General features: G+C 49.1%; 8 protein-coding genes and 2 non-coding genes across 21 annotated transcripts; 3 read left to right on the forward strand and 7 right to left on the reverse strand.

Annotated features, from left to right (window-relative positions):
• The first annotated feature begins 1,251 nt into the window (after positions 1-1,251).
• Positions 1,252-9,557, forward strand: ZNF629 (zinc finger protein 629). The gene is made up of 3 exons (XM_044936374.2): positions 1,252-1,778; positions 3,469-3,576; positions 3,735-9,557. The coding sequence occupies exons 1-3, from the start codon at positions 1,706-1,708 to the stop codon at positions 6,266-6,268; spliced, it is 2,715 nt and encodes a 904-aa protein (XP_044792309.1). The 5' UTR covers positions 1,252-1,705; the 3' UTR covers positions 6,269-9,557.
• Positions 9,558-13,036: 3,479 nt separating this feature from the next.
• On the reverse strand, positions 13,037-25,587 carry RNF40 (ring finger protein 40). 2 transcript variants are annotated; one of them, XM_025275549.2, is made up of 20 exons: positions 25,266-25,567; positions 24,954-25,157; positions 24,375-24,542; positions 24,099-24,240; positions 23,249-23,455; positions 22,584-22,705; positions 22,316-22,462; positions 22,144-22,218; positions 20,932-21,051; positions 20,656-20,835; positions 20,326-20,461; positions 19,388-19,509; positions 18,874-19,301; positions 18,670-18,787; positions 18,395-18,544; positions 18,005-18,217; positions 17,799-17,924; positions 16,569-16,709; positions 16,375-16,476; positions 13,037-14,272 (listed from the first exon to the last, which is right to left on the reverse strand). In XM_025275549.2, the coding sequence occupies exons 2-20, from the start codon at positions 25,083-25,085 to the stop codon at positions 14,096-14,098; spliced, it is 3,006 nt and encodes a 1,001-aa protein (XP_025131334.1). In that variant the 5' UTR covers positions 25,086-25,157; positions 25,266-25,567; the 3' UTR covers positions 13,037-14,095. The 2 variants fall into 2 exon arrangements, with proteins under 2 accessions (XP_025131334.1, XP_025131336.1); XM_025275551.2 differs by lacking the exon at positions 13,037-14,272 and adding an exon at positions 14,276-14,329 and having other exon boundaries at positions 25,266-25,587.
• A 51-nt stretch (positions 25,588-25,638) lies between these two features.
• CFAP119 (cilia and flagella associated protein 119) lies at positions 25,639-29,864 on the forward strand. Of its 6 annotated transcripts, none has more exons than XM_006070421.4 (10): positions 25,641-26,046; positions 26,663-26,694; positions 27,267-27,332; positions 27,503-27,672; positions 28,215-28,285; positions 28,476-28,592; positions 28,673-28,742; positions 28,820-28,909; positions 29,481-29,538; positions 29,636-29,864. In XM_006070421.4, the coding sequence occupies exons 1-9, from the start codon at positions 25,843-25,845 to the stop codon at positions 29,501-29,503; spliced, it is 843 nt and encodes a 280-aa protein (XP_006070483.1). In that variant the 5' UTR covers positions 25,641-25,842; the 3' UTR covers positions 29,504-29,538; positions 29,636-29,864. The 6 variants fall into 6 exon arrangements, 3 of the variants coding, with proteins under 3 accessions (XP_044792310.2, XP_006070483.1, XP_006070481.2); XR_328633.4 differs by having other exon boundaries at positions 29,481-29,554; XR_003106544.3 differs by having other exon boundaries at positions 29,382-29,538; positions 29,636-29,727.
• Positions 29,865-29,941: 77 nt separating this feature from the next.
• PHKG2 (phosphorylase kinase catalytic subunit gamma 2) lies at positions 29,942-45,900 on the reverse strand. Its single transcript, XM_006070422.3, has 11 exons — positions 45,763-45,900; positions 38,864-39,212; positions 38,420-38,532; positions 35,055-35,230; positions 34,744-34,798; positions 33,545-33,610; positions 33,299-33,462; positions 31,044-31,134; positions 30,790-30,943; positions 30,592-30,717; positions 29,942-30,494 (listed from the first exon to the last, which is right to left on the reverse strand). Exons 3-11 carry the CDS (start codon positions 38,512-38,514, stop codon positions 30,201-30,203), a joined length of 1,221 nt encoding a protein of 406 aa, XP_006070484.1. The 5' UTR covers positions 38,515-38,532; positions 38,864-39,212; positions 45,763-45,900; the 3' UTR covers positions 29,942-30,200.
• Positions 40,884-40,988, forward strand: LOC112581907. Its single transcript, XR_003106582.1, has one exon. It is a non-coding gene; the product is annotated as a U6 spliceosomal RNA (small nuclear RNA).
• TMEM265 (transmembrane protein 265) lies at positions 43,998-47,270 on the reverse strand. Its single transcript, XM_025275556.2, has 3 exons — positions 46,962-47,270; positions 45,763-45,933; positions 43,998-44,484 (listed from the first exon to the last, which is right to left on the reverse strand). The coding sequence occupies exons 2-3, from the start codon at positions 45,928-45,930 to the stop codon at positions 44,323-44,325; spliced, it is 330 nt and encodes a 109-aa protein (XP_025131341.1). The 5' UTR covers positions 45,931-45,933; positions 46,962-47,270; the 3' UTR covers positions 43,998-44,322.
• A 151-nt stretch (positions 47,271-47,421) lies between these two features.
• Positions 47,422-78,255, reverse strand: LOC102402970 (Snf2 related CREBBP activator protein). Of its 4 annotated transcripts, none has more exons than XM_025275548.2 (34): positions 78,175-78,255; positions 76,442-76,515; positions 75,624-75,886; positions 74,092-74,343; positions 72,317-72,502; positions 71,948-72,088; positions 70,950-71,172; positions 70,557-70,834; positions 69,841-69,931; positions 69,611-69,700; positions 68,935-69,123; positions 68,516-68,844; positions 68,235-68,412; positions 67,203-67,339; positions 66,814-66,983; positions 66,358-66,550; positions 64,704-64,840; positions 64,430-64,616; positions 63,238-63,407; positions 62,602-62,867; positions 62,099-62,386; positions 61,384-61,548; positions 60,922-61,107; positions 60,437-60,703; positions 58,596-60,103; positions 55,419-55,684; positions 55,080-55,282; positions 53,161-53,330; positions 52,803-52,999; positions 52,592-52,706; positions 52,264-52,383; positions 50,993-51,187; positions 50,760-50,843; positions 47,422-50,651 (listed from the first exon to the last, which is right to left on the reverse strand). In XM_025275548.2, the coding sequence occupies exons 3-34, from the start codon at positions 75,675-75,677 to the stop codon at positions 47,943-47,945; spliced, it is 9,744 nt and encodes a 3,247-aa protein (XP_025131333.2). In that variant the 5' UTR covers positions 75,678-75,886; positions 76,442-76,515; positions 78,175-78,255; the 3' UTR covers positions 47,422-47,942. The 4 variants fall into 4 exon arrangements, with proteins under 4 accessions (XP_025131333.2, XP_044792305.1, XP_044792306.1 ...); XM_044936370.1 differs by lacking the exon at positions 78,175-78,255 and adding an exon at positions 77,950-78,088; XM_044936371.1 differs by lacking the exon at positions 78,175-78,255 and adding an exon at positions 77,655-77,793.
• Positions 70,018-70,148, reverse strand: LOC112581927. Its single transcript, XR_003106599.1, has one exon. It is a non-coding gene; the product is annotated as a small nucleolar RNA SNORA30/SNORA37 family (small nucleolar RNA).
• Positions 78,256-113,586: 35,331 nt separating the features above from the next.
• Positions 113,587-125,305, reverse strand: FBRS (fibrosin). The gene is made up of 18 exons (XM_025275532.2): positions 123,753-125,305; positions 123,276-123,455; positions 122,507-122,542; positions 122,359-122,388; positions 121,234-121,282; positions 120,842-121,142; positions 119,180-119,481; positions 118,769-118,974; positions 118,609-118,653; positions 118,298-118,393; positions 117,993-118,061; positions 117,194-117,223; positions 116,740-116,811; positions 116,312-116,432; positions 116,135-116,215; positions 115,209-115,292; positions 114,860-115,067; positions 113,587-114,764 (listed from the first exon to the last, which is right to left on the reverse strand). The coding sequence occupies exons 1-18, from the start codon at positions 124,206-124,208 to the stop codon at positions 114,185-114,187; spliced, it is 2,946 nt and encodes a 981-aa protein (XP_025131317.1). The 5' UTR covers positions 124,209-125,305; the 3' UTR covers positions 113,587-114,184.
• Positions 125,306-126,733: 1,428 nt separating this feature from the next.
• Positions 126,734-132,679, reverse strand: PRR14 (proline rich 14). Of its 3 annotated transcripts, none has more exons than XM_006070425.3 (12): positions 131,537-131,757; positions 130,705-130,776; positions 130,412-130,580; positions 129,712-129,833; positions 129,448-129,637; positions 129,123-129,166; positions 128,812-128,921; positions 127,923-128,511; positions 127,716-127,785; positions 127,541-127,632; positions 127,210-127,281; positions 126,734-127,119 (listed from the first exon to the last, which is right to left on the reverse strand). In XM_006070425.3, the coding sequence occupies exons 1-12, from the start codon at positions 131,755-131,757 to the stop codon at positions 126,837-126,839; spliced, it is 2,034 nt and encodes a 677-aa protein (XP_006070487.2). In that variant the 3' UTR covers positions 126,734-126,836. The 3 variants fall into 3 exon arrangements, with proteins under 3 accessions (XP_006070487.2, XP_006070489.2, XP_006070488.2); XM_006070427.3 differs by lacking the exon at positions 131,537-131,757 and adding an exon at positions 131,179-131,372; XM_006070426.3 differs by lacking the exon at positions 130,705-130,776 and having other exon boundaries at positions 131,537-132,679.
• Positions 132,680-137,793: the final 5,114 nt, after the last annotated feature.

The following is a 137,793-nucleotide window of genomic DNA, read 5'->3' on the forward strand; positions in this document are numbered from 1 at the left end:
AACACACACACACACTCAAACCTTCTGAGTTCTTGAGGGTAGAGAGCCCAGCTTTTGTTCAACTCTGAGGTCTCCCCACCTTTCTGTTCCCCACAGTGCCCAGAGGTAATAGGCTTCCATATACAAATGTGTTCAACTGAAATAATGGCATGGCCTCACATCCCACACCTTAGTTTCCTGTCCTGTAAAATGGGGATGATCGTGGATTGGAGTGAGGAGGAAAAGAGATCAAGGCTATAAGCATTGGGAGCCCACATAAACTGGCCTTGGGAGGCCACCTGGGTTTTTCTCTTGCTCTGAGCTGGGTGCCCCAGGAGCTACTGGGAAAGGCTCTGGCCCTCCTCTCTCCTGCCACAACCAGGCCTCAGTTTCCTCCTCTAAGGAGAGCTAATTGGGGCCCCGGGGGCGGGCACACACTTGCCAGGGAGGCTGGGGCCAGGGACACAGGTTGCCACAAATCCCTCCTGGCTGTGCTGGTCCCCTCAGCCCAAATGCTTGCTGCTGCGACTTATTTCAACTAAGCCGTTTTTTTCATCTGTAGATGTTCCATCTCCAAGTGTGGCCGGCCAGCCCCTAATCCCAACCCACAACCCAGGCATCCAAGACCCCTTCGTGGGTCTGAATCCCAACAAAGGCAGGCCCCAGGGGACCAGCAGCCACCAAATCAGAGCTCGGGCTTTCTGGGAGCGGCAGGCGGAGCCCCTGCGACATGCAGGGTGGCCAGAAATCCGGAGCCCCTCACTGGCATCTCGGTTCCCCCGAGAATCAGCTCCCACTGGAGACGGAGAGAGGGGCGCCGTCTCCGCCACCTCCCGGCTTCCTCGTCCTTCTTTTTTTCCCAGGCTGTGGGAGGCAAAGGGTTAAATCCCATAGAGCTGATGCTCTGACTCCAGGCTAGAGGGGCCCGGGAAGCTGGGGTCACTTCCTGCTCCGTCCCAGTCACCCTGAACTGGTCCCCGGGTCCTCAGCTTGGGATCACCCCTTGAGAAGGACCCTAGAGTCCTCGGCATCTAGCCCGCCCCCCGAGGCAGGGCATTCAAGGGGTTAAGTCCCCTGGGGCTGGATCCTGCCTTCCGGCCTTTCCCAGACCCCAGAGCCGTGAGTGGGGGACGCCTGGGTTCCCGGGGGGGTGGCCCGGAGGGCCCGGGACGGCCGCCGGGGAACAATGGGGCGCGGGAGGCCGGGGGCCCGGGCCCGGGCGTGAGCCCCCTCCCCCGCCCCCCGGCCGCCCGGGGTAGGGGTGGGGGCCGGGCAGGGGCCGCGAGGGCCGAGGATTCTGGGAAGAGCGCGAGGGTCTGGCTGTGGGGGAGGGGAGGGCGTGAGCATTCTGGGAAGAGGGAATTCGGCCGGGCCGGGGGCTGGGGCGCCGCGGGGGAGCCGGGAATCCTGGGTGCCCCCGGGGGGCGGGGGAGGGGAGGATGCCGGGCTCGGGGTTGGAGAAAGGAAGGAGGGTCGCGGGGACCGGCTGGAGCCGAAGTCCAGGGTCTGGGCCGGTGCGGGCGTGGGGGGACCGGGGCCAGGGTGGCTGCATTCCCGCAGCTGCCTCCATGTCAGGGTCACCCTGGGCCGCTCTCCACACCTCTCTGGGAGGCAGCCTCCTGCTCTTCTGCCCTCCCTCTCCCTTCGCAGTGGGGCTGGCTTGAGGTCGAGGCCTGTGCAGGCCCGAGCACCTCTCACCTCCCTCGGTCTCCCACTTTCCTGCTGCATGTGGGCCTTGTCATTAACCCTTTCCCTTCTACCCCGGACCGCTGAGTTTGAATTTCTCCAGAGACATCAAGGTAGATGAGTGCTCACCTGTCCTCAGCAAACACAGCAGGCCTCTTCAAAATAGGCAGGCAGCCCCCAGCTTGGCAGAAATCCCGGCTGCCACCTCCCCACAGACACTTACGGATGGGGGTGGGGGATTCTCAGAGCCTAAGAAGCTGCAGAGATGAAGAAATTCATTTACTTCCTAAAATCTAACTCCTGTCTCTCCTGGGTTCAGCTAGCTCCTGCTTCAGTTTGGTTACCACCCCACAGCCTCCTCTGGAGTCTTTGCACATGGCCACCCAAAGCCCAGGCCCCCACAGGGTCTCTCTTAAGGGTCTAAACGTTGTAGGGAGTTCTTGCACTTAGCTCCTGAGGTCCTGTTCCCTCATCCCGGAATCTTATCACTGTTTTGGGAGTGACAGCTGCCTGTGTTTCACTCTGAGCTCCTGTTCCTCTGCTGCCATCCTCTCCAAAGCACTGGACCAAAGAGGTTCTCTAGGAGCAAGGGGCATCTCATTCATTCATCCAGAATTTACTGGACACCTAGTACGTGTTAGGGATGGAGTACAGCAGCAACAAAAGAGAAAATGGATTAGAAGAAGGGATGCCAGGATGGAACCATAGTGGAAGGCTTCAGCAGGGAGTGTTCTGTTTCTTGTTCAGAGCTCTGGGTTGTCAGGATCCAACCCCTTCTTTCATAGCCAGGGAAACCTGGTCCCAGGAATTTCTCCAGCCCTTTCCCATGGCCAGCAGGCTCTGACTGAGCTGTCTTTCCCCATCTGCCCGCGTTTGTGAGTTTCACATGACTTTCAAGGTCATCTCCCTCTCTTAGAGGCCAGGACATGCCAGACACAGAATCTTGCATTTCTGGTCTTAGCCCTGCCACTTCCCAGCCTGTGACCTTGAAGAAATCTCACTGGGCATTGGTTTCCTAATCAGGAAAATGGACAACCTGATTGGGGGTGAGATGATGAGGACCATACGGCAGGCACTGTGTCTGCTGTCACATGCCAGGTGGTCTGCATGCATTCATCCTGTCTCTCTTTTCCTTTCCATTTCGCTCTCAAAGTAGTTTCTGCAGAAGCCCCTGATGGCTTTAAACTGCCCCCTCTCCCTACCTCTAGCCCTAGCTTCCTCTTTCTTTCTGTGCTTAGATAACGGGAAAGTGCTCCAGTCTTTTGGAATGCCGTGTCTGTCCCCTCAGGGAAATCAGGGTGGTTATTACTTTTTTTTTTTTTTAACTCTTTAAGTGTTCCAGCTAGTCTTGGTTCTCTGTGGGGCTCATAAGCAAAGTTTATTGGTCCCAATTAGCAGCCCCATTAAGGAGGAAAATTAGAGTCTTAATGAGCTTCCTCTGATTAACAAAATAACAGGTTTCCCAGCCTCTGGGCATCTGAGGGGTGGGGTGAGAGCCTCCTTTTCCGTGGGCATCAGATGCTTCTCCAACCCCCAGTCTGGGTTCAAAGGGTTATGACTGAGGAGCTTTTAATTACACTCAAATTCACCTACTTGCTTAGTGGTGATCTTAAGCTCTGGAGCAGAAGGCAGGCCTGCAGGGGAGGGGGTCGCGGTGAGAACCAAGGCACAGAAAAATGGGGAGGTAGGAGATTATAGTTCACATCAGGAGGAATAAGGGCTGGGGATGGGGCAGATGGGGGAGTGGGGCTGGGGGAGTCAAAGCAGGCTGGGGCTCAGCTCCCTGCCCCACCCCACCCCCAGGGTCCCTGGAGCACTGGACAGCCCTGAGTTCCGGGATGGAACCTGAGACGGCGCTCTGGGGCCCAGATCTGCAGGATCCTGGACAGAGCCCGGACGATGGTCACCCAGGTGAGGGACACAAGAAGGGATGGCGGTCCTGAGGAGAGAGTGGCCCCATTCAGGGAGGGAGGGGCGCAGGCTCTGGGAGAAACCCGGGAGGAGGGAAGTGAGGCCTGCCCCCGATTCTGAAAGGAGATGGGGGCTGGAGACTCCCTTTCTCTCTGTAGGTGCAGAGAGTGGGAACGAAGAGGAGAGCGCTCAGCAGGAAAGTTCTGGGGAGGAGGTCATCTTGGGAGATCCAGATCAGAGCCCAGAATTCAAGGACCCATCAGAGATGCCCCTGGAGACACCCTCCCAGGATGCCTCTGGCCCCCAGGATGCCCCGGCCCCGCTGGGTCACGCCAACCCCTCGGACCACCAGACCCCTCTGGACACCCCCTCCCCCGAGGTAGTCCCGACCCCGTCAGACTGGACCAAGGCCTGTGAGGCCAGTTGGCAGTGGGGGACTCTGACCACCTGGAACAGCCCCCCGGTGGTCCCGGCCAATGAGCCCAGCCTGCGGGAGCTGGTGCAAGGCCGCCCGGCCGGCGCCGAGAAGCCCTACATTTGCAATGAGTGCGGCAAGAGCTTCAGCCAGTGGTCCAAGCTGCTGCGGCACCAGCGCATCCACACGGGTGAGCGGCCCAACACCTGCTCCGAGTGCGGGAAGAGCTTCACGCAGAGCTCGCACCTGGTGCAGCACCAGCGCACGCACACGGGCGAGAAGCCCTACAAGTGCCCCGACTGCGGCAAGTGCTTCAGCTGGAGCTCCAACCTGGTGCAACACCAGCGCACGCACACGGGCGAGAAGCCCTACAAGTGCACCGAGTGCGAGAAGGCCTTCACCCAGAGCACCAACCTCATCAAGCACCAGCGCTCGCACACGGGCGAGAAGCCCTACAAGTGCGGCGAGTGCCGGCGGGCCTTCTACCGCAGCTCGGACCTCATCCAGCACCAGGCCACCCACACGGGCGAGAAGCCCTACAAGTGCCCCGAGTGCGGCAAGCGTTTCGGCCAGAACCACAACCTCCTCAAGCACCAGAAGATCCACGCCGGCGAGAAGCCCTACCGCTGCACCGAGTGCGGCAAGAGCTTCATCCAGAGCTCGGAGCTCACCCAGCACCAGCGCACGCACACGGGCGAGAAGCCCTACGAATGCCTGGAGTGCGGCAAGAGCTTCGGCCACAGCTCCACGCTCATCAAGCACCAGCGGACTCACCTGCGCGAGGACCCCTTCAAGTGTCCGGTGTGCGGCAAGACCTTCACGCTGAGCGCCACGCTGCTGCGGCACCAGCGCACGCACACGGGCGAGCGGCCCTACAAGTGCCCTGAGTGTGGCAAGAGCTTCAGTGTCAGCTCCAACCTCATCAACCACCAGCGCATCCACCGCGGCGAGCGGCCCTACATCTGTGCCGACTGCGGCAAGAGCTTCATCATGAGCTCCACCCTCATCCGCCACCAGCGCATCCACACGGGCGAGAAGCCCTACAAGTGCTCCGATTGCGGCAAGAGCTTCATCCGCAGCTCGCACCTGATCCAGCACCGGCGCACGCACACAGGCGAGAAGCCCTACAAGTGCCCCGAGTGCGGCAAGAGCTTCAGCCAGAGCTCCAACCTCATCACGCATGTGCGCACGCACATGGATGAGAACCTCTTCGTATGCTCCGACTGCGGGAAGGCCTTCTTGGAGGCGCACGAGCTGGAGCAGCATCGGGTGATCCACGAGAGGGGCAAGACCCCGGCCCGAAGAGCTCAGGGCGACGGCCTCCTGGGGCTCGGGGACCCTGCCCTGCTGACCCCACCCCCTGGAGCCAAACCCCACAAGTGTCTGGTCTGCGGGAAGGGGTTCAACGACGAGGGCATATTCATGCAGCATCAGAGGATCCATATTGGCGAAAACCCCTACAAAAATTCGGACGGCCTCCCTGCCCACCCCGTCCCCAAGCCACCTCAGTTCCGGTCCCCCAGGCTCCCTTTTGGAGGGAATTCCTTTCCCGGTGCTGCGGAGGGCAGAGCCGACCCGCCTGGACAGCCCTTTAAAATGCCCGACGGGCAGGAGAGTTTCAGCCACAGGCTGGGGCTGCCCTCCTCCAAGTCCTACATCTGTTCGCACTGTGGCGAGAGCTTTCTGGATCGCTCGGTGCTCCTCCAGCATCAGGTCACCCACGGCAACGAAAAGCCCTATCTCTTTCCCGATTATCGGATTGGCCTCGGGGAAGGGGCGGGGCCCAGTCCCTTCCTCAGTGGAAAGCCCTTTAAATGCCCCGAATGCAAAAAAAGCTTTGCCCTCAGCTCAGAGCTGCTGCTGCACCAGAAAGTCCATGCCGGCGGGAAAGCCCAGAAGAGTCCAGAGCTGGGGAAGAGCTCCTCCGTCCTTCTGGAGCATCTCAGGAGCCCCCTGGGGGCCAGACCCTACAGCTGCTCAGATTGTGGGGCCTCCTTCCTCGATCGCCTGGCTCTCATCCGGCACCAGGAGACCCATACTCGAGAAAAGTCCCCCATACCCGAGGACCCCCTCCCAGAGCCAGCCACCCTGTCCACAAGCCAGGAAGGTGAGGGAGAGGCCCCCGCACCCACAGAGAGCAGCAGCCATGAGGAAGGGGGGAGCCCCAAAACCAGCTTGGAAGAAAAGCCCTATTTGTGCCCCGAGTGTGGAGATGGCTTCACAGAAGTCTCAGCCCTCCTCCTCCATAGGAGCTGCCACCCCGGGGTCACCCTGTGAAGAGGGTCTGGAGACCAGAGGCCTCTCTCTCCTGAGAGGAACACTGGGTCTCCTCAAAAGTTATGTGGGGAAAGGAGGAAAACCCTATCAGATTGTAGAGAAGAAGAGGATAAAGAATTGTGGGTAAAAGTAGTGCTTTTACATCAGTGATGAATAACCCTTTAAAATTGTTGGTGGGAACCACTTATAAGGCAGTAGAGAAAAACTGTTGGGTTAGAAACCCTATAAATATGTAGGAAAAAAAAAAGCCCTTTAAGTCTGTAGCAGAAAAACCCTATAAACCATAGTGGATAAAAGCCCTATTAATTGTAGGAAGAGGTCCCAATATGTCTCTAGACAACCCTATAAAACTGTATTGAAAACCTAGTGAAACTATAGGGTCGGAGCAGCACAGGGAATCCGACAGCATCGACTTGGGAGGAGTGACCCTTAGAAGGTGTAGAAGGACCTCCCATGAACTCACTCCACAGCGTTCTCTCCCCCAAGAGTATGGGAGGGAGCCCGTCTGCCAGAGCCGTGGACGATGACACCAAGGAAAATGCTGGGCTGGGGGAGGAGCGTGGGAATGAGGAGGAACCTTCTGATTCCCCAGAGGAGAAATAACCCAGGAACTGGGAAGAGAAGGTCCAGTTCAAGGCACTGGGGGTTCCGTGGGGGATGAGGGAAGTCTTAGATGATTGTGTGTGAGAGAGGGAGAGGCCCATGGAACTCCTGATCAGAAAGAACCCCCAAAATGGGAAGAAAAAAACATGTCCAGCCTGTTTAAAGGCCAAAGTTTGGGGAGCATAAAAGTTTTAAGTATAAGGAGACTAGGAAACCACCACAAAAATTAGGAGGGAAGAGTAGGGTGATTTGTTAGAGTGCTTTGAGGAAAGCGAACCAAGGTGGAGAAGCCGTTGAGATGGAACCCAGCAAACCCCAGGCTGCCCAGTCCTCCCTGTTTCAGAAGCTTGTCAAACTGCAAGTACAAGCAAATCCTAGCTCAGGCCACCAGAGTTCCCCACATCCCCAAGCCAGGCAGGACTCCCCTCTCCCCAGCTCAGCTGGGGAACATCTTCGCTGCGAGGCCTCCAGGGATGGAGGGCCCCTCCTGCCACATTCTCAGGTCTCACTGTCGGGAGGCTTCTCCTGCAATCTAACTGCCACCAGTCCTGAGGCTGTGGCAGCCCGTTTCCTTACATTCTGTCCTCAGAGAGGGAGAAGCCTTGTTAGTCGACCTCCAAAGAATAAATCCCTTCAGAGACATGAGGTCTGTGTGTGGTCAAATTCTGGCCAGACTTCTCTTAAGAGCACCACCTTTGATTCTCTGCCAACAAGGGACAGCAGAATGGACAGAATCGAGAGCCTGGATTAGCCAGCAACCTGATTTTTAACCTCATTCTCTCATCTGAGCTGTTAGCAAGGCTGCAAGAGGACGAGCCAGCAAGAGGACACGTAGTGATGGGTGTCCAGATGCCCCACAGACTGGACCGTGGGTCCCTGAAGAGTACACGGAGACCTGACCACCTTCCTCACCTGGGTACCTGGAGCCTTCTGAGGTTGCAGCAGCCCAGCCCAATTGTGGTCTTGGAAAGAAGACAGAGTCCACCCACTTGGCTCCTCTCCTCCTTATCCAGAAACCTTCAGAGGGAGACAGAATGATGAGAAACACACTCCCTGGCCAGGCCCGGCTCCTGTCCTCACACACCACGTACAGTGACATACTTTAATTAACCCTGCCAAACCTGCTCCCATGGCGGGGAATGAGACTGTTGTCCTCTGAAATGGTCGAAGAGCCAAAACTCTTGAAACATCCATAACAAGAACCCCACCCCTTAACTCCAGAGACCCTTAAAGGAGGACAGGACTCCCTGTCCAGAGCTGGGTCCAGAGGAAGTACCCACTGACACCACGTTGGCCCCAGTAATGCGCTGTGGTTCAAGTAGAACTGAGATGCCAGGTGGGGAGTCACGTCCCTGGAGAGGGTGACCCAGCTTCCTACAAACCTGTGGAAGAGACCTCTGATTCCATTACCTAAAAGTTCAAAAGGTGAAAGTCCTTCACCCTTCGTCTGTCCTGTTCCCAAAGGGATCACCCTCAAATTCAAAGACTGAAATCTAGAACACTGTAGGAGGAGAAGCCTAGGCCTGCTGGGAGAAGGGAAAGGCAGGTCTTGGGGGACTGAGGAGACCCTGATTATATCTGCATAAAGCCCCACCCACCCAAGTGCCAGGTCAGAAAGCGCCACCAGGAGGGGAGAAGGAGCCTGCCTGCCTCTACTGACAGCGTGGACCGAGGCGGCGTCCCTCTGAGACTGAGAAAGAGGAGACCATTCTCCAAGCAGGTTTTTTCTTTCCTCTAAGATGGCAGCAGAAAGAAAAATCATTTGTAGAAACAAACCCCTTGTAAAACTAGAAGCAGATCCTCTTGGAAATAGGCCTGAGGAATCAGTCTCCAGAAGTGTCCGGGAGAGCAGTTTTTGGGGCTCAGGGCCAGTCCAGGGGAAGGTGGATGGTCAAGGCTGACCGAGGGCCTTTCGAGGCCTCGGGTGTAGCATACGTAGTAGGGTGCTCGCATGTCATAGGGTGAGGGCCAGGGGCCTTGGCTGTGGTACTGAATGGATGATGTGGACACAATTAGGTGGGGTCTGGGGTTTCATAGCAAGAAAGGGGGCAGAGTCAGAGACCTTTGGGGTGTGACCTGTTCTCTGTTGCCCACCTCCCCAAACTCCTTTAGCCAGCTGCTTTCCTCCCAGAGCGAGCTACATCTTGGGAGGAACTAAGCAGGGAGCAGGCTGGGGGAGGCGGCAGTGTCAAGTCCTTCTGACCAGGTCATGCCAAGGCCCAAGGGATCGTGGCACTTTCCCACCGGAAGCGAGTCAGGAAGGCAGAGTGTAGCCAACCCCTCCTGTCCAACTCCACGCAAGCCTGACTCTTTAGACAGGCCCTCATGGAGGAGCGCAACACAGGGTCACAGCGTCATTGGTGAAAGCAGAAGGGAGAGTAGAAACTGATCTGAGCATAGGGTGAAACTTGAAACTGCTATGGATAGGGAGGTCAGAAGGGAGCCCGGGAGAACTTGCCGTGAATCCTGAATGGTGGGGAAGCTTGAAACCATCACAACCGAGAGGTGGGGTTCCATCACACCTGCCCCTCAGGTGAGCAGCCCCGCCTCTTTTGCCCCCACTCATCTGACTTGTCCCCGTGGAGTGAAGAAAGGCCCCACTTTTGAGTATTGTGTGTCAATAGCAGTGTTGTGTCAGCGGTGGTCATGTTGATTAGTTGAAGAGAATAAAGGGAATACGATTTCCCAGGTGTTTTCTGTCTTCTCTTTCAAGTTCAGAGCAAGCTGAGAGAGCCCATTCTCTGCCAGGGCAGGGCCCACATGTAACTCAAAAGCTCAGCCTAGCCCTGTTCCCAGAGGCCGGAAATCTCCATCCAGTGCTTGCTGGTGGGAGCCTGAGGGTTTACAGCTTTAAAATCTATCCTCTTGGGAGATGGGGAGAAATGTGCTGAGAAGGTGGCAGAGCCAAGCAGCACAACATGCCGACTTCTGGGTGGCAGCCTGGTGACTCGCACTGGGCTGGCTCAGGGCCAGCTGTGCTGCCCCAGGGAGCCCTCTCTGGCCATGACGCCCACACCCTCTGCAGACTGCCACGAGGCAAAGCGCCCAAGATCTAGTTCCAGAAGCTGGCAGCCGCCTCCCCTGGTTCTCCTGGGTCCTGGACTGTGTCCAGCCCTTCCTCCAGACCAGAGCCTCCTAGACCCTGAAGAGAAGTGGGTGGAGACCTAGCTCGTCATCTAACTCAGGATGTAGCCCGTGAGCCCCCAACGTGTGGAGAGGCTGAGGCTAACAGAAGGCTGCCATTTACCTAAGATCTATTGCAAGGTGGTAAAGGAAACCAGAATGACCAGGAGCAAGCTCTGCGTACAACCAAGCCTCTCCTCCCCCACCCTGGGCCTGCCCGGGCCTGGCCTGGGCTCCACATCGTCTGGGTCAGGCAGGGATGCACCGCCAAATCCTCCTTGCAGGCTTGCCTCAGCACTGTCTCCTGGGCCTAGACCTTGCCCTGGCCCAAATGACTGCTTGAGGCAGCTCTCACCCAGTGCCTGCCTCTGCCCCAGTCTGCTGGGGGCCTCCTGCCCTAGCCAGGAAGCTGTCTCCACACCTTCCCTTTGTCTAACCCCAACTCCCAAGGCGGGCTCAATTGTCTCTCCTTTCCCTTCTCCATCTGGAAAGCAAGGGGTGGGGAAGGGGGAAAGAGAAGAGGGAATTGATTTCATGAAGAAGCGAATAAGGAAGGCTATTCTGTATTTCCTGGAGACACTGAGGTCCATCAGCACAGGAGTCCTCTGTAAAATGAGGGGACTCCAGAGGAAGAACAGACACTGGAGCCCCACTGATTCTTTTTTTTTTTTTTTTTTTAATTTATTGGGCTGCACTGGGTCTTAGGTGCAGCAGGTAAACTCTTAGTTGTGGCATGTGGGATCTAGTTCCCTGACCAGGGATCGAACCTGAGCCCCCTGCCTTGGGAGGGCAGAGTCTCAGCCACTGGACCACCAGGTAGGTTCCCCATTGGTTCTTACTTAGCAGAAGGGGTTGGATCCAGGCATAGTACCTGCCACAGCAGCGGGGCAGGAAACTGGCTAGAGGCAGTGACCTGAAGGATGAGGGCTGCAGGAACAGGAAATAGTGAGTGTCGGGGTCAGGGGTGGGGTGGGAGATAGAGGATGCATAACAGGTGTCAGCTTAAGAGCATAGTGGGGTGGGAACTGAGAAAAGGCGAGAGAGCAGAGGCTGGACTGTGGAGTACCTTGTTGGCGTAACTTGGGGATAAGGACACCATTGGGGGAAAGGGGAATTAAGGTGAGTGACATGATCTTAGCCCCATCCTCCAACCCTGGCCATAAATGGTAGCAATTTGGTAAATAATATAGCAGAGTGTAGCACCAGAGAGCCCAAGGGAAGTGTTACTTATTTTTTAATCAAGTTTCAGAGCTTTGCTCTTTTTTTGACGTAAACATTTAGTGTGTGTGTCACTCAGTTGCATCTAACTCTTTGCAACTCCATGGACTGTAGCTCACCAGGCTGCTCTGTCCATGGAATTCTCCAGGCAGTACTGGAGTGGATAGCCATTCCCTTCTCCAGCAAGGGAATTTTCAAGAAGAGTGATTGAAGTCAAATGCTCCCCTGGAACCTGTGGCCAATCTCACTGGAACCTGGCTAAAACAGGTACCTTTGCCACTAAGGCCAACATCTGCTCACCCACACAGGCCAGCCAAGATCAGGATTGGGCCAGGAGGAGTTTTGACCTCCCTGTCCCAAAAGCCCAGAGTATTGCAGACACTGAGTTTACTGGCGCTTGGAAGGGATTAAGCACACTGAGGGGTAAGGGCCTGCCCAACTGGTACAGCAGATCTCCCCGGTATTGGGCAGGCTCATCCTAAAACCAACATTTGTGAAGAACTTACTCTTCCTCCTGCAGCATCAGTGCTTGCTGTTGCCACAATTCTGGGATTTTTATCCCACTCCCTTGGGCGCAAGCTTGAGAAAGTGGTTTGGTGTCTATTAAGCATGAGGACTGAGAGTTTTTAAGACTCCCCCCTCCCCCCGGATATGGAGACTGCTTAGGAGAGATATTTGGGGAAGTGACGTCGTCTCTTGGATTTGGTAAGGAGCCCACGTGGAGGTGACTCCTGGGAAAGAGGATAGAGCTCACAAAGGATTGGCTGGCCCCGACCTGCAGCGCTTCTTTCTGAGCCAGACGGCATCTCTATGACGCAATATGCTGTGTTTTTTCCCCACCCTGGCCACCACTGCCGGGGGCCGCGGACACTTCCTCGGCGGCCCGATGCCATCCCCCGCCGTGGCTCGTGCCTCGGCGAGCGCGCCCACAGCCGGCAGCCCTGCGCCGGAAGTCAATGTAGCCCGCGTCTCCGTCTCGGGTCCGACTTGGACCAGCAAATGCGGCCCTGCCGAAACCTCGGGCGCCAGGTGGAGCCCGAAGGCTGACAAGGTCGCTGGCCCCAGCGAAGGTGCGACTGCTGATAAGGCTGTGGGGTCGCGCAAGGGGGTGATTGCTGACACACCGGCGGCCGCTCCCGTGGCTATGGCTCCAGTTCCAGCTCCAGCGTCAACACCCAGCCTGGTCATCACCGTCCCGAGCGCGAGGCCCAGCACAGCCTCGGTGAAGGGTCCGAGTGCGGACCCGACAGCACACTGAAGCCACAAGCGCCGCTAGACACGGTTCCCGAGAACATGGCCAGAGGACGGTGCAAGTCCCAATGAAGGAAGTCACCCGCTGAGGTGTCCTGTCTGTCCATCCGAAGGGGAGGGGTGGGCGAAGCCGCTGGGGAGACATGGCCCAGACTGGGTGTACAGGCCTGGTCTCCTCCGAGGACCTGCCACCAGGTGAAAACATGGGACTACATTTCCCAGGATGCAGCTTGGAGCTCCCGGCTTCCCTGCGGCCAATGATCGCGGGCGCGGGGAGGGGGGTGGCAAGCCGGAGCTGCGGAGATCCAGGGAGTCGGCTCTTCCTGGTGGGAACGGGAGAGCAAGCTGGCGGCTGAGTGCTGACCACGACGCTTCTCCTTGCAGACATGCCCCTCCCACGGGCCCAGTCTGGGACCACGGACAACAGTATAATAAGCAGGTGGCGGGAGTGGGGTCTGATCTGTGCAGGCCCTCTAGGTTCACTCGCCAGCCTGGGAGGCACTGGGAGTAAGTTTTAACAGCCAAAATCCGGGACTGTGTTTAGGGCAGGAAGCCTGGCTCCGGACTATAGGCTGAGAGTTGGACGTTTATTCAAAACAACAGCCTATACAAGACATCTCTAGAGCAGGGGCTGTGGGTCGGAGTGGACCCTTGCACCTGTCAGCAGCTCCACCTCCGGGGCCCCCTTGGACTGCCCTTATAGCCCATAGAGTTTGCTTGGGCAGACAGCACAGGAAGCATCATATAGGTACAGGCTCAGTCACGGGGCATTAGATGAAGCTCTTCTACCTGGAATGATTGGAAGTTGGCACAGTGGGCTAGTCTGTCCCTTTCCCCATGGGAAGTTCTGCCTCCACTAAAGGCCACCCGGATGAAAGCAGGGTCAGGGTGAGGGACCCAGCAGAGACCTGGGAAGTCGGGCCTGGGAAGGGAGGAGAGATTGGGAGGGGTCTGATTAGGATAGAAACTGATGATCTTGGTTCACTCCCCAGATGAGTGCAAGGTGACTGCAGCAAACTTGGAGCCTCCCAGAAGAGGACAGTGCTCCCACCAAGGGGATGCTCTTAGCATAAGACCAGACCAAAGAGCCCAAGCAACTCCACAGAAGGGAAGGTCTGCTCAGATCTGGGGAGCAGAGAGTGAAGCAAAGTATCCCTGGGCCCCAGGGCCCAGTCTCAGAGCAAGGAGCTGGGGATCTGACCAACCCTGCTCCTAACTTGTGAGTGTGTTAAGTAGGTAGTGAGCCTCCACTTGTGTGGGAGCTCACAGCCTGAGGAATTTCCACTTTTTGGCTGGGATGGGGCTGTGGAAAAAGCTGGAGAAGGGTTAGGGCCAGCTGCCAGCAAGTTTCGTTGAGTGCTCTGGGCCCCTCAGGGCTCTCACAGCAGACCTTTCCTGCAGGGCAAGTGCCCCCTAGGCTGGAGTTCTGACCTAGGGGGAAAAGGTGGAACTGAGCTTGGCTAATCCCACACCCACTAGCATGCACTAGGGCCCCTGAACCAACCACGTGGGGAGGGGCTGGGCCCACAGGGTCCAGAATGGAAGGTGGGGGACGCTGGATGTGGGGTGGGGTGAGACTGGAGGCACAGCCCCCAGGGTCCATGGTGTTCCAAAGTCCCCTGAGTTACGTGTTCAGCTGATGTAGACGCGGTGGAAGTCATGGGCACCAAAGGCGGCGTTGCACTTGGGGCACTTCCTCTGGCGGGCCTCATAGCGGCCCCGAACACACTCGAAGCAGAAAACGTGGAAGCACTTGGTAAGGACTGCATCTTTCTTGCGGGTGTTACAGCAGGGGCAGGTCAACCGCGCCTGGGCCAGGCAAAGGCGTCAACTCAGGAACAGTCCTGACAGTGCCCAGATCCCAAGCTGACAGCAAGAGATGGTTCATACTCAGACCACCCTACAGCAGGCTGCATCTAACTCTCACGATAGCCCTGGGAGGTAGGGATAAGCACTTTCCACATGAGGAAACAGGCCGGGGAGCCCAGCCTGATACTATCTAGTTACTATCAAAACTAGAGAGTTAACAGTCTAGACTCTAACTTGGGTGGTGATGCCCAGTGGTCACAAGTTCCTGCTAAAGGTCAATGACCCACAGGTTCCAGCCTGAGCTCCTCTGCCCTGGGGCTTCATCCCTTGCCCCACTAAGCCTTCTTTGGCAAAACCCCAATCCTGGCTTAAGCTGACTGTTTACTTTCTACTTGCTAAGTCACAACTGGGCATGGCAGTGCCACTAGAAATCTGCTGCTCTCAACCCTCAACTGGGCCCATCCCTGGTGCTGCCCAGAGATCCAGCTGTGGGCCACTTGATTCATTTCTCTCTATGGAGGTTTTATAAATCTCTCTTACCTTGAAATTTCCCACCTGCCGAAAGGCCTCACCTCCTACTCCAGATAGGAAATTCCCTCCACGCAGCATTCCCAATAATCTTTCTCTATCCTGCCTGAAATCCCAGCCCAGTCCACTACCTCAGCCACTCCCCACAAGTATCACCTCTTCTCTAGCTCTCAGAATCCTACCCACCAGCATTTGACAGGCTCCACAGTCTGTAACTTCTCCCAAAGTCCTTCCCTTCTCCCCTTTCAGCTGTTTCCACCCCTATAAGGCCGAACTGCTCCAAAAGGTTGTCTTTTTACTGACTCACCCTCAGTCTTTTCCACTCCCGGTGAGTCTAGGTGATCTGACCCTCACCTCTACCCAATAACCATTCCCACCAAGAATGTCAAACGCAAAAAGTATCTTTCATCACTTGCTTCACGTGCTTTCTTGGCGCTGACTCACTCACCCCTGCCTCCTTGAAACTTCCCCAGTCATCTCACTCTACGCGGCTCTCCTTCCTTCTTTTTTAAAAAATTATTTATTTGTTTAGCTGTGCTGGGTCTTAGTTGTGGTATGTGGGATCTAGTTCCCTGACCAGGGATTGAACCAGGACCCCGGAATTGGGAGTGTGGAGTCCTAGCCACTGGACTACCAGGGAAATCTCTCCTCTGTCCATTATTTAAGCTTTGAGGTTGCTCAGGGAAAACGACCCCTGTTTCGTCTCAGGCCACAGGCCCTCCCTGAGTGACCAGTTCCACGTGGCTTTTGCCTTCACCTCTGCTGACAATCCCCCAAAGCCTCTGTCTTCCACACCAGCCCTTCTGCTTTGTCCTCCCAGACAGCCTCCCAAGAAGTCCCACGAGTAAGTACCTCATCCTCAATATCCTTGAGATGTCACTCTCCAGTCTAAAACCCTTGGATGTCTCCACACTGACTACTGAATAAGCCAAGAATCTCAACCTGGCTCACTAACCTTCAGGATGTGACACTGCCCAACACCCCCTCCCCGCCCCCCAGGCTTGTGACTTATCAAAAGCCCAGGTTCTGTCCTCTTAGCTACCACTGTCCAGCTGTGCTTCCAGCATGCCTCTCTCAACTAGGGGCCTCCACCTCTGCCTCTCCCTTTGCTGGACCCTTTCATCTCCATTCCTCATGGCCAACACTGACTCCCTCTGCAGTTTTCCTCTGGAGGCTATTCCTTCAGGAAGTCGGCTGACCGTGCCCCCTTCCCCACCACGCCCAGAGCTATTAAGGGCCTCCCCTGACTGCCCCCAACCCCTCTGGCCTTTGCCATCACACTGCTCATCACTCAGAAGAAAGAATTATTTGGCTGCCTCCTCCACCAGACTGTCAGTTTCAAGAGACCCAAGGCCAGGTATAGGTCCCAGTCCTCCCACACTCAGCACTCTATCTGGCATGGAATATATGTGCACCACACTTGAGAGCTCTCTTGATTCTCCACAATGGATTCTGCCCAGATTTTGCTATCCTACCTTATTTCTGGGTTCCCTGGACTACCCCCTGGAGCTTCACCAACCCCCAATCTGAGATTTCCCAGGTTCGTGGAGCACAACCTAGCTCCACAGCCTTACCTTGTATTCCTTGATCTCCTCCTGGAGGATTTCATCAGCGTCTGCGTAAACTTCCACTTTCCTCTGCTTCTCCAGCTTGCGCCGCAGCCGGGAGATGTCCTCCTGGGGCAGGAGAAGGGGCAGGCTGAGTGCAAGGGTCCTCAATCCAAACCTGCTGGCCCCGCCCCCACCTCCACCCCCTGCCGACCACACACCTGAGCCCTCTTGAGGTTGAAGCTCTCCTTCTCCCGTGCAGCCCGGCTCTCAGCCAGGCAAGGTTGGATCTCTCGCAGCCGTGTCTGCACGTGCTCCAGCTGCACCTTCAGGTCCTCGGCCAGCTGGGCTGCTTCCACGGCCTGAGGTGGGTGGAATGGGGAGGAGGGGCACAGCTGGCCTGAGCTTGGGGAGCCAAGCGTGTGGAGCCATGGCCCAAAGATGCTTATGTCAACTGTCCAGTGGTTCCTGCTCTTGGGATAAGTCCAATATCTTCACTGAAACTGATTCTGTCTCCTGACCCCACCAGCCTCACCTCGTCTTCCTCATTCCCAACACTTCTGGCTCCTGACCTGCATAACCCTCTCTCCTGTCTCTGAGCCTCCACAGGGTACTCTGCTCCCCTCAACTCCCCCAACACACAGACTTTCTCTCTGCGGCTCCCTGAAGCCTCAGCTCAAATGTCACCTCCTGAGAGAGGTTCTCCTGTTTTTCTTTCATACAGTTCTATTTCCTTCATAAGACATGCTGTGAGTTTCCGGGCGGCCACGTGGTTAGAATTCCAGGCATCACTGCCCTGGTCTAACAAGCCATGCAGTGCCGCCAAAGAAAGAAAGACATGCTGTGATCTGAAACAGTGTTGCTTAATCTTATCGGCTTGCTCTCTGCCCCTCATAACTGGAAGCTCCCACTTCCAGCAGAGGTGATTTGTTCTTGTGATCTCCCCAGCACTCAGTGCAGTCCTGGTACCCAGCAAAAGCATGACTAACACTGCTTAAACGAATGAACCAAACAGAAGTCCAGAGGACAAAAAAGATGAAAGTCAATGTTAAGCCTTTACCATGAACTGAAGAAGTGATGTCACTCCTGATTCTGTTCCCCTCAGAACAACAACTACCACAAGCTAGAGGCATTTCTTAGGGTTAATACAACTATGTAACAAAGACAGCTAGTGCAGTGGTCAGGACATGGGCTGTGGAGTCAAGGAGACCTGGGCCCAAATTCCACTTCCACTCTTTCTTGAACAAGTCAACTACGTCCCTAAACCTCAGCCTTCTCCCTTACACAACAGGAGATAACGATGAAAACTGTTGTAGGATTACTTTAAGGCGAAACATGACCCAACAGGGAAAGTCCTCAGCACAGGGTCTGGCACACATTAAGTGTCTGAGACACGAACAGGGCTGTGTAGGGCAGCAGAGCCAGGCTCTGGCCCAGGTCATCTGCCTCACCTTCCTCTTGTTGAGCTCCAGGGCCTGGCTGCGCAGTGTCAGCTCCTTCTCCACACCCCCAAGGCTGCCCTGCAAGGCTCGCTCTTTTTCCTCCAGCTTCTGCACGGTCAGGAGCTGGGCATCCACCTAAGGACAGGAGTGGGGACTCAGTGCTGGGGAGCCTCTGCCTCTCCAGTCCCACCCTAACAAGCCTGGGGCAGCCCTACCTGGGACTTGAGGCCAAGAACCTGCTCGCCCAGCTCATCCTTCTCCTCCCGCAGCAGCTTATGAATCTGGTTGGCTTTGATCCGCTCTGACATCAGCTTGAAGTTGGCGTCATCCTTTTCTCGCAGCTGCTGGAGCAGCCGCCCATTTTGTTCCTGCATGTCCTCAAAGGCCTGGCCGGTCACATCCATCTCTGACAGCAGGGCCTCCTCCTCCTGCAGCAAGTGGGCAGGGGCAAGACGGAACGTGGGAGACGGACAAGATCAACTGTGGGGAAACCGCAGGAAAACACGGCTGTACAAAGACCCACAGAGTGGACCCCGGCCATGTGTTAGACCAGGAGGTTTAAGGAATGCCAACATTCAAAGCTGGGGGTGGGGTGGGGGTCACACCTGCTTGGTGGCACCCAACTTGCGCTGCAGGTGTTCAATTTGCTCCTCCGCCTGACGAATACGCCGCAGGGCATCCTCGTCCGCGATCTTCTTGCTTTCCCTCCGATCCCTCTCCTCCAGTTCCCGGATGCGGCCTCGGAGTTCATCGACCTATAACCACCATGAGGGGGCTCTCTCATCACTGCTTCCTGCTGACCCAGGGCTCAACTCTGGTCACCGCCCCCCAACCCTGGGGCAGCCTTTCTGCATATCCCACAGACCCTACCTGCCCTCACCTCAGCCTTGGCCTTGCGTTCCGCTGCCATGAGCTGCACCTTATCCCGCTGTTCCTTGGGCGCAGACTTATACATGTCTAAGAGCAATTTCATCTCCTTCTGGCTTTCCTGGGCCTTCCTGGGGAAGGCACAGGAGGAAGGCTGGGTGAGTAGGGCTGTAGGTCATTGGGCAGGGGTGGGAGGGAGAAAAGAACAGGGCCTCACTTGAGCTCTACTCGGAGACCTTTGAGGAGTTCTGATTCCTTTCTCTTGGCCTCTTCCACTTTGGCCTTCTCCCGATCAGCCCTTGAGAGAGCCGAGGCTACAGATGGGGGTCCCAGAACAGGCCCTTCTCGCTCCCGAAGCTCCCGCTTGGGTCTGGCCTCAGGTTCTCGGCCCCGGGAAGAGGGTCCTTGGGCCCCGGGGGTCAGGGCCTGGGTCTCTTCCTCGGAGGGCACCAGGTCTTCCTTCTTCGCTGACGAGGTAGTAAGGGCAGCGCCAGGCATGGAAGCCATCTCTTTTCTGGTGTCAGGGGCACCAACAGGGCCTGGCCCACCCTCTTCTTTCCCTGGGACTGGGGCACTGAGGCTGGAGTCCTCTGGGTGGCCCAGGCTGGGGATGGAGTGAGTAGAGCCACTGGCCTGGGCCCGGAGCTGCAAAGCAGAGAGAGAACAGGGCCGAGGTGAAACATGCTCACTGGGGCCCAGCCATGGGCTTCCCCGGGCAGCCCGCTCCTCACCTTGGCAATTTCGGCCTGCACTTCGCGCAGTTTCCGCTTGTATCGCTGGGCGTCCCCCTTTAGCTGGTGGTTGTGGTTCTGTAGGCTGCTGATAAGGTGGCGCATCTCACGGTTGATGGGCCCTGGAGGAGTACAGGAAACCTATGTCAGACTGGTGCCTGGGTTAGGGGCCCAACCCCTCAGTGAGGGGAGAGGCAGGGCCAGAGCTGTCACTCTCACTACAAAGGAGAGGACAACTGAAGCCTTATGCAGAGGGAGTGAGCTCAGAAGAGAACTGAAAAAAATTCACCCAAACATAATCTGATGCTGTGTGTTATTTTTGCTAATGAAGATTTCAAAAATATTTCCAGATTTCCTTCAAAGGAACACATAACTGTAAATTCACAAAAGTAAGTTAGTCCACTTCCTTTAGCCTTTTAAACAAATGTCATCTTCTTAGTTTCATGTCCCTGGCATTTTTCCTAATACCTCCTTACCTCCCCTCCTTGCTTTACTTTTCTTGGTATACTTGTTACTACTACTACACACGTTCAATTTTCCCTTTGTCGTCTGTCCTCTCTCCCTGTAACACAGCTCCACAACAGCAGGGATTCTTTGTATTTTGTTCACTGGTATAATCCCAAAGCTTAGAACTGAGCCTGGCTCAAAAGAGGTGTTCAATAAACCTTTGTAAAATGAACTAGTGGAGAGGCACCCTAAAGGCCAGAGAATCATGGACGGGGCTGACAGCTCCTGTTCTGGCCGAGTCGGCACCATCAGCCACCTCAGGTGGCTGTAAGCCTCACTGCACCTTTGAGCCTTGTGGTGGGGTCCCCATTTTCCACAGGGAGATGAGGCTCTGTGAAAGGAAAGGATCTAACCTCTGGACAAGCATCTGGCCACACCAGGGCCCAGCAATCCCACAAAAGGCCCCACCTCAACCCTGTCCTCACACATACCCGCCTGCTCATTGGCTGCCAGGTTCTGTTCAAACTCAATGCGCAGCATCTCGTACTCCTTGCGAACCTGGGCCAGCGTGTCCTCCAGCTGTATAACCTCGGTGCGTAGCTTCTTCTGCAGCCCCAGCTCATCACTCTGTGAGGTGAGGCAATAAGGACCCACACAAGCCCCGGGCTCATGGCAAGCCCACCCTCAACCTCGGACCTCAGTGGCTTAGGAAGAATTTATTCCCAAGGGATCTCTGGCAGGCACCCCGGACTCTGACACCCTTGACCCAGGAACAACCTGACCCAGAGGGCCTGACCCTTACCCCTGTTCCACGGGCATACCTCCATGTGCTCAATGTGCCTCAGGTGGGAATTCTTGGTGGCCAGCAGCAGCCCGCGGGCCTCGTCCAGCTGAGTCTTCACTTGCAGAGACTCATTGTAGAGCAGTGAGAACTGTGCCTGCAGCATCCGGTACTCCCCCGTCTCCCGGACCACCTCCTCGGGAAGGCTCCGCAATGCTACCTAGGGGCAGGATGTCTGAGCTCACTCAGCAAGAGGAAGGAGAGCTCAGTGCCTACCCTGCAGGCTAATGCCTTCCCAGCCCCAAACACAACTCACCTTGAGGCGCTCATTGGTCCGCACGGCCCCCTGAAGTTCGGCCTGCAGCTTCTCCAGCTCTGCCATGCGGCTATTGGCCAATTCCTGATTTTCCTCCAACTCCGCATTCAGCATTTCAAACTGTGGAGTGGGGAGGCCAGTGGAAGGCAGGGCCAGGGCATGAGGCATGCATCCCTCACAGCCCCACCAAATGCTCTGCCCAAGCTCCCCTATGTGGAGCAGTGATGGACTCTGAAGGCCCAGGGACAAACCAGGCCCAGGCACTTTCCTAAGTGTTCCTAGTCAAGTAGGAGAAAATGTAATACTGCATGGTCAGTGCTGGGAACCAAGGCTTGTACCTGACAGGGGGTCAAGGAAGCCTTCCTGGAAGACCTGAAGAGGAAGCTGAGGAAAGGAGAACAGGGAACAATGACTTTGCAGCACCAAAAAAAGAAAAAAAATGTGCAGTGACAAAGAAGTGAGAGAGCAAAAGCAGGACAGGGAATGGACAGTGGCAGCAGGCCCCTTCTCAGCTACACAACGAGAATGCCAAACGCCTCCAACACAACCAACACCTCTTTCATCAGTGGTACTTTTAATCCCTTGGACAGCAAGGAGATCCAGCCAGTCCATCCTAAAGGAAATCAGTGCTGAATATTCTTTGGAAGGACTGATGCTGAAGCTCCAATACTTTGGCCATCTGATGTGAAGAACTGACTCATTTGAAAAGACCCTGATGCTGGGAAAAATTGAAGGCGAGAGGAGAAGGGGACAACAGAGGATGAGATGGTTGGATGGCATCACTGACTCAACAGACATGAGTTTGAGTAAACTCCGGGGGTTACTGATGGACAGGGGGGCCTGGTGTGCTGCAGTCTATGGGGTTGCAAAGAGTTAGACATGACTGAGTGACTGGACTGAACTGACTGACTGACTTTTAATCAACTGATATAAGATTTACCTACTTATTAACTCCCCCAACTAGAACTTAAGCTCCATGACAAGTTTCTGTTTTTTTCTCCAAAATAACTGCTTTCTACACAGTAGCTAACATTCAGTATTCAGCAACTATTCACTGAGTACAGATATTAAACAATAAAACAAAACACTGTGAGTGACAGGCAAAGACCTCCAAGACCACAGCTTATGTTTGTCCCTAATTCTAAGGGGGAAGTTCAAGGGTAGAGTAGAGAAAAAGTTGCGGGAGGGACCAGGAAGAATGCTGCTGCTCACCTTCTGCATGCTGAGTGTGATCTGGCCCCCGTGGAAGCCTGAAGAGCTCCCAGACACATAGTAGCCAGAGTTGAGCTGTGGAGAGAAGAGATGGACAGATGGGTGTCGAGAAAAGAAGTTAGGGCCCCAAGTACTCTGTTCAGGCTCCATCTGACCCAGCCCCGAGCCTCACCTGCTCTAAGGCTTCTGCCAGATGCTTATTAAGTTTTTGCTCCCGCTTCCGCAACTTCTCAATGTCCCACTGCAGGTCCTCTACTGTCGTCTCCATCTCCAGCACTTTGGTCTCTGCAGATGTCACTTTATCCTGGAGCTCAGAGTACTGGGGACAATGAGGGGGACAGAAGCTTAGATGACAGACTTGGCTCCCCAAGATCCTTGGGTGTCCAACTAATCCAAACCCTGTCCTGGTTCCAATCCCACCCCAAAATCCCAACTCCCACCTCCAATGAGATGCGGTGGTGCTTCTCCTGTAGTTGGGTGGCCAAGTCCTGTAGCCGCCGATTCTCACGGCCCAGTTCCCGGGTGCGTGCCCGAGCCACCTCACCGGGGGGCTCACTGTCCCCTGGGAAGGCAGAGCTCAGGTAAGAGCCAAGTCCAGGGCAGTGGGTCAAAGTACTAACTCATTCCGGACTCTGCTACGTGCCCAGTGTGATCCACCAGCTGTCTTGCCACTCTCTCATGACAAAGCCAGGAGTCTTTATCCCCACTGTACAAAGGAGGAAACCAGCTCAGAGAGGAGAGCCATCTGCCCAGGACACCCAGGCGGGGCTGACAGAACTAAGGCTGGGCCCTTGATGCTATGCCTTAGATGGATCAGTAACTGCCACTAAGATTTGTGAAAGTGCTCCCAAGAGGTCTCCAGCCCCAAGGGAGGAGGACCCCTCCCCCAGTATCAACAACTCCTTCTACCCATCTCTCTAGACCTCAACTCCAGAAATCAAAACCAGATCCCCCACTGACAGTTTGACCCTTCTCCTGAGAACGTGGCTGATATATCCCTTGGGGAACTGTGGTTGCCTCTGGGCTAGGAGCACTGAGGAGGGGATACCATGAAGAGAGAAATGAAAGTTGGGGCACCTCAAGGGTGGGGGCATAAAGAACTAACCTCGGCTGTATACTCGCTGACAGAGTTCTTCCACCCGGCGCTGCAGGCGGTCAGAGGCCTCCACAACACGGGACACAGCTGCCTTGGAGAACTCCATGCGGCCCTGCAGCTGCAGCTCCACCTCCTCACTACTGCTTGCACCAAGGGCCACCACAAAAGCCAAGGCTGGCTCACTGAGAGGGGGCCGCAGCTGCACTGGCAGGGGCTCTGGGAGGGAAGGACAGATCCTCGTGAGGACAACAGCAACAGTCACCACTACTCTGTACCAAGTTCCGGACTGAGCCCTTCAGCGCTCTATAGCTTACTAAATCAACACAACCAACACCTGCAGGATTGTGTTATCCCCATCTTAAAAGTGGAATAACAGCAGTTCAGGGAGGCAATGTCCCTAAGGCCAGAGAGCTACCAAATCACTTCCTCAGGGACGCCTTCTCTGCCTTCCCCAATCTAAACTAAAGTGCACACACACTAACTCCCTTTCAGGCCCCCCCGCCTCCCGCAACTTCTTTCTTGTGGTTTTAATCACTTCCTTTCCTAATGGTTGGGGCAGTAAGTTATCTCTTTTTGGTTATTTGTCTTCTCCAAATCTACAACAATGCCAAGTACACAGTCAACATTTAATACTTTTTTGAACTACAGGTGTCAAGATGTGAATTGCACTCTTAACCATATCACTCAGATTTCAAAGCCTGTGTTCTTACCCACTACCCTTTGTGGCCTAGAAAGGAAATCAATTGTGTGTGTTAGCAAGCAGGGAATTCGGCAGCCTAATAATATCAAAGTTCCCTCCTCTCCAGGACCTTTCCCAGAACTTAATTAAGCTTCGCAGATCCTAGGGCTCTGGCCCTACCCCTCAGCTCCGAAGTCCCTGGCTCTGTGAGAGGGGTCTCATCACGTGTCGGCCCCTCCTGGGTCCCAGGTGCCTCTGTCCCTGAAGACAGCTCCCCCTGGCTCTCGTGGTGTCGGAGAAGGGCTTCCACAGTTTCATCCAGCTGAAGGGAGAAAGCACCAAAAATGTTATGAATCCCTCAGGTGCTTCCCAGCTTGATACTCCTTTCCTAGTAGAGGGGTCTGAGGATTGGCAGCTGGATCAAGGCCAGGTCTTCGAAAGAAGAGCGACATCCACCTGGGCCCAGTAGCGATTGACAATGAGGAGGGTGGCGTCATCTGTGGCCTGCCGCTTCTCCAGCTTCTCAATTCGTTCTCGGAGTTCGTCTTCACATGCCTGTCTCTGTTCCAGCCGCTCTGCCAGTTTCTTGTTCTTGAACTGCAGAACCTTGAGGTCCATCTCCTCCTACCAAGGAAATAAAGGGGCCAAGAAGAGGGTCAAGCAGGGCCCAAGAACCCAATCACAGAGAAAGACAAGAAAAGCAAATGCAACGGATGGGAGTGGGGAGCCTCCCCAAATGAACTGCCACTAGGATTTAACGAAGCTCAGACACCCACAGAGAAAGCGTCTGGGTTGTGAGGCGGATCATGTTCTGCTTCTGCCTCTTCTACTGAAGTCTTTGACAAGCCACACGCCCTGTGGGAACCCGTTTTCCTATCTGTAAAGGGAAGGCTGACGTCGTGTCCTCGGTTTCCTTCAGCAATGTTCTGTAAAGTGGATCTTGCTAAGCTTGGGGAATTGGGAGTTAAGTTCAGGACGATGTGGAGGAAAAACAGATGGGAGTTCTAGCAAGTTTTGAGGCAGGAACCCACGAACCGTGGAAGAGATGCCTCCCAGGCGAATGGGCTCTATGAGCGTGGTGGTGGTCTTCTCCTCGCGGCTCAACTTCTTTTCTGGGGGCCCCGAACCCCCATCCCCAGCGGCGCGTTTGTTGCCGGGCCCAGACATGGCCGCGGCAGCGAAGAGAGGAGCAGGGTCTCCCGAGGGACGTCAGGCAGGCGGAGACTGCACTCCTATCACCTGCAGAAGACAGAGCGAAAAGATGTGGAGGCGGCCGGAGCTCCGCAATCACGCAACTCCCCCTCACCTACCACAGGGTCCCTGCCCCGCTGGCCCTGGGCCCCTCACCGGCAGCAGGATCAGCCCAAGGGCGCCATCTTGGACTCCACCGGACGTCACTGGCCTCCCCAGCACAGAGCGCAGGCGCCAGGGGCAGTCCCGGATGTGGCGAAATTGTCTTCATTTCCTGTTTCTATTGGTCTCGCTTTGTCCCGCCTCTCGGGTCTGTATGGGTTTCTTTCCGAACTCTCTTCTCTCCGTGATTGGCCAGTAAAGAGTTCCCATGGTAACCGGTAACACAGGTCTACTTTCCAGTCCTAAAGACACCGCCTGCCCCAGATTAGCAACTTTGAAAGGAGGCCATGAGGGCGGGACTTGCATCTTATTACGCACGCGCACTCTCGCCTCACTGATTGGCGAGAGCCGTACACTTTGTCCCCGGCTCCAGGAATTTCCTTAGCAACGGTCACCGTTGAGACGAGGGAGACGCCGCCAGCGGATTGGCTCCCCCGGGCATCTCTGCAACGCAAATTGGCTGGAGCGTCGATAGAGGGCCAGGCCTTGGCAGTGGCTGCCTGAGAACCGGCTGTCCCGGAACCGAGGCAAGACAGATCCTGTGGTGACCCCCAGCCAAGAGAGCGACAAGATGATCCGCCGGAAGTTCAGCCAATTCCAGGGACTAAAAATGCAGTCGGAGCTTGTACAGCACTACGAACTGCGGCGAGAACCCGAAAAAGACCTCAGCTCATTGGATGAATCGGCCACGCGTATGGGAACAGGTGTGCGGACCGAATCCGGGACCGTGGCTTCGGTGGATGTCGATAACGATCCTTCAGCCAACTTGTTCCCGGTGAGGACGGGACAGTGATTCGATCATGGATGTTTAAAAAGGGTACCCCATCAGGGCGCCACCCGACGTTGTGTTTACTAAAGTTTAAGAAGCTTCCCCGGGCTGCTTTGGTGAGGAGGCAGAGGTGTGTGACCCCGCTTGTTACTATGCTCATGAATAGTACTTAGGGATCGCTGAAGCCCAGCCCGGCAGCATTGCTCCTATCTAGTCCTCAAGATTGGAGAAGGCAATGGCACCCCACTCCAGTACTCTTGCCTGGAAAATCCCATGGACGGAGGAGCCTGATAGGCTGCAGTCCATGGGGTCGCTAGGAGACGGACACGACTGAGCGACTTCACTTTGACTTTTCACTTTCATGCATTGGAGGAGGAAATGGCAACCCACTCCAGTGTTCTTGCCTGGAGAATCCCATGGACAGAGGAGCCTGGTGGGCTGCCGTCTATGGGGTCGCATAGAGTCGGACACGACTGAAGCGACTTAGCAGCAGCAGCAGCAGTCCTCAAGATGAGAAGGCAACTTAGCACGTTCTTAGGCCGATAGAGATTCGCAAAGTGCCAAGAACTACGGGCCAGAAACAACACAGCCCTGCCTTTCCCAATTCGCTTTCTCTCCGCAGCCGCCACTGCCCCAGCCCCGGATCTGTATATGGTGAGTATGAAGTCTGGGGGGAAAGTTACCCTTCACACTTGTATTATTCCTTTAAGGCTTCCCAACAATCCTGTCAAATAGCACTGGTATCTCCATTTTACAGATGAGGAAACTGAGGCCCAGAGATGCAATTATTTAAGATGACTATAAGCCAGGTCTCCTGCTGTCCCAGTCCAAAGAAAAGTGTGAGAAGAAGGTAGCCAAAGACTGAGAATGTAAATGTATCATTGCCTCTATGGAGCATTGTACAAATGGGGACACCGAGGCTCACAGAGGGAAATTTGCCCAGTTAAACAGCACAGGAGAGGCAGAAACCAGAACTCAAGTTTCCTAACTCTAGGTTTTATAAATGAAGAGGATTCTTAGAGTTCATTTAAGCCATTTACAGATGGAGAAAGTGAGGCCCAGAGAGGGAAGTGACCTACTTAAAGTGACATAGCAAGTTAGTGGAAGGGCCAGACCTCTAACTCAGCTCTCTTGGTTCCCAGTCCAATGCACTCACCACCACAGTCATATCATCAAACTAATGCATGATGGACACCAACACGTTTTCCTCTCTTTTCCTATGACAGGAAGTACCTGGACATCCATTCCATGCACATGCTGGAGAAGACAACCAGCACTGAGGAGATGAGGGAGTATGGGGGGGAGGAGTAGGGAGGGGAAGAGCTAGTTTTGGGGACAGCTGAGGGGGAGGTGGGCTGGGAAGGCATGAGGAATGCCTGGCTCCAAAGCCTGTTGTGCACTAGTGTGGAGCAGGGGAGGGAGACTCTAGTTGTCACTGATTCCTTCCTCTCTCCCTCCCAAGGGTGCTGGCCAAGCTGTTGGGACTAGGTTCTCCTGAGAAGAGCCTGCAGGATGCCATCACTCTGGACCTCTTCTCCCATGCACTCATCTTCTGCCGCCAGCAGGGCTTCTCCCTGGAGCAGACCTCAACAGCTTGTGCCCTGCTCCAAGATCTTCACAAGGCCTGTATTGGTAAGAGGAGGGGGCTCCCCGAGGGCCTGAGTCCAGGGCAGAGGAGGAGGAGGCTGGCACAAGTGATCAGGGGAAGTAACAGCAGGATTACCACCTGGAATCTTTGTTCTGTCATCACTAACAGAAGTTATCACACACAAGTTACTTCACCTTTGAAATCCTCTATCTCCTTATCTATAATCAGGCTATGACACTAAGTTATTAAACTGTTCTGAGAAATGTTATGTGTAATGTGTGTAATTATATACACAGTGCTTAATAAAACAGCTCTTTATTCCTGAAACCCATTTTCTACAGAATGCTTAATGAGAGCTAAATTATGTATTTCTCGCTTTCCTGTCACTTCCACTGGAATATACACTTCCTAAGGGCAGGACCTTGTCTGTCTTGTTTAGTGCCTAGAACAGTGCAGAGTGGGTACTCAATATTTGTTGCCTAGATCTGTCTACTTCTAAAGCTCATGATCAGTAAGTAGCTGTTGAGTGAGTAAAATGTGATTATCAGGGAGGGGACACAATGTCACATCTTGCTTTCCCTCCCAGAAACCCCCTTGGGCAACGTGGAGGAATGTTACCGCTACTTCACCAGTGTTCTTTTTTGCCATGGAGTCAGGGTCAGTTTCACTCTCCCCATCCACCCCCTTAAGGTCCAGCCCAGCCTCCCACCCTCTCTCACACTCATTACCCTTATCTTCCTCTGAAGGCCCCAATGGGCTCTTCCTGTTCCTGGACTGCCAGGCACTTGGAGAAAAGGTGATGGTTTCGGGAGGTGGTCAGTCTTCTAAATCCCAATCATATCCACAGCGCCCCCCTTTCAGTATCGACCTCTTTAAGGAGGAACAGCTGCTGGCCCTGGCGGATTATGTGGTGAATACCTATTTCCGCCACTTCAAGCTCTACAAATATGTCTTCACACCCCAGGTACTGGGCCAAGGGCTACAAGAGGCTGCCCCTCGTCTCTCTTCTTTCCCCAGTGCAGTTGATTTCCTCCCTCTTCCCAGGTGCGGCTGGATCTCTCTTTGACTTACATGGGGCTAAAGCCACCCAGCCTCTGGTCAGAGGATGAGACAGGTAAGGGAGAATGCCGGGGCGAGAGCTGGACTGCACTGGGGCTGGGGCTGATGCCTCCTTCTGCTTCTGGCTTACAGAGAAAGAAAAGGGAGGAGAGGTGGAACAGCAGGCAGTCATCGCACAGGAGGTGGAACCGGAAACAGTGGTCCAGCCAAAGCCAGAGCCAAGTGAGGACCTGGAGGGGTTGGGGCTCCCTGTGACTTTGGGCAGGTGTGAAATGAAGGGTTCAGGACTTCAGATTTTTCATTTTAGTCATGGTGTCCTTTCTCCAAATGATTCCTTATGGAGAATGCATGTTCCAAGATGTTCCAAGATGGAACAAAATAAAAGCACAGCTTCTGGGGGGTGAGGCAGGAGCTCCAGAAAAGGATTATAAAACCAACGACAGTAACAGCCAGCACACATCTGGCAATACTATGTGCTAGGCAGGCCTTGTTTTAAGCATTTTATATACATATATTGCCTGTGCCAAGTGGCCTGTGGAATCTGAATTCCCCAACCAGGAATTGAACCTGTGGCCCAAGTGGAAGCATGGAATCCTAGTCACTGGACCACCAAGGAATTCCTGCATTTTACACATATTAACCCATTTACTCCTCTCTCAATCCTAGTTAAGTGTTATCACTGGATTTTACACAGGAGGAAATGTTCAATCACCTGCCTGAGGTCACACAGCTGCTAAAGGAGCAACTGGGAAATGCAGCGTACATAAACCTTCTGCCCATCTTTCTCTTCTAGAAGGGCTGGCTGACATTTCCTGAATTGAAGAAACACTGCCACCTGGGTCACTCCTGGGGTAGTTCCCCTTGAAGGTCGTGCGTGCCTGGCTAGGGGGTGGTCCCTCAGCCCCATGGCTTCTCCCCTGACCCACCCCTTCTTCCCCGCCCTTGCAGGCCAGGTCTCCATCCTCCGAGCCTACATCAAGAACCAGATGAACAAGGAGCTGCGGCAGCTCCAACAACTGGTGGAGGAGCGGCTCAAAGCCAGTGAGGAAAGGCTCAGCAGCAAGCTGACCATCCTCGAGCGGCCCCTCCAGCTACCTCCAGGCAAAGGCAAGAACAAGACCAAGTGACTCCCTGCGTTTTCCCCAATAAAGGCCTGGGCCAAAGTGGCCCCACCATGCCCCGCCCCACCCTCTCCTGAGCACCTTCTGAGCTTCCCTGCTGAAGCCAGACACCAGACACAGGGGACTGGCTCTGTCTGGCGTGTAGCAGGTTTTATTGCATACGTGGTGCAGGCAGCACAGATAAGGCCAGGCGTGGCACCCTGGGTGGCTCTCTTCCACCCCAGCTCTGATCTCAAAGCCCTGGCCGGCGGGGATAGGCGTACCACACTGGCCTCTATGATAGTATGATTGGTGGCGGGCCTGGCCAATGGTGGCCTGTGGCCAGAGCCCAGAGGGGCTGGAATGATAAAGAACCTTCTCCTGGAGAGTTCTGCATCCTCCGGGATGACGTGCTAGCCCAGCACTAGCATGGCCTCATCCTCAGCGATAGCAGCCGAGTCCCCTTCCTCTTCAGGGCCCATCATGGGAAAAGGCCCAGGGGGCCGGTGCTGGAAGAGGGCTGCCCGGTTCTGCTGCTCACCCTTCTTCACCCAGTGTCCGTAGAGCCGGAAGGCACAGTTGTCGATCAGGCGCCGCACTGGCCGCAGCGCGTAAGGGTCCCTCAACAGCGCACTCTTGGTCAGTGGCCGGATACGGTGGGCGCTTAAGGCTACCCGTCCAGCGGCCAGCACGGTCCACACTGCCACCTAGGAAGGGGGGTGGTGTGAGCTCCACTGGCACAGTCACCATAAGAAAAATCCTGGGAAGAGGAGCAGGCCTAGACCCTGACACGCTCAGGCTTACCCGAAACCGCTGGCGGGGGGTGAGGTTCCAGGCTTGGCTGCCTTCACAGCGCTCAAAGAATGGGTGCTGTAGGGCCTGCTCAGCTGTCAGGCGCTCCACAGGATCCACCTGTAGCAGCCTGGAGATCTAGGGGAAACCCCAGAGCATGAGGAGCAGCTCTTGGGCCTCTCTCCCTGCCCACTCACAGCCCCAGCTCACCAGGTCTTTCACAGTGTCTGAACGGTCGTCCCACTCGGGTGAACTAAACTGGTACTGGCCCTCCATGATCATACGTAACATCAGGATCTGGCGTCGGTGCCAGAATGGTGGGGAGCCCGCCAGGAGTGTGAACAAGATCACCCCGCAGGCCCAGCTGGGAAAGAGGAGTGGGGAGGGGGGGACCAGGTGATAAGCAAAGGTGTTGAAGAACAGTACACAAAGGAGGGGGGAAGGGTGGGGAATGGGAAACTCACAGATCGACCTCCTTGCCGTAGCCTGGGTGAGTTTCATCCATGGAGCACTTAAGGATCTCTGGTGCTAGATACCCTGGAGTCCCACACAACTCTGGGGAGAGAGGCCTGAAATGGATGGGGTGTCACCAGCCCCTTCAAGAACCCTTCACACCAGACCTCTGCTGGAGCCTCACCACCACCAGGGCCACAAGTGTTTCCATCCTGCACCTGCCAGCCTTCTGCCAAGTCTCAGTGTTAGAGCCTCACTCTAATGAACAAGTACCTACCAAGGCTCCTGGTGGCCTTCCTGGGAAAACCTGGTGTTTAGGTTGACTTCAAAGCACTATCCAACTGCATCATTTGCCTCTTCCACCAGCCCTCACCTCACACAACTTACTACCATGTTTTATATACATACACACATAGAAAACAGAAATTAAATCTTTTCTGCATTCCTTTCTGCCCAAATCTAATCCTCCTCCTAGAATCTCTACTGCGGTTAGTGGAACCACCACTCAACCCAGGGGAGTGTGTAGGAATATGGGATTTCTTAAGACACATTCTGGGTATGTCCTTTGTTGAAAACCCTTCTCTGGCTTTCCATCATGGCCTCAGGGTCAAGTCTAGATTCCTAAAGCACAAAGCCTTCCATGACTTGATCAAAGCCTGTATTTTTACTTTCTTCTACCATTTCTGGCACCAGTTCTTCCACTCTAGCAGTTGCACTCTGTGATCCATGGCACACTTCCAAGAAGTCTTAAGAGGCCTGAACTGAGAAAGTGACTTTCTCTTGGCAAATGCCTTCCTAGATAAACTATTTACTGAACACCTGCTGTGTGCCAAGCACCATACTAGACACAATGGCAAATTCAACGTGCCCTTAGTAAGCTCACCATCTACCAGGAAGCACACAAACAGCGTAAGACATGTATCATGAAGTGGGGGAGATCTAGGAGCAAAAAGCAGTGGCTCCACCCTGACCTGGAGCTTTCAAGTAAAAAAACTGAATTATCCAAGCCGAGGGAGATGGTGGAGTGGGAAGGGGCAAAAATGATTCAGAATGGAGAAGCATGTGTGGGAGCCCAAAGGGAGAAAAATACCTGCATGTGGAAGACGTGTAAGTCCACAGAGTAAGAGCATGAGCTCTGGCGTCACACCGCTCAAGTTCAAATCACACATGACCTTGGGCATGTCACTTCACCTCATTAAGCCCATTTATAAAATAGAGACACAGATACTATTTCAGAGTTGTTAAGAGGATCTAGAGAAACAAGCCGTATAAAGACTCCATGTGCTGCCTGATTCAGAGCAAGTGCCCAGGGAAGGTGGTGGTGGTTCAGTTGCTCAGTCGAGTCCGACTCTGTGATCCCATGGACTGAAGCACACTAGGCTTCCCTGTCCTTCACAATCTCCCAGAGCTTGCTCAAACTCATGAAGGTTAACCAGTGAAGGTTAGCTGTTAAGCCCAGGGCAGAGGCACTGAAAGACAGAAAGTGGCCTATTAAAGGCTCTGGGGAGTCCCGCAGTTGAATTTTGTCTAGTTTGCCACTTGTGTTAGAAATGGTTGTCACAACAAATGTGTTAACGTGAGGGGACCCTGAGTCCCAAGGCATCAAGTGAGCAGCGCTGTCAGCCCACATCAGGCTCCTCATGGCACCTGAGCAGCACACCGTGGCCCTGCCTCTGCCAGACCTCAAAGGCGCAGCTGAGCCCTTCTGTCACTGCATGCGTGCTAAGTCACTTCAGTCATGTTCCACTCTTTGCAACCCTATGGACTGCAGCCCACCAGGCTCCTCTGTCCATGGATTCTCCAGGCAAGAATAGTGGAGTAGGTTGCCATGCCTTTCTACAGGGGATCTTCCCAACCCAGGGATCAAACCCATGCCTCCTGCATTGGCAGGTGGGTTCTTCACCACTGGAGTCACCTGGGAAGCCCCACTGCCCCTCGCTCCCTCTCTTTTTCTTCCTAGGACAAGCCCAGCCTCCCCAGGCCCAGATCCAGGCCCCTTCCTCTGTGGGTCCCTACATCTGAATCGGTGCTCCTTCCTCCTGGCTCTCCAGCATGGCCCCCTGCCTGCTGTGTGCCATGATCTGTTCACTCCATCCTCCCCAGAGCAGGGAACCCACTTCCATTTGCACACTAGGCTTTGCACCCAGCAGGTAGCTGGCAAGCGCTCACTGACTTTCTGTGGGACCCAGTTCTCAGACCCAGCCAACCAGTCCCAAGCCTGAGCCTCCATCCCTCCCAAGCCCCTCAGAGCACCAGGTCCCCTCACCTCGAAGCTTCTCGCCTGGTTCCAGGTGGCAGGAGAACCCAAAATCTGAAAGTCGGATCTGCATATCGTCATCTAGGAGAATATTCTCGGGCTTCAGGTCTCGGTGTACAATGTTGTTGTTGTGGAGAAAACTGACTGCTTCCAGCAGAGACCTCATGATGGACCTGGGGGAGGCGCAGGCTGCTCTGCTTCTCCCCGCCCCGCCCCACCCCCTGCTCATCCCAGGGCTGCAGGCTCAGCCATTACCTGGTTTCTTTTTCTGAGAGCGCCACCTTCTCTGTGAGATAGTCAAACAGCTCTCCCTTCCGCATCCTAAGGGACAGGAGGGGTTGGGAGATGGGTGCACCTCACAGTGGAGGCTGAGAAAATAAGCCAGTGCTCACAACAAATAACACGGAAGAGGTCAGGCAAGGAAGATCCCTCTGTAAGCAAATGAAAGGGCCTCGAGACAAAGCACTCCAAGAGTGAACCAGATGTCAGGGCCAGTTTGGTTCAATGTGCCAGCAGTCATAATCTCTGCACTGTGGGATGTCCCTGGCAGTTGAGCAGTTCAGAAACTGTGCTTCCAGTGCAGTGGCTGCAGGTCTGTTCCCTGGTCAGGGAACCAAAACCTCACAAGCCGCATAGCGTGGCCACATTTTTTTTTAAAAAGCAAGAATAAATGATCATTTACAGGAAGTCCCTGTTATCTGACAATATATTAAAAAAAAAAAAAAAAAAAAAGCCTTTTGAAGTGAACCTGTTTAGACCATGGGCCAAAATTTCACAGTTAATAGTAGCAAGAAAGTTGAATAGGACTTTACTTTGAATTTTGCTTACTTTATGTTCTCTTTAAAAACTGAGGTTATAATTGCAACTCTGTATCAATCCTTGAAATAAAGAACACATCAGGTTCTCAACACTGTTGCATGGTGGTGAAGCAGACACTTCCTACTTGCCCTCCACTTTTGCAGAAGTCATTTCTGTCTGAAGACTTAGTAAATTTCTCCCAAGTGCTTCTCTTAAACATCTGGTATCCAAACCATTCTCTTTTGAACTTCCTTTGTAACTGGTTTGCATTATAGCACCCTATAATATCTGACATTCAGATTCAGACCAATCAGAAAAAGAATCAATGGACAGAGAGATTCCAGTGGAGAGTGTTAAACATTGAAAGATGGGTGAGGGGAAAGTCTGTTTATATGTGGTCCGCTCACGAATGAACACCTTCCTCTTAAAACAGGGCCTCATGAAGACCCTTGATATTTAGCTGGTCACTAAGACTCTTGAAGAACTTGTCTCAATCAGGGCACCTAGGAAAAAGGGCCCACGCCCTGGGCTGGCAGGTCTGAGCCGGAGCAGAGGAAGGTGTGGGCAGGGTGGTCTTCAGCCCACTGAGCTTTAAGGCTGGGGAAGTGCAAGGAGGAGAGGAAGAGGCTTTTCGGTCAGGGAAGGGGGATACTCACAGGTCAAACACCAGGAACATGAAGCTAGAAGACTCGTAGGAATCGATGAGAGTGACTGGGGAAAGAGGCAGAGAGGCAGAGAGCCAGAGATGGAAAGGAGCAGCTGCATACCAGAGGGCCTCTTCCACCCTGAGGCAGCAGGGGGGCTGTTCCTGGGAAGGAAGGAGAACTGGAGGAGGAAGGAGGGGCCCAAAGGCTGGCCACACTTTGATGAGGTGCAGCGGAGCCAGGAGCAAGGGAGCAGTGTGGAGGCAGTGCTGGGGCAGGTGGGCGGTGGGCTGGGCTAACAGGAGTGGGGAAAGCAGCCTCACTGATGTGGGGGTGGCCGGCGACCTGGCGAAGGATGTGTGTCTCCCGCCGCGTGGCCTCTCGCACCTCCTCCAGCTGCTCAGGACTCAACCGCTCGGCTGTCACCTCCATGATCTTCACTGCAAACTCCTGGCCAGTAGCCCGATGAACACAGCGGCGGACCACAGAGCTCACTCCTCTGCCAGAGTCGGACAACACATGAGTCAGGGCCTCCTGCCCTCTCGTTTCCACACAGAGTGGAGCCTCGGCAGCCTCACATCCTCTGCGCCAGACTCCGGAGACCCAGCTAGACAAGGTGACTTCCTGAGGAGCTCACCTTGGCCTACTGGAGCTTCACAGCAGCCTCGGTCAGAGACCTGGGCACCCAGCAAAGAGCAACATAGAGCTCACAGGGCAGGGGGACAGGGGTCCTGGGTTCCAGGCTCTGCCACTCCCTCTGGAGGTGAGCCCAGACACTGAGCCCCCAAACCTGCCCCATGCCCCTGAAACCCACAAGGAGAAGGCAGGAAGAAGTGACCTAAGGTCCCCTCCAGATTTTACCCACTTCCATGGTTACCCCATCTAAATTCCAAAGTTCCCCTACAATACCTCAGGTGAAATAAACATTGGGCCACTGACTGGAAGAATCCACCTGCTACAGCTGGGGACACAGGTTCGATCCCTGCTCTGAGAGGATCCCTCATGCCATGGGGCAACTAAGCCCAGATGTCACAACCACTGAGCCCATGCTCCAGAGGCTGTGCTCTGCCACAGGAGAAAGTCTGGGTGCAGCAATGGAGACCCAGTGCAGTAAAAAAAAAATAGACAAAGTCCTAGGGAATTCAATGGTGGTCCAGTGGTTAGGACTCCACACGTCCACTGCAGGGGACTCAGGTTCCATCCCTGGTCAGGGTACTAAGATCCTGGAAACCGGATAGCACAACCAAAAGAAAAGAAAAGAGACGAAGTCCTAGACAGGGATTTCCCAGCTTGGGCTCTGTCACCAACTCTGTATGACCCTACAAGTACTTCAGGCTAAGGTGCAAATCTCTCCAGAATCTGTCTTCATACCACATTTCACATTCTGGTTCCCTGGCTGCCCTTCACATAACCTCATTTCTGTGTTCCCAGGGCCTCCTTGCATTTATGGAACTCTTTTGCTTGAAATGCCTCTCACCTACCTCTCTGCTTCAATCAATGGACACAAACTATTGGTCCTCCAGCCTAACACAGATACATTACACTGTGGCAAGGGCACTGTTCTCTACAAATCTGAATTCACATCTCTTAGGCGGCTGAGAACCCTCCAGCTGCCACAAGGCTCAACCACTTTCTACTCTTTTACTCTTGGCCACTTCACAGTTTTAATTTCCTGCCCAAACAGTAAGGGCATTGGAGTTTCAGGTCCTTGGTCTAGTTATTTTCATCTTTCAATAAACCTCTGAGAATTTGTGAAAAGCTGCAGAGCTCTTGCACACATACCCAACGTTTTTATAATTTCAGGGGGTGGGTCAAAGATCCTTTGAAGCCATTCATCGAAGAATCTCTGCTTTAAGACTCAAAATAAATGCAATGTCAACCAAGTCTTCATTTATTCTCCAGGAAGAAGGGACCACTCCCTTCTCTGGTATCCTACAGTATTTTACCTGTAGGGGCATTCCCTTTTAATTAAGCTTTCCTATTATATGTCATGACCACCAACTTGGAAAACTTGAGTCTTTGGACTCAAACTCCAAACTTTTCCTACTGATACAGCCTAGTACCTTGTTCTCTGAAAGTGAAAGTGTTAGTCACTCAGTTATGTTCAACTCCTTGCAACCCCACGGACTGCAGCCCTCCAGGCTCCTGTCCATGGAATTCTCCAGGCAAGAATCCTGGTGTGGGTAGCCACTTCCTTCTCCAGAGGGTCTTCCTGACTCAGGGATTGAAGTTGGGTCTCCTGCATTACAGGCAGATTCCTTACCATCTGAACCTCCAGGGAAGCCCTGTCCACCTCTTAAATGTAAAGACTTCCCATCCCATCCTTGGCCCTCCTGTTCTCAGGCTATATACACTCTCAGTAATCTTATCCACTTCCATGATTTCAACATTCATGCCCAGATGCTACCCTCCCCTCCTTTTCTTTGGCTACATCACACAGCTTGTGGGATCTCAGTTCCTCAACCAGGGATTGAGCCTGGGCCATGGCAGTGAAAGTCCAGAATCATAACCACTAGACCACCAAGGAACCTCCCCCCACCCCTGCCCCATGTCTCCCTAAATCAGGCCAACATGTCTTACTGAATGAATTGCTTCCCGAGGTCCTAGAGACATCCCTCTGTCCTCATGACCTTGTGAGTATAGTCTTAACCACTGAACCGCCAGGCAGGTAGTCCCTCTTCCAACTTTTCCCACTCTTAACACACTCTGGCCGCTATAATCTTCTATCTATTGCTTTAATTGGCTCTTTGCTGTGCTGAGCCTTTGCACTACCCTTCCCTCTGCCTGGAATATATCCTGCCTCAGTGTATTATCTGTTCATTCTCATCCTTCAAGTCTCAGCTCCATTAATTACTCTTGTTCTATCACCTTATTTATTTTATCTCTAGCACTTACACTGAAATTTAACTTGTTTTCATGTTTATTGTCTCTCTCCACTACTCGAATATAAACTCCAGGAGAACAGAAATCTTATCAGATGTAGGATGTGGGTCTCACATCTCCAGTGCACCCAGCACATTGTACAAGCTTTGGAAACCCTGATGAATGAATGTATTAGTCACTGCCTCTACAGGTGAAGCTTTCCTTCTATGTGATGCCTGCTGAACTCCTAGTCATCCTTCAAGACCCAAATATCACTCCTTCTGGGAAGCTGTGGTTTTCTGAGACCCAACAGCACTTTTTACACAGCTTAGTGCTACCTGAATGTTCCTGTCTCTTTCCATCACTTTACTTGGAGTACCTCCAGGGCATATATAGCCCATGGGGTCGCAAAAAGTCGGACAGGACTAAGCGACTTTCAGTTTCACTTTCCAGGGCATAAACATCTCTTCTAACCTCCCCATGTTTACCTTTGTGTCTGGCAAACAGTAGGCGCTTTAATTATGTTTGTTGAATACATACATGAATGAACTGGTGAAAAAATAGGGGCTGACTCAGAAAAAGAGTCTAGTCACCAAATGTTTCTCCACTCACACAGGGAAATGTGTTGGAGAAGGAGATGGCAACCCACTCCAGTATTCTTGCCTGGAGAATCCCATGGACAGAGGAGCCTGGAAGGCTATAGTCCATGGGGTCGCAAGAGTCGGACACGACTTAGTGACTAAAGCAAGCAAGCAAGAATGGGAAATGTGTATCCTGGCTAGGACCTGACCTTTCTGGACCTCTGCTTCCCTAGACGTGGCCTTACCTGCCAATGACGTCTTTAGGGTCGTACTTCTGATAAAATTCTTTGGCTGCAGCCCAGTCGGGCAGCTCATCCTCTGGCCCCACGTCCAATGTCATTCTGAAAGAGGTGGGGGCCTGTGAGGAGGAAACGGAGGGCAGTGAGGGCAAGGAGGCCCACAGGCTCTGAGAGGACGCACATCGCGGCTCGCGGAGGCGCAGCCCTTGTGGCTGGGGAGCCAGGATCCTGGGGGATGGGGACGGGGTGGGGGAAGGATCGGGACAGGGGAGACCCCAAGAAAGGGCCCTAGGGATTGGGATGGGATGGCAAGGCAGGGAGGGGGACGGGGGAGGGGAAGGGAAAAGGTACGGAGGAAAAGGGGAAGGGGCCCCCGGCCGGGCGGCTGTTGCTGCGCAGGCGCATTTGGGCGGGTGCTGGGAAGGGGCGCAGGGTCTCGCGCGGGCTCACCAGCGGAGGCGGAGAGAGAAGCCAGAGTCGATCAGAGGCCGCCCTGTCGCGGGGTTCGTCCCTAGCCTCTTTCCTTACCCACAGGCTGTGCCGGCGAAGACCTCAGGCCCCGCCCCCATTCTGTCCGCCAATGGCCAGAGTCACCCAAAGACTGAGGTTCAAAAATCCTTCGGATTGGAAACTGGTAGTCCAATAGGAAGCCGAGAGTCCCGAGGCTGGCCCGGGAGTTCGAGCTCTGAGTTACCTAAGGCTGCGACGCTAGGGCGGGGCTTCAGATACGGCCAATCAGGGCACGGTATCTGCTGGGACCAGCAGAGGGCGGAGCTTGTTCAGCAACAGGGCTAGAGGCCTGAAAACAGACCCGGAAGTTAGGTTTACCGGTAAGTGTCACCTCCCGGTACTTGGTACGTTGCCCTCCTTGGCCTTACGATTCCCACCCGGACTTGGGCATGGTCTCTTCAGTCGCTCAAAATCACTGTCTGAACTTGGGTGTTAAAAATATTAGCAGCCTGGTCCAAAGCGCCTGCTTTGAGGGGCTGACTCAAGCCCTTAAAATGTTAGGCGCACGCAGCCTGGTGCTGAACTTGGCTACTTTTATGAGCCACGGCCTTTCAGCCAGAAAAGGCTTTCTCATTCTGTGGATGCTCTGACTCGGATACCTCCAAATCCCTTGTTGTTCAGGGTCTCAGTCGTGTCCGACTCTTTGCGATCCCATGGACTGCAGCACACTAGGCTTCCCTGTCCTTCACCATCTCTCCGAGTTTGCTCAAACTCATCTCTTCAGTTGGTGTTTCCAAAACCCTAGTGCTCACTATCTGGAAGACCATTTTTTTCCGGTTTCCCACCACCCCCGCCCCCTAAGTCTTGAGGAATATCACCCTTAAAAAATATATTTTTTTTATTTATTTGATTGCGCTAGATCCTAGTTGTGGCACGTCGGATCCTTGGTCTTTGCAGCATGCGAGATCTTTGTTCTGGGGCATGTGGGATCTAGTTACCTGACCAGGGATTGAAGTTGAGCCCCCTGCATTGGGAGTATGAAGCCTTAGCCACTGGATCACCAAGGAAGTCCCTCGCTCTCTGTTCTAAGCTTACCAGGTTATCACTCTGCCAGGAGCGACTTGCTCCACAAGTTTTCTTAGTGCAGCTCAACCCTAGCATTCACTTACTTATTCAACAAATATTTGTTGAGCATCTAAGCGATAGACTAACAGCAACAGAAAAAAATTAGGTCCCTACTCTTGTGGAGGTTATATTCCAGAGAGAGGCAGAGAATTAACTCATTTAATTTTTTAACAGCTATCTTATTAAGAGAAATATAACTTTCAGATTGCAACCAAATGAAGAGAAAAACGAATCCAAGTAACTTTTTAATGGAGTACTTTGACCTTATACCATTTAAAGACAGAATAACTCAAGAAATCTTTTATTTTACTTGGTAGATTTGCTTGGCAGTATAATGGGACAATTATTTTGAATAAAGTGAATAAACACATTGATGTAGTTGGCAGTCTAGGTTCTTACTGTGGAAATATTTGGAATGGGGAGAGAACCTTGTGACTGAAATTGGAGGTATGATTTTAAGAATGAATAGATAACATTAGCTATTTTCTAGCTCTAATCTGTGAAAAGGCCAAGGACCAATAGAGCCTGTCCAGTAGTGAGCACAGCTAGTGTCTAAATACTGATTTCAAAGCAACAGTCCTCAATAAAAGGAACCAGGGCTCCTTGGGAGAAATGGCCAATTCCCATGCTAAAGCAGAGAAAGTACAAGATGAGCCTGGAATAATTTGTGCCAGAAAGTTAAGTGAAGAAAGATGGGAACTTAAACACGAGCCTGGAATAATTTGTGCCAGAAAGTTAAGTGAAGAAAGATGGGAACTTAAACACAAGAACCAGGTTGAAATCAGGGACAAAAAGGGTAATGACACTGAGAGAACTATGAGGGAGCCTTCTCACGTGCTAGAAATGTTCTATTCACCTGATTACACAGGCGTGTTCATGTAAAAACATTCACCTAGTGCTCGCTTCGGCAGCACATATACTAAAATTGGAACGATAGAGAAGATTAGCATGGCCCCTGTGTAAGGATGACACGCAAATTCATGAAGCATTCCATATTTTTAACAACAAAATTCTGTAACGCAATTATCCTTCAATAAAAAAATTAATTAAAAAGAAAAAAAACATTCACCCATTGGCACAATAAGATCTGTGTACTGTAAGTAAATCATGCCATTATACCTCAACAAAACTATTTAAAAAGGTTAATGGTAGTAATGGGTATAGTAAATTGAATTTAAAAACAAATCTGAGGCCATACTGACACTAAAAATTGTAAATAAATAAATGGAGAAAAAGACCTTTATAATAGAATGCCAACTAATAAGTGTAGAAAGAATGATAAAGTTAAACATCAACATTTTGTAAGCCTTGTAATAACTGACTTGGGCAAAACAGGCATTAAAGTTATTGGGAAAAATTTGGTGAGGTATTTAAACAGATAACTGTTTAATTACAAAGAAAAAAATTATCTTTACCTTGCAGAAATCTGACACTACCTTAGAACCAAGTTGTCAGTGTTACATCTGCCATAAAAGGGCAAACTGACACATGCCTCTTGATGTGATGTATTCAGTACATACAACTTATGTAATATTTCAGCCAAAAATGCATAAGCCTGAATTCAATCACAAAAACCCAAATTAAGAGCCATTCTACACACTGGCCTCACCTCAAAAATGTCATGAAAAATGAAAGAAAAGGATGAGAACCTACTAAAAATTGAATGCTGAAGAGCTGACAAACTAAATGCAGTCTATGTTCCCACACTGGACTCTAAAGTAGAAATTGCTATAAAGTATGTTACTGGGACATCTGGCAAGTTTGAATATAGACTATTAGAAGATAATGTTGTACTGATGTTAAACTTCTCTGAATTAAATATAATTGTACTATAGTTATGTGAGAAAATATGTTCTTAGGAGATACAGATCACAAGGTATTTCCCTCAAATAGTTCAGCAATAACAATTATGAGTATTTAGAAAAAGGCTTCCCAGGTGGCTCACGGGTAAAGAATCTGCCTGCAGTGCAGGAGATGCACATTCAATCTCTGGGTCGGGAAGATCCCTTGGAGGAGGAAATGGCAACCCACTCCAGTATTCTTGCCTGGGGAATCCCCATGGACAGAGGAGCCTGTGTCCATGGGGTCACAAGAGTTGGACACGACTTAGTGACTGAACAAGATAGATAAGATACAAAGCAAATGTGGTTGAGCTGTTAAAAATTATAAATCTAGGTTAAGGCTACACAAGAGTTCATTGTACTCCTCTTTTATTGTTCTATAGACTTGAAATTTTTTCAAAATAAAGAGTTAAAAATTAGCAAGATCTCATGTAATCAGTTTGGAGGAATGGGATATTCTAGTAAACTGAAGCTGCTGATTAATCAAATACTAGATTTAAATTTTGTGTGTGTGAAAAATCTCCTTAAAATGAGTTCTCCTGATACCCAGGCAGTGCCTCACATGAATTAAATCAGAATATCAGGACTGGGGTGGGGGGTGGGGTGGGGGACATGGGGGAAGGGAGCAGGTGGTAAAAGCTCAGGAGTAAGTTACTTTTTAAGGCTGCCCAGATTACATTTTGAAGGCAAGGTTCAGAACCGCTGCTGTCTATATAGCTTCTACCCATTGTTACAGTCCTAATCTCTGGACAATGGAGTTCCTTCACTTTTCTTTCCTGAAACACTTTGGAACACTGAAAAGCACAATCACGTGCCCCTCTTTCCCCTTGAATCTTCAGTGTACAACATCGATAATTCCTTTAGGTGTTCTGCTGGTCTCTACTGGTGAAATAAATTCCATTCCCAGGGTATATGTACTTCAAAAGACATGTATAAGACTGTCTATAGAAGCATGATTCATAATATCCTAAAACGGGAAATGTTCTGAAAGTTCACTAACAGAAAATGTGTTAATTGTAATACAGTCATATAATGGAATGTGTGTGTTAGTTGCTCAGTCGTGTCCAACTCTATGCAACCCCACAGACTGTTGCCCACCAGGCTCCTCTCTGTCCATGGAATTCTCCACAACACTGGAGTGGGTTGCCATTCCCTTTTCCAGGGGATCTTCCTGACCCAGGGATTGAACCTGGGTCTACTGCATTGCAGATGAACTCTTTACCACTGAGCTACCAGGGAGTCATATAATGGAATACTATAGACTAATAAAAACTACAGTTACACCAAATATGGATGAATCTCACAAGCAGTGTTAAGTAAAAGAAGCAAGACATAAAAAGAATACATTTGATTTCATTTATATCCTATTCAAATGCAGGCAAAAGCAAATGACATTGTTAGAAGTCAGAATACCTGTGGATAACAAATACAAAGTTACCTGTGGAAAGAAAGGAAGGCAGAGTGATGGGGACGGGTAGAAAGGAGATTTTGGAGTGCTGACAAAGTTTAATTTCTTGACTGAATAGTGGTTTTTTCAGATGTTTTGTATTAACTTACGAAGTTATGTATTTGTTTTGGATCTTTTTCTTTATGTACCTCACAATTTAAAAAATGTTTAAAATATTATGAGACCCAAGATAAAGGATATGAAAATTCATTATAATCATACAGGTCTCCACATACTGGGTGGTGGTTGCTGTTATCCAATCCTTTCACTCCACTCTCAGCTCTGGAACTAAACTGTCTAGGTTGAATTCCAATTATGCCACTTACTAGCTGTGTGACCTTGGAAAATCCAAGCCTGTTTCCTCCACTATAAAATAAGAACAACAGTACCTACCATTGAGTGATTTTGAGTTGTGAAGAAGAAATATAAAATGCTTAGAACACTGCCTGGAATATAGTTAGCACTTGATAAACAGCAGCTGCTGCTACAACTCTTGCTTTCTGGCCTCACAGTCTGTTGATAGGTAAGAGAGAAGTGTGGGGCTTTCCAAGAAGGGAGACTTCTAGAAGAAGCAAAAAGTGGGGGGAGGAAGGAGGATCCTTTCCTCCTCTTGAAATTCCTAGGTAAGGGGAGATGCAGGCTTCCGCCATGATTCCATGTTCAGTCTGGCTCTCACCAAGGGCCCAGGGAAAAGCAGGGGAACAACAATTAGACAGGAACATTTCACCACTAAAAAGATTTTTATTACAAAACAAATACTAATAAAATCAGGCCTGGTCTTCAACCTCCCCTCCTAGAGGCCCCTAGGATGGAGTAATTAGGGGGAATAGGGGATGGTGGGCACTGAAAGAATAGAGCAGCCTGACCTCCCCTCATCAGTCTCGGCTGCTGCCTTTTAGAAAAGGCTAAAGAGCTCTTCCAAAGCCCTTTGAGAGAGGCACCATCCTTCCAGCCAGGAGGTAACCACTGTTGGCACCAGACCCTCACAATACTGCATTGGAGGATCCAGGATGTCTCGGCTGACTCTCAGCAAAGGCCACCCAGGGTCACTCAGCCTGTGCGATGGCGTAGGAGACCAGCCATAGAAGCAGGGGGCCCAGAACGAGGACAGTGAGCCAGACGGCAAAGCTGGCCAGGATGAACCTCCGGGCCCGGGCCCCCCAGTGCACTGCCTCCTCCAACCGGCCTGCCTTATGCCGCTCTTCCGCCTGTGGGGGCAGGTTTTTGGTTAGGTTCTCCCCCTGCTTCTCCCCGCAGAATGCCCACTGTCCCACTCCAATCCTACATCCTCATTATGGCTCCGAATCTCACACCCATGCACTCCACCTCCCTTTCCAGTTTCTCTCCCTCATGTCTCAGCTGCAAAGTAAGGCACCCAACTTTGCTCTGCCTCCTTTTCAGGATGGCTGTTGTTAGCTCAGATCACATATGGGAAAGTACTTTTTAATCATTTTATTCCTCTACCTTTTCTACTCATCTCAGTTTCATTCAGAATTTGGAATTCTTGGCAAGAAACAGTGAGCAATCTTACAAGTATTTCACTCATGTCCAATCAAACACTCCATTCTCACTAGCCCAAAGGCTAATCTCATCTTTTTCATTAAGGATTCTTTTTATGATTTTGCCCTAATGAAACCCACAAATTATTTTGAAAAGAAAATAATTTCTGATAAAAATACAAGTAGGATAGAGGAAATGCCTGTATGATGTTTAAGTTAGCCTATGTGGCCTTTCAAAAAGTACATGTGCCGTTTCTGTCAGATGTTTTGGAATGGCGAGGCTCATTCTAAAACTTCACAGCTTCTTCTGAATACCTACAGATTGTTCCAATTACTGCTCAGCGGCCCTGAGTCTTGCCCCTTCCAATTCATCCTCTTTATAGGCCTTGAGAGTGGATCTTACTGCAACACAAATCTGATCATATCATTTTCTTTTGCAAAAATCCTTGAGAGGCTCCCTAGTACTTAACAGATAAAACTAAAACTGCCAAACACAGCACTGGAGGCTCCTGGGAATTCGGGTCCTCTGGCTTCGTCTCTTACTATTCCTTGCTGGTTCAGTCATACTGAACTAACAGTCCAGATTGCCTTTGTATAGGATGCCCTTTTATCCTTATTCACTCATCCTTTAACATCACTTTCTTTTCACACCTGTAGGATGCCTGTCACCTATTCTCTCTTATACACGTACACGCAATCACATACATATATCCTCCTAGTGCCCAGAATACCATGCGCTTCCTCTATCATAATACAAATGAGCTAGCTGCATGCTATTAATAATTACCCATTTTCACAACCATCTCTTTCCCTAGACTGTGGGCCCTTTGATGGCAGGAACCATGTCTTATTCTTACTTCTGGCACCAGGCCCACAGCCAAGCTCTGGCAGGTACTTATTAACTCATCAGTGTAGACAGATCAGGTATACAGAACCACTGCCTTTCTACATCCACACCCCTGCTCCCACAAGAATTGCATTCCTCACCTTGATGGCAAACACAAGGGCCACTATTCCCAGGCAAGAGCAGCCACATATAATGCTAGTAGCTGCTAAGCAGCGGAGGCGGAGCCAGCAGCAGCGAATGGGGGATGGAGAACAAGCAGCTTCCGTGTTGCACACCAGGCTCTCTGCTGCATTCTCCTCGTCCTCCATCACCTGTGGGCGATACAGTCAAGATACTTGTAAGCCCAACAACTGAACTCTCGGCCTGCCTTGCTCAGACTCTCCCCCTCTCCCTGATCATGTTGTAGCCTAGCCAAACTCTCAGGAATGCTGCCTTACTGGGGAATTCCCCTAGTGACCAAGAGAGGAAATGTGTGTCTGGAATCTTTTCCTCAGCCTAAGGTTCCCAGCCTTCAAAGGCAAAGTGGTGTCAACACAGCATTATCTGTATTACTTACTGTTTTGAGAAGCGGGGAAAAGCAAAATGAGGTACACACTGAGAGGCAGCAAAGAAACACAGTATCTCAAAAGACTGCTAGGTATCTAGGTCTACCCCAGTCAGTGATTTTAAACTGTATTTCAAAGGGCCCTGAAGTTCCCTTAGAGGCTGCCCTCAAATATTGAGGGATCAGAGAATGGCACCCTAAACCTTGTACTCCATCTCAAGGAAATCAATCATTTCACATGAAAATACTAACCTGAATTTGGGGGAAAGGAGAGGAAAAGCATCATTTAAGCTCTCTTTATAGCTAAGGAAACTCAACACCAGAAAGACCTCACCTCCCCATATCAGAGCCTCCCTTGCTATGCAGACTCCCTTCCACCTCCTCTCCCCATTTTAACCCAGATTACACAACACAATCAGTTAAACAGAGTCCAAATGACCTCATAACCCACACAGAAACCTGCATAATGATGCCCTATTTAATCATTTCTCATGTCCCTATTTGCCAAGCTCTCAGAGCTCTGGCATCAAACCACCTTTTTACCTTCACCCCCAACCATTCCCCACACCCTAGACAGAATGAAACCATTTGCAGTTCTCTGAACACAAGTAACAAAGGATAGGAAGGATGAATGAGAGAGGGAAGACAAGCAAAGAGCCAAGAATGCCATGTACACAAAGCTGCAGAATGGATGTGAGGGAAGAACTCAGACTCAGTACACACAGTCATCAAAAAACACAGAGGGTCCAGTAAATTGAGATCAGAGAAAATGTAACAACGAACTGGGACTCTTACCTGGCGATAGGCCTTGAGGAACTGTTTGAGTTTCGGCCTCTGCTTCAGGTTTGGTTTGGCTTGGGTGGAGATGGAGCTGACTCAGGGCTCCAAGCCAAGCCCAGGGGTGGGGTTGGGTGGCCAGCCACCATCTGAAGATCCCCAGAAGCTGGAAGGGGGTGTGGCTGATTCAAACCAGTCTGGCTAGATGGAGGAAAAGCAAGGGAAGGCAAGGATGGAGTAACTGGAGGTAGGGTGCCTGCCTTCTGAAGAGGGAGTGAAAGCACCTGAGCAAGGGGATTGAAGCGGGCAAAATCTGAGGCGTCAGAGAGCCCCAAGGGGAGTCCAGGAACAAGGGAACAGAAGGGAGAGACGTACGAGTCTGGATGACTTAAAATGGAAACCGTAGGGAAAGGTACCCTACCACATCAGATTTGCCATTCTTCCCTCTTCTTGGGTGGCGACTTCTGCCTCAAAGACACACAATTCTGGGTTAGAGATCAAGTACTAGGGTCTTAGCAAGAGGAGAAAAATGATACCCAAGTTCCCACCCAACCGTCCACCAGACCAGAAAATCAGAAGCCTCCTTACGCGGATGCTCATACAGAAACTAAGTTTATTATTTTTTTCTTCTTAAAAAAAAAAAAAAAAAAGAAAAAACTCATTGTAGAGAAGCCCCTCCCCCTTCCCCTAAGGGTGGGGGGGGGGGCATGAAAGATAGCTGGGGACATCAAGTACAAAGGGGTGGGGACAGAGACTATCTTGCCACCCTTAACACTGCCCAGCCATGTGGGGTGGAAGGGAAGGGGATGTGTGAAGAGCCCCGTTTCCATGACAACCAGATGCCTACCCCCTACTTTGGTGGAAAGAAGGGAGAAGGCCCCTATGTCTCCCTGGAGGATTTCCCCCTCAAAAGACTTCAAGTAGTGGTTAACAGAGTCAGGCCTGGTCATGGAGAGAGAGGGGCTGTGGCAGAAAGCCTAGGTGAAGAGGGCAGCCCACTCACGTCTTGGCCTTGCGGCCTCTGTGACTAATGGTAGGGCCAGCCAAGTGGGGAGGGGCACTGCTGCGCAAGATACGCTGGTCCCCTTGGGTGGTGGCCCCACCAAGCCGGCGGGGGCCAGGCCGGCGCCGTGGGGTCCCATCCCCTTCCTCCTCCTCACCTGAGGCTTCGGCCTCAGACTCCTCTACTGAGCCCTCAGGCCCCAGGGGACTTGGGGGCTGTAGGCGGGTCCGCTTTGCCAGCCCAGGACCACTGCTGACTGGGGCCCCTGCCCGTTTGCGAGGCACCTTCTCAGTCTCTAGAGGGGGAACTAGAGACCCTGGACGCAGCCGAGTCGAGCGCAGTTTTGGAGCTAATGAGACCACGGGAGATGTCAATTCTAACCCGCCTGGCCCACTATCCGCTAAATCCAGGTCATCCTGAATTACAGCCACCACCATGGACCCTTCACTCTTTCGTCCCCGCATTCCCTCTGCTTCCAGACGTAAGCGGGCCAGGCGGGTGAGGGGGCGGCTTCCATCCTCATCAGATGAACTACCCTCACTCTCCCCCTGGCCCTGGGGTTGCCGCTGCTTCCCCAATCCACAGCTCTCGAGGACAGAAGAGCTGTCACGGTCCAAGACAGGGAGCTGGCTGGGCCGAGGTGATGGTGGATTCTTGGGAGGTCGGCCCCGCTTCCGCTTGGGTGGGGACGTTGAAATGGTGAGAGTGGTGATAGTGCTGGCGGCAGCAGCGGTGGGACAGGACAGGAGGGACGGGAGTGGCGGCAGGGGTGGCGGCAGCGGGAGTGGCTGTGTCCGGCTCTCTAAGTTGCCATCCCCTGGAGAGGAAGTGGTCCCAGGAAGGGGCAGATCTCGGGCCTTAGGGGGCCGCCCACGCCTTCTTTTCTCCACAGGTGATAGGATGATGGGCTCGGGTCTGTGAACTGGCTGGGGTCCGAGAGGCTGGGGCCCGAGAGGCTGGGGCCCAGGAATAAGCTGGGGTGCAAGGACAGGCTCCGCAACAATAAGGGTCTCAGCCCCAGGGACTGGATCGGCCCCATTGGTTTTTCCCTTAGAGGTGGATAAAGGTGCCTCATCCACCCCTCGTCCAGCATCCGCTGGAGACCTGTTCTTCTTGGGGGGCCTCCCCCTCCGACGTTTCACAGCAGGAGGGGTGATGGCAAGCAGTGCCCCTTCTCCATTTTCTGAGCTGCCCCCACCAGTTAACCCCAGCTCAATGCGACGGCGAGCTATGAAGGGCTGATGGGTTGGAGTGGGCAGTGTGGATGGGGGAGCAACTTCACAGGGACCGCTGGTGGGAGGTGAGGATTCTGGCCCCGACATGCTGCGGGCTGATGGGCTTCCCGGGCTGGTACCAGTCTCAGAGACCCCAGGCACAAGGGTGCTGGCAGTACCCCGCTGCTGTCGCCGACGCCTCACCAGTTCCTTTTCCTCTACCACAGTCACTAGCCGTCCTGGCAGCTTGCGAAGCACTTTGGGACCTGGAGGCTGCCCTGGCCGACCAGCCCCTTGACCCCTAATTTCTACATCTGCACTGGTACGACGCCGAGGGGGCCGGGCTGGCGAAGAACCCTCAGGTGTAGAGGTGGCCGAGGATGAAGTTGATGGGGCTGTGGCCTCAGCTGAAACAAGTTCCTGTGGCTTCTCTGGAGTAGAGGTTGGGATCTGGGCCTCCACCAGCTCTTCCGAGTTCTTATCAGTCTCCAGTGGCTCTGGAAGTGGCTCATCAGATGCTGCTGAGGGTGGGAGCTCCAGCCTATTGCTCTCACTCAGACACATGGGCATTTCCTCACCATCAGGCAGCACTGAGAGGATGGTCGCCTCGGCAGGCTCGGGTACCTCCTGCTCTTGACCGTTGGGGACGCTGCCAGCCGCCAGGGTTGGGCTAGGTGCAGAAGAGGTGAGAGAAAGGTTCTTCTCTGACACAGGCAGGATCTCAACAGCAACTGGCAACAGATCCTTAGGGGGCACAAGAGTAATTGGGGAAGTCTCGGAACTGGCTGTATCAGCCAGCTCCAGGGACTCAGTAGATGCCATTGCTTGTGCACACAGCTCTGCCTCAGGCCCCAGGCCCAAGGGGAGGTTCGTGACTGGTGGCGACATGGGCACAGAAGGTAGGCCAAGCAGAAGAGGAGAGGAAGGAGTTAAGAGAGAAGTTTGGGCTGGAGGTGGGGTTTGAGCTGGTGGAGGAGTACAGGCAGGAGGAGGGGTACAGGCAGAAGAACAAGAGGGAGGAGGAATCTGTGCAGAAGGGAGAGGGGGAGAAGGCAAGATATGGACAGGAAGCATGGTTACTGGGTTTGGGGCTGAAATAGGGATTGGGGCAGAGATTGGGACAGGGATTGGGGCAGGAATTGCAGCAGGAGCTGAAGCTGGAGGGGGTCGAGGCCTAGGTGCTGGCCGAGGAACTCGTTCCCTAGCAGGGCTGCAGCGAGGGGGTGTGGAGGTGCTGCGGGTATGATGGGTGGATGTGACAGGAGTGTGGTTTGGCCCTTGAGTTTCAGCCCGGGCTCCACGAAGACGCTCACTGACGCGAGTCCCTGGCCTTTCAGGGGCCTTGGCCTTCTTACTGCGCCGGTGGCTGCCTCCACCAGTCCCACAGGAAACCTCATCCCCAGCCCCTGGCCCCTCCTCCTCCTCTTGGGGTAGGCGGAACACCTCCTCCTTGGCTTGGTCCAGGTCCTTGCGGGCAGCTTCCACTTGCTCCTATCAAAAACAGAGCCCAAGGACTGGTCAGAGGGAGGCAAGCAGCACGTAGAGTAGGTGGAAAGCAGTCACCTTCCACTTCTATCCCCACCCTGAAGAAATACTCACTTCTGCCTGCTTGAGCTCCTCTCGGCTCACCTCCTCCAGGGAGGCTTCCAGGAATTTCATGGCATAGCGCTCAATGGGGGTCAGCTGTGGGAAAGAGCAATGGTGATGAAAGTAGCAACCTGGTGCCCAGGGCCCATCACTCGTGATTATTTTCACCAAAGACAGACAGTCATAGAGTCCACAGGAAGGGGCTATGGAGGGTAAGGCTGAGAACTAGTGGATCCAACACCAACCTGTTCTACAAGGGCAGCAATTTCCTGCTCAGCCCGTGACATTTCCTCATCTTCAGCCCCAGGCCGACCAGCCTCCTCTCCCTCACCAGCAGTAAACCCATCATTCTCATTGAATTCTGCAAGCTCAGCCACCTGCTCAGCCTTGGCCTGGGTGGCCGCACGAATATCCTCTTCATCCTCTGCTCGACACAATGCCTACAAGGGTGTGGGAAAGAAACACCATGAGAAGTTCTTTCTTTACATCCTGTGATTTGATTCTGGCAAATGAGGCCAGATTTACATCAAAGCAGATTTACACCATAACTCAACTCTCTTCTGGGCCACCCAAATTACCAAAACAACACAGTGGTCCACATAGGAGAGAACAGATTCAACCAGGAGTCCCACCAGGGACAAAATAACTGTTTTTGAGACCTCTAGTTCTACTTACTTTCAAGTCAGCCTCATATCTTTTTAAAGCAGTAATTTTTTGAATACAAAATAATCCACAATTCTTTTTTGCACTGAGATCCCTCAGGACAACAGACTAATGTCTGATCATTCCCCTGAGATGAATATCCAGAGAGATCACACCAAAGTCACTGAGGGAAGTAGCCTAGAGCATGAGAGGAATGCACTTGGTAGGAAAAATTTTCTCCATGATAATCCACACCTGTAGTTTCTAAACATCTGTCTACTTCCAAAAAACTACAAATGCCCAGACCTCACCCTGAAAAACCATGATTTAAGTAGAAAGACTGTGAAACAGGGCCCAGGAATCAATCTTTTTCAAAATCTTCCAAATGATTCTAGTATGCTTTAATGTTTGGAAAAAAGAGTTTTACACTATATACAAAGCACTTCTAAGTCCACTATGCCATTTAACCCTCAGTTACTTCCTTCTAATTTAGCATTTCAGAGAAGTGGGAATTACGGCTCAAAGGATTAAATGGATGTAACTTAACAGACACTATCAAGAAGCACTGCTGGAATTCAAACCTAGAACCGTGATTCTATCTATGAAATCAGGTGAACCAATAAGCAATCTACTCACAAGTATCAAAGGTGAACTGTAATCTGGGAAGCAGCAGAAATAGTTCTTTCCCCTTGGACAAACTCAAGAGACTGAAAAATGACACACACTATAACCGTTAGCTCTACTCTAGGGACTGTCAACTCTTTTTGCAGGGCAGGATCTCAGTTCCCTGACCAGGAATGGGACTTCTGCAGTGGAAGCACAGAGTCTTAATCACTGGATTGCCAGGGAAGTCCCTGCCCACTCTTTTCTTCACCTGCTCCAGGATATGGGTCTGCTTGCTGGCCACAGTCTCCTCCTCATCGTCAGGGGCAGAGGGTACAGATGAGCCAGATGGCTCCTCCAGAGGCATATCAAACAACTCTCGGATGGTCTGCTTTGGAAAGAACATAAACAGAGTGTCAGAGCCAAAGGAATGTTGGTCTCAGGTCTATAGCTATGAAGCTGGTAGCTATCAGTGGTATCAGAAGCATCACTGGTTGAAAAGGCAGGTATGTGGGGGTCAAAGCATCCTTTCTAATAAGCAGCAGTAATTCCCATACTCATAGCAGTTCCCTCCTACACAGACTGGAAGATCTTAGTACCTGTTTAAAATAGGCTGTGGTGAAGTTGCCTCCCTCAATAGCCATATCTCCCAACATTCTCTTCTGATTTGCCTTTTTTAGGATGTTCTCTTCCACTGTCCGTTCACTGATAAGCCTAGGCAGGTGATGAAGGACATGTATAAACAGTCAAATACATCAATAAAACCCTATTAGCAAAGGAAAAGTAAGGTAAGGGGAGACAAGGCAACACCTATATATGTGGACATCTCGGGTCTGGCCAATTCGGTGACAGCGATCCTGGGCCTGAGCATCCATGGTAGGATTCCAGTCGCTGTCATAAAAAACAACAGTGTCTGCCCCCGTCAGGTTCACGCCCACACCCCCACTCCGAGTTGAAAGGATGAAGCAGAATATGCGTTTGTCTGCATTGAATCGTTCCATCAAAGCCTAGAGGAAAAAGGGAAAAAAAAAAAAAAAAGAACAGTATTGGGAGACATATCTCCAAAAACAGACCAAGGCTTAGTGGGACCCCCTCATGAGACTCTTGAGCCCTAGAAAAGGAGACTGAGCTGAGGCGAGCCTCTAAGGGTTGCAGGTGCCTGGGTTACCTGTCTCTGTTCAACTCTAGTCGACCCATCCAGACGCAAGTAGAGGTGCCCATGGTAGGTGAGAAACTGCTCCAATACATCCAGCATTCGGGTCATCTGGGTGAAAATGAGCACCCGGTGGCCCTCTGCCTTGAGCTGTCGCAACAGCACTGCCAACGTTTGCAACTTTCCTAAAGAGACATGAAGGGGTACAGGGAACGAGCTATAAGCTGGAGTGAGGAGAACACGTAGCACGGGAAGCCTATGTACTTGAGAGATAAACGTTTTACGCCAGGGTTTTGGTTAACCCAGAGGATCAAAAATATTTAACATATGTTTTCTTCCCTTAAGGGTTCTTCCTCTTAAGTCAGCTCTTGTCTTGGACCTGACTTCTTTCAGTCTAGGGGAAGGGTAATACAGACCCTCGGGGGTAAAAAAAGAAATCCTTAGTGGTGTATGAGCAAGAGACCTTCCAGCACTACACTGAGTTATACCAGCTGAAACACAAAAAAAGCAATTCACAAGATAACAAATCCATTGATGTCATGAGCTCACAGGGATGGAAGGTCACTAAGATCAGACCACAGAGGCAGGATCTTATGAGGTTATCTAGTTCAGCCCACCATCAAATACAAAATTTCTGTAACATTTCTGATTCAATCAGTTTAAACACTTTCAACAAAGACTTTCATTTTACCTATTCTGAATGGTTTCAAATGTTATAAAATAATTTTACTAAAATAGCTGTTGAATACATATTACTAAAAATTCTGCTGCCTTTCTTCTGTTCTAAGACATTTACGAAATCTCCAAATTTTATGTTACTATAGAAGTATCTGTGCAGAGCTGTAGCAGAAACTAGTCACTATTATCATTCATGAGTAACAGAACCCAACTAATCCTGTGAACACCTGGCAGGGTGATTCCCAGGGAAGGCATGCCTCAAACCAACCCCAGAAGATGAATCATTATAAATAAGCCACAGTTCCTCTTTGACTTTCCTGTGTCAGTGATTACTCTAGGGATCGGCATATATTTCTATCTGAGTCAATTCTGAATCAAAGTCAACTGGGTGGGCTTTTTTTCCCAGAAGAAAAAAAAATCAAAGTCTTGCTAGGAATATTTTGTCTCAACCCCTTGCTCTCTGCTTGGAGTACTGGTATACTCCCTGGAACATCATCTTAATACCACAAGGAAATAACCATGAGAATAAAAAGATACAAGCTAAGGATGGCAGGCAAAGTCTTGGGTCCATAAAGACACCAGTAAACTGCTAAACCAGTTATATACCCTTTCTCAGCATTTCTGACTTGGTAAACAATAAATGATTTTGAAGCCACCTTTGGTTGGTTTTATTACCTGCAGCCAAATTCCTTCTAAACAATAAGATTCTAACCAAAAGAAAAGGATCCTCATCCAAATAGTTTCCCAAAATAAAATATACTATTTACATTTTTTTTTGGCCATGTGGCTTACAAAATCTTAGTTCCCTGACCAATTGAACATGCCCTTGAAAAGCCAAAAAAAGAAGTAAAAAGAGTCCTAATCACTGGACCATCAGGGAATTCCCCCAAATCTACTATTTACTATGCAGTCCTGTACTAGCACACACCTTTCCCCATAAATCTAAAAACTCCATGCTGTACTATCTCATTTGCCATTGTATCCTAAATGATATACAATGTAACAGAAGGTCACAAAATAATCACTGAATAAATGAGTTAGCAAACACTTTCAACTTTCATCAAAGTCAAATTTACAAATGCCAAGAATCCATCATAAGGCCTACATTTCATCTCACCCATAAGCATAACCTAAAAGACTATCTAATGTTTAATGAAACCCACAGAAACCTTATGTAGAGCATCCCTCTGATATAACCACCTTGAGACTAAGACAAGAAAAGAGATCAAGGCACCCTCACTGGCCAGTGAACTCACCACAATCATACTGGATGAGCCTCAAGTCAGGAAACTGGGTACGCATGTTACATACAATACGGTGCAGAGGACGAGCCCGAGGCCAGAGCTCATGAGCCAATTGCTCCTGGAAGGCTGCCTGACGTGGGGCCAGCCAAGGAGGTGGGTGGCAGGCGTGCAAGGAAGGGGGAGGTGCCTCCACAGGAGGCATGACAAAGATGAACCTGTAAAAAGAAGCCAAGCTGTAGAAAATATGGAACTCTGAATGGCCCCAAAAGTCAGCACCTTTAACAGCCCTAACCACTATATCCACTCAGAGGCCCCAAGACCCACTTCCCATTAGCACTTAGCCCTGCCAACCTCTCAATGATTTCTGACAGCTGGTCTAGTCGTTGCTGGGGAAACAGTACAGCCTGGCGGGCAGCCTCGGTATAAGTCCAAAAGGTGGGGTGGCTGGGGCCAGGAGAACGAGGGCCGATGGGGCTGGCAACAGGTTGGGGCAGGGTACAGAAATCCAAGACTTCAGTCCCATACACAGGTGCCAGGGCCCCATGAGCCTCACTAAGTTGGAAAATCCGTTCCAGGCGTTCAGACCGCTGCCGCTTCCTCTTTTCCTCCAGAGAGTCCTAAAAACACAGAAAAAGTCATCAGCATCCTTACAGAAGACCTGGCAGTAACTCCCAGAATTAAAACATAATTTATGGAAACCCAAAGATTCAAGAACACACTATTTTAGCTTTCCCAAGTTGTCAATATGGGAATTATTCTTTTCACCACATTGAATGAAATGACTTCTCTGAAAGAGAAAACTGATCTTCCCTGTATGCTACCAAAGCAGATGTCTCAATACTCAAAATTAAGATCCACATATTCGATCAACTTATAGAATGGATGATATGTGTGGATTTTCCCATAAAACACTTAACTCCAGGATACCCTAATTTATCTTCTTGTGGTAGATCCAAAACAATGACTAAAATCCCTCCTCAAAGCACTGAGCAGGATGCAGGCACGCTAACCAAATCCATGCCAGGTCTCTGTCAAAGGTTAGACTGGAATGGGGTGGGATGGGAACAGCCAACCAGACATCTAGGTACCATCACCCTGAGAGAGAAAAGGGGAGGGGAGATTTTTCCCGGTGGCAGAAAATTTGTATGATTCTGACCCAATCCTTTTCCATCTTTTGTGCTTCCAGTTTCATAGGCTATCAAGTCACCTAACTCTTGTAGCACTTATCACTCTTGGAGTTTTACATGGCTATGATTCTTTAACATCTTCTATCCACTAAACTGTAAGCCCTATATAACATGAAAAATATCTGATCTTGCTCGTCGTATTCATCTAATATTCAGCTTGTTATCTGGCACAAAGTAGGCTCTCAATAAATATCTGTTACTGGAATGCACAAATAATGAAGACTAGAATCTACAAGATGGTCCTGAAAAAAAGCAGTGTCCCAAATTTCCCTTCCTGACTGCTATCTTAAGCTTGACCTCTTGGCTTCTGGTGGTCTAAGTGAGGAAGGAAAGCATCTTAGAGGGAAAAATCATTAAGGCCAGCTCTCAACAGTAGTAGCAAAGGAAACAATATTTGCAAATCATCTATCTGAAAAAGGATTTGTATCCAGAATACATAAAGAAATCTTACATATCAGTAACAGAAAGAAACAAAATAACCCCATTAAAAAAGGGAAAGGATCTGAATAGACATTTCTTCAAAGAAGAATATACAAATGGCTAACAACCTCTGAAAAGATGCTCAACATCATTAATGATCAGGAAAATGCAAATCAAAACCACAAGGCACCACTTCAAACCCACTAGGATGGATATAATCAAACAGACAACAAGTTTTTGGCAAAGATGTAGAGAATCTCAAACCCCCACAAGTGCTAGGGAATTTAAAATGGTACAGCCACTTTGGAAAACAAATTTGTCAATTCTTCAGTCAAACACAGTTACCATACCCCAGCAATTCCACTTCTAAAGTTACATCCAATATAAATGAAAACACATGAAAAGATACAAAATCTTATACATGAATGTTCATAGCAGCATTATTCATAACAGCCAAAAAGAAGAAACAAACCAAATGTCCCCCAATCAACTGATCAACAGATATATAAAATATGGTATACCCATACAATGGAATATTATTCAACAATTTTTTTTTTAAATGAAGTACTGTTGTATATACACATATAACTCAGTTATAGCATAACATGGATGAACCTCAAAAACATTAAAATAAGTGAAAGAAGCCAGTCACAAAAGACTATATATGACTCAATAAGTAGGACATTAAGTAGGCTAGTGGTTATTTAGAGTTAGGAGAAAAGCAAAGTATTAAGGACGATGGCTAAGTGTGGGGTTTTCTTTACAGAACATGCAAACGGTTCTCAAGTTGACCATGGTCACAGTTGCATAACTCTGTGAATATACTAGAAGTCAATAAATTGTATGGTTTAAATAGGAGAACTGTATGGTATGTGATTTATATCTCAAACTTCTTTAAAAAAGTGTCAAGAAGCTGCTACCTATTAATACTTGCAGAGCAATGAAAGTAAAACACAGATTATGGGGTTGTACCCTTGGGCTAAGATCTAGGCTTTCCTCTCGGATTCCAAAAAGCCAGACCAACCTGGCAGCATTAGAGGAAGACCAAAGGTGGAGTCAGTGGCACTGATGGAGGGTGGGGGACTGGGGCTGAGGCAAATAATAATAGATAATAGAGCATAATAATACAGCAGCAGCTCTATTATCAGCGGGAGAAAAATACAAGAGGACCTGGAAAGACTCCCTAGATCTTTCTACTTATTAGGTCATGGGTTACTTACTCTGTGTTGCAACTTTAACTCAACCAAACATACATAGAACTATATACATGACAGAAAAAAAATGGCTACCAGAAAGCTCATGAAGGGACAGAAAAAAGTTGTTTTTATTGCCCACTTAATCACCATGAAGGTAAAACACTACAGCAAGGCTCATGATCTTTAGGGAACTGTATTCCATGGTGTCCTTTATCCCTTGTAAGTTCAAATATCGATGGTGATCAACTCAGAAAAATCTTCCTGTCTCTGAGACTGCCTCTTGTGCAGAAGAGAAAGCAGTAGAGTCAGCACATTTGTATTCTCACAAGTTGTGTAAATTTTAAAACATCATTTAATGAGCTAGTTTCATCTGTAAAATGGGGCAATTATATATCAACACTAACTCAAGAGTAAACAAGAACCAGAGACCAAATTTAACAAAAAAGCCTTGAACACATCAGTGATTAATAGTTTTAAAAGCACATTATGTCCTCAACTATTCCTCTGTGAAAAGTAGGACCTGAATTATTATTCCCATTTTACAGATAAGAGTAAAGGCCCAGGAGAGGGCTCTGTCCAGTGGCATTCAAGTATTAGGTCCAAAAAAAACAGGCTTTGTAATTTACCAAGATAAAAGTGACATTATTCTGTTCCATCCACTCTATAGCAATACTCCAAAAGAATTCAGTTTCCTGTCCCCTCTCCTTTGAGACAGTAAAACTTACCAGATAGAAAGGGGAACGAGGTGGTGGTGGGGGCTGTCGTCGAGGTCGGGGACCACTGAACGAGGTAGCAGTGGAGGGAGGGCTGGGGGGACCAGAGCGTAATGTCAGTGTTTCAGGCTCATCCTTGGAAACAGGTAGCCGGGATACCATGGTGACAGGCAAGGGAGCGGCGCCAGATGACGAAACCACAAGGGAAGATGCCTGGGAAGCTGGGCTCTGTGTTGAGGCTGGGGCCAATGCCAGAGTCTGAGCTGCTGCTGGGCCCAAGGTGGGCACCGGAACTTGGGCAGGGCTCAAAGTCAGTGTCTGCACTGAAGCTGGGGCCAGGAGTGAAGCAGATGATGATACTGGAGCCAAAGTCAGCGTGTGAGCTGGGGCTGGGCCCATAGGAGAAACTGGAGCCAGAGTGGGTGCTGGAGCCAAAGACAGCGTCTGAGATGGACCCAATGGTGGTCCTGGTGCTAAAGACAGTGTTTGGGCTGGAGCTGGTACTAAGGATGATGCTGGAGTCAATGACAACGTCTGAGCTGAAAAGGGACTTTGAGGATTCCCAGTTCCCAAAGACAGTGTCTGAGATGGAGACGAGCCGCCAAGAGTGGATGCTAAAGCGGGGGGTAAAGCCAATGTCTGCGTAGAAGCCGGACTCGGAAGAGGTGATGGAACTGGGGCTGGTACCATAGTTTGAGCTGATGATGGAGCCAACGCAGCAGCTGGGGCTGGCCCCAATGAGGAGGCTGAGGCTAAAGGCGTTCCTGGAGTAGACGATGAAGCCAGAACTGGAACCGAAGTCTGCGATGAAGCCAGGACAGAAGTAGGACCTGGTGATGGAGCCAGGACTGGAAGAGGAGCCAGAGGAGGAGCTGGAGAAGGAGCCAGGATTGCTGTCTGTGGAGCCACCATGGGAGCCAGAGAGGTGGCCAGAGCCTGAGATGCAGTAGGTGCTGGAGCCAAAAGGGAAGCCTGAGCTGGAGCTGGATTTGGTGTTGCCGGAAAAGGATTGGCCAGAGCAGAAGCCGGCACCAGGACAGGTGAACATGCTGGGGCCACGGCTGAGTTCAACCCTGGAACATGTGAAGAGGCCGGAGCCAACAATAGAGGGTGACCAGGTGCCTGAGATGGGGACAGGGATGGAGTTGAGGCCAAACCTAGAGTCAAGGCTGACGCTGATGGAGAAGCCCCAACTGGTGCCAAAGAAGGAGGTCCAGGGGCTGCTGAGACAACCGGTGTCAGTGTTGGAGTCACATTAGTCAAAAGAGTGGGGCCCGAAGCCGAAACAGGCAAGGGGGCTGAGATGGGAATGGTGAGTGGAGCTGAGGCTGGGGAAGGAAGAGTTGCGGAGACAGAGATGGGAAGTGAAGATGACACCGGAATTGAGACTGTAGAAGACACAGGACTAGCAAGGGGAGAGGAGTTGGGGACTGGCACTGGAGAAGAGGCTGGTCCAGGGAGTGAAGATGGCACAGGGAGAGGAGAAGAGATGGTCAAGGGAGCAGCTCCGGGTGCTGAAGCTGTGGAGACAGAGGATAAGTTAGCCCCCCCATTCTTTTCTTGCTCCTTCTATTACCCTGTCCCACCCATTCCCCTACCCTCAAGGTTCACCTTTTCCCAGAAGACCTTCACTCCCACACCATGATCTCAAAGATTCAAGGAATCGAACAATCGAACATTTCTTTTCCTTCCAGATTCTAACCAATGTATCTTAGAATCAGACAAGGGCTCAGCGGGGGCCGCTGCAAACCAGTATACTGATAATGAAAGCATCTACTGTGACTTAGATACCCTCTGGGCCACCCTATCTCCATTCCCAGCAAAAATTTCTGGCATCAGCCACCTTGACTCACCACTGACTTCAGGCGAAGGACTGTGGACCAGCTTGAGAAGTGGCCTCACGAGAGTGGATGTGGGTATGGAAGCCCGGGCAGTACCCAGACTAGGTGTGGGTAGACGGCCAGGGGGTAATGTGGGGCGTGGAGTCAACACAGCTGGAAGCCCAGAGCTTGGAGGTCGGGGTGCTGGGGCCAACGGAGGAACAGGAGTCAGTCCATCCCGAGGGGCCTGTCTCACTACAATCTTCACCACGCCTGTATTATTCACCATGGTTGGTGGCACTGCAAGAGGAAGCTACATTGAGGGGAAGGTAGAAAAGAAACAAGAAACCCAAAGGATGGAAGAAGTCCAAGGGCAGGAGAGGGTAGCAGACAGATATCAGAGTTACTGGCAAGGGAAAACAACACTGGGGGAAGGCTAGACAGACAGTAGCCCAGGGCATGCCTGGAAGGACCAAGGCCAGCAAGGGCTAAGTAAGTAGGAAGGCCAGAAGCCTCACCCTGGTTAGCAGCAAGCGGAAGGCTGAGGCCAGTGGGGGCAGGGGTGGTGCTGGGGGTCGAAGAAGGCAGCACAGAGACAGGGGTGGGGCCAGGGGTCGGGGCCACGGCCTGGATGAGGGCCACATGGGCAGGCTGGCTGATGAGGTGGTGCTGCCCCCCTGCTGACACCAGGTGCACCACATTCCCTGGGTTAAGGGAAGAGAGAGAGAGAGAAAGAAGCAGCTATCAGCCGGAGGAGGGCAGAGGCAGGGGCAAGAGAAGAAAGAACAGAAAGGGAGTAACTTCTCCAGAATAACCTCATACCTATCTTGATCTAAAGAACCCTTCAACCATTCCCCTTGGCCACACCCACCAAAAGCTAGGGGGAAAAAACATAAAGGCTGACATCTGGAAAGAGCCACAAAAACAAAGGGACAAAGAAGAGGAAGAAAAAGGCAGGACAGGGGGTGGGTTTTACCTACTTTGCAGCGGGCGGGGCTGCCCCACAGCAAGCTGGCGCACCTGGGCACCAGTCAAAGTCAGCTTGTTGCCCTGGATTTGGAAGGTGAGAGGTTTGCTTCCCCCTGTACTAGCCACTGGACGTTGTGTTAGTGAGGCCAACTGCCCGATGCTGACCACTTCACCTGCTACAAATAAAGAAGAGGCTTAATGTACATGGGGCTCACTCTGCTCAATGTCATTTCACACACCTCCATGAGGTGCAAGTCTCCAGTTTCTCCAACCCATCCCCCACTCAATTCACCATGTTCTAAGAATAAGAACCTCAGCCTCCACCTACAGCCTCTGAGCTTTTGACATGCTACTCCTTCCAATCCTGCTTGTTTAATCTGCAATCTCCTTTACATCCTCTAACAGCCTTCCACCATCCTGAGCTCATCACTCACACACACACACCTGCCCACTGTGCTGCCCTTTTACCCCAAATAATTATCTACTATTAGGCTGACCACTATTTACTCATCTATGGGTCACCTCCCCAACTAGAGACTGTGAACTACTTCAGGGCTCTTACTTGATTAAGAATTATCAATGCCTGGCAAGATAACTAATATATGTTAGCTACCTATAATCTGACACATGCCTGGCCCCCAGCTTTTCTTCTCTTGCTCCATGGCACACAGACAGGCCTTCCTGCCAGCTCAAGTCCTTTACCCTCACAGAGCCCTGGGAACTTACAGGGCAGGCGAGCTTGCATGTCGGGAGACAGGATGAGGCGCTGTGGCGCAGGAGCAGGAGCTGGCGCTGCCGTAGTGGGAGCAGTGACCGTGCTGGTGGAGGTGGTGGTGGCAGCAGCATTCGGGAACGCATAGGCTGGGGGCACTGTAAGCGGCTTCAACAGGTTGGAGGAGCCTGGTGGTGGGGCAGGGCTCAGGCGAACAGGGGCAGGTGGGGCCGGCTTCAAGGACAGGGTTGGTGTGGGAGGCCGTGAGGTCCCACTTAAGACCCCCAGAGGGGATGGTAACACTGTAAACACAAAGCAAACGCCTGTCAGATATAACTTGACCAATTAAGCTTTAGCCTGCTCCTAGAAGCCTCCATACATAATCTCTCGTAGCCCATCAAACACTACACCCCTCTCTCCAACCCAGCTCCTCAAACACTAAATTTCATTACTTCTCCCCCAATCCAAACAATCTGCCTGAAGTACCCCCCAGCATCCTGGCTTCCTTGCAACTCACCCTGGGGGAGAGGCCCACTGTTTGGCTGCAGTGGGGGCAAAAGAACAGGGCCAGGAGGCCGGGATGCTGGAATAAGTGGGGGCCCGGAAGGCGAGGCTGACACCAGCAGTGGTGCTGGCAGCACTGGGGGGGTTGGGCCAGGGCTGGGCTGGGCTGAGAGTTCAGGGCCTGGAGGGGGTCGGACTGGGACAGGGCCCAGGGGGGTCCGTGGACTGTTCACAACCACCACTGTCCGGCCTTCTTGCTTGGGCACTGGCTGCAGCATCCTATGAGGAAAACACAAGGGGATGGGTAGGGGAGGAGGGAGAGTAAGGAATAGGAAAAAAAATAAATAAGGAAGATGAGGCAGAGAAATCGGCAGATTATAAAAGAAAAAAAGGGAAAGGTAAGACCCAAAGGAGAAAAAGAGAAAGAAATCCGATAACCAAAAGGCACCAAGCAGAGGGAGGGGGGGAAACGATCAATGACAAACACAAGGGCCTCTCCCAGGACCATCTTCTAGTTATTCTCTCCCCCATTTTTCATCCACCCATATAAACAGTCGAGCCTAGCCTCCAACTTTCCACCCCAACCCACCCAGCCAGCTGTAGCCACTTTTTTTTTAGGAACCCATCCCTTATTCCTCAGCCTTAGTACCTGTTGACTTTCATCTTGACTGGCTTGGGCCGGGGTGGGGGGTCAGGAGCAGTAGCCACTTCTAGAAGAACCCGACGGGAAAGGCGGTATTGGGGTAGAAATGTGTCAGCCTCATATCTAGAGACACGACCCTCCAGGCCAATGAGGTCAAACCGACCCATGTCTATCCGCTGACATAAGAAGGAATACAAAAACACAGTGTCAAAGGATCAATGATTTGGCAACAATTTGGAAACGTGGCAACTATTTCTTGGATATCATACCAGACAGCAAAAGCAAAGACCTGATAAACTGGACTGCACCAAAGGACACTATTAACAGAGTGAAATGGCAAGCTATAGAATGGGACCAAAATTACAGTATTTGCAAATCATATGTCTGATAAGAGCCTAACATCCAGAACACACAAAGTCCTACAACACAACAAAATAACAACGTGCATAAATGTGAACATACACAGACATATACACAAAAACAAGTACAAAAGAATATTAGCCAACTTTAAAAAGGAAGGAAATTCTAACACATGCTTGAAAACATTCTACTAAGTGAAATATGCCAGCAACAAAAGGACAAATACTTTATGATTCCACGAAACATGAAATACTAGAATAGTAAATTTATAGAGACAGAAAGTAGAATGGTGACTGCCAGGTGCTGGGACTAGAGGAAGAATGAGGAGTTATAATTTAATGAATATGGAGTTTCAGTTTAGGAAGATGAAGAAAGTTCTGAAGATGGATGATAGCGATGGCTATACAACTATGTGAATGTATTAATGAAATTGTACCATATGCTTAGAAAAGGTTAAAATGGTAAAACTTTTTATGTGTGTTCTACTGTAATAAAAACAAAAATTTAGGGGGGAAGTGGCCAAAAAGAGGGAAGGAGCAGGAAAACAAAGTAATATTTAAGTATTAATTATTATGTAAAGTACTTCTAAAAAATACTAACACAATTCTCTCACACATACTGCAGAACAGGCCTTACAACCCCTATTCTGAAGGGCAAGCAAACTCAGGGTTAAAAGTTAATAGTTACCTTGCCCAAAGTGACACCGTTATTAGAAAACAATGAAGCTGGAACAGTGCTGAGGTGACAGGGGAAGTAAGGATGCTAAAGGTCAGACTCCAGCCTAAAGAAAAGAGGTGCAGGGTTGGGTAGGGCAATAATCTTGGGGACAACTGCTCACCTGGAGAGGGTGCACATCAGTGGCCCTTAGCACCAAAGAGGCGGTGCTGAAACAGATGCCTGGAGTGATGAAGGGGGAGGTAACAGGTCGAGGATCAAATAGGTTTGGATGATTGCAGACTTTTCGCAGCTGCATCAGAATGTTGATGACGCTCATGAAGTGGCCTGTGGCTAGCGTCTCCTTAGTTCTGAGAGAAAGGAGAAATAAACAGGGCACCTTAGCAGTCACTCCTGCTCGGTCTGGGGTCCCAGGCCCACCCTCAGTCCTGCCTTACGTGGTCTGGGCCATGAAGTCATCATAAAGACAGCGCTGGCGCTTGGAGAGCCGGCAGCGGATAACATGCTCATACTTTTTAGGCATCTGCTTCTCAACATCCACCTTAACTCGGCGCAGCAAAAAAGGCCGCAAAACCTAAAAGCAAATAAGCAGGAGGCTGACAGGAGAAGAGCGGGCAATGTGTCCCAGCTGAACCCTCTCCCTGGGTCTTGGCCTGATGACCAGCAGAGCCCTGGCTTAGCCCGTTAGTAAACATCCATGCAGCCATGCAGCAAGCGGGAACCAACCACACAAAGATGAGTCAGATGTAAGCCCTCCTCTCAAGGAATTTACTATAATGAAAAAAACAGACATAAAGATGATAATCACAACACACGTGACAAAGGAAGCACCGAGGACAGAGCAACTAACTACACAGAAGGGATGAGTCAAACTGCATTCCAAAGGAGTAACTGTAAATTCATAAGATTATGAAAGTAAATTCAGCCGAGAAGCTGAGAATAAATGTGACGCTGATAGAAGCACAGAAAACAAAAGGCAAATCTGAGATCTCAGGAGGTAAAATCTGACTAGGATTTAGTCATCAAGTTGACCTGGAAGAAGTTCAGAGAGAGATGAAAAAAAGTGAAGAGTGATAGTGTCACTAACCCTAGTGTGGCAACCATTTCATGATGTATATATGTCAAATCATTACGTTGTACAGCTTAAGCTTATACAGTGCTGTATATCAATTATAACTCAATAAAACAGGAATAATTTTTGAAATATTGCAAGATTTAAAAAAGGAGGAGGTATAGTTTAGGAAAAACTTAATGGTTTTTTGTTTGATTTACCAAAATAATGATATGACTGACCAAAGTGGAATAGAAATAACAGGCTATAAAGCTTAAGATATTTGGCTTATAATAGAGTGAATTCAAAAGGAACTTTCAGGCAGGGTGGCAAGAGCTACCCAGGCGAGGGGCAGGGTGGTGAGCCCTGGGGCCCAAAGAGAAAGGGAAACCCCTCTTGCACTCCAAAAATATCAGACTAATGGCACCAAACTGAGATGGAAACATTTATTGTTTTCTGTACAAAAATGGCCATGAGACAGGGATCATCAAAGGGGTTGGGGGCAGATAACAAAAATACAAATTTTAAAAAAGAGGAACTTTCAATTAAAAATGTCATTAGAAATTTAAATATAGGTTGAGTGGTCTAGACAGTCAAGGAATTATTGAGTATGCAAAGGAGATAAGTAAATTGAGAGACAAAAAAAAAAAAGTCTGAAGATCAGAACGCTGAGAAATGTTATTTAAAAGCTGGACATTGGACAAAGGGAGAAGAGCCAGAAAAGACCAAAAAGGAAAAAGGGAACACAACAAAAATATGAAGTTGTGATAAGTCATGTAAAGAGAAATCCAAGCCAGAAACTGTTCAGCATTACTCTACTCAAGGAATAAAAAGAGAAATGCTACCATTAAAAAAAAAAAGGCAGAATGATGACTAAGATGAAGTCACTCAATCTGGCCATGGGTTAGACACTGGAACACTGCAGCCTGACAACTGAGTATATTCAGCCCAGTACTGCCTTCCCTCTCCCTAAGGGTTTTCCGGCTGTGAACTTTAGTTCGTTATTCCCCATGCCCTCAACAAACTGGTATAGACCCTACCTTGTGAAGACGCTTGACTAGACCTTCATTGTATTCTTGGCTGCCCTCAATCATGCCAGTTAGGGGGTTAGAGAACCATTCTTTGAACTCGCGATGAGACTGGAAGACATGGGGCATCAAAAAGTGCATCAAGGACCACAGTTCCATGAGGCTGTTTTGCAAGGGTGTTCCTGTCAGGAGCAGGCGTCTCTGGCTGCAAAGAGGAAAATGGAATGAGAAGGAGGATGGTCAGCAAAACATCCTCCAAGCATCCACCTTCCAAGCATCCCACCCTTCAGGACTGCTGCTGAAGTCTGCTGCTGCTGCTAAGTTGCTTCAGTCGTGTCTGACTCTGTGCGACCCCATAAATGGCAGCCCACCAGGCTCCCCCGTCCCTGGGATTCTCCAGGCAAGAACACTGGAGTGGGTTCAGGACAAGTTTACTCTCCCACAAATCCTGGACATCTCCATCTTCACCTGTTGAAGTTGAGCAGTGACTGCCAGCGCTGTGACTTGAAGTTCTTGATGTTCTGAGCCTCATCCAATATAAGATAGCGCCAGTTCTTGCGGCGGAAGGCCTGGTGGTCCTGCAGCACCAGCTTGTAAGATGTGATACACACATGGAAGGCATTGGGCTTGGTCCAGCCCTGCAGTACCAAGAGAAAGTAGCAGAAAGTAGTGTGAAAAGAACGAACAAAAAGAAGACATCCTAAGGTCTTCAAGGGACAGCAATCAGGTTGGGAGAAGAGTCCCAGGAGCAGAATAGGGCAACAGAAAAGGAAGGAAAAGAAATTCATTTGAGGAAAGGACCTAAAAGTATAGGAGGCATCAACAGTGGAGGGGAGTGATCACATGGGGGAGCAAACCTGCCGCTTGAGCTTCCTCTCTTTCTGGGCTCCATAGTAAGTAAGGATTTTAAAGCTGGGGCACCAACGTTTCAGCTCCATCTCCCAGTTCAACATCACGCTGGTGGGGACAATGATCAAATGGGGACCCCAGTTACCTGTTTAGCAAAAGAATTAAAAGATGTACAGCACAGTGACTGCAGTTAATAATACTGTACTGCCAAGAGACTAGATCTTAAAAGTGCTCATCACAAGAAAAACCAAAATGTTTTATAACTATGTATGATGATGGATGTTTTATAACTATGTACGATGATGTATGTTAACTACTCTTACTATGATTGTCATTTTACACTGTATACACATATCGAATCATTATGTTGCACACCTGAAACTAATATAATGTTATGTTAATTACACCTCATTAAAAAATAAAAATTTGAAGAAATTTGGGGCAAAGGAATTTTTTAAATGATGAAAGATGGTTAAAAAATACAAACTTTGGAGTTCTGGTTCTCACATATAAACTGTGAACATTCTGTCCCAATGTCCCTTCCTAAGAATCACAGCACCATAATATAAATAAACCCAACTCACAAAACAGAAACAGACTCAGACACAAAAAACAAAATTATGGTTACCAAAAGGGAAAGAGGAGGAGGGATAAATTAAGAGTATGGGATTAACAGATATGCACTACTACAAGTAAAACATATTAAAAGGATTTACTGTATAGCATAGGGAATTACATTCAATGTCTTACAATAACCTAAAAGGAAAAGCATCTGAAAAAGAATTATGTATATATGTATAACCAAATCACTGTGCTGTACACCTGAAACTAACGCAAAATTGTAAATCAACTAAATCAAAATTGAAGGAGAAAATAAAAAAGAATCCCAGTGCCCACACTGACCTCTCTCTACAATTACTGATTAGATTCAATAAAGCTACTTAGCAGCAAGAGGGTTTCATGGTGCTGCAGCTGAAGTCATTAAACGAGCTTCTCAGGAAATTGGCCAGGGAGACCCAAGAAGGGCCCTGCCTAATTACCTTTCTCACAGGCCAAGTGGGCAAGCAGGGAAATGGTCTGGATGGTCTTGCCTAACCCCATCTCATCAGCAAGAATGCCATTAAGCTTCTTCTCATACATAGTAACCAGCCAGTCCAGCCCAATGTGTTGGTACTCTCGGAGCTGGCCCCGCAGGAGCAAGGGGATGGGTGTCTTCACCTGGTAGGGAGGAAGAGAGGTATCACAACGGAACTGAAGCATCTGTCACTGAGAAACAGGAAAGTGAAGATTTGAGAAAGCAGAAGCTTGGGCCTGGATATACCTGGGTAGTGGCCAAGGTATAACCCTTGGGCTGGAGACTTTCAGCTGCTGCAGCGATGTCAGTAATTTCTTTCTTAGGGCCTAGAGTGGTGGTGGGCCCTGGGGTGGGAGGTCCACTGCCCCCATCTGCCTCACTCTGCTCTTCATCCCGGGCAAGCAAGTACTCCACCCCAAAGTCATCATCTTCCTCCTCTTCCTCATCTGCTTGGCTCTGTGATCGGGACTCCTCAGATTCCTCAGACTCGGATTCCTCTGATTCCGAGCTCTCACTTGTTTCTTCCTCTTCCGAATGTTCCTCATCCTCATCCTCACTCTGTTCCTCAGCAGAGTCTAACGCACAAGACCAAGGCTTAGTGTTCATCATAGCTGCTCCTCCAGTACCTGCCCTTCCCAGCTCATCCCTCATGACCACACATTCACCTGATTGACTGCTACTATCCTCCTGAGGAGCCTCTTCAGCTTCTGTGGCCCCCTCTGGTTCACCGTCAGAGCTGTTAGCCTCAACTTCATCCTCATCTTCCTCTTCACTACTCCCAGAACCTGGGGCAGAGGCATCAGACGCATAGGCTCCTGCATACCGCTGCAGTAACTCCTCCATAGACAGCTCACCTGGAAGAGAAGTGAATGGTAAGCCTTTAGGTGCTTCATGGGGAAAAACAGGAGGTCTGAGTGGCGCTAGTTCATTTTACCTCAGGCTCTGCAGACACTGCTAGGCCCAGGTCAGAGGGGAGGCAAAAGAGTTTCCTTTCAGCACCAGCTACTTTCAGCTAAGCCTCTTAACATGGGCCAGAACCATGGATGGCACTGCCTTCATTGGGAAGGATGGTATCAATCTAATGAACCTCCCCTTTAAGGTTCAGGTTAAACAAGGCCACTATCATATTCCCACAGTTCTTCCCTTCACTTGCTCTCACATCACTATGTTCAAATTTCCACCATAACCAGTCATAATTTTCTATTTATAGCTATTCACTTATAAATCTGTCATTAGATCTGGAGTTCCTCCAGGAGGGATAAAGTGTCTTATTCATCTCTTTATCTCTGGCATTCTGCACAGAAAGACCAAGTGGATACTCAGTAAAACATCTGGTGTCACCTTCTCGAGCCAACTCGCTCAGCTCCATGGCATGATCCACCTCCCCTTCCAACTGCTCTTCAGCTGCTATGGTATCCTCTTCATCCTCCGCTAGGCAAGAGAATGAAACAAGACCAAGTGGGACAGAAGTTCAGGTCATACAGTCCAAGTAGAAGAGGTGAAAAAGCCTGAAACATCAGGTTCAGATGATTCAAGGGGTAAGAAGCAACAGGACTGAGAACAGGTCTGACCTTCATCCTCATTGGCAGTAAACTCTTCATCATCCTCATCTGGATGCCAAGGCTGTTTGTTGCGCTGTGTGACAGAGGGTGGGGGCTTTACCTGAATGGCAGAGGATAAGAAAGGAGAAAGCCTGTGGTTAGAGCAGCAAGAGAAAGACCCAACACTGAGTAAGATGTCAGAGTACTCTCTGTCCCATCGATTGACAGTTGCCACTGATACAGTCCCAGGGCAAAGATATCATCAAGGGTTTTCAATTTTAGCACCAGCTACCAAATCCTGGCCCCACGATCTGGGGGAGGACCTGTGAAAGTGCTAGAAAAGAAATACAGCCCCCAACAACCCCGTGCACTCAGACACATGGAAAAACAGAGCTTAGGTCCAGAAGAGACTTCAAGGTTCCCATCCCAGGTCCAAACCAGCAAATGAGTATTAGGGATATTTCATAGAAGTGACAAGGGCCAAGGTATGTTATTTTTTCAAGGTCACACAGCAATCCAAAAAGTGCAGTATGTTCTTCCACACATCAGAAATATGCCTATCTCAGGCTGTAACTTGCCCAAACCCAGATTCTTTCCCATCCATCCTCAAATGAGAGCGCAACTGCTCAGACCAGGGAGAACTCCTGAAAACCACAATGAACCTTACAGACCAGAAGAACTCAGTCCTTTTGAGGCTCTCCCTCTGCGCCTACTCTGAATCCACCTTCTATCCCCTTCTGCCATACCTTCAACACCTGAGAGGGTTCTTCTTCACCCCCTTCTTCAGGACCATCTCGGGTGTCACTCTCATGAGACGAGGGAGTTCCTGAGGGGCTGGAAGGCCCTCCTAGCAGCTGAGGGGGGAGGGAACGGAGCAGCTCTTCCAGTGGCAGTTCACCCTCACGACGAAGTAGCTCAATCTCACGCCTCTGGGTCTCTGCATCATTGCCTTCCTGCTGTTCTTCAACCTCAATCGTCTCCTCATCATCCTCTTCCTCCTCCTCTTGGGGTTGGAAGTCCCCATCTATAGCAGGAGAACAAGGTCACAAAGTCCACGGGGCCCTGCAAGCCACAGGGTGGGTTTTCAGCTCTGGAAAGGGTACATGAGGAAGAGTAACAGAGCTAAAGAGGACACACACCTTCATCATCCATCCGGGAACCTGGGGGTGGAGGACTAGAGGCAGCCGAGGAAGAGCCAAGGCAAGGGGAAGAACCAGCCTTGCTGGAGGCTAGCGGCTGGTTGAGGCTCTGCGACAGAAGGTCTGAGTACTTCTCAGTTTGCCCCACGATGAAGTCCAGGTGCAGGTCCAGGGCTTTTTTCCTCTTTTCCTCAAGCCGGGACTGTTGCTTGAATTGTACCACCTGTCACAAACAGGAAATGGAGGGATCACCAAAATAATCTTTTACTCTGTACTATTACTCAACATTTAGAGAAGCCTCCTGTATGCTAGGCCTGGGCTTTTCAGGAGGGAAGAGCTAAACAACCTTAAGGATGCTTCCAAGGAAAGCAGAAAGGAAGTACAGGAGAGAGAAGAGCTACCTTAGTCTCAGGCAATGGGGAAAGACTTACAAATGTATCTGGAGCTGAATCATAAACATTAAGTAGGTGTTCCCTGAGTGAAAATGAGGAGAAAGGCATTCCTAGCAGCAGAAAAAGCATGTATAAATGGCCATAGATATACAAAACAATGTTTGAAACGGAAAGGAAAAGAACTGGAAAGATACAAGAATGAAAATATAGACAGAAACCAGATAATACTTAAGAAACAATTACAACTTAATGTTGATATATGGGAGCAATTCAATTAATGAGAACTTAAATGTTATTTAAGCAGCTAAATGGCACAGGCAGGTTTTAGAAAAAACATGCTGAATGCCCTGCAAAGGACAGATGGCCTAGAGAAGTCAAAAAGTCCTATTAACAATCACCAAAGGCAGGGCCCGTATTTTTCCACTGTAATTCTCTTTCTCATAGCACTCAATGCTTGAAAGGTCCAACACACAACAGAAATGTCATTAGCATTGCAGAAAATCATATTTATTTACTCTCTCAAGGAGAATTTCTGATCATTCCTGTTACCATGCTACCCACCCATTACACCCAAAGCATTTCCCTTTCCCAGTCTCTGCTGCCTACCTTCTCCACATTGCTCCAAAACTGCCTAACATCCTTGGCCATGGCAGAGGCGATTCGGCGCAGTTTGGCCTGCTCCTCCCTCCGGGCCCGTTCCTCTTTCTGCCGCTGCTCCTCGTGGTGCCGGATCACCATTCGCACCACCTGTGGAAATGAAGTGAAAACACTCCAAGGCCAGACCCTTGGCCTTTCCCCAAGTCAAGAGCAAAGAGAAAAATCAAAGCCAAGAATCCAGTGGAGTCAGAGCTTGCCTCTTGAGACTAGAGGCATTTGTAAGCACCCTACACTATTATGTTTGGTTCCCTTCCAACCATCAAGGAAAAGCAACCCTAAAACAAAAATGGAAGGGAGTAGGCCCAGTTGAAGACATACCTTACGGGCAACACCCCGTTTCCAACGGCGCTCCTGAGCAAAGTCAGCAGAGAGCCACTGCATCTCCTCACACAAATAGTCCCAGTGGCCCTTGGGGCGGGGAGGTTCAGGCACTTTAGGGAGCCTCTTCAGTGACCAGAAACCCTCCTTCCGCAGCTCAGCAATTCGAGTCTCAATCTCAGCCTCCTAACAAGGGAGAGTTAGATCAATTAAGTTACTGGACATATACTTCATCTCATGACCGTGGCTGAATCCTTGGGCTATGACTACATATAGGCACTGACTGGACTGAGTATTACATGCTTGTCTTGAGTCAACATTATCAATACCAGCTCCAAGAGTTGATGTTATATGCTCTTCAGGTAACTAAAAAAACTTTCAGAAAGATGAAGTGATTTACTTCAGACTACACAGGAAGTGATAAGGACTGAGAATTAAAAATAGGTCCAATGACTCCAAACACCAGATTTCATGCTCTTTCCGTTAATTCACACTTTATGAATATAGGCAAGACTTGGGAAAACAAAACCCAAGGGGAGCTTCCCAGAGAACAGGGGACAGCAAGCTTCCTTACTAACTCTAACTACAAGGGATTTCCATGGCTGGCAAATTCTTACACAAGAATAACCATACTTATAAACAGATACTAAAATTCCAATTGATGTAATTCTGTTTTTTAAAAACATTTTATTTTGTAGAGATTACTGCAAAATTATACACAAAAAGATTAACAGTGATTAGTATAACAAAATTATGATACTTTCTACACTGATTATATCTCCTAAGAAAAATGAAAGCACTTGAAATTTTTATTTAATAGAAGTGACTTAGGACAACTTAGGACAACTGCCTCCATTATTTCTGTCCTCTCCTGACAAAAGTTAAAGCAAAGGGACTAACGGCCATTGATGAGACAGGGAATTAAATGGCCTGATGGTCACCAAGGAAACACGAAGAAAGACATGGATATTAGACCAACAACTCTCAAAGCTGAGCATGCATCAGAATCATCTGTACTGCTTTTAAGAGTATTGGACCCCATGCCTAGAGTTTTAAATGGGTAGGAAAAAAAGAGGTGTGAAGAATTTGCATTTCTAGTAAGTTCCCAGGTAATAAGGCTGATATTGCTGGCCCAGAGATCACATTTACCTCTGCTAAGTATAACAGAGACTACAGGAGACAAACATAAAGTGGAAACTAGTAAATTTTAGAAACCAGCTAAATTTTTTTTTAGCTTACAAAGCACTTTCATGTCTATTTTCTCCTTTAACTTAACTCCTTTTTTTAAAATTAAAAAAAAAAAAAATTATTTTATTACTTTTATTTACTTGGCTGTACTGGGTCTCAGTTAACACATGCAGGATCTTTAGTTATGGTATGTGGGACCTAGTTCCCTGAGCAGGGATCAAACTTGGGCCCCCCACACTGGGAGTGTGGAGTCTTTTTTTTTTTTCATTTGGCTATGCAGCATATGGGAACTAAGTTCCCTGACCAAGGATCACCCCCTGCACTGGAAGCTTGGAGTCTTAACCACTGGACCACCAGGGAAGTGCCAACTTAAACTTTTAAGTAGCCCATTGGCTATTACACCATCCTTATTTTACAGAAAAGAAAAGGAGGCTCAGAGTTCAAGCAACTTGCTCAAAATCATGTAAGTCAAAGCAGAGCATATATTCTAAATCAAAGACAAGGAAAGAAGTGTTAGGTACTCATGGGACACAGGAATTCCGGGAAGAAGACTCCCAAGAAGCTTCACAGGCCTTTCCAATACGTACATGCTTGGCCTGCTCTGCAATTTCAGCATGGCTCTTCTCCCACTTTGGGCCCCTGTTAGCCAGGTCAGTAGGCTGGGGTAAGCTGAGCCCCTCCAAGGGCACTGTGGCACCATCTGGGGGCCCTGGAGGTCCATCCAAAGAGGAATCTTGAGCTATATGCTGGGGGGAGATGCCGCCTGCCCCACTAGAGGCTGGGGAACTGGATGAGGCAGGGGACACGGGATTGCTGCCTGTCATGCCGTCCGACACCATCTAGAAAAGACAGAAGTGAGAGATAAAATGAATGCCTTAAGGGGTTTTTAGTACATTACTTCATTCTATCTTCCGATGAAAAAACTCTGGAGTAGGGTATCAACCTCATTTTTATAAACACAGCATTTGGGATAGTTTTAATAAGGTTTTCAAGATGGTAAGGCCAAGTTTCCAGTAAACACTTATCATGCAAGAGGAATTATAGCCTGACATTTACATAATTCCCCAATTCAAAAATACTAAGATAGCACATGACTTCAAATCTTAATGATTTTTTCAGAACCTCCATGCTGCTGCTGCTGCTAAGTCACTTCAGTCGTGTCCGGCTCTGTGCAACCCCATAGACAGCAGCCCACCAGGCTCCCCCATCCCTGGGATTCTCCAGGCAAGAACACTGGAGTGGGTTGCCGCTCAAATAAACAACTCCCTATTTTTCCCTCCATTTCACAGCAAGTATGGCAGATTCATCAATGTAAATAAATCTGAGCTACCACCAAATTTAAAAGGTGACAAAAAAGCCCCAAATCACCCAAACCTCTGCATGTTCATCACTAGTCTTGTTAAGGTTTCCTTTACTGGAGAGGTGGGAGAGGAAAAGGAGGGTTGGTCATTGTTCTCAAACATCTACCTATTACAAGGTACTGCACAAACAATAGTAAGTAGAGAACAAAGTCCAACTTAATTGCGGATAGTGAGAGAACGCATGAAATTCTGGCACACAAGCTTCACAGTATGCCACTCAAATTCCTACCTCGACTGAATTATGAAAGACATTATGTCACAGAATTTCCCAGGCAAATTACAAATATCAAACCCATAACCATCAAAAGTCTACTGTATAGAAATCTAGGTCTGTCCAGTTTTAAAAGTCATGATTTTTTTCCCCAATCTCCAACATTCCCTCAATATAAGAAAAAAATCAATATACCCCATCTATAAAGCTTACCTCCCTTCAGTTCCAAAAGAAATTGAGCTATTCTCAAAGCACACAGTCTTGAAAGCATTTTGTCACAAAACTCATTTCCAACCTGGCCTAATTCAAACTTTTGAAGATAATAAGGCGTTTCCATGCTCTTAAGAGATCAACGTAACACTAATGTAAAGTAGAATATGTGTATCCAACAGGCTTGACAGCCCACCTGAGTATCAAAAACTCTCCAAACTCAGCTACCTAGCTAGCTAGGATCGCGGAAACATGGCTAAAACCTGCCACATTCCTTCTGCCTCAAAGCCAGCAGCCCAAAGCAGCAGCAGAGAAGGAATCTACCCCACTTTCGAACCTGTGTTTGCAAGATTGGGAGCTGAGGGTGAGCAGGGGAGGGGCAGCTCTGCATGGTCCCACTCCCAGGCTCCTCTTTGGATGCCTGAAGAACGACTGGGTCGTTGTCACCACTGCTGCTGGCCGAGGGGCTGGCGTCCGGCTGCAGGGCATGCTGGGAGCTGGCCTCATTCTGGGCCACCGGCCACCGGGACCCGCCTTCCAGGGCCCGGGGCCCACTAGGGCGTCCCAGCCTCCGCTCAGGTCCACCGGCCTCTGGAGCACCTAAAGTAGGGTAAAAACAGTAGAAAGTGATTTAGAAAGATTAAAGAACCTTTTTAGAACCCAAGAATAACACTAACAAATAAAGATAACTGAACAGTGATTACAGCTTAAGTTTCTTGAGCATCTATTATGTGTCCAATTCTTAGTACTTACTTGATGTGTTCTATAATTCTCACATCTTCCTTATAAACCAGATACTTTTCAAGCCATGATAAATGTTTATTTAGTTCCTTCTACATGCTGAAAAAAAGAACTATGCAGAAAAGATGGCTGACCTACATGGAGTTTACATTCTAGTATTTCTTTTGGAAGTTAGGAAATCAGAATGCAAATAGACCAAATGACTTGCACAAAGTCACACAGTAAAGAAGTAGGAGGAGGAGAACAGACTAAGACAGTCTGATGTTAAAACCAAAGAATGTGCTCCTCTCCCTGGTGGAGGCAGGCTGTGATTCAGATCTCTATCCATAGACCCAGTACTGTGTTGCACCACAATCATTATCTTAAACATCTCTCCATTAGCATCAGTATATGAAGCAATATTTGAGTCCTCACCTGTGTGAGCTGAGACCACACCCCCTGTGAAAGTCTGCACTTCCACGGTGCCGCCGTACTGAGGGGAATCACGCCTGAAACAGGGAGGAAAACAGCAGTGAGGAACTAATTCACATCTACCAACACCCATCAAAGCCTTCTTTACACCAACTTTTGAAGTTTTTTTTAATAAACCCAAGTCAGTTCAAAGGCTGAAGAGAATTACAGTAGTAGAAAAAGATCACATTTCCAAAAATTAAAAACAAACCATGTGTTGTGAAAACAGAATTTCCTAGGGATATGAGACTCTGGCTGGGGAGGAGAAGCTGGCCAGTGAAGCCTCGACAACAAGTTTAAAAAGCTGAAGGGTAAAAGGCTCCAACCGCTGAAATTAACAAAGCCAAAAAAGCTGTCACATCCAGAAGCTCAAAAGGTGCTGGCTGCCTGGCAGCCTGCTCTCCTTTCCAGTGAGGGCTGAACACAGGAGAATCCACCCTTTCTCAGGGGAGCCCTTCTACTCCTACACCTGCCCCATAAGACACTTCCTCAAACACCAGAACTAGAGCTACCTTAGAGTAGCACTCAGAGGTGAGGAAGGCTTAAAAGCAAAGAACCATACTCCGGAAATAGGTAGGGTAAACCCACAAAAGGCCCGGAAGTGTTTCCCCAGTGTTTAAGGAAATTCCTTAACCACGGCGCAGCCTTTGATTCACTCCCTGTTCCACAAGTCACTGGAATCGCGCTAACAACCAGAATCAAGAAGTATGAACTCTCGACCCCCGGCTTCATTACCGTCTCCCAATGCGTCCCAACAGCCTGACCCAGCGTGACCCCTGACCTCTGCCCCAACTTGCCACTAGCCCTAAGATGGCCCCGCCCCCTCCTAGACTCCCACCCCACCCAACGTGAGCGACTGGGGGAGGGGCCCGCGCGTGCGCGCCTGGAGGCGGAGAGAGCCGGCTGCGCGCACCGCCCGGGGGCTCCCGCCAGAACCCAAACCCACGCACACAAGGGTCGCAAGGCTAGGCAGTCTTTCATCCCTGCCGGTCAGGGAGCACCCCCCCACCACCACCAGACCGCGAAAGGCTGAGATAAGGGAGAGCTAGTGCCGCCAGGTCCTAGCTCCTGACTGGATATGGTGGGCGCGCGCCCCGACTACTCGCCCCACGCCCCCCTTCCTCTTCCCGCGCGCCCCTGAGAGGGGGCTGGGGTTGGTGGGCGGGCAGGAGCGCACCTGGGTCCGTCCTCTCAGGGCTCGCTCGCTCGCTCAGGTACGCGTGCGCAGACCGGCGGGAGGGGAGAGGAGACGCGCCCGGGCCCAGCGCCGGCCAGCCTGGCCCCCCTGAGCCTGTCTCTATGGGCGCGCGCCGACAGCCTCGCGCACCGGCCCCGGGGCCCCGGCCGAAGGTGCGCGCGCAGCATCCCGGGAAGGTGGGAGGGGAGGCGGTGGCGGAAAGATGCGCGCGCAATCACCCGTCAGGGGAGGGGGAAACTGTGAGGCGTCCGCCATCTTGTCTCCCTCTCCTTACCTGCGTCCTCGGGGGCGTGCGCACCACCCCCCTCCCGCCGAGGAGGGGGGAGGGCCCCCTCTTGGCCGCCGCCTTCGCGGCCTTTAAATTCCCCTGGGGCCCGCGGCTACTACCACCGCCTTGCTTCCACTGCTTCCTCTCGCGGCACAGTGATGCAGGCGGGCGGTGGGAAAAGTGGAAGACGCTACTCGCAGCGAACCGCCGCCGCCGCTTCCGAGGCCTCACCAAAATGGCCGCCGCCGTCTCGGCCGCCACCACCAACACCACCGCCACCACCACAGCTCACTATCGCTACCGCCGGCGCGGCCGTCTTCTCGCGAGAAACAGTAACTGGAGGTTGGGGGAGCGAGGAAGCTCGCGTGCTAGCGTAGGGCGCTGCCCGAAGCGCAAGGCCGGCTGGGAGATGTAGTCCGCGCAGAGACAGCGCTTGCCCGCTACGAAGCGTTTTTATCCACTACGGAACCTGCCGTTGAAGCTGCATTGCGGCTGCCAACTCGGATGAGTCCGCCCCGCTTTAATAGATCACCCGGAGTGCTAAAGCAATTTCTCAGGTACTTTTAGCTAGTTAGCCGTGGAGCATGGGTCTCTGGATTCATATGGCAGTCCAGTTATGTAGACCTGCTTCATCTTACACAAGGGTTGTTGTTCAGTCTCTTAAGTTGTGACCGACTCAATACCACCCCATGGACTGCAGGTCGCCCGGTTTCCTCGCCCTTCGCTATTTCCCAGAGTTTGATCAGACTCATGTTCATTGAGTCAGTGATGCTATTCAACCATCTCATCCTCTGTCTTCCCCCTTATCCCCCTTCCCTCAATCTTTCCAAGCATCAGGGTCTTTTCTAATGAGTTGGCTCTTGGCATCAGGTGGCCAAAGTATTGGAGCTTCAGCATCAGTCCTTCTAATGAACATTCAGTATTGATTTCCTTTAGGATTGACTGGTTTTATATCCTTGCAGTCCTAGGGACTCTCAAGAGTCTTCTCCGGCACCACAATTCAAAAGTATCAATTCTTCGGCGCTCAGCCTTCTTTATGATAGTATTCCCAATAACTCCTAAGCATTTATGCTGTTTGCCAACTTTCTAGGTTAAGTACCCTCTTTGAGAATCTGATATCCTCACCAGATTCATAGCCAACCAGCCTAAGTCACAAGGATACACTCACAAAATTTACCACCTAAAGCCTACCCTAGGAGCCAGGTTAGAAATCCAGGGTAAAGCTCTCATTCAACTTCTCTTCATTCACTCAGTTTAGCTCTTCCCCATTCTACTCGAAGAGTTGATGATTCTCTCTGTGTAAATGATTTAAAGTACTGTTTTTTCTTACAGTAAAGACCATGAGTTGAAAACAAAAACCTAGAAGGGCCAAGAAGGTAATGTAAAAGCAAAGAGCAAATGAGGAGTGCCAGGAACAGGAGACCATATGCTCTGTCCAAAAGTGATAACCACTGTTCAAACCACTGTCCCTGTGGTCGCCCTACAGGAATGTAGGCCAAAATACATCAGATTCAGGCTGTCAGTTTGCTGCCTCTGTTCTTTGCTGGAGCCTTAGGGCACACAGAAGCATACAGGATGGATCGATTGAAAATGTAGATAGATGCCCGTCTATTTAGACCCAGTTCAAAGTGTTTTTTTCTAAGCCAAGATTACATATTCTCTGAGACACCATCATAGAACTGCACTGAGCTTCCAAGAGTCTCCGATTTCTTAGCCTTACCATATAATTTTTTTTAATCCGTTTTCAAGACTTTTCCTTCAGAATTTAGCTCAAAGGCCACAACCCCCAGGTGATCTCTCTTGACCACCCTCAGGCTGGTTTTATACCCCTTCTGGTTCCCACAGCCTCCTGGGCTTCTTAAAACACTGATTAAATTGTATCTGGAGTCACAGTCTGTGCACCCCACCCCCAAAACTGTTGTTAACCCCTTGAAGGTAGGGCCACAGTGTATACATGACAATTCTCAATGCCAGTCTCAGAAAGAGTATTCAGGAAATTTGTTAGTAATCACACCTTATTTTAAAATAAAAACAAACTAATAGTGGTTATGTGAGCTCCAGTCTGAAATTGTCTTCCATTTCCATGACTGTAACTGTGGCCCAGCCGCCATCGTCTCTTGGCTTGGATTATTCCTGACTGGGCCTCCCAGTTCCACTCCTGTTTTCCTTTACTCTGTTCTCCGCACAGCAACCAGAGTGACCTTTTCATATATATCAGATCATGATGCTCTCACACTTAAAATCCCCAAATGGCATCTTAGTCCTCTTACATGAAAATTATGTATCATGGCTTAACATTCCCATAGGACAGACATTATGTGGAGTTGAAGAATAAATATATGTGATTCAGATTATATAAAGTTTTAAGAGCAGCAAAAATTAACAAAAATCAACAATAACCAGTGGGGGAGAAGGGTTTTAACTGGAAAGATGCACAAAGGGGACACTAGAAATGTGTCAGAGTTTGGTAAACTATGGCCCAAAGAACAGGTCCTGCACACCACCTGTTTTTTGTACAGCTGACAAGCTAAGTGTTTTCTTAAATATTTTTATTTTTGTCTGCACTGGGTCTCCATTGCTGTGAAGGCTTTCTCTAGTTGTGGCGAGCAGGAGCTACTTTTTATTGCACTTTGTGGGCTTCTTATTGTGGAGGCTTCTCTGGTTGCAGAGCACGGGCTCTAGGTTCTTGGGCTTCAGTAGTTGGCTCAGTAGTTGTGGCTCCCAGGCCCTAGAGCACAGGCCCAGTAGTTGTGGTGCATAGGCTTAGTTGCTCCACAGCGTATGGGATCTTTCTGGACCAGGGATTGAACCCATGTTCCCTGCATTGGCAGATAGATTTTTAACCACCAGACCACGAGGGAAGTCCTAGGAAAGGCTTTTATATTTTCAAATGGTTGAAGAAAAAAGAAGGAAAGTATTTTGTGATATGTTAAAATTACATGTAATTCAAATTTCAGTGTCTGTAACTAAGATTTGTGGGAATCAGACCATGCCTGTTCATTACATAGCAAACTAGGGCTGCCTTCCTGTAATAGTGGAGCTAAGCAGTTGCACCAGAGACCATAGGCCTCCAAAGCCTAAACTATTTTCTGTCTGGCACCTTACCAAAAATGTTTGCTGACTCCTGTTTTATATCTCGATCTAGATAAGTTCACATCCATGGGTGAATACAGATGTAAACCTTCACTGAAATGTCCATGTAAAAATTGTATACTTGCAACTAAATCCGTGCACCACAACTATTGAGCCAGTGCGCTAGACCCCATGAACCACAGCTACTGAGACAGTTCTCTAGAGCCCATGAACCACAGCTACTGAAGCCCAAAGTAAAAAGAGAAACCACACAATGAGAAGCCTGAGCACCACCGCTAGGGAGTAGCCCCCTTCCTGGAGAGAGCTCTCACGCAGCAGCGAAGACCCAGCACAGCCAAAAATAAATAAATCTTAAAAGATATATCTAAAAAAAAAATTGTAGGACTTCCCTGGTGGTTCAGTGGTAAAAGAATCCACCTGCCAGCGCAGGAGACATGGGTTAAATCGCTGATCCAGGAAGATCCCACATACCGTGGAGCAACAAAGCCCAAGGGCCACAAGTATTGAGCCTGTGCTCTAGATCCTGGGCGCCACAATGCTGAATGCACGTGCCTGAGAGCCACTGCACTGAGAACCCCCACTCACCACAACTAGAGAAAAGCCTGCATAGCAAGGAAGACCCAGCACAGCCAAAAATACATAAAATTATTTAAAAAATTGTACATTGTATATATCTCACAACATGTATTTTTTACTTTCTTTTTCAATAAAGTAACCCTACAGGATATGATCCCTTCTATTTTTTTTTAACCTCATATACCTCTCCTTCACTGTACTATAGCCACCATGCTCTTCTCCAAAACATCCATCACTTCTGTTTTCAGAGCCTTCACCTCCGTTGTTCCCTCTGTCTAAAACCTTTTCTCGGAATTCCATGACGATCCACCGGTTAAAACGCAGTGCTTTCACTGCCATGGGTGCAAGTTCAATCCCTAGTCGGGGAACCAAGATCCCACAAACCATGTGGCTCAACCAAAAAGTAATGATGATAATAATAATAAAGGTAAATAAAAATTTAAAAATCTTTCTCATGGCCAGCTCTCCCTTTTCATGAAGGCCTTAGTCCAAATGTTGCCTCCTTTGAGAAATTCCCTGAAATTAAGTAGGTCTTTCACTGCCAGTCACTCTTTATCACATGCCTTTTTCACAACCCTTACCTGAAATTATTAATGTATTTGTATGCTTGTTTATTGTCTGCCCTGTTCCCACTTAAAGATGAACTCCTTGAGAGCAGGGATGTTGTCACAGGGTTCATAGTCTCTAGATAATTAATCTGAAAAATATTTCAAACAACCCTGTGATGAAGAGATTTTTGTTCTATTAGACAAATGAGATTTTGGTTGAATGAAAAGTAAATGTTTCAAGACTTAATATTGTCAAGATGTCAGTTCTGCCCAACTTGAACTGTAGATTCAATGCAGTCCCAATCAAAATCTCAGCAAGTTGTGTGCATATCAGCAAGCTGAATCTAAAGTTTGTATGGAGAGTCAAAAGATCAGAATAGGCAAAACAGTATTAAGAACAATGTTGGAAGATTGACACTACCAGACTTCAAACCTCATTATAAAGCCACAGCAATCAAGACAATGTAGTACTGGCAAGAGAATGGACAGGCCAGTGGAAGAGAATGGACAGGCCAGTGGAACAGAATAGAGAGCCGAGAAATAGACCCACATAAATACAGTCTACTGATCTTTGACAACAGAGCAAAAGCAATTCTATAGAACAAAGATAGTCTTTTCAACAAATGGTGCTGAAACAACTGGACATCCACATGCAAAAAAGAATTTAGACACAGTTCCTATGCAGTTCACAAAAATTAACTCAAAATGGATCACACACTTAAATATAAAGCACAAAATCATAAAACTCCTAGAAGATAACATAGGAGAAAAGCCAGATGACTTTGTATGTGGCAATGTTGACTTTTTAGATGCAACAGCAAAAGTAGGATCCATGAAGGAAATAAATGATAAACTTGGTATCATTGAAATGAAAAAACTGCTCTGGGAAGACAATGTCAAGCGAATGAGAACATAAACCACAGAGAGAGGGGGAGATATTTGCAAAAGACCCATCTAATAAAGGACTGTTATTCAAAATATACAAAAAACTCTTAAAACTCGAAAATAAGAAAACAACTCAATTAAAAAAAATGAGTCAATGATCTTTCTGGGTCAAAGAAAAACACCTCTCCAAAAAAGATATACAGATTACAAATAAGGGTATGAAGTGATGCTCCACATCATATGTCATCAGGGAAATGCAAATTAAAACAACAGTGAGATTCCACTTGATATCTATTAGAATGCACCAGATCTAGAACATTGACAACACAAAATACTGATGAGAATATGGAGCAATGGGAACTCTTATGCATTGCTGGGATGTGAAATGGTACAGCCACTGTAGAAGACAATTTGATGGTTTCTTTGGGCTTCCCTGGTGGGGCTCAGAGGGTAAAGCGTCTGCCTGCAATACAGGAGACCTGGGTTCAATCCCTCGGTCAGGACGATCCCCTGGAGAAGGAAATGGCAACCCACTCCAGGACTCTTGCCTGGAAAATCCCATGGACAGAGAAGCCTGGTAGACTATAGTCCATGGGAGCGACTTCACTTTCTTTCTTTTCTACAAATGTAAACATACTCTTACCATATGAACCAGTAACTGCCCAAAGGATCACTTTAAACACCCAAAGGAGCTGAAAACCTATGTCAACACAAAAACTGCACATGGATGTTTATAGCAGTTTTATTTATAATTGCCAGAACTTGGAAGCAACCAAAATGTCCTTCAATAGATGAGTGGATAAATAAGCTGTGGTACATTCAGACAATGGATACTAAAAGGAAGTGAGCTATCAAGCTATGAAAAGACACGGAGGGAATCTTAAACATATAGTACTAAGTGAAAAAAGTCAATCTGAAAAGACTACATACTGTGTGGTTCCAAGTATATAACGTTCTTGAAAAGGCAACACTATGGAGACAGTCAAAAGATCAGTGGTTGTTAGAGACTGAGGGTGAGGAGATGGAATGAATTGGAGGAGCACAGAGGATTTTTGTATGATACTGAAATGGTGGTGGTGGTTGTTAACTCGCAAAGTCATGTCCAACTCTTTCACCACCCTATGGACTATAACCCACCAGGCTCCTCTATCCATGAGAATTTCCAGGCAAGAATACTGGAGTGGGTTGCCATTTCTTTCTTCAGGGATCTTCCCAACTCAGGGATTGAGCCCATGTCTCCTGCATCAGCAAGTGGGTTCTTTACCACTGAGCCACCAGGGAAGTCCATAATGGTGGATACATGTCATTATACATTAGTCCAAAACTATAAAATGGACAACACCAAGAGTGAGCCATAATGTAATCTATGGACTTGGGGTGATAGTAATGCATCAGTGTAGGTCCATCAAGGATAACAAATGTACCACTCCCATGAGAGATGTTAAAGATGAGGGGTGGGCTATATAGGAAATCGCTGTAAATTCCCCTCAATGCTGTCAACTTAAAATTGTTCTAAAAAATAAAGTCTTGGGGAATTTCCTGGCAGTCCAGTGGTTAGAACTTGGTGAGTTCACAGCCATGGGCTTGGATTCCATCCCTGGTCGGGGAACTAAGAGCCCACAAGCAGCGTGGCAAGAAAGAAAGGAAGGAAGAGGGAGGGAAGGAAGGAAAAACTTAATTTTTTAAAAGGAGAATGATTGGGCTTCCCTGATGGCTCAGTCCTTTGTTGGAGAAGATCTCACATGCCTTGGGGCAACTAAGTCGGGAGGCCACACTGCTGAGCCCACGCACCACCACAAGAGAAGCCACCACAACGAGAAGCCTGTGCACTGCAACGAAGAGCAGCCCTCATTCTCCACAACTGGAGAAAAGCCTGTGCAGCAGTGAAGACCCAGCACAGCCAAAAATATAAATACATAAAGCACAAAACTGTCAAAGTATTGTTCTTCATGTTATTAAAAAAAAATGGTGAGTGATACCCATCTTTTTAGACCCCCCCCCCCCATCATTCTCAGGCCAGGCCAGAGTCTGAATGGGTTGAATCTATATGATTCAACTCAGCTCAACTTTCTGAGCCTCACTCTCTTCATCCATACAGTGGGGATAGACTTGCTGATGCGAAACTGGTTTGAAACCTCCAAAGAACCAGCTAAATGCAAGGATGTGTTTAAAACCTCTGTTTCAGAGTCTCTGAAACAGGTTTAGTCTCCAAATGTGCCTTACATAATATTTTAATATTTTGAGTATTATCATTAATACTTTAGGCAGGAGAATGAAGGCTCTTAACTTGCCATAAGCCCTGCCATCTCTTTTTATATATAATTATTTATTTAGTTTTGGCTGTGCTGTGAACCTAAAATTGCTCTAAAAAATAAAGTTTTGGGGAAATTCCTGGCTGTCCAATTGGTGAGTTCACTGCCACGGGCTTGGATTCTTGTGGGCTTTCTCTAGTTGTGGCAACTGCGGACTACTCTCTCGTTGCAGTGCGAAGGCTTCTCAACGTAGTGGCTTCTCTTGTTGTGGAGGACAGGCTGTAGGGCACGTGGGCTTCAGTAGTTGCTGCACATGGGCTTGGTAGTTGCAGCTCCCGGGCTCTATAGAGCACAGGCTCAGTAGTTGTGGCGCACAGGATCAGTTGTCCCACAGCATGTGGGATCTTCCTGGACCAGGGATCAAACCCGTGTCTCCTGCATCGGCAGGTGGATTCTTACTACTGAGCTGCCAGGGAAGCCCTGCCGCCCATTTTTAATTGTCTTTTCCTGGGCAACTTCACACATTTGTCATATCTGCCTGGGTGCTGAAGGCAGCTGAATCTGTGACCGCTTGTTCTTACACGCGAGTGGGAGAAACAGGAATGAAGATGACACAGTCCTTGCTCTCAAGAACTTAGTCTCATTGGGGAATGAGTTGTGAGCTTGCTAAAGTCAGAGCAAAGTGTTTTGATGCCACAGTGGTCAAGAGCCTTGTCAGATCCCATGGGGAAGACTTCCTAGAGAAGTTGCCATTTGAGTCTGACATTGAAAAATTTAGTCACGAAGAGTAGGTACTTCAGGAAAATGACATGGCCTCAGTGAGGTTGAGGGTTACAGGAGAATTGATCAGCTTATCTTCTTTATGAGAGAGCAGATTGCGATAGATAGGTCAACTGGGGCCAGGCTGTCAAAGGCCCAGCATACCAGGCTAGGTAGTAGGGGATTCGTTCAGAGGTTACAGGGAGTTACTGAAAGTCGTTGAGCAGGAATTGACATGGTTCATCCTCCACTTTTGAAAGGACAATCTAACAGAATGAATTTTCTTCCTCCTCTGTCCATGGGATTTCCCAGGCAAGAATAGTGGAGGGGGTTGTCATTTCATTCTCCAGGGGATCTTCCTGACTGAGGGATCGAACCCGAGTCTCCTGCACTTCAGGTGGATTCTTTGCCGCTGAGCCACCAGAGAAGCCGACAGAATGAATGGGGTGGCTGTAAAGATATTAATAGCTCTAAGACCGGAGATAGAGGCAGGAGAAGCGACCCGGTTGTAATGGGGGCTACTAGCCAGCAGGTGGCAGTAGAGATGGAGGGAGAGACTGCAGAGAAAATTCGCAGAACTTGGCCAGACAGTTGATCTCTAGTGATAAGGACACTCTAAACAGCCGTTCCTCTAGCCTTCTGTGAAGCTAGCCTTTCCCAGTCTCCTCCTACCTCCCTGGATGCTCCTTCTCAGTCTTTCTTACTGGCCACTTCTCCTGGACACCTCCATCAACTGTAGGGGGTCCTCAATATTCTTTCCTCAGTAGCCTTCTCTCATCCAACACATTCTCAAGGGCAGAAGTGGATATCCCAAAGGTAATGACCCTTGAAGCTTCAGGACTCCTCCCTTATAGGGAACCCTTCATTGCTCGAAGTAACTAGGGGTTATATAGAGCAATCTAGGTGGGAAAGCCAGGTGGCAACCAGAAAGCATTGACATGTAAGCACCCCTGCTAATTTGCCTAGAGAGAGCTCAGAAGAAAAAGACAGTAATCCCTAAGGCTCCTGTCATTTGTTGTGATTTCATTGTGCAGTCCAATGACCACCTCGGCTTTTACACCAAGGACTTGGGAGGATTATCCTTGGGTCTGAACTCCTGGATTCTTTGTGCAGGCATCCCAGGCACCTTGGATGCATACATTTAAAACTGAACTCGTGATCTGATGGGAAGACTTGGTGGCTCAATGGTAAAGAATATTCTCTGCCAATGCAGGAGATGCAGATTTGATCCCCCTGGGCTGGGAAGATGCCCAGGAGGAGGGCATGGAACCCACTCCAGTGGGGAAATTCCACGGACAGAGAGCCTGGTGTGCTACAGCCCATGAGGTCCCAAAGAGTTGGACACAACTCAGTGACTGCACGCATGATCTGAACCACAAAATCTGCTCTGAGGTACACCATTATCCACCCAGTTGCTCAAACCAAAGCAATCACTTTCTCTTTCCCTCACACCTCACATCCAGCCACCAATTCTTTTTGCATTACATCTGAGATATTTCTCTCTAATGGATAGTTGGATCCATTTCCCTCCAGCCCCACACCTGACTCTTAGCCCTTGATGACCTAATCAGTGATGGTACCAAGAACTGGCTTGTTGAGACCTCTAGGACTTTTTTTTTTAAGATATTTTTTGGGTGTGGACCATTTTTTAAATCTTTATTGAATTTGTTACAACAATATTGTTTCCATTTTATGTTTTGGATTTTTGGCCACAAGGCATGTGGGGTCTTAACTCCTGGACCAGGGATGAAACACACACACACCCTGCATTGGAGGGTGAATTTTATTTTTTACTTTACTTATATATCCATTTGGCTGTGCCGGGTCTTAGCTGCAGCATGCGGGATCTAGTTCCCTCACAGGGATCGAACCTGAGTCCCCTGCACTGGGAGCACAGAGTCTTAACCACTGGACTACCAGAGAAGTCCGGAAGGTAGATTCTTAACCACTGGACCTCCAGGGAAGTCCCACTACTGGGACTTTAGTCCTCCCCCACCATTACCACTATCTCTAACTGCCTCCCCACCCTATTCTTTGATACGGACATGACTGTTTTCTCAGTCTCATGTAAAGTGATATGCAAATGAAGCTTCTAGATGAGATGAGTCCCCTGGTCTCCTGCCCTCTACCAGCCAGACAGCTGCTGCTAACTCTCCTGGAGAGGAAACATTCCAGGGCTTGGGCTGTGTGCACCAGCCTCCTAAGCAGTCTATCCGTGGCTGGTCTCTTCTCTTGCTGGAGTCCCAGCTCCTGCAGGGTTTCTGTTCCAATCCCATGGATGGAGGAGCCTGGTAGGCTACAGTCCATGGGGTCGCAAAGAGTCGGACATGACTGAGCGAATTCACTCATTCATGGGAGAGTGTAGGACGATGTCAGGGCCTCCTAACGTGGTGTAGCAGGTGGGGGGGTCAGAGATGGGGGCCCGGAGAGGTGCCATTTTAGTCTCCAGTGAGGTGGCAACTGGAACAGAGACCTATAGAGGTTTCTTCCCAACACAGAAACTAGGGAAAACTTCTCTTAACTGCAAAGCTGACAGAGTCACTATTGCAAGTCGTTTCATGGTTCCCATGATATCCCTTTCTGAGTTCCACAATGCCCTGCTTGGTGGCTTTTGGCAAATTCTCCAGCCTCGTCTCTCCCAGCCCTCCACACTCCAGCCACACCGGTCTTCCCACTCATGTCCCTTTATAGGCTCTTGCTCCACTCTGGGCTTTCTCACATATGGTTCTTTCCTTTCCACCTAGTCAAAACCCACAGGGTAGGGGGCTTCCCTGGTGGCTCAGTGGTAAAGTATCCGCCTGCCATTGCGGAAGTCACAGGTTCGAGCCCTGATCTGGAATGATCCCACATGTCGCAGAGCAACGAAGCCTGTGTACCACAACTATTGAGCCTGTGCACTAGAGCCCAGGAGCCACAACTGTTGAGCCCATCTGCCACAACTACTGAAGCCTACACTCTTCTAGAGTCTGTACTCCACAACAAGAGCAGCCCCTGCTCCTGCAACTAGAGAAAAGCCTACACAGCAAGGACCAGCACAACCCCCAAAATAGATACAAACAAAACAAAACCCACAGAGTACATCACTGCCTCCGGAATCCTTCCCTGGCTCTCTGACTACATTATATCTCTTGAACATTCCGTGCCTTTTTTTTTTTTTTTTTTGCCTCTGGGCACTTTAAGGTTGGAAACAATTACTTGATTTCCTGAAGGCTCATGGCAAGAGTGGAGCCACATCTGCCTTGTTCACTTACCTGCACATGTCTATGCCCATTGTCCGGAGAGTGAAAGATATATACTAAATATCAAAAGATAGGGACTGGTTGATGTCTACATGGGTACATGATAGCCATGACCCATATGCATAAAATTCACTCAAATTGTAACAGTGACAGGACTTCCCTGGTGATCCATTGGCTAGGACTCCATGCTCCCAATTCAAGGGCCTGAGTTCAATTCCTGGTCAGGGAACTAGATCTCACATGCCACAACAAAGATCAAAGATCCCATGTGCCAAAATTAAGACCTGGTGCAGCCAAATAATTTAAAAATTATAACAGTAACAAACATTATAAGCACCAACCTTTGTTTTTACACGTTAATTCACCTATTTCTCACAATAACCTTATTGAGCAGATCATCATTCCCGCTTTTACAGATGGTAAAAGAAAAAGATAATTACCAACAAGGACCTATGATAGAGCACAGGGAATCTGCTCTGTGCTAAGGGCATTGTTGGATGGGAAGGGGAGTTTGGGGGAGAGAGGATGCATATATATGTATATGCCCTGTTGCTGTCCACCTGAAACTATCAGAACACCGTTAATCAGCTATACTCCATTATAAAATAAAAAATGGTTTTTAAAGATGGTTAAATAACTTGTCCCACACGACACAGCTGGAACGCAGCAGAGCAGGCACTCGAACCCAGAGAGACTGATTCACACGTGCGCCCTTAACTGCTGTGCAACACAGCCTATCGAAGCCAGGTCTATGAGGCTGCAGGCATCATTCTAGTCACCAGGGAGATGGTATTGGGAAAACAAACCAGTGGAAAACTCAACATTCAGGTTCTTATTGAGCTGATATTCCTGATGGAGAAAGACAAGGAACAAATATATAAGTAAATAAAAGTATAAAGTAAAGATGGGTAAAATGTGTGATGAAAAAATTAAGCAGGGTTGGATAGAGAGAGTGAGGGGCAGGGAGGTGCTCTTTTGAATAAGGCAGTTTGGTAAGGCCTCTCTGCAGCGCAGACATTTGAACAGAGGATGCTTTGGGGGAAGAACATTCTAAGCAGAGGTAAATTAGTGCCAAGAGGCTGCCCAGCTTATCCTGAAAGGAAGCAACCAAGAGGCTCCGGAGGCTGCACGGGACAGCCGTAGGAGATGAGACCAAAGAGGAGGGCCAAGCTTGGATCTTTTTGAAGGAGTTTAGATGGAGTTCTAAGCGTGACAGGAGGGCTCTGAGCAGAAGCCAGTGTTGAGAAAGAACTGTGGGTGTGAGATGAGAAGGTAATTGCTGTAACCTCAGTGAGAGGTTAATGGAGATCAACATTTTTAGATAGAACAGGAACCTGGGGGTAGGATTGCCAGATTTAACACATAACTCTTCTGGGAGGACCTCCCAGAGGAGCCTCCGGAAGTCAATTGTATAGTGGTTGAGGTCCCAGGAGGCTAGGAGAAGGTGGTAAGCTGCCTCTCTCCTCTCTGGGGGGGCTGGAAACTTATGAGAACACAGCCAAGCACAGAGGCTTTACAGATTGATTCCAGCACATCTTAACACAGCAATCGAAAACATCCCCAACCTGGGTGGGATGAATTGGGAGATTGGAATTGACATATACACACTGTGCTAAGTTGCTTCAGTCGTGTCCAACTCTTTGTGACTCTGTGGACTGTAACCCATCAGGCTCCTCTGTCGGTGGAATTCTCCAGGCAAGAATACTGGAGTGGGTTGCCGTTTCCTCCTCCAGGGATCTTCCCAACCCAGGGATCACACCTGTGTCCGTTAGGTCTTCTGCACTGGCCAGCAGGTGCAGAAAAAGCGGGTGGCCTTCTTTATCACTAGAACCACCTGGTAAACCCCATACATACACTGCTATGTGTAAACTAGGTAACTAAGGACAACCTGCTGCATAGTGGCGGGAACTCCACTTAATGCTCTGTGGAGACCTGAATGGGAAGGAAATCCAAAAAAGAGGCATATAGCTGACTCACTTAGCAACACAGCAGAAAGTAACACAATATTGTAACGCCACTATACTCCAATAAAATAAAATAAAACCCTAAAAGAGGGACTCTAAAATGATGCCCAGTTCTAGTAAGGGCATGGGAAGACAGGCACACACATGCTGCCCCAGGGTGGAGGGGAGTGGACATGGGCACAGTCTTTTTGACTTGGATCTTTTAAAAGACTTTTTTTTTAAGTATTAATTTAAAAAATATTCTTTACTCCAGAAATTATGCTTTTAGAAGTTTATTTAAGGAATCAGTCAGAAAAATGGGCAAATATGCACGGACAAAGATGTCCATCACAGCACTGTTTATAAAGGCAAAAAAAAAATTGGACATGACCTAAAGTCTCAACAAGAGGAAAGTAGAGAACTCCCTGGCAGTCCAGTGGTTAGGATTTGGCACTTTCACTGCCTGGGGTTCAATCCCTGATCAGGGAACTAAGATTCCCACTCCACCCCACCCCACCCGCCCCACACACACGCACACAAAAGACAAGTATATGAAGAAGTAGTTGGGAGATAAGAAACTCAAATCATCAATAAATATACTGAAAAAATGGTCACCCTCATGAATAATCAGGGAAACATAAAAGTGATAACATTACCATTTCATTATCTGTAAAGTTACACTTTATTTAACAATTCTGCACACCAACATTGCACCTTTGCACCCAGATTATGGTCCCTAACAAGGGCTGATTGCAGAAAGGGCCAAGTCTATGTCCAGGACTGAAAGGTACAAGGCGAGCTTGGAACATCCTGTAGAGCCAGGAAGCAAGAAAGTTTTCAAAGATTAACGTAGTCTTGTTGGAAAGACATGAGAATTTTGGAAATGGGGCTCCCACTGGCCGACGCTAAGACCATTAAAACCTCCAAACGAAAATGTTGGGCTTGTTGCACTAAGGTATTCACAGAATAGTGAACACAGTACTGTAATCTTTTTTAAAAGGTAAATAAAATAAAATATATCCTATTTTGTCTTGTTAGTGAAAAAAGAAATTTAAATGGAAGCAAAAAAATGAACAGAGTGTGTGTTTGTTAATTCTAAGAGATGGAACACAGGTATTTATTATACTTTTCTGTTTTTAATTTAAAAACAATTGTTAAGTGTGTCTAGGATAGAGGTAACACAAATGTTTGCTTTATAATTACTTCTTAAGAAGTGCATATGCTTTTTATATTCTTCTGGTATGTGTTGCATTTTACAATTTAAAAAAATTTAACAGCAAGGGATTGGTTGATTAAGTTACAGTGTAGCAGTTATGTGGCATAATGTGCAATCATTAAAATGAAGTACTGACATGGAACATATTGAAAACAGCAGGGTACAGAGTAGACAATTTTGTATAATCGCAATTTAAAAATTTAGAGGATGAATATATTCTTATGGGCAGACAAGGAAATGTGAGCTTGCTCACCAGTATGTTAACTGAGATTCTCTGGGTGGTAGAATCTGGAATAATTTCAACTTTTTGTGAGCTTGTCTGAACTTTTAAAAAGATTTGGTCCCAGGCATGTATCATTATTATAAAAGCAACATGCTGTAAAAATCCATACCACCTCAATCCAATCTCTTCCCACACAAAACCACTCTAAACAGAGCTTAATGGCTATTCTTACCCATTTTTCAGAGCTTACACGCACTCTTTCCTTTTTTAAACAGAAATGAGAGGATCCTGTACATGTTGTTCTACAACCTACATTTCTTATTTAGCAACACAGTTACAGAGATATTTCCTTTGTGAATCAGCTTTTACAATCAGAAGAAAAAGTACCATTATCTATGGTTTTGGAAACAAATGATGCTGTTGGTGTATATTACTAACTGGGTAAAATGTAGAAAAAAATATCAGCCTATAGAATATGATTCCATTTCATAAGAATCAGTTCAGTTCAGTCTCTTAGTCATGTCCGACTCTTTGCGACCCCATGAATTGCAGCAGGCCAGGCCTCCCTGTCCATCACCAACTCCCAGAGTTCACTCAGACTCATGTCCATCGAGTCAGTGATGCCATCTAGCCTCTGTCGTTCCCTTCTCCTCCTGCCCCCAATCCCTCCCAGCATCAGGGTGTTTTCCAATGAGTCAACTCGTCTCATGAGGTGGCCAAAGTATTGGAGTTTCAGCCTTAGCATCAGTCCTTCCAATGAACACCCAGGACTGATCTCCTTTAGAATGGACTGGTTGGATCTCCTTGCAGTCTAAGGGATGCTCAAGAGTCTTCTCCAACACCACAGTTCAAAAGCATCAATTCTTCGGCGCTCAGTTTTCTTCACAGTCCAACTCTCACATCCATACATGACCACTGGAAAAACCATAGCCTTGACTAGACGGACCTTTGTTGGCGAAGTAATGTCTCTGCTTTTCAGTATGCTATCTAGGTTGGTCATAACTTTCCTTCCAAGGAGTAAGCGTCTTTTAATTTCATGGCTGAAATCACCATCTGCAGTGATTTTGGAGCCCCCAAAAATAAAGTCTGACACTGTTTCCACTGTTTCCCCATCTATTTCCCATGAGAATAAATAAATCTAAATAGGCAAACAAAAAAGCAGACAAAATTTTAGAAGACTATAACAAACTGTTAAATGTGATTATCTTGTTGGAGATGAGAAGGCAAAGACTGTTGATCTTTTCTTCTTTATAGTATTCTTTATTTTCTTTAAAAACTTTTTTTTTTGCAGTGAGCATACATCGCTTCCTTATAATATATAACTTCCCCCTAGCTTTATTGAGATATAATTGACATTGTGTTTTGAACTCTCAAAATCTTTTTTTTAAATAGCAGTAATACATGTTTGCTTTTCATCAAGCATAAAATCCAGTATTCCAAAGTATAAACCAAGAGGTATGTCTTTCCTTTACCTTCTTAATTCCACTGCCCAGAGGCAACCAGTGTTAAATTACTCATATTTCCTCAGGAATTTTCCATGAGTATGTGTCTTTTATACCTACAAATGATATCATACTGTATACATTTTTCTACATCTTGCCTTTTTACACTTCATCTATGTGTATCATCTTTCCAGGTCAATACATACAGATTTAGCTCATACTTTTATTAGCTACCTAATAGTGCATATAACATGGTGTCTGTCTAACTTTGTATCATGCTCTGATGAATAACGCATTTACATCTTGAGTTGTACAAGTAAATTCTCAAAGTGTAAAAGAATTGCTGGGTCAAAGAATATGTGAGAATATGTGAATGTGAATGTAAGATTTCCGTAGATAGCTAAATATTGCCCTCCTAAGGTGCTACGCCAATTTGTAGTGCCACCAATGGTCTACGAAGGGTGCCTGTTTGCCGCCGCCCCCATCAGTATCACTAGTTAGCAACTTTTTAAAACATCTGCTGTGAAATATCAATTCTAATGAATAAAAAACTTTGATTTTATTCTAATTTTTTAATCTTGACACAAACCCTTATTTGAAAGAAATTCTATGCACAAGATAAAACAAACATTCCAAACAGTACACAAAGGTATATAATAAAAAGAGAGTCTCCCTATATGACCTCCTAGCCCATTACCCAGTCCTACCTAGTTACCCTGTGAAAGCCTGTTGTATGAGAGTGAAGTTCTGGGGAACTCCCTGGTGGTCCAGTGGTTAAGACTCCAAGCTTCAGCTGCAGGGCATGAGTTCGACCCCTGGTTGGGACACAAGTGGCCAAAACAATAAATACATTTTAAAAACATCAAAAATAAAGTAAAAATTTCTAGGCATAGATAATATTTCCTTCATTAATGTTTCTTACACAAACTGTGGTATATGGTACATGGGTTTTAGGGCTTTTTTTTAGAAAGACTTCATGCCTGCATGCCAGGTCGCTTCAGTCATGTCCGGCTCTTTGAGACCCGCTGGACTGTAGCCCACCAAGTTCCTCTATCCATGGGATTCTCCAGGCAAGAATACTAGAGTGGGTTGCCATGGCCTCCTCCAGGGGATCTTCTCAACCCAGGGGTCGAACCTACTTCTCCAGGTGGTTTCTTTACCACTGAGCCATGGGGGAAGCCCAGAAAAAGACTTCAGATACTAAGAATCGGATTAATTAAAATCCATAATCTGTGACATATGGTTATTATCTGTAGCCTTCTTCTATTTATTTACTTGTTGCTTTATGTTTTTATTTGTTTATTCATCATATAAGTATATATTCACTTATTCACATTACAATAATTCACATCTTCTAATGGGCTCCCCTCTTTGTCCTGTTCATACAGCAACACCCTCCCCAAAGCAGGAAACCATTATCTAGAACTTTGTGTTTATTGTTTTCTTGCTTTTAGTTTTATAGTTTTGTCCTCTCTATGATGATTGAACAATACACTGTTTAATTTTAGCTATCTACTTCTTTTATTAATTTATTTGGCTATGCTGGGTCTTAGTTGTGGCATATGGGATCTAGTTCCCTGACCAGGGACTGAACCTGGGCTTGAAGTCAAGTGGGCTATAGGAAGAATCACTACGAACACAGCTAGAGGAGGTGATGGAACTCCAGTTGAACTATTTCAAATCCTAAAAGATGATGCTGTGAAAGTGCTGCAGTCAATATGCCAGCAAATTTGGAAAACTCGGCAGGTGCCACAGGACTGGGAAAGGGCAGTTTTCATTCCAATCTCAAAGAAAGGCAATGCCAAAGAATGCTCAAACTACCGCACAATTGCACTCATCTCACATGCTAGTAAAGTAATGCTCAAAATTCTCCAAGCCAGGCTTCAACAGTACGTGAACCGTGTACTTCCAGATGTTCAAGCTGGTTTTAGAAAAGGCAGAGGAGCCAGAGATCTAATTGCCAACATCCGTTGGATCATCGAAAAAGCAAGAGAGTTCCAGAAAAACATTTGCTTCTGCTTTATTGACTATTCTAAAGCCTTTGACTGTGTGGACTGCAACAAACTGTGGAAAATTCTTAAAGAGATGGGAATACCAGACCACCTGATCTGCCTTCTGAGAAATCTGTATGCAAGTCAAGAAGCAACAGTTAGAACTGGACATGGAACAACAAACTGGTTCAAAATTGGGAAAGGAGTACATCAAGGCTGCATATTGTCACCCTGCTTATTTAACTTATATGCAGAGTACATCATGAGAAATGCCAGGCTGGATGAAGCACAAACTGGAGTCAAGACTGCTGGGTGAAATATCGATATGCAGATAACACCACCGTTATGGCCGAAAGTGAAAAAGAACTAAAGAGCCTCTTGATGAAAGTGAAAGAGGAGAGTGAAAAACTTGGCTTAAAACTCAACATTCAGAAAACTAAGATCATGGCATCTGGTCCCATCACTTCATGGCAAATAGATGGGGAAACAATGGAAATTGTGACAGACTTTATTTTATTGGGCTCCAAAATCACTGCAGATGGTGACTGTCGCCATGAAATTAAAAGATACTTGCTCCCAGGAAAAAAAGCTATGATCAACCTAGATAGCATATTAAAAAGCAGAGACATTACTTTGCCAACAAAGGTCTGCCTCGTCAAAGCTATGGTTTTTCCAGTAGTCATGTATGGATGTGAGAATTGGACTATAAAGAAAGCTAAGTGCCAGAGAATTGATGTCTTTGAACTGTGGTATTGGAGAAGACTCTTGAGAGTCCCTGGGACTGCAAGGAGATCCAACCAGTCCATCCTAAAGGAAATCAGTCCTGAGTGTTCATTGGAAGGATTGATGTAGGAGGTGAAACTCCAATACTTTGGTACCTGATGTAAAGAACCGACTCTTTGGAAAAGACCCTGATGCTGGGAAAGATTGAAGGCAGGAGAAGGGGACGACAGAGGATGAGATGGTTGGATGGCATCACCGACTCGATGCACATGAGTTTGAGCAAGCTCTGGGAGTTGGTGATGAACGGGGAAGCCTGGGGTGCTGCAGTCCATGGGGTCAAAGGGTGGGACACGACTGAGCGACTGAACTGAACTGATCCTCCTGTAGGTAGTCCTCAGAGTCTCACTTTTTGTTTTTACACTCGATGGTCCATTCATGAAGTCCATACTGTGTAGCTGTGGTTAATTCCAATTTCACTCTTGTGTAATATATCATTTTTATCAAACTGCTCCAGTGTTTTTTATCCATTCTCTTATTGAAGGGCTTTTTGTGTTCTTTCTGGTTAATGACTATTGATTCACTTCTGTTATGAATATTCATCTCCATGTCTCCTGGAACACTTGTGCAAGACTTGTTCCTGGATATTTCCCCAAGAGTGGAATTGCTGTTTTTAAGGTGTGTAAATTGGAGAAGGAAATGGCAACCTACTCCAGTGTTCTTGCCTGAAGAATCCCAGGGACGGCGGAGCCTGATGGGCTGCTGTCTATGGGGTCGCACAGAGTTGGACACTACTGAAGCGACTTAGCAGCAGCAGCAGTAGCAAGGTGTGTAAATGTTCAATTTTATAAGAAAGAAATGATAAACTGTTTTCTAAAATGATTGTATGGGTATATATACCCATCAGCAACGTATTGAAGACCTACTGTTCTTTTCCAATACTTGGCGTTTTAATTCATGCCGTAGACTGGGTATCTCACTATGATCTTGATTTGTATTTACTTGAATGATGTTGAAAATCTCTTCAAGAGCTCTTTAGCCGTGCTTCCTCTTCTTTGAAATGCATGTTCAAGTCTTTCACCCATTTTTCTGTTGGCTTATTATCCTTTCTTGGCTTATAGATGGTCTTTAAATCATCTCAACATATATCTTTGGTTATTTGGGTTTACACATATCTTCTTCAAATTTGTAGCTTATAATTTTGTTTTAATTTTAATATAGCTCTATTTCTTAATGTTTTCTTTTATAACTAACCTTTTTGTACATTGTTTGAGATTCTTTATTACTCAAACAAGGTCAGAAAGAAATTTTCTTATATTTTCTCCTAAAACTTTTTAAGTTTTGCCTTTGATAATTAAATCCTTATATCTGGAATTGATTTTTGTGTATAGTGTGAGGCAATGATTTAACTTCATTTTTCCCATAAGGATGACATTTTTTCCAGCTCCATTTATTGAATAGTTAGATCTGCCATGCCAACCCTGTCATTTATCAAATTTTTTTATATTCATGAGTTCATTTTGCTGAATTTCTATCACTGCCAACACCATCTTGTCTTCATTGCCACAGCTTTTTAACAATTCTGGTAGAACAAGTCTCTTCTCTTTATTCTTCTTTAGAAATTTCCATCTGTTCTTAGCCCTTTGCTCCTCTGAGCAAAAAGATATATACATCTTTCAACTGGCTTGTTGAGTTTCATGGAAAAATCCTGTTGTAAGCTTTATTAACATTGCCTTGATGGTTACAGATCAGTTTGGAGAGAACTGTATCCTTATCATCTTCCTGTCCGTGAACACAAGATAACCCCACTTGCCTATTAATAATAAAATCTTGAAGATTATCCCAGATTTGGGATCTACTTTATATTTTTAAAGACCATGTGTGAATGTTGAATGATATATTTCATCAATCTCCTAATTTGGACACTCCAATTATTTTCATTCTCTAGCTCTAGAAATAATATTTTGGTGAATAAACTTGTAGTGAATATCTTCATGTACATAAAGAACAAGTGTTCAGTTTTGTTTTTAGTCGCTATTACTAACTATATTTAACCTGTTCTGCACCCAGCATGATGGCTCAAGATGTTCTTGGTCCCTGTTTATCTCCATCTTCCTCCCCCTGTGTCTTCCCAGGAGACAAACAGAGGCTCTGTGATCCCCAAATATTGGGGTCAGGGTCCCCTAGACAGTCTACAATTGCTTCCCCTGAAACTAGGGGTGAGTTGGGGAGATCTGGAGTTAAAGTGATTTTGTTAGATAAGAAAAACTGCTTCATTTCTAAGGGTGTCAAATGCTTCCTACTCATTTCATCACTGCCCCACTCTGGCCCAGCCCTGAGAGGTGAGCATCATTACCTCGCTGTTGTTCCTACTTTATGCTGAGACACTGAGGCCCTAGTTCACCCAGCATTTTAGAGACCTTGACTGGATTTCAAACGGGGATTGTCCCAGCCGGCCTCGGGAAATGTTTATTGACAGTAAAGCTGGGTCTGAGTATATCAACAAACACTTATTAACCGGTATTTCTCCTTTTTCAAAGTACTAAACTTTTCCATCAAGGGCTCTTTGTTTTGCTAATGAAAAAAGTCAACACTCATTTGCATCACTGACAACTTCTCTTCTTTCACAGTGGGGCATGGGAGGACAGGAGCTGGTATTAGGGAGTTAGAGACCACAGGACCCCCGTCTCTAGTTCATCTGATCTAGGCACCTAACATAGAGTCTGACACCTGGTTCCATAAATGTTATTATCATTCAGGATATTTACAGAATAATTACCCTAATGGCTGCTATTTCCTGGGCATTGACTGCTTTCCCAGAGCTGCCGGAGGCCTTTTTCTTTTGCAGCAATTTTTAGTCCTCCAGTCTTTTGAGGTCCAAGGCCTTGTCCCTTTTTTGGTAGGAGTGGTTAAAGCTCAGCTTCAGAGGGGTAACTAACCTAAAATCACAAAGCAAACAGCTAGCAAAGCAGAAGTTCAAGCTCATATTTTGTCTGATCCTAAAGTCTGTGCATCTTGAATTTTTCACTGAGTTTGGATAGGCCCTTTTCATCTTTGGGTTGTAGTATAAAATGGGGACACTCATACCAGTCTTCTCTGCCTTGCAAGCAAGCTTTGTGGGCATTATATTCTTAGTATTAAATAACAAACTCCAGCAAGTTGGTGCTAGAGGCAGCCTAACATTAGTAACGATCCTAACCATTTTTAGAACACCAGTAATTCTCACAACCGCTCCATTGAGATACACTTTATTATGGCTTTCATTTTGTAGATGCGGGAACTAAGGTTCAGAAAGGTAAAGTCAAGGTCACTCAACTCAAGGTTCCTGCCTCCTCTGGATTTGATGGGTCCTAAAGAAAAGATGGGAGAAACAGGGGGAGGGGGTGGAAGGCAAGCAAGGATGCTCTGCTAGAGCCAGGGCAGGGCCTCCCACCAACTGTGGGAGGAGTAGGGAGGAGCCAGGAGCTTGGGGAAGGCATTTGTCAGTCTTACCCACCACTGCCCACACACAACCCCACAACGAAATGCCTGGCATGTGGAAAGTGCTCCACAAACAACCCTCCCAGCCTCTTCTTCACTTGGGAGCCGGCAGCCGCCACACAAGGCCCCTGGCTGAGGGCTCCAGCTTCCCCAGCCTGTTCCCACCTCGAGGACTGGGCACCCCTGCTCCTTCTGCCTAAAGCATTCCTCTCCCAGTTTTTTGTATTTTTAATTTTTGTTGTGGTAATTACATTTTATGTTTTTATAAAAGTTATACATATAAATATTTGTGGTTTTTTTTAAGTAGAGAAAGTAGAACATGATCCTTAAAGGTGAAACTGTCTCCACTCCCTAGACGTTCCTATTGAGAAATTCTCAAATATCTTTCTAGAAATACTATATGCATGGCCTCCCTGGTGGCTCAGTGGTTAAAAAAAAAAAAAAATCTGCCTGCCAGTGCAAGACCAGGGTTCGATCCCTGGTCTGGGAAGATCCCACATGCTGCGGAGCAACTAAGCCCGAGCGCCACAACTGGTGAGCCTGTGCTCTAGAGCCTGGGAGCCACAATTATTGAGCCCACGTGCTGCAACTACTGAAGCCCGAGTGCCCTAGAGCCTGAGCTCTGAAAAAGAGAAGCCACTGCAGTAAAGACGCCCTTGCACTGCAAATAGAGAGTAGCCCTCGCTAGCCACAATTGGAGAAAAGCCCGCACAGCAATAAAGACCAAGGGCAGCCAAAAAAATAAGTAAATAAAATTAATTTTTAGCAAAGAAGAGCCCCTCAGAACTTTATAGGCCATATCCTACTCTTTATCCATAACAGTTAACACCAACTGACATAAATCTCATAAATTCATTTCTTTACTCTGTCTGCCCCCTCTAGAATGTTAATCATCCAGAGAAAAATACCTTTGTCCTTTCTGTTCACTGCCATTTTGCTGTAACATGGTAGGTAATCAATAAATATTTACTGATGGATAAAACAGATGAGTAGCTTTCACTGAGGCACAAAACAAAGATGAGAACAAGTCTAAAGGGCAGGGGAAGGCGGAATGGGCAGAGAATCTGAAGAGACAATCCACAGAAAAGGAGAACACAAGTGATGTGTAAATGACTGGCAAGATGTTCAGCTTCACTCATAACAAAAGAAATGCAAATTAAAATTTCAATGAGTCACCATCTTCCACCTATCAGATTATCAAAGGTCAAAAAACTTGTTACTTCTTCGTGTTAGCAAGGGTGTGGAATAACAGGTCCCCTCATACACTGTTCGTGAGATGAAAGTTGGTCAAAAGTATGTGGGGGGAGATTTAGCAGCATCTAAATACTCTTTTCATACTCTTCATGGGGTTCTCAAGGCAAGAATACTGAAGTGGTTTGCCCTTCCCTTCTCCAGTGGACCACATTCTGTCAGACCTCTCCACCATGACTCGCCCGTCTTGGGTGGGTGGCCCCACGGGCATGGCTTAGTTTCACTGAGTTAGACAAGGCTGTGGTCCTAGTGTGATTAGATTGACTAGTTTTCTGTGAGTATGGTTTCAGTGTGTCTGCCCTCTGATGCCCTCTTGCAACACCTACCGTCTTATTTGGGTTTCTCTTACCTTGGATGTGGGGTATCTCTTCACGGCTGCTCCAGCAAAGCACAGCCGCTGCTCCTTACCTTGGACGAGGGGTATCTCCTCACCGCTGCCCCTTCTGACCTTGAATGTGGAATAGCTCCTCTCGGCCCTCTTATGCCCGTGCAGCCACCGCTCATTGGAGGTGGGGTTGCTCCTCCCGGCCACCGCATATTGTCACCCTGCTTATTTAACTTATATGCAGAGTACAGCATGAGAAATGCTGGGATGGAAGACACACAAGCTGGAATCAAGATTGCCGGGAGAAATATCAATAACCTCAGATATGCAGATGACACCACTCTTATGGCAGAAAGTGAAGAGGAACTAAAAAGCCTCTTGATGAAGGTGAAAGAGGAGAGTGAAAAAGTTGGCTTAAAACTTAACATTCAGAAAACGAAGATCATGACATCTGGTCCCATCACTTCATGGGAAATAGATGGGGAAACAGTGGAAACAGTGTCAGACTTCATTTTTTTGGGCTCCAAAATCACTGCAGATGGTGATTGCAGCCATGAAATTAAAAGACACTTACTCCTTGGAAGAAAAGTTATGACCAACCTCCATAGCATATTGAAAAGCAGAGATATTACTTTGCCAACAAAGGTCCGTCTAGTCAAGGCTATGGTTTTTCCTGTGGTCATGTAAGGATGCGAGAGTTGGACTGTGAAGAAAGCTGAGCGCCGAAGAATTGATACTTTTGAACTGTGGTGTTGAAGAAGACTTTTGAGAGTCCCTTGGACTGTAAGGAGGTCCAACCAGTCAATTCTGAAGATCAGCCCTGGGATTTTTTTGAAAGGAATGATGCTAAAGCTGAAACTCCAGTACTTTGGCCACCTCATGTGAAGAGTTGACTCATTGGAAAAGACCCTGATGCTGGGAGGGATTGGGGGCAGGAGAAGAAGGGGACGACAGAGGATGAGATGGCTGGATGTCATCGCTGACTCGATGGACGTGAGTCTGAGTGAACTCCGGGAGTTGGTGATGGACAGGGAGGCCTGGCGTGCTGCGATTCATGGGGTCGCAAAGAGTCGGACACGACGGAGTGACTGAACTGAACTGAACTGAAATACTCTTTGATGTAGCAATTCCTTGTCTAGAAATTGATCCTGCAGATTTATTTGGTCAAGGATACAAAGATGTGAACATTCACTGCAGCACTCCTTGTCCTAGTAAAAGATGAGAAAGAGCATAAATATCCATTGATGGAGACTGGTTAAGTATATGAATATATGAGACTGGTTAAGTAAACCTATATACGGTGTAGCTTTACAGTGGAATACTATACAGAGGCTAAAATGGAGATGGATCTCTATGTGCTGAAATGGAATAACCCATATGAGATTACTACATGAAAACAGTAGTATGCTCAATAGTGTGTACTGTATGTAAATATTTGTTTTAAAGAAGGGGAAAAAAAGGAATTGTTATGCAGAAACAAACAAGAAATCAACATGATGTCTCCAGGAAGGGAAAATGGAGCCTTTTCCAAGGGAAGGGGAGGAGTGATCAGGGGAAGGAAAAAGACTTTGTATTCTACCTTTTTAATTAAGCTACTAACTTTTAATGTTAATTACCTTAGGCATTGTTTTCAACTTTTAGAAGTGGATAGTATTTGACACACTTGAGACAAAAATCCAAAGATACTGAAAGATAAGAAGTAAGTCTCTGCTAAACTGCCACCCCCTCTCCCCAACTCCCCGCCACAAAACAAAAAACAGTGGTGAAAGCTCAAGAGCCAAAGGAGAACTGGAGAGTAATAATTACAGTAGTACTGGAGTTTAACCTAAAATATTAAATAAATATCCATGAATCCATCATAATGTAATATACATAAATGATTGAATAAACAAATTCTTCCCCTACAGAAGGATTACAAATAATTTCTGTAGATATTTTGCCCTCAAAGAAGCTGAACATAATTGTTCAACTCCTGTAGTATGGGCTGTGCTAGTAACTTCCTTCTTAAGAGTAAAATATGGAAAGAAGGAGGAAAAGTGTAATTTCACAGTGAAATCTGACAAGCACTACCTCATTCGGGTGATTAAAAAACCCATCAACAATGATAAATAATCTTGGGACTTCCCTGTGGGTCCAGTAGTTAGGACTCTTTAGGAGGCACAAGTTGGATCCCTGCTTGGGAAACTTACATCCCACATGTGTGGCCAATAAATAAATAAATGCAACCTGAAAAAAACTGTAAATCTAAAAAAAAAAAAAAAGTGATATCATCCTGAAGGCAGGTACCCTTGATATGATAAGATGAAAATGGCACTTTGCCTCCTCCCCAAACCCATAACTTTTACTCTAATGTATAAATCTCAGTTAAGGGACATTTTATAAAATCCCTGACCAGTACTTCTCAAAGTTGTCAAGATCATCAAAAACAAGGACACCTAGAAAACTCACATTCAAAAAGAGCCTAAGGAGACCTAATGACTCTGGGATAGACGAAGGACATTAAGTAAAAACTAAAGAAATTTGAATAAAGTATGGACTTAATAATGTATCGATACTGATTCATGAACCATAACAAATGTAAGATGTTAATAGAGGAGAGTGAATAGGGAGGGGCATATAGGACCCCTCTACACAATCATTGCAATTTTTCTGTTAAAATAAAACTGTTCTAAATAATAAAGTTTCTTTTTAAACCTCCCCAAATGAGTATGTCTCCTTCCTTTTCCCAACTCTGTAAGTCATATAACTTCTCTCAACTTCAATTTACTTATCTTGAAATAGGGAAATTATTTTGAATCTTTCCAACTATTATACAATCAAGAACAACAATCTCGGGGACTTCCCTGGTGGTCCAATGGTTAAGACTCCTCACTCTCAAATGCATGGGGCCCAGGTTCCATTCCTGGTCAGAGAACTAGATCTCATGTATTGCAACTAAGGCCCAGTACAGCAAGATAAAGAAATACTTAACAAAAAAGAACAACAACACTCTCATTTAGTGGTGTTCACTGTGTACTAAATTCTCCCCGTGTAACCATCACAATGAAACTGTAGGCTGAGACTGTCATTTTTCTTATTTGTTCTTCATGGAAAGAGGCTGCAACTAGACCAAAGTCACAGAGCTTTGGTTGGTGGAAGCCAGATTCAAACGCTAATGTGTCTGATGTAAAAGGCTCTGAACTTGTGTTCGTCACTGGCTCAGACCCCTCCTTCACTCTTTTAAGCCTGTTAACAGATGCTGCCCAGCCCAAAGCCTATTTTGAAAGATGTACCTCTCCAGAAAAACTGCTTATAAGTAAGCATTCTCCTTCATCAATCTCTAAAAGTCTCTTTCTTACCGTTTCTTCATTTTTATTGGAATAGAGTTTGTTTACACTGTTGTGTTAGTTTTTGCTGTACAGCAAAGTGAATCAGTTATATACATATAACCACTCTTTATTAGATTCTTTTCCCAGTTCCCTGTGCTATACGGTAGGTCTTTATTAGTTATCTGTTTTATATATAGTAGTATGTATGTGTATCCATCCCAATTTCCCAATTTATCCCTCCCCCGCCTTACCCTCAGTAACCATAATTTTGTTTTCTACATCTGTAACTCTATTTCTGTTTTGCGGATAAGTTCATTTGTACCCTTATTTAGTCTGCTCATATAAACGATATGTGATATTTGTCTTTCTCTGTCTGACTTACTTCACTCAGTATAATAGTCTCTAGGTCCATCTGTGTTGCTGCAAATGGCATTATTTCACTCTTTTTATGGCAGAGTAATATTCTATTGCCTTATGTACAACATCTTCTTTATCCATTCTTCTGCTGATGGACATTTAGGTTGCTTCTGTGTCCTGGCTATTGTAAATAGCTCTCCAGTGAACACTGAGATGCATGAATTTTTTGAATTGTAGTTTTCTCCAGATATATGACCAGGAGTGGGATTGCTGGATCCTATGGTGGCTCTATTTTTAGTATTTTAAGGAACTTCCATATTGCTCTCCATAGTGGCTGTACCAATTTACATTTCCACCAACAACGTGTAGCAGGGTTCCCCTTTCTCCACATTGTCTCCAGAATTTATTGTTTGTCTGTGTGTGTGTGTGTGTGTGTGTGTGTGTGTGTGTGTGTGTATAGAAAGGAAAAGTTTCTTTATTCAGGAGGCCAGCAACCCAGGGAGAATGTGAACTCATGTCCAGAAGCCAACTCCAAAGATTTTGTTCAACCAAAATCTTTGTAAAATTTTAAAAGGGAAGATCATCTGGGGAGGAGATCAGAGTTTTTATTCTTTTCCTCTGTGTGAAGATTTTCTTCTGATTGGTTGGTGGTGAAATAACAGGGTGGTGTTTCAGGGATCTTGTGCTCAGCCTGAAATTACCGTCCTCCACCTGGTTGGGGGCCTCAGTTCCTACTGTTGTCTGGACTTATGGAGGATCAGGTTCTTTGTGCTTTGGCGCAGAAAGAATTCAGTGAAAGACAAAGTGATAGACAAGAAATGCATTTATTTAGAGAGAAACACATTCTACAGACAGAATGTGGGCTGTTTCAAAAGAGAGAGCGGCTGTTTGTAGATTTTTTAATGATGGCCATTCTGATTGGTGTGAGGTGATACCTCATTGTAGTTTTGGCCTGCATTTCTCTAATACTTAGTGATGTTGAACATCTTTTCATGTGCTTTCTAGCCATCTGTATGTCTTCTTTGGAGAAATGTCTCTTTAGGTCATTTGCCCTGTTTTTTTTTTTTTTGATTGGGTTGTTTGTTTTTTCAATTGAGCTGCATGATTGGTTTGTATATTTTGGAAATTATTCCCTTGTTGGTTGCTTTGTTTGAAAATATTTTCTCCCATTCTGAGGGTTTTCTTTTCATCGTTTTTTTTATGGTCTCCTTTGTTATGCAAACGTTTTTAAGTTCTTTCTTATGGTTTCTGACCAGAAAGGCATCACCAGCAATTGTTCTGCAAGTACCCTGTTCCAGGCACAGAACTTGGTGCTTATTAACATGGAGAATTCATAGAGTAATGTTAAACAAACAAACAAACATTAAAACTCCAGTTTCATGTATTGTTGGTGGAAATGTAAAATAGTTAAGCCACTTTAAATAGTTTGGCAGTCCCCCAAAATATTAAACATAAAACCACAGTATGATCCAGCGATTCCACTGCAAATTATATACATAGGACTTCCCTGGTGGTCCAGGGGCTAGGAATCCGCCTGCCAGTGCAGGGGACACAGGTTTGGCTTCTGGTCTAGGAAGATCCCTCATGCCTTGAAGCAACCAAGCCCAGCAACCAAGCCCATGCACCATAACCACTGAGCTTGAGCACCTACAGCCCATGCTCTGCAACAAGAGAAGCTACTGCAATGAGAAGCCCACTCAATACAACTAGAGAGTAGCCTCTGCTCACCACAACTAGAGAAAGTCCATGCAAAGCAACGAAAACTCCAGCATATATAGCCCAAAAAATCCCCCCAAAACAAAGTATACCCCTGAGAAAATTGAAAGGGCTTCCCTGGTAGCTCAGTGGTAAAGACTTCACCTGCAATGCAGGAGACCCAGGTTCAATCCCTGGGTGGGGAAGATCCCCTGGAGGAGGACATGGCAACCCACTCCAGTATTCTTTCCTAGAGAATCCCATGGACAGAGGACCCTGGAGGGCTGCAGTCCATAGGGTTGCAGAGTTGGAACGACTGAAGCAACTGAGCTCAGCTCAAGAAAATTGAAAACAGGCATTCATACAAAAACTTGTACACAGATATTCACAGCAGCATTATTCATAATAGTATGAATAAACAACTCAAATATCCATCAGCTGAAAAACAGAAAACACAATGTGGCATTTTCATACAACAGAGAATATTACTTGGCAATAAAAAGGAATGAAGTCCCAACACACGCTAGAATATGAATGAACCTTGAGACCACAATACTAAGTGAAATAAGCCAGTCATAAAAGACAAGGTGACTTGTATGGTATGTGAATTATATATTAGTAAATTTGTTTTTCCCCTTCATGGATCACAGCCTTGTCATGGCAAAGGGGCTTGCATAACTCAGTGAAGCTATGAGCCATGCCGCATAGGACTACCCAAGAAGGACAGGTCATAGTGAAGAATTCGGACAAAAGATGGTCCAGTGGAGGAGGAAATGACAACCCACTCTAGTATTCTTGCCTGGAGAACCACACGGACAGTATGAAAAGGCAAAAAGATATGATACTGGAAGAGGAGCCCCCAGGTCAGAAGGTGTACAATATGCCACTGGGAAGAGTGGAGGGCAATTACAAATGGCTCCACAAAGAACGAAGTGGCTGGGCCTAAGTGGAAATGATGCTCAACTATGGATGGTGATGAAAGTAAAATCTGATGCTGTAAAGAACAATATTGCATAGGAACATGGAATGTTAGGTCCATGAATCACGGTAAATTGGACATGTCAAGCAGGAGATGGCAAGATCAAACATCAACATCTTAGGAACTGGTGAATTATGCAAAAAAGGTCTTAATGACCCAGATAACCACGATGGTGTGCTCACTCACCTAGAGCCAGACATCCTAGAGTATGAAGTTAAGTGTGCCTTAGGAAGCATTACAATGAACAAAGCCAGTGGAGGTGATGGAATTCCATCTGAGCTATTTCAAATCCTAGAAGATGATACTGTTAAAGTGCTGCACTCAACATGTCAGCAAATTTGGAAAACTTGTCAGCAGTGGCCACAGGACTGGAAAAGGTCAGTTTTCATTCCAATCTCAAAAAAGAACAATGCCAAAGAATGTTCAAACTACCATATAACAGTGCTCATTTCATATGTTAGCAAGGTTATGCTCAAATCCTTCAAGCTAGGCTTCAGTGGTGCATGAACTGAGAACTTCCAGATGTACAAGGTGGGTTTAGAAAAGGCAGAGGAACCAGAGATCAAATTGCCAACATCATTTGGATCATAGAGAAAACAAGGGAGTCCAGAAGAACATTTATTTCTGCTTCATTGACTACATGAAAGCCTTTGACTGTGGATCACAACAAACTGTAGTAAATTCTTAAAAGAGACTGGAATACCGGACTACCTTCACTGTCTCCTGAGAAATCTGTATACAGGTCAAGAAGCAACAGTTAGAACCAGACATGGAACAACAGACAGTTCAAAATCGGGAAAGGAATACATCAAGGCTGTATATTGTCACCCTGCTTATTTAACTTATATTCAGAGTACATCATTGGAAATGTAAGGCTGGATGAAGCACAAGCTGGAATCAATATTGCTGGAAGAAATATCAACAACATCAGATATGCAGATGATACCACACCAATGACTGTGGCGTGGTACAGGAGAAAGTGAAGAGGAATGAAATAGCCTCTTGATGAAGGTTAAAGATGAGAGTGAAAAAGCTGACTTGAAACTCAACATCAAAAAAGCTAAGATCATGGCATCTGGTCCCATCAGTTCAGACTCTTTGCGACCCTATGGACTGCAGCACCCCAGGCCTCCCTATCCATCACCAACTCCCGGAGTTTACTCAAACTCATGTCCATTGAATTGGTGATGCCATCCAACCATCTCATCCTCTGTCGTCCCCTTCTCCTCTCGCCTTCAATCTTTCCCAGCATCAGGGTCTTTTCACATGAGTCAGTTCTTCACATCAGGTGCCAAAGTATTGGAGTTTCAGCTTCAGCATCAGTCCTTCTAATGAATATGCAGGACTGATTTCCTTTAGGATTGCCTGGTTGGATCTCCTTGCAGTCCAAGGAACTCTTAAGAGTCTTCTACAACACCACAGTTCAAAGGTATTAATTCTTTGGCACTCAACTTTCTTTATAGTCCAACTCTCACATCCATATACGACTACTGGAGAAACCACAGCTTTGACTAGAGGGACCTTTGTTGGCAAAGTAATGTCTCTGCTTTTTAATATGCTGTCTAGGTTGGTCATAACTTTTCTTCCAAGGACAGTGATTTTGGAGCCCCCAAAAATAGTCTGTCACTGTTTCCACTGTTTGCCCATCTATTTGCCATGAAGTGACGGGACCGGATGCCATGATCTTAGTTTTCTGAATGTTGAGCTTTAAGCTAATTTTTTCACTCTCCTCTTTCACTTTCATCAAGAGGCTTTTTAGTTCTTTCTTCTTCACTTTCTGCCATAAGGGTGGTATCAACTGCATATCTGAGGTTATTAATATTCTCCCAGCAATCTTGATTTCAGCTTGTGCTTCCTCCAGCCCAGTGTTTCTCATGATGTACTCTGCATATAACTTAAATAAACAGGGTGACAATATACAGCCTTGATGTACTCCTTTCCCTATTTGGAACCAGTCTGTTGTTACATGTCCGGTTCTAACTGTTGCTTCCTGACCTGCATACAGATTTCTCAAGAGGCAGGTCAGGTGGTCTGGTATTCCCATCTCTTTCAGAATTTTCCAGTTTGTGGTGATCCACACAGTCAAATGCTTTGGCATAGTCAATAAAGCAGAAGCAGATATTTTTCTGGAACTCTCTTGCTTTTTCGATGATCCAACGGATGTTGGCAATTAGATCTCTGGTTCCTCTGCTTTTTCTAAAACCAGCTTGAACATCTGGAAGTTCACAGTTCACGTACTGTTGAAGCCTGGCTTGGAGAATTTTGAGCATTACTTTACTAGCGTGTGAGATGTGTACAACTGTGTGGTAGCTTGAGCATTCTTTGGCATTGCCTTTCTTTGTGATTGGAATGAAAACTGACCTTTCCCAGTCTGGTCCCATCACTTCATGGCAAATAGAAAGGAAAAAAGTGGAAGCAGTGACAGACTTTATTTTCTTGGGTTCCAAAATCACTTGTAGATGGTGATTGAAGCCATGAAATTAAAAGATGATTGCTCCTTGGAAGGAAAGCTGTGACAAACCTAGACAGCATATTAAAAAACAGAGACATCATTTGGCCAATAAAGGTTCATATACTCTAAGCTATGTTTTTTTCTGGTAGTTATGTATAGATGTGAGAGTTGGACCATAAAGAAGAGTGTCAAAGAATTGATGCTTTGAAATTGTGGTGCTGGAGGACTCTTGAGCATCCCTTGGACTGCAAGGAGATCAAACCAGTCAATCCTAAAGGAAATCAACCCTATATATTCATTGGAAGGATTGATGCTGAATCTGAAGCTCCAATACTTTGGCCACCTGATTTGAAGAGCCAACTCATTGGAAAAGGCCCTGATGCTGGGAAAGATTGAAGGCAGCAGGAGAAGAGGGTGACAGAGGATGAGATGGTTCGATGGCATTACCGACTCAATGGATGTGAATTTGAGCAAACTCCAGGAGATAGTGGAGGGCAGAGGAGACTAGTGTGCTGCAGTCCATGGGGTTGCAAAGAGTTCGACATGACTCAGCGAGTAAACAATGATAACAACAAAATTTGTTGTTTTTAAAACCCTCCATTTAATAAGGAAACCATGGCACAAGAATGAGCACATTCCTTAAGATTACACAGCTACTCTCCTGAGTTCATTCAGGGCAAGATACACACTTCCAAACAGCAGCATCTCGATGGTACATGATCATGGTTTTGTTTTGTTCTTCCCCAATGTTGACAGTCTTTTCTGGACTCCCCCTTTACCTCTGCCTGAAGAACTGCCCGAGTTGGGTCAGAGTAGGAGATGGGTCAGTGGAAGATAATAGTTACCAGGACTCTTTCATTTCACTCCTTCATCTCGTATGAGTTTACTGTTCCTCTCTCTGTTTACTCCTGTATCTCCAGGTACTACTAGTTCCGCACCCAGCATGATGGATGCAGCAAATAGCCATTGAAGGAATAAAAGGCAGACAGAGGAGGTTTCTGACTTTGGCTCTGTTAAAACTCTCAGAGGTAGAAATGGAGTAGGGGTGAGGTGGTGCACAGCATCAGGGATCTGAGGAACTTGTGGGAGAGATCTAGGAGACATTGGATATATGTGTCTAGAAAGTATTTCCCTGAGAATTCCACACCCAAATGCTTACGGGGACCAGGGAGGTGCCAGGAATCATGACAATGGCCTGTTCCTAAACAATGGATTGGAAAGGACAGTGGCAATCTGGAGAGAATACGCCCCATCTCAAAGGACAGTCATAGGGGAAGTAGGTACAGTGTCAACAGATGAGTTTTCAAGAGAAGCTGAGAACAAGAACTGCTGGTGAAACCTTGTGTGCAAGCCAAGCTTCCCCTGGCCAATCCATTTCTGACTTGTCAGCATGAACTAGGCTTGAGTCCTCCCGAGAAGTCAGGTATGGGTGGCGGTGGCAGAGGATGCTGGATCTGTCTTTCCTAAGGTGATCAATGGGTACACTTGGAACAAGTCAATTCTGGGTAGTTTGGGTGAGAGCCAGCTTTTGTAGCTTAGTTTAGTAGTCACTTGCTTTTTGAATGATTATACCAAAGAACGTTAACTGTATAGTACATTTCACAGGATCCCATTTTTTCATAATATTTTAGAATACCAAGTAAAGTAACTGGAGGAATATGCCCAAATTAACAGTGGCCATCTCTGAGGAATGGGATTATAAAGCATTTTTTCTTTGTACTAAGTATTTGTGTACTTATAGTTTTATAATGACCATGTATTTAAAAAATCAATTAAAAAAATTACACCTCTTATCTAACACTAGTTACTATGCGTGTTCATATACATGTGCAGGTGAACACAAATACCAAATGATTGAGAGTGGTTACCTCTGGAAGGGTATGTGCCTTGGGTGTGTTGATAGATGCTCAAGTGCTATAGCTGGCCCTCCCTGTCTGTGGTGCCGCATCCATGGAGTCAACCAACCATCAATCGCGCGGTACTATAACATGTATTTGTTGACAGAAGTCCACATATAAGTGGACCTGTGCAGCTCAAATCTGTGCTCAAGGGTCAACTGGAGTATGTACTCCTCGCGGTCAAAAAGTATGCAAAACTTCATTGCCCAACACTCCAATCCAACCCCTCCAGAGGGAGAACAAATTGCCCAGGTGGGAAGGAGGGTAAAACCCTCATCAGGACAAGGCAGTATTGTCCTCATCCCTCCCTGACCCCAGGACCCAGCCCAATATCCACCCAGGTGATCCAAACACACTCAAAGAGGAGCCAAGGGGCCTCATTGTAACACTCGTTTTTATATAAATATCTGCAAGTCATGTTACAGAATAAGCCCCACCGGGGAAAAAAAGTCAACGTTATGTTTTTGTTAAATCAACCCCTGCCTTCTAGGTTGGGCCCCAGCCTGGGGGCACTGCTGCTTTGGGAAGGCTGGGGCTGCTGCCAAGAGGCTGCTGAAGAAGCTGCCTACGTGGCCCACCCCCAGGCCGACCCCCTTCTTTGGTGTGTGGTACATGGTGACCTTCTCTGGCCCCCACTCAGCCTGGGGCAGGGTTCTGGGGGACAGGGTTCTGGAGAGCAGGGCCCAGGAATCCTGGGGGCACTTGGAATAGAGTGGGTGGGGGGAAACCAAGCCACTAAGAGGTGGAGTATGAAGCTTAGAGGTTGCGCCTTTGGGGAGTGGGGGCACAGAGGTAACAGGAGCAGGTGGGGGAACCCGGGCTGTCAGTCAAGCATGAAGCATCTGCCCTTCTTTCTGACCTAGGTACCCAGGTCCCTTCCCCTGTTGGTCCCCCTCCTGCTGGTCCCCGTATTCCCAGGAATAACCCCTGGGTTCCTGCCTGTCCCCTCCCAGCTCTTCCCGCTTCAATTCCCCCTCCCCCCACAGAGAGGCCAGAGGCTAGGAACACAGCACCAGTCTTAGGATTTAATTAACCAGGAAGGGGGATTATTGGGAGGGGCACCCCTGTAAAAATGTACAAAAGGTCTGGGGGGCTATGTGGAAGGGGAGATAAATATGTACACGGAACCCCCCTTCCTTTAGCCCCTCCTCCCCCAGCCCTGAGAGGGCATGAGGACTTGGGTGGTAGGTGACGAGGAGGGGGGCACTTTGGCCTCTGGCTTAGTGAGCCCTTGGGGAGGCGGGCCAAGGGCCTAGGGGCCCTCAGAAGGGGCGATGGTGCACCTCAGGAGATCATGAGATGTGACCTCTGAAATGACCCCCACTCTCAAGTACACACACACACCACACACACACACTCTCTCTCACAGACACACACACACACACACACCTCTCTAGAGGCTTCTGACCTCTGCCCTCCCAGTGACCCCAAGGTCCAACTGATGCGTGATCTCATGGGGGTTGGGACTTCTGCTCCCAGATTCCATGACCTCCGAGGTGGCTGGTGAGGTCATGACCTCTACCCTCCAGCCCTGGCTTGAAAACCTCAGCTCTAGAACCTTGTCAGAAGAAAGGGGGGATGGAGCTATGCCCCTGCCCCTCCCCTTCCCTCACCTGTCAGCCCGGGCTGGGCCAGGGGCCCGAGGAGGGGAACTGGGCCGGGGGGCGGGCACAAGCGGAGGTGGTGCCCCCAAAAGGGCTCCTGGTGGGGTCTTGCTGAGAAGGTGAGGGGTTCCTGGGGCCGCAGTCGGTGGTGGCGGCGGAGCCAAGCGGCTGTAGAGCAGGGGATGGGCAGGCTCCAGACCATAGAGGCGGGCGGCGGCCACGGCCCCAGGTCCAGTCAGCTCCTCGCCCGCCTCGTAGAAGCGGGGCGGCCTAGCGAGGCGAGGGGGCCCAGCCAACCAGGTTGGCTCCAGGAAGCCAGCACAGCGCTCTGGAGGACTAGGGCCCAGAAATGGGGGTGGCCGGGGCCTCTCAAACAGCAGGTGAAGGCCTTGGGGCCCGGTGGTGGCAGCGGCGGCAGCGGCGGCGGCGGCGGCAGCGGCGGCGGCGGCGGCGGCAGCGGCCTCTTCCTTTCGCTCCTCCTTTACCCGCACTGACTCCTTGGTGGGCCGGGCTCCTTCCTCACCAGCCCGGGTCTTGGGAGTAGCAGGAGAAACTCGGAGCTGGGGCCGGGAAAAGGGGAGGTCCCTGGGGGAGGTGAGGAAGGAGAGGATGAAGGAGCTTAGATGGATGGTGGGCAGCAGGCAGAGGGCTGGGCAGGTGGGGAGCACGTGAAGCCACACCTGTCCTTCTCCTCCTTGGTGAGAGAGGGCTCCCTCCGCTCCACCGGCCGCTCCTTGTCTGAGCCCGGGGTCCGGGCAGCCTCAGGGGGCCGGACCCAGGCAGGAAAGGCCAGAGGACTGCGGTGCAGGCGGCCCCATGGGTCTGGGGGGGAGGCGAAGGCTGGTGGGGCCCCTGGACTTTCTTTCTGGGCAAAGACGGCGCCGGAGTCTAGACAGAGGACAGAGCAAAAGACAATGGGAGCCAGGGGTGATAGGGCCCACTCAGGCACCCTCCTGGCCCCCTGCCTGAGCACAGCAACCCACCGCCCTAGTCCCCACCCCACCCCTCCCCATCCCCTCCAGCACTCACTGAATGTGGGGCTGCCCAGGCCTCCAAAGGCCCCGTTGGAGAGGGCAGCCAAGGAGGCGAAGCTTGTGGGACGCCCAAAGGGATCTGTGGGAGAAAGGGGGGACGGTCAGAGCATTGGGCGGCCGGCTCCGAGCAGGCATCATGGACTGGCAAAGAGGCTGGTCAGCAAGCAGGCCCTGGAAAGGTACTGAGGTTTAATGTGCAATGTGTTGTTTAACAGCATAAGTTCCATGAGGGAGGTGAGATCATTCCCATTTAAGGAAGATCAAACAGGCTCAGAGAGGTGAAGTGACTTGCCCATCAATGGTCATCTAACCTGTGAGCGGTACCCCTAATCCAGGCCTCTGACTCCAAGGTCAGGCTCTTACCCCACATTCCCCTATACCCGCCACCCAGGCCAGCTCAACAGCCAGCCACTCCCCTGAAGAACCTCTGCTAGCTGCCTCCCACCCGCATGCAACTGAACCCTGACTGTGTGTATGTCACATAGCCATGAGAACACCTAACCTGCCAGCGGGGGAAATCTCACAATTGCCTCTTCTAGAACACCTTTCCCTGGGCCAGCCGGCTCAATTCTTCCTTGTTCATCCAAACTAGGATAAATCTCCCCAAGAAGCTGGCGGAGACCACTGGGAGCCAGGGACCATGCTGCACAGCCTTCCTCCACACGCCTCTCCCCACTACCCCTGGCTATTTCAGACAGTGACTGAGCTGGGCGATGACTCTGCCCTTCGTTACCCCATTTTACAGACTGCAAGATCAAGGTTCAGAGCAGGGAGAGTAACTTGCTTGAGGTCACAAAGCAAGTGGACCCAGGTCTACCCTCCATTCCAGCTGCCTCTCAGGTTTAATTTCAATCCCCCGCTTAACACCTCCAAGAAGTCAGGGTCAAGGCCTGGGTTGCCCAACATGCCCTTGGCTCTTACCAATGTGGGTGCTGGGACTCAGAAAGGGTCCATGGGCCCCGGGAGCTGCCGTGAAAGGGTTGGCTGCAGCATGGACGGCACCTGAGGCAGAGAGGTGGATGAGGCTGAGTGTGTGCAAGGTGGGCCTCGGGCTACAGGTGGGCACCCTCAGGCCCAGAGAGGGCTGGCCAGACTCACCAGTCGCAGTGAAGAGGGAGGCGGCCGGGTGGGAGAGCTCCTGCCCAGGGGGCAGGGCCCCATAGGGCCCCGGAAGGCAGGGCAGGAGGTCGTTCCGAAAGTCAAGCTTGTGGGAGTCGCCCTGCATGGGACAGGGAGAGGGGCAGTGAGTGAGGCAGGTGTGGTCCCGCTCTTGCTCTTCCACCCTGAGGCCCCCTCTGAGAGCTGGCTGGTGCCAAGGGAGGGCTAGGGTGAGCCTCTGCCTCTCTCCAAACCTTCTCTGACCACCCCCCAGTTAGCTAGAGAACCTAGTACTGACTGTGGAGTTGCTCAGGCAGCGACCAGGGATAGGAGAGGATGTTTCTGGCCAAGATTCTGCCAAGCTCCACTGAAGGTAGACACCCAGAGCTCAGGCAGGCCCGCTCTCCCCAGCCCTCCGGCCCCAGTACCTTCATCTTTTCCTGGTGTCTCAGGATCATGTAAGCCACGCGCACGTGCATGGCACACCACTTCCCTGGTTTCTGCCGCCCCAGAAGGATGACCAAAGGGAAAGGGAAGGAAAGAACGTTCACTCGTCACCCACTCCAGACCTGGCCCTGGGCCCAGCATCGCCATACAACATCCCCACTTGTCAACCCCTACAAGTGAGGGGTTAGGACTAGGTTCATTTCACAGCCTAGGAAACTGAGGCTCAGAGAGAGAAACAGTCTTGCCCAAGGTCCCACGGCCTGCTATGTGTGAACCCGGGCCTGCGGTTTGCAAGCCTTTCGTTTCCTGCTGTTCCATCTGGCTACCTCCATGTCTTGGGCTTCTGGCTTATTCCCAAGCAAGACCCACCCCTCAGACAAACACGCTGACGCCAGCCCCCAGCCTCATGCAGCCTGAGGTCCTCACCAAACTCACCCTCAAAGGTGGCCGGAAATGGTCAGGGATCTGGGAAGGGCAAAGCAGAGATTGGCGGCAGTTCAAACCTGTTTACTGACCTGGGCACCTCATCTCCATAGTCCCCAGTACCCCGCCCACCCAAGCACCTCTCGTGTGGCACCCTCAAACCTTTCCTTTTCCCCGTTTCTCCAACTCCAGGCATCTCCCTTCCAGCACCAAGTTACTGAACCTGGCCCCAAGGAGGTGCCCTGCCTGGAAGGCTGTAGAATGGGTTAGTGGGCAGCAGGTTTCTCAGAGAAGAGTAGCTCTCTGACTGACAATTTCATATATAATGAGGATCTGCTTAAGATTTCTTTAGAAAAACACCTTTACAATTGTTAAAACAAGCTGGAAAACCTCTGGACTAGTCTCTTTAGGAACTATATCCTATGCTTTTCACCATGTTCCCAGAGCCCTGGGCTTTAAGGCTGTTGCCCATGTCTTGTCACAAAGAGGTAGCTTATCGTTTTGTTAAGGACAGAACTTCCTGGTATGATGTCATTTGGAAAAATAGAATGCTGTGACTTAAAAAAAAGAAACCTGAAAACTCTTATAAAAATTACTGTCCTAGTAATCTTATTTCTGGGGCAACTTCACAAAATTCCTATCCCTCATGCCTGAGAAACTCTTCACCCACAGAAACTCCCTCTCCTCAGATTCTCAGGGATACCCCTGATCACATATTAAAGAGAGGGATCAGGGGGTCACTCTCAAGTCAACACTGCTCTCCCTCAACAGATCTTCGAGCTCCCTGAGGACCTGCCTTGACCCCCCTCACCTGTGTCCCCTTTTGGGGAAGCCCGCTCGGCACTGTCCCCAGTCGTGGTGGCAGCTCGGGGTTCGTGCTCTGAGAAAGGGGAGTGGAGGGATCAGTCAGAGGAGCTGATGCCAGGCATAAAAGGGGGCTAGAATCAAGCTGGGGGCTGGGACTGGGAGGGAGTACGGCTTTGAAAAAACCTGGATCCACAGGGTGAGGGCAGGAGGAGGGGCGTGGTTTGGGGCAATGAGAAGGTACACGGTTCTGGGGGTGTCTGGGTTTGTAAGGGGTGGGAGGTGGTGGTGGTGTCTGGGTTGGGAGCTCACCTTGGGCTGGAAGGCCCCCTGCAGGGAGCCAAAAGAGACAGCCGGTGGGAGGCCCGGAGGGAGGCCGGGCACTGCGGGAGGGAAGGCCGTGTACGGCTGTGGAGAGAAGGGGACTAGTCCAACTGGGGGTGGAGGTGGAGCCCAGGGCGGGTCTGCTCATCAGTCCTCTGGCCTCCACCCTAGACCCCCCACCCTCCCCCAGGGAGCTCTCCCAGGTTCAAGGCTCTTGCTTTGAAGCTGAAGACTGGACCCCCACAGTCAGGGCCACACACTGATATATCAATGCCCACACACCACACACACACACTCACATTATGCCGGAAAAGGCCTTCCATCTTTCCTGGATATTTCTCAAACTAGGGAAGAGAAGGGAAGAGTAAGCTGCCAGCCAAGAACCCAGGGCTTTCCCCTGGAAGCCACACCCTCCCGCCAGGTCTCTGAGTCTCATCGCTGGCCCAATGAGGAGCTCACCATGTGGGGGCCGTGGGGTGGCAGCAGGCCCGGGGGGTAAGGGGTGAAGTGCTGGTGGGTGTGCTGGTGGGTGTGCTGGTGCTGGTGGTTGTGCTGGTGGAACTGGAAGGCCAGGGGCCGGGCCGAGCCCCCTGCCCCCACCACCTCGGGGCCACCCTGGGCATTCAGGTAGCGAGAGTTCAGGTCCTGGCCGATCAGGTCCTGCTCTGTGGGAGGGGAGGGGGAGAAGGCTTTAACATCTGTAGCCACCATGGCAGCCTCCTTGGGCCCGGGTGACTGGCCTTCCCTTCTGGCCTTGGGCCACTCCCTCCTCAAGCCCTGCTGCCTGCTAAGGTCCAGATGCCCCGAAGTCAAATGGGCCCAAGCCCAGGGCCATGGCCCCCCGCCCCCCGGCCAGGATCCCAAACTCACCAGAAAGGGCGTTAGCGGCTGAGGCCCCAGGGTGCCCTGGCACCTGCAGCAGGGGTGGGGGTGGGGGCAGGGTGGGGCCAGGGGAGAACAAGGAGGGGTGGTGGGGTGGTGGGGGGGGCCGAAGCCCAGGAGGGGGGAAGCTGTGGGTGGATAAAGGCAGGGGCAGTGAGGGCGTCGGGGGCCGGTGGGTGAGCTGCGCGGACGAGGAGGAGGCAGATGAGGAGGAAGAGGACGAAGAGGATGATGAGGGGGGAGGTTGAGCCACGGGAGGGGCCGGGGCCTTGGGGGGCGGCCGTGAAGAGCTGGGGAGAGAAGTGGGGAGATGAGTGAGGGGCTGGGAGGTGCCAGCTCTGACGGGAGGGGGTCAGAAGCCTGGGAGATAGCTTGACCCTGGTTCTCCAACATGGAAGGTGGTAGAACCTGGCCCCCAGGACCCCTACCCCTCACCCAGGGAACCCATCCTCAGACGGAAGTACCTCCCACACCCAACAAACCCCCCTCCTCCTGTCTCTTCTTCCACACAGCTGCTTCTGACGCCTCTGGTCTTTCCCTTTTCTGACTCAATCACAGCACAAAACATATCATTCACTTTGACGCTTAATTACAACAGGCCACCTGGGTTCCCACCCAAAGCCAGTGGAAGCAGCACTGCGCTGGTCTGGTGTAGGAGTCAGGAGGCCTGAATTCTAGGCCCATCTTGCCATCAACACCCTGGGTGACCTTGAGCAAGTCACTGCCTCTCTCTGAGCCTTAGTTTTCTCAATAAGGGAAAAAATGATAATGATGATAACAACAAAAATTGCATCAATCCTTGAAGTGTCATTAATTCTTACCCTTTAGTGAGCACTTACTGTATGCCAAGTGCTGTCACCTGCTTTACACGCTGATCCAAGTCTCCAACATTCCACATCACCTTCCTAACTGCTGCCGCATCCCTGGGACCCCTTGTACCTTTTACTTCTTTAAACTTAACTCAGTTTCTTTTCCACTTGGCCTCACCAAACAGCAATGTGTAAAATTAAGGGGCTGAGGTACTAGTTGTATCTTTTTTTTTAAACACATCAAAGCTGAAAAAATTTTACTCACGTACCATCTAAAATTCTCTCACACACCACTAACAAAAGTGTGTACACACTTTGGGAAACACTGCATTAACTCATAATTAATCCTCACAACAGCTTTACAATGAAGGTACTATTATTATTTCACTTTACAAAAAGAAAAAATTGAGGCTCAGAGAGGTTAAGTGACTTGTCAAAAATCAAACAGCCATTAAGTGGCAGAGTAAGAATTTGAATCCAGGTCTGAATAACACCAAAGTCAGCACTCTTAGTCATCATGTCAGCATTTCCCAAAGTATGTTTCAAACAACACTATTCCTAAGAGATGTGCCTTACAAAAAAAAAAAAAAACTTGGGGAATAAAATTGGGAAACGGCACGAACTGGATTCCTCTGCAAGTCAATGTATAATGGGTTCTGAGAAGTCCTGTAGTAATCTCTTTAAATTTGTCCCACAGTATCTCTCAAACTTTTTAGCCCCAAAATCCCTTTTCAAGTGATATCCCACAGGAACCAACCCATGTCCCCAGACACAGAATGCAGGGGTTGGCACCAAAATGACTAGGCCTTTCCAGACCCGGCCAGACCTCCCAATCACTCACCTGCCAGTGCTGAGGTCCAGGCTGCTGCCATAGGGGGAAGTGCGGAGGCCAAAAGGCGAAACCCGAAGCTGCAGCTGGGGCTGGGGTGGGGGTGGCAGACTGGGGGCGGCCGGCAGGGGTGCAGGGGGTGAGACAGGAGGCCGAGGGGCTGGTGGAGGCGGTGGTTCCTTCGGGGGGAAAGGCACTAGCAGCGGGTCGGGCCCTGGGGGCTGTTCCTGGCTCCGCTCCAGGCCCGACACTTTAGGGACTACGGAGAGTTTTGCTTCACAGTTCCCATTGAAGGCGCCATGGGGGCCCGAGGCTGTGAGGGCAGGACGGCAAACATACTCAGTTAAGGACCATACTTACCCAATTTCCCTCCCTTATCTCCAACCCCAGCCCTTGGGACCAACCTTTGCTGGTTGAGACAGTAAAGGACGGGTCGAGGTCATCATCGGAGACCTGGGGAAGGATAGGGACACAGTCAGGTTCTGGTCAGGTCAGGCCTTCACCCAGGAAGGCCAACAGCCTCTGGAGTTGGCTAGGCACTGGTAGTGGTGACAAGCCTATTCCCTCAGCTTAGCTGAAATCCACTAAAGACTGTGGGCTCTAGGAGGCCCAATGCTCGGGGAAAAGGGTAGAGCAACTAAGCCTGCGCATCTGATAGGCCAGGAAGACTGAACTGAGGCAGTACTGAAGTAACGGAGAAACAGGTAAATCAAGGCAAAAATGTTTGATATCACTAACTGCTGGCCCAGACTGTCTACCGGGCTTATAGATCTATTTGGTCCATAAATGTCACCAAAAGTTTTAAACTAACTGCGAATACTTAGAAATCTGGAGATTTTTCATAAAAACTCAGACTCAGGTTCTCTTGACAATAGGCTCCCAGTCTCCCACTTGTGCCCCGATCAGATGGACAAGAACTATTTGCTTCACTACAGAAGTCCCTGTCCAGTCAACTTTCTAAACTACAGCAAGACATACATCAGGGAATACACGTTTAGTTAGTGACAGGAGAAGAACATCAACTGCTAGAACACACTTTCAAAGCTAGCACATCAGCCCTAAAAGCAAAATGAAACACACCTTTATAGCATACGTTCTTACACTGTGTACAATAGTTTAGCATCCTCACTGCCACGACTATTGTCTACAGACTGTAATCTATAGAGGCAGACGAATAACCAGCAGGAAGAACCAACTGGGTTCCATAGCCACCCTGGGTTTCCGTGGAGAACCACTGGTATCTCCAAGCGCTTTGGAAAGGATAGCATAGCAAGGCATAGGCCTTTGATTCTTTGGTCAATTGGCTCCAGTCACCAAATGAAACTTGTCATTTACTTTCTCAATCTCCCCCACCCCCCAACCTGCCTACCTGCCCCATGCATCCTCCCCAAACATCCATTTCTGGCTCGACTTAACTCCCTTTCCCCACTTAAGGGAAGACTCTGTCTGCTGCACAAGGAGACCTTTAAGGCACAGTTCATTTTATAAGCTGTAATACTGCCCACCCAACAAGCTCTAGCCCCACTCACCCTCTCGTCCAGATCACTTTCTGCATCACACTGGGGAGAAGGAAAGACAGAGGTGTCAAAACAGGGAAGAGAAGGGGGGTCCAAGGTCAAGGGGTGTTTCAGACAGGGAGTGAACGGGGAGGGGCCCGTACAGGTGGAGAGCACTTACTATGTATCCAGCTTCCAGAGAATGACGGGAGGAGGCCTGAGAAAGACCAGAGTCCAGAGGTAAGGGAGGCTGGCTGGCGAGGCCTTTGGATAAAGTCTAAGCTCCCTGGCAAGGCACTGAAGGCCCCTCATGACCTATTCTCAGTCTCCTTCTATTCCCCACCCAGTTCCCAATGCTCTGGCAACTTTTCAAATCTACCAGATTCTCACATCTCTGCGCTTTTGCCCAAAACAACTTAGCCCTATTTCTCTTCTCAGCAACTTATGACTATCCTTCAAGGCCTGACTAAGACATCCCAGGGGGCTTTCCCTAACCACAACCCTCCTCCCATCCCCCAGGCAGAATGAGTGGCTTCCTCATGTGGGTTTCTGCAGCATCTCTCCCAGATCTCTACCTTCTGGTGCCTCTCAAGTTTTGGTCTAGGTGTTTGCTCAAAGATTCTTTCCTACTAGACTGACACTGACTTGAAAAGGGGTGCAGAGCCCATATCTAATTTACGATTCAACTACATCCTTTTAATACATCTCTGAATTATCAATATGTTCAAGGCAGACCCAGTATCAGCCCAAAGCAGTCAAGTCTGACTGTGGACATGTCTTTATCAGTCCGGGATGGGGCAGTGGGAGCTCAAATATGCTCTGCCTTTCTCTTTGACCTGAGAGACTGGGGTCACTTCACCATGGGTAGCAGCACTGCTGATGGAAAATGGGTCTATGTGAAGAACATTCGGCTCAGAGTTTTAAAGGACAGGGATCTGGGACAAGCTCACCTCTTTCCTCCTCCTCTTATTGGGCCATTTTCGGGCCCGATCCCCAGAGGGCCGGCCAGGCTCTCGATCAGAGCTGTCCCCTGGTTCCCCAGTTGCCCCACTGGAGCCCCCCCTCTTCCGCTTCCCAGAATGCTTCAGCCGATGCTCCAGTCGCTCTGGGGGCTGAAGAGACGCATCCTTCTGTGGAGGAGGAGGTGGGACTAAAGTACATACATGGTGGAGAAAAGAAAGCTCCCCACCTCTCTAGGGGTGACCAAGTTACCAAAGTGGCTCCCGGGCCCGGTAACCTGGTTGATCCCTGGAGACTAGCTCTACCTCCTCCCACCCCAGGGTGGGGCAGAGGCCTGGCCAGAGGAGCCGGTTGCTCTGGTTTGGGGTGCCAGCATTCCCCCCTCAACTCCACCCACTCCAGGCACCGTACCCTTCTCTCTGGCCCTCTGAAGCCCCCCAAAGGTCCCCGGCCCCAACAGGCCCCACCTGCAAGGCCTCGAGGCTGGCGAAGCTGGCGATAGCGAAGCCATCGATCAAGTCCTCCTCTTCTTCTTCCTCCTCCTCAGGCTCTTCCTCGACCTCCCCATCGTCTGCGCCCCCCTCCTCCTCCTCCTCCTCTTCCTCCCCGCGGCTGCCCGAGCCAGCAGGCCGCTTCCGAGCTCGGGGTCGCGGGGGCCGAGGCCTGGGACGCGGCCGCCGCCGTCTCGGGCCTCCAGGCCGCTCTCCAGACGAAGCTGACGACCACGGCCTGGCCGGCGGCGGCGGCGACGACGAGGACGAGGAGCCCCGCGGGGCGGCCAACAGGGCCCGGGGCGCGTCGCCGCCGGGACCTCGGCGGCGCCGCTGCTCCCGGTCTCGGTCTCGGCGCGAGCAGCGCCGCCGCCGCCGCTCCCCCTCAGCGGCCCAGCCCGGGCCCGGAGCAGCGGCCGCTGCCGTCTCCATGGCGACCGCCCTCAGCGCCGCATCCGGAGGCGGCGGGCCCCGGAGCGGCCTGTCCGCAGGCCCGGGGTCGCAGGCGCGGCGCTGGCGGCTGCACAGGGACGAGAGGGCCACGGCTTTCCCTTTAAAGCAGGATCTGCTCGCCCCGAGCGTGCCCCAAGGCCAAGGCCCAGGGAGCCGGCACCGCCCCCGGGGCGACAAGCCCGAGAGCCCCCCCTGTGGGGCCGGCGGGGCCGAGACAGCGAAAACGGGGCGGCCGTCCCTTTAAGGCAAGGCCTCAAGTTGTCCAGTCTCTGACTCCTTTAAGACGACCCGACGGTGTCCGACCGGCCTAGTTCGGTGGCTGCCCCCTACCAGGGGTCGAGACAAGTCTCCCCGAAGAAGAGGAAGGGCCACCCCTTTAAAAGGGGCCGAAAGCTCGCCCCGAAACGTCGACCTCCCCTTTAAAAGTGCCTCAAGTCCTCCGGCTAAAAAAGGCCACCCCTTTAAGGAGTCCCGGGTTCTCCAAACAGCAGGCCGCCCCTTTAAGGGCTCGGGAGTTAGTTTCTAGTCCTCCACAAACGGCCACTTCCCCTTTAAGTTGAATTTAAAGGACTTCTTGCTTTGAGAAGTGGCGATGAGAATCCCCTGCTCGCTCCAGTTCTCCCAACAGCACAGTTCTCAATTTGTCAGCGTCTGTTCGGCGGCTTCCCCTTTAAAGGCTGGCGTTGTAGTCCGCCGAGATAGGTGGCCACCCCTTTAAGGAGATTTAAAGGGGCCTCTTCCAGGCCCAGCTCTTCCAGCCTCCGCCTCCGGTCGCCATGAAAGGCGCGAGGTGGGGGGCGGGGCCGAGGGGCCAGCCCTCCAAAGCCCCGGATGTGAGGCAACGGTGACGGGTCGAGCTTGTCTGTCTGCCGACATAAAATTCTCTTCCTTCTTTCCTCCGTCTCTGTCTGACGTTCGCCTTAAAGAATCCGGAACGGCTGCTGGGCAGCTGGGGAGCTCCAGCTCACCCTCCTGTCGTCTCCTTTGGAGTCTTGTGCCTCTTCTCCGCCAGGACTTCCCTGCCCCTCCTCCCTCTTCCTCCTCAGCCTACGCCTCCTTCCTCTCTCTGTCTCCTCCCCCTTTTCGCCCCCTTCCCCTCACCCCCCTACAGGCTTAGCCGTTGATAGGCTGAGAAGTGTACGTCAAGTCGAAGGGGCGGAGTCAAACGCGGGAGGGAGGGAGTAATATGTAACCGCCCTCAAGTCTTGGATTTGGTATACGTCAGGTTAGCTCCGCCCCTCATCAAGTCTTGTGACTCAACTGGTTAGAAGTAGGCGCTTGGGGCAGTCCTCCAGATGACCCCGCCTCTTCCTGCTCTTCGTTTATTGGCTACTCTCCTGACGGCGTCTAGCCGAGGACCTGGATCTAGAGTGCGAGTCGTTGGGGACAGTTGGCCGCTGGGTGGCGCGCGGCCGCGGAAGGACACTGTCCACTGCCAGTTATGTGTTCTCTCCCTTTCTGCCGCTTGGCTTAGTCCACAGGCTGTCTGGCTTCTCGCGCACGCGCGTGATGCTACAACCATCAGGCTGGCCGCTCAGCGGGATCCCCCGCCGTGCCGGGTGGTTAGAGCACGCGGCTTGAGCGCCAGTCGAGCGTAAAGGAAGCTTTCGCGTCCAGTTATTGCTCGGTGCAGGAGTGCTGGCCTGGGGTGTGCGTGCTAACAAGATAAAAAGTTTGCATTGTGTGCCAGACACTTTCTCACATAGGAACTCATTTGACAGAAATCTCTTAGGAAGGTACTACCATCAGCCCCATTTTACAGGAGAGGGAAATTGATAACACTTTCATTTTCCTAAGCAGGATTTACTCAGGAAGCTTAGCTCCAGTCTGTGCTCCTGGCCACTACTCTACATTTAAGTTACGAAAGATGTAGTGTGCCGCTTGTGTTCTCTGGTTGCCTGGGTTTCCCTTTTAATGTGAACATTATGACAGCTTGCTTTCTCATGTATAAAATGGGTGTAATTCTCATAGGGCTATTTGTAGGTCAAGTACCTGTGACAGGTTGTTGTAGGTGCTTACTTATAGCTGATTATTATTAGTTCTTGAATCCAACAACAGATTCTTGGCCTGTGTGTTAGAAGGAACTCAGGGCTATCTAGAACAGGGCTTCAGTCCACTCTGGGACTTTCAGCCTCTTCCTTTTTTTTTTTTGCTGTGCCACGCAGTGTGCAGGCTCTTAGTCCTCCAACCAGGAATGGAACCTGCAGCCCCTGCAATGGAAACATGGAATGCTAACCCCTAGACCACCAGGGCATTCCCTCAGTCCCTGACCAGGGTCCAGAGTCACAGTATCTTCTGGAGCAGATTCAGAAGTATCCCTCTGCATAGGAAAATTCTCAACCCAAGAAGTTATCTCCAATGACCATTCCTCTACCCCATTCCCTATATCCCACTTCATGGTCTTTCCTGGTACCACCCTCATTTCCCAGTTTTACAGGCCAAAGTAGAAACATTAGCCAGTACTGGCAGTGAATCTCAAACTCTGCTAGAGACATACAGAAGAATCAGAAACATATCGAAAACTTTACTAGAAATATAGAGAAAAAATAACTGCCTCAGAGACTTTCCCCCATCCCCTCAGGACGCATGGACAGACAAATGGAGCTTCTAAGTCCGATGGGGCTGATCTTGATCCCCTTCCTCCTCCTCCTCCAGGAGTGAGGCGTCCAGCTCCTGGAGTCGCTGCTGCAGCAGGGGTTCTACATCTGGGCTGGGGGCAAGACTGGGAGGAAGGGTCCTGCCAGCTGTAGCCCGGGCCCCTCGAGATGGCCGCCGGGATCGAGGAAGACTGCTGTCCCGAAATTCTACAGTCCGCCGGAGCTTCCTTGAGCTGGTGAAAATCAGAGTCCCATTGCGCTCCCGGGGTTCCTCAAAGATGGTCTCAAAGGTCCTGGACCAGGCAGGGAGGAGTCCAGGTTACCAGCATGCCCCCTGATTCCAGTTTTCCCTCTGTCACCCCTAAGCCTTCAAAGTTTCTCACCTCCTGGTTGTGGGTGACTGGTAATTCTTGTTGGTGTAAATTTCTTCCAAGCTGAACTCCTTCTTGTTCAACCTACGAGCCAAGAGCAGACGTCACTGAGAAACCTGGGGCCAGTGGGCCTGGAGAAGGGATAAATAAGGCCTGGTCTATATTTCAGTTTCTTGGATCTGTCAGGAGCCAGGAGCGCTGCCTGAGGCAGACAGATGGTTCTACATGCAAACCACGTCCAGAACAAATGGAGTCCTCCAAGCTTGACTGAGAGGAAGCAGAGCCACACTCAGGGGACCTGAGCCTACACCTGCTTCAGATCCATGCACGACAAGCTTCTCACCTGACTGGCCGAGGCAGCCCCATTGGTGTGAGGTTTATTTGAGAACGGGCAGGTGTCCTGCGTATTCTGAATCGAGAAACCTTCCCGATGGTCTGCAGAGATGGGGCAGAGGGTAAAAAGTGCAGCGTGGACTCAGGCTCCCACTTGTCTCCTCCCCGTTCACCTGTACCCCTACCTTGGTCTCGGAATCTGGAAGCACCTGGTCTTCTGGGGCCCTTGGCTCCTTTCTCTTGGTTGAGCTCAACCTGTAGAGAAGGTCAAGGCTCAGAGCCAAACAGCATTCCCAGCTGCCTCCCCCTCTCCTGCCCACTGGATACTAGGGTAGGAGGCTAGGCCCCCTCCTGTGGTCAGAGCTTTAAGGAGGGTTTATCAAGAGCACTACCTGGGTTCTGCAGGTTCAGAGAAGGAAGAGGTGGATGCAGTAGACGAGCAAGATGTGACGAGGGGAGGAGAGCCTCCCACTCCTCCAAGAGGGAAGACCTCTTTCCGGAGACAGGGCCGAGGGGGTGGTGGGGCTTTGGCCATCTCTCCACCACCCACCGTGTGCCGCCGAGGCCGTGGCCGGCTTGAGGGGGCTGGAACAGGGGGCCAGCTGCAGGGATCTGGGCCAGGGGGCCCCAGGTCAGGGCAGGAGTGGCTTCGGCCCAGAGAGGGCTTAGTGAGAGTTGCTGGGGGGTTCTGGTCTTGGGCCCGCCATTGGCGGATAGGGGGCCGGGGACTGACTGTCACAGTGCCCTCAGAAGCCCCGGGCTGCCCAGCCTCTGAGATGGCAATCTTCAACTCCAACTTCATGGGGGGTGATGGGGGTGGGGGCCGCGGGGCTTTGTTGGGTGTGAGGAAGATGTCAGCAAAGCTCTCCAGCTTGGAGCGGACGGAATGGAAGAGGGGGGCCAAGCCCCAGGGACTGAGGCGGGGGCGTAAAAGGCTGGACGGCGGTGGGGTCGATGGGGGCTCCAGAACAGGATCTGGGGCTGAGGAAAGGAGAGGGTCAGGTGCTTATTCCTTAGCTGCAGGTGTCTAAGCCCCACTTCAGGAACCTTAGTCCCTCCCCCAAACACTAACCTTTGCCCACTGAGGAATAAGCCCAGCCCTAAAATACCAAGCCTTAAATTAAGAAGTTAAGCTTCGGTCTCTGAACTCTAAACTCCATCATCACACACCAAGCTCCGCCCTGAGAGGGAGTTAAGCCCCATCCCCACCTCTGCACCTGACACTTCTAAGCTCAGCTAGAATTTTCCAGAACCCTCCTTCTCATCCATCCGAGTCCTTACCTGGTGGTGGGCTCGCCAGAGGGTTTGCAGACAGGGCAGATGGACGGGATGGGGCTGGCAGGTCCCTGGACGGAGGCTTTGGCTGGTGAACCATCACCTTGGGCTCAGCTCTGGGGTGAAGGGGCAAGTTAAAGGCAGAGGAACCTTTCACATTCAAATCCCACCTGAGCCAGGACCTCCCCTGTCCCTTAATGCTTCTGAAGGTGCTGCAAGGAAGCACTGGACATGTAAAGTCTGATGCCCCTAGCTTTGGCTGCCTGGATAAGAGCTGCCACCTACACATCTTCATAATCCCTTCCCAGCCCTCTCACCTTCTCGCTGGGACGATGAAGTTGGGAGCCTCATCAGCAAAGCCCTGGATATAAACAGGGGGTGTTTATGGGGAGGCAGGGAAGCCCCCTGTGGCCTCCGTAGCTCCCCTATCCCAACTCTGTCAGTCTCCAGATGCCTGCCTGCGTTCATGCTAAAGACTTTTTCATATAGGTCTTTGTTCAGGCAATGTCTTCCAATCTAAAATGCCATCCTCCTTTTTCTGAGCAAAATCCACCCCATAGTCCTCCCACAACTTTCTTCTATGCCCAGTGACATGCCTGCCCCCAACTGAACCCCTGACATCTTTCCCTGAAGTTCCCATACCTCAGCTCGGGGTCTGGAGCTGGCAATGTCCTGCAGCATCACTACCAGGGTGGGCTGGTGCACCTGGTCCACCTTTTGTGAAGGCCCCTCCTCTGGGCCAGGTGTTGTCCTTGACTGCCGCCTTGGGGTGGAAGGGGGCCAACGGATACGGCTCAAGGGCTCTCGACATAGGTGCAATGGGTCGGGAGGCCTAGAGAAGGAACAGGAAGATCAGTGGGGCTCAGCTGTGTTCCCAGCTCCTCCCCCCCATTCTGCCATTCTCACCTGGCTTGTGGGGACCACGTGGCCTGCCGGGGTGGTGAGGCAGGCGGCTGGCTGCGAACAGAATCCTGATGGTTGCTGTGGTGTCGTGGGGTGGAACTCTCTTCCTGGGGCTCCAGGGGGACCTCAGAGAGGAGGAGACGTCAAGAGGAAGGTGATGGAATGAGGCTGGACCAAACAGGGCCTCCCTATGCCTAACAGTGCCCATGCCATCAAGATGACAGAAATAGTGGCTAGAATTCATTTGCAATCCCCAAAGAAGAGGTCAGTTATGGCCCGAGCTATTTGGTATGGGGCATGGGTAATGTCACCCAGGCTATTTGCATAAATGAAAAGGACAGGGTGACCTGGAGTGAGTCATTGCCCTAGTTGGGGCCTCAGTTTTTCTAATCTGTGCAATGGAGCCAAAGACCTCAGCCTGCTTCCCAAGCATTGCCTAGAAATTGGGCTGGGAAGAAAGCAGGGGAGTTTCTCACACTTAAGAATTGTGGGGATGTGGTTTTGGCACCAGAGACCTGCCCAATTCCAGGTTGGAGTAAGTGAAAGCCAAGCCAAAAAAAAAAAAAAAAAAAGCATTAGGGAGACTGACTGATGAGTGTGAGAATGAGGTGTTTGGACCTCAGTGATCTTCACTTGACCTAGTTTGACTTTGCTACTGAGGGGACCTGATGAAGAAGGGGGCCTCTCAGTTCAAGAGGCTCACCATGCGGGCAGCCATAACATCTTCCAGGACCACGGCCAGGACCCGCCGAGAGGCTTTTTCCAAGGGCGAAGGGGCCCCGAGAGGCTGCAGTTTCGGCCGTTTTGGGCTCTTGTCTCCCCATAATGCTCCAGCAAGGGGTTGGCGGCACAGACGCTGCCGGCCAGGCGTGCTGAAGGATGAGAAAAGCAGAGGACGGTCGCCTGAGCCTGTTGTTGGCCCTGTGGTTTCCCCGGTACGGCCACCAGGCTCCCCGTTTCCCGGGCTCAAGACAGGCGGGCGGGGTGCGCTCTCACCTGGAGTCCCCGGGCAAGTCCATGGGGGAAGCGGCGGCTCCGGGGAGTCCCTGGGGGATCCCAGGTTCCAGCCTGGGGTGGGGGGGGGAGCGGGGGAGCGGGGAGTGAGGGCCAGCCCCTCCCTTGGGGCTCCACCCTTCATGGTCCGCCCGCGGCTCCCGGTAGCCCACGGTTCGGAGCCCTGGGGCGCGTAAGGGCGCCCTCGCCTGGCTACCGGGAACGGGTGTCTCCCCTCTGCCGCCGCGGCGATCAGCGATCGCCCTGCCTGAGCCGCGAGAATCTGGGTTGCAGCGGTCCCAGTTCTCCCACGGCCGAGATTCCTGGGGCCTTTGTCCCTGCAGATTCCGCCCTGAGATCCCCGGGATCAGCTGGGATCCCAGTCCTCGGAGGCTCAGTTTCCGCCGGATCTCTCCACGGAGAGTGGCCGAGCACTCCGAAGCAATACTCGCACACGCCGGCGGCCCTCCCTCCCACCTGATCCCCTAGACTGGATCCCCGCGGACACAGTGCTCCAGCGCGGTTCCTCCAAACAGACGCCGCGCCAGTATCCTCCTCTCCCTGTGAGCTTCGGCTCCGCAAAGCTACACTCAGACAGAGGCGGCCCGAGCTTGAGCATCACGAACTCAGTCCGGATCCCCGGGGATCCACTGTCAAGCAGATAGCCCTTCACTCCAATCCCGGGAGGTCCCGCCCACAGACCCCCTCCCTCCGCCCTCCCCTGATCCCCGCCCAGCTCTCCCCAGCCCGGGTCCAGATGGTTCAAAAGTTTCTTTCCCTCCCTCCTCCCGCCCTCTCTCCAGCCGCTCGGTGCCCTCCCCCGCACGCCGCTCACCGCCGCCTCCCGCGGATCCCGGGTCTTCGACGGCTCCCACCTCCGGCTCCTTTAAAACTAGCCTTACCCAGCACTGCCCAACCGCCGAGGGCCTTCTTCTCGGAGCCTTTGGGCACCGCCCAATCGCCGGTCCTGGTCTTCCGGGGTGGTGAGAAACTAACTGAAGCCGCCTGGCGGCCATCATGCCTAGGGGTAAGAAGCCAATTGGGCAGTGCCGCCATTATAGTTGAACCCAGATTGTGCTGTCCTCGATGAACTTAAAGTGGACCGGACGGCGTCTTCTTTTCTGGCCGGTGAGTGGCCGAAGTCTAGGGCAAGTTTCTAGAGCTACTGAGGCAACTCTGGTGAAGCTAGACTGCCGCCACGTTTTTTAAGGGCATCTTCCGGTTCTTTCGTTCTTAGACCAATAAACGTGAACTGAGTGCTAACGATATGTGAAAGTTTCCTAGAGAGGCCCCATTGAGTCGGTTTCCAGTTCCATTCTAGGTTCCTGAATCACGTTACCAGGTTGCCAGGGAAAAGTTTGGCAGGGGGTGGTCGGGGCCAGAGATTAGCGCTGGTGCCGACTCAAGCTTCTTTGCTCGCTCGGTGTCCTGGAGAGCCTGGGCTGAGTCAAAGTGAGGAGGAGGCTGGGGCGTTCACTTCACCCGACTGTTATGTACCTCTTCCTGCAGGAGAGGAGGTTTCTATAGAGGACGGGTTCCCACGAGCACTCTGAAGAGGAGCCTGGCTGATGGGGTGTGTAAATAATCCTTAGCAGTAAGGGATCAGGGGTCCTGCTGCTTAGAGAGGCTGCTTCGTGAAACTTTTAAACCAGGAGCCTGCTGTTGGGGGTAGGTAATGGGCTTGTACTGGCTTCTGGACTGTGAACGCGCCCCCACTGCTTTACCAAAGCCCATGCCTCCACTAGTTCTCTTTCCCCAGGATTCGCTGGTACAAACTAGTACTTATTTTTCCTGATAGAACAAAAAAGACTAAAGCCTAAAATCGCGTCTGAATGAAGATGAAGACTCGGCCCAACATAATTCTCTTCTATGGGATTGAGTGATAAGAGTAATGACCCAGAAAGGATGATGTAAAAAGACCAGCACTGGTAAGTGTTGGTGTGGAACGTGAAGACTCCCCAACTCTGTAACGAAAGACTCAACCAGATAGGTGTCCTAGGACTACAGCCACTCTCTGTAGTACAAGGCTGGCTGGGTCCTCTGGAAATCCATCATGAGACTTCTGGTGAGAATAAGCAACAACTGGTTCAACTAGAAGTGTTCTCTCTTCCCCTGGAGCAGGGCTGGCTACACAGGTGCATGAGGAGGGTCCCTGCTGGTATGGCAATGCATCCAGCTCTAAGTAGAGATCCCTATCCATCTTGGTAAATTGAGAGGCCTCCTGTAGGCTTTCACTTAAACCTGCATGCTTAAACACAGAGGTATTTCCCAGATTGCAGGTTAATGAAATGCTTTCAAGGGCAGAGCAAACCTGATCTGAGTTTTGATTCTCTAAGTCTGCTGAAGAAGTCAATGCCAAGGGTAAAGGGAGTAGCCTAAAGAAGGGGCCTGGTTTCTGAGAATCTGGTTGGGGAGGGCTTGGCCCTCAACTCAGGCCAACAGTGATGACTCTTCGTACCCTCACAGTCCTGCCTCACCCTTCTTTGTAACTACCCTTTCAACAACTCTTACCTTATCCACTACCTGTGTACATACCCCAGGCAAGGCCAATGTGTGCTGATCAGTGATTAGAGGCCCCTCCCAGCCTTCAGTGGAGCAGGTGATGTCGCTGGAGATTGGCACATCCATGTATCTATTCTTCAGAATCCCTGGACCCTGTTAGACTCTGGGTCTCAGATCTGCTTAACTGGTCCTGGCCTTAGTGGTCTCAGCTGTAAAATGGGAACAATAAACCCTGCCATACTTGTCTCAAAATGGAATGAGAAGATCAAGTGAGAAGGCACATCTGAATGTGCCTGATAAATAAGTTAAGTCTCAGGCTGCAGGTAAAAAGAGGATGATAAATAAACTGCCTCTTCCTTCTCACAGAGTACGCTATCCCTTCTGGTCCTCAAGCCAGCTGCTCTGCTCAGTATCTTTGTTTGCAGAATCGTCTGGCCTGAGCTCTGGATCACCCAGGGTGGATTAGGTTGGGTTGTGGCCACAGGGTGTTGAGATGAGAGGAGTGCACTTAAAACCGTTTGCCAAGAACCACCCCTGTGGACTTCCCCCGTGGTCCAGTGGTTAAGAATTTGCCTGCCAATTCAGGGGACACGAGTTCGATCTCTGCTCTGTGAAGATTCCAGATACTGTGGGGCAACTAAACTCATGTGCCACAACTACTGAGCCCACTCTCTAGAGCCCGTGCTCCGCAACAAGAGAAGCCAAGGAGCCCGTTCACTGCAACTAGAGAAAGCCTGTGCATAGCAATGAAGACCCAACACAGCCAAAAGTAATATTTAATTAAGAAACAAAAAGAACCACCTGTGAGAAGTGATAGGATGCTTTGAGTTTGGGTTGTTACTCTGGTTCGAATCAACTATTCAGCAAAATTGCAATGTCTATGTGCCATGCTGTGGCAAAAGACAGGTGCCTGTCCCGAGGAGTTTGGAGTTTATATGCCTGTATATAAGATGGCCGTTGGCTCCATTGCTTCCGTCAGCCTCAGTCCCCTCCACCGGGAGGTACTTAGTCCAGCCAGGTACCAGCACCAATTTCATTCCCCTAGTGAGGAGCTTTTTAGACCACCTCTGGGGGCTCTTTCACTCTGGTCAGCTACTTCCTAGAATTTTTATTTACCTGGGGAAGTTGGTCCTGCCTATGGTCTAACTCTTCTCTTCCCCACCTGCCACCACCTCTAACCTTGCCTCCTTTTGTGTGTGGGGAGGGTATGATAGACAGGTGTCAAGTTTGGAGGAACTGAATGGTGAAGTGAGGGGGCTTATGAGGAAGATGTCAGGGGAGGGGAGACGGTTGGGAGGATTGGAGAGAGTCGGGAAGGGGGAAAGGAAAGAAGATGTGGTACATGTTTAGAGTGGAATATTACTCAGCCATAAAAAGGAACAAAATTGAGTTATTTGTAGAGATGGGATGGCTCTAGAGTCTGTAATACAGAGTGAAGTAAGTCAGAAAGAGAAAACAAATATCATACATTAATGCATATAAGTGGAATCTAGAAAAACGGTACAGATGAACCTATTTGCTGGGTAAGAATAGAGATGCAGACATAGAGAACAGACATTTGAACACAGAGGGAAGGGGAGGGTGGGATGAATTGGGAGATTAGGTCTGACATACACACTAACATGTATAAAAGAGACAGCTAGTGGGACACTGTTGTACAGCATGGGGAGCTCAGCTTGATGCTCTGGGATGACCTAGAGGGGTGACATGGGGGCTGGGTGGGAGGGGGCTCCAAGACGGAGGGGATATATGTATACATACAGCTGATTCACTTCATTGTACAGCAGAAACTAATGCAACATTGTAAAGCAGTTAGTTATACCCCAATTAAAAAAAAATGGGTGAAGGAAGCTGCCTATTGGTATCTGAAACAGACATATAACACTGTGACAGTTATTCATTTATTACCTCTCAGAAAAAAAATGTCACTCTTTTGGCCTGCTCTATGAAAATGGAGCTGGACCCTAGAACTACTTTTTCTTTGCCAGCTGGCATCTTACTAAGTTTTATCAGTAGAGAGCTGGGGAACATTGCAGGAAGAAAGGGCTTTGCTTCTGGGTTCCCACTGTGCATAGCAGCCAGCAGCAACCAGTGACCAGCAACTTCCCCTGGTACACCCCGGGGTAGTTTGTAGTGGAGTGCCTCTGTGAGACACATTCCCATGAACAGTTTTCCCTGGTACCCTAGAGGGAAGATTTCCAGCAAGTTCCACCAGAGTGGCACTCCAGTGACTTCTGTGTTCTCTCCAAAAAATTCTGGATCTCCAGGCTTCCCTGGTGGCTCAGTGGTAAAGAATCTGCCTGCCAATGCAGGGGATGTGGGTTTGATCCCTCAAGGAAGATCCCACATGCTAAGGGACAGTAAAGCCTGTCCGCCACAACTCTTGAGGCTGCACACCCTAGAGCCCCAGCTCTGCAACAAGAGAAACCACCAGGATGAGAAACCAGCACACTACAACAAGAGAGCGGTCCCCAGTCACTGCAACTAGAGAAAGCTGGCATGCAGCAGTGAAGACCCAATGCAGCCATAGGTAGATAAATATTTTTCAAAATCCTGGATCTCAGCCCCTGGGAGGCCCAGATAGAGGCTCTTTCTTGGGTGCAATATCTCTAGCTGAGGGACAATGGCTGCTCTTAAAAATACAGGATTATTTATGTATTCACTTGGCTATGTTGGGTCTTAGTTGCCATGCTTGGCTTCTCTTTAGCTGTGGTATGCCAGCTCTAAGGTGCTTGGACTCCGTAGTTGTGGTGCATGAGCTTAGTTGCTCCGCAGCAGGTAGGATCTTGGTTCCATGACCAGGATCAAACCCGAGTCCACTTCCTTGGAGGGCAGACTCTTAATCACTGAATCACCAGGGAAGCCCTAGTGGCTGCTCTCAGATCCACTCTCCTGTATTCTTTAGAATTCTCTTTACATCTTACTATTTCTAGTGGGCAGAATTGTGTCCCTCAAAAAGATATGTTCAAGAGACTTCCCTGGTGGTCCAGTGGCTAAGACTCTGAACTCCCAATGCAGGGGCCGTGGCTTCAGTCCCTGGTCAGGGAACTAGATCCCACGTGCCCTAACTAAATATCCTGTGTGCTGCAACTAGAAGATCCCACGAGCTGAGATTAAGATCTAGCACTGCCAAATGACCCCTAGTTCCTTTGACTGTGACCTTGTTTGGAAATAGATTCTTTGCAGATATAATCAATGAGATCATACTGGATTTGGGGCAGGGGGAGGGGCTCACGCCAATGACTGGTGTCCTTGTAAGAAGGAAATTTGAACAGAGATACACGGAAAGGAGAAGGTCATGTGAAGATACACAGAGAGACACGTAGGAAGAATGCCATGTGGTAACAGAGACAGAGACTGGAGTGATGCATCTACAAATCCAAGAAAGGCCAGAGATTGCCAGCAAACACTGAAGCTGGGAAGAGGCAAGGAAAGATTCTACTTAGCATCTCAAAGGGGGTATGGCCCTGCTGATGCCTTGATTTCAGAATTCTAGTCTCCAAAATAGGTTTGTGTTGTCTTTTTAAAATTGTATTTATTTATTCTTAGTTTTGGCTGCACTGGATCTTCATTGCTGCCCACAGGCTTTCTCTAGTTGTGGAGAGCGGGGGCTAGTCTTTAGTTGTGACGCGAGAGCTTCTCATTGCAGTGACTTTTCTTGTTGGGGAGCACGGGCTCTAGAGCACACAGGCTTCAGTAGTTATGGCACACAGGCTTAGTTGCCCCATAGCATGTGGAATCTTTCTGGACCAGGGATCGAACCCATGTCCCCTGCATTGGCAGGCGGATTCTTAACCACTGGACCACCAGGAAAGTCCTTGTGTTGTCTTAAGGCACTCAGTTTGTAGTAATTTGTCATGGCAGCCCTAGGAAACTAATATATAATCCAATCCCTCATTTCTCTAACTCCCTTTTATAGTTGGGGCTTCCCTTGTGGCTCAGCTGGTAAAGAATCTGTCTGCAATGCAGGAGACCTGGGTTCACTCCATCCATAGACTGGGAAGATCCCTGGAGAAGGGAAAGACTACCCATTTCAGTATTCTGGCCTAGAGAATTCCATGGACTATAACAGTCCATGGGGTCACAAAGAGTCAGACATGACTGAGTGACTTTCACTTCACTTTTATAGTTGATATTCTTTCTTTCTTTCTTTCTTTTTTTTGCCCCTTTGGCTGTGTAGAATCTCAGTTCCCTGACCAGGGATTGAACCTGGGCCACAGCAGTGAAAGCCCAGAATCCTAACCACTAGGCAACCAAGGAATTCCTGATAATTAATTCGTCCTTGTTGAAATTGCTGTGTGGATTCTCTCTCCCAGTTGCACCCAGACTTGCACCATCACCAACAGAAATACCAGTGTTTTTGTACTAAAGAAAATGGAATATCCGAATCTTGAAAGTTCCTGCTGCAATTAATATGAAAATATTTCAGAGAGAGTAGGCCATTTTTGAGAGAGGTTTAAAATCTTTATTGCAGACGTATTCCTTAAAGGCATTTTGAATACTCCTATCACACCTGAAAAACAATCAAAAATGAGAACAGATGGTGCCTGTGAAGAAGCTGACTCAACCAAAGTGGAGGATGTTGTGTTG

This window comes from Bubalus bubalis, chromosome 24, assembly GCF_019923935.1.
Source record: "Bubalus bubalis isolate 160015118507 breed Murrah chromosome 24, NDDB_SH_1, whole genome shotgun sequence".
Taxonomy (NCBI): domain Eukaryota; kingdom Metazoa; phylum Chordata; class Mammalia; order Artiodactyla; family Bovidae; genus Bubalus; species Bubalus bubalis.

Coding starts and splice junctions, on each gene's coding strand:
- ZNF629 (XM_044936374.2), top strand. CDS start 1,706: ATGTGGGCCTTGTCATTAACCCTTTCCCTTCTACCCCGGACCGCTGAG. Junction 1,779..3,468: donor ATTTCTCCAGAGACATCAAG/GTAGATGAGTGC, acceptor CCCCACCCCCAG/GGTCCCTGGAGCACTGGACA. Junction 3,577..3,734: donor CCCGGACGATGGTCACCCAG/GTGAGGGACACA, acceptor TTCTCTCTGTAG/GTGCAGAGAGTGGGAACGAA.
- RNF40 (XM_025275549.2), bottom strand. CDS start 25,085: ATGTCTGGGCCCGGCAACAAACGCGCCGCTGGGGATGGGGGTTCGGGG. Junction 22,463..22,583: donor ACCACCGCATCTCATTGGAG/GTGGGAGTTGGG, acceptor CATTGTCCCCAG/TACTCTGAGCTCCAGGATAA. Junction 19,302..19,387: donor TGCAGGCCGAAATTGCCAAG/GTGAGGAGCGGG, acceptor TCTGCTTTGCAG/CTCCGGGCCCAGGCCAGTGG.
- CFAP119 (XM_006070419.4), top strand. CDS start 25,843: ATGATCCGCCGGAAGTTCAGCCAATTCCAGGGACTAAAAATGCAGTCG. Junction 26,047..26,662: donor CTTCAGCCAACTTGTTCCCG/GTGAGGACGGGA, acceptor TTCTCTCCGCAG/CCGCCACTGCCCCAGCCCCG. Junction 27,333..27,502: donor AGCACTGAGGAGATGAGGGA/GTATGGGGGGGA, acceptor CTCCCTCCCAAG/GGTGCTGGCCAAGCTGTTGG.
- PHKG2 (XM_006070422.3), bottom strand. CDS start 38,514: ATGACATTGGACGTGGGGCCAGAGGATGAGCTGCCCGACTGGGCTGCA. Junction 33,463..33,544: donor CTCTCAGAAAAAGAAACCAG/GTAATGGCTGAG, acceptor CGCCTCCCCCAG/GTCCATCATGAGGTCTCTGC. Junction 30,718..30,789: donor CAGACACTGTGAAAGACCTG/GTGAGCTGGGGC, acceptor GGTTTCCCCTAG/ATCTCCAGGCTGCTACAGGT.
- TMEM265 (XM_025275556.2), bottom strand. CDS start 45,930: ATGGAGGACGAGGAGAATGCAGCAGAGAGCCTGGTGTGCAACACGGAA. Junction 44,485..45,762: donor CCCTTGTGTTTGCCATCAAG/GTGAGGAATGCA, acceptor CTGCCCCCACAG/GCGGAAGAGCGGCATAAGGC.
- LOC102402970 (XM_025275548.2), bottom strand. CDS start 75,677: ATGCAGAGCTGCCCCTCCCCTGCTCACCCTCAGCTCCCAATCTTGCAA. Junction 64,617..64,703: donor GACTTCATGGCCCAGACCAC/GTAAGGCAGGAC, acceptor CCTTTCTCTCAG/AACTAAGGAGACGCTAGCCA. Junction 61,549..62,098: donor CATGCAAGCTCGCCTGCCCT/GTAAGTTCCCAG, acceptor CTTTATTTGTAG/CAGGTGAAGTGGTCAGCATC.
- FBRS (XM_025275532.2), bottom strand. CDS start 124,208: ATGGAGACGGCAGCGGCCGCTGCTCCGGGCCCGGGCTGGGCCGCTGAG. Junction 123,456..123,752: donor CCAGCCTCGAGGCCTTGCAG/GTGGGGCCTGTT, acceptor CCTCCTCCACAG/AAGGATGCGTCTCTTCAGCC. Junction 118,654..118,768: donor CACCCCACGGCCCCCACATG/GTGAGCTCCTCA, acceptor TCTCTTCCCTAG/TTTGAGAAATATCCAGGAAA.
- PRR14 (XM_006070425.3), bottom strand. CDS start 131,757: ATGGCGGCACTGCCCAATTGGCTTCTTACCCCTAGGCATGATGGCCGC. Junction 129,834..130,411: donor ATGTTATGGCTGCCCGCATG/GTGAGCCTCTTG, acceptor CTCCTCTCTGAG/GTCCCCCTGGAGCCCCAGGA. Junction 128,512..128,811: donor TCTGGCGAGCCCACCACCAG/GTAAGGACTCGG, acceptor TCCTTTCCTCAG/CCCCAGATCCTGTTCTGGAG.